At 39.3% G+C, this 144,179-nt stretch overlaps 3 protein-coding genes across 5 annotated transcripts; 2 read left to right on the top strand and 1 right to left on the bottom strand.

The window, feature by feature from the left end:
• Positions 1-511: 511 nt before the first annotated feature.
• On the bottom strand, positions 512-78,637 carry OXCT1 (3-oxoacid CoA-transferase 1). The gene is made up of 17 exons (XM_051643604.1): positions 78,444-78,637; positions 76,429-76,537; positions 74,966-75,056; positions 65,791-65,926; positions 63,435-63,584; positions 62,181-62,287; positions 57,923-57,983; positions 40,452-40,559; positions 36,114-36,225; positions 35,532-35,626; positions 34,840-34,888; positions 31,461-31,533; positions 30,616-30,691; positions 16,802-16,891; positions 13,020-13,100; positions 10,008-10,109; positions 512-4,135 (listed from the first exon to the last, which is right to left on the bottom strand). The coding sequence occupies exons 1-17, from the start codon at positions 78,525-78,527 to the stop codon at positions 4,100-4,102; spliced, it is 1,560 nt and encodes a 519-aa protein (XP_051499564.1). The 5' UTR covers positions 78,528-78,637; the 3' UTR covers positions 512-4,099.
• Positions 78,638-91,984: 13,347 nt separating this feature from the next.
• On the top strand, positions 91,985-95,964 carry RIMOC1 (RAB7A interacting MON1-CCZ1 complex subunit 1). 2 transcript variants are annotated; one of them, XM_051643609.1, is made up of 6 exons: positions 91,985-92,140; positions 92,721-92,821; positions 93,204-93,350; positions 93,746-93,877; positions 94,088-94,202; positions 95,463-95,964. In XM_051643609.1, exons 1-6 carry the CDS (start codon positions 92,032-92,034, stop codon positions 95,750-95,752), a joined length of 894 nt encoding a protein of 297 aa, XP_051499569.1. In that variant the 5' UTR covers positions 91,985-92,031; the 3' UTR covers positions 95,753-95,964. The 2 variants fall into 2 exon arrangements, with proteins under 2 accessions (XP_051499569.1, XP_051499570.1); XM_051643610.1 differs by lacking the exon at positions 93,746-93,877.
• Positions 95,564-103,854, top strand: FBXO4 (F-box protein 4). Of its 2 annotated transcripts, none has more exons than XM_051643606.1 (7): positions 95,564-95,655; positions 96,340-96,575; positions 98,186-98,406; positions 99,340-99,415; positions 99,914-100,092; positions 100,974-101,149; positions 102,173-103,854. In XM_051643606.1, exons 2-7 carry the CDS (start codon positions 96,361-96,363, stop codon positions 102,260-102,262), a joined length of 957 nt encoding a protein of 318 aa, XP_051499566.1. In that variant the 5' UTR covers positions 95,564-95,655; positions 96,340-96,360; the 3' UTR covers positions 102,263-103,854. The 2 variants fall into 2 exon arrangements, with proteins under 2 accessions (XP_051499566.1, XP_051499565.1); XM_051643605.1 differs by lacking the exon at positions 95,564-95,655 and adding an exon at positions 96,060-96,236.
• Positions 103,855-144,179: the final 40,325 nt, after the last annotated feature.

A 144,179-nucleotide genomic window follows, 5' to 3' on the forward strand; every position in this document is an offset into this window, starting at 1 on the left:
TGACCTTATTACTTGTATGGAAGGATGACCCCACTAGTCACAGAGAAACATTTTCATCACTTTGCAATCATCTTCTTTATCATTCACCAGGTGGTTAATGGAATTTGGCTCCATGTGTCATCTAGTACTATTTGCAGAGTGCAGCCACACACTAACATCAATGATTAACATCTCAAATGCTATTATTTCTACGGCAGTTTTAATCAAAAGGTAGAAAATAACTTCTCTAAGGACTATGTATGTAGCCCACTATTTGACTTGACTGAAAAACAAGTAATTACAAAAATGAATGTGATAATTATGTTTGAGACTGACCTGACAGAGACACCAAAGAGAAGACAGAGAATCCAACTGTTAGCTAAGTTTTGAACCTCATTATTTATCAAATATCTCCACCTTCAGACAAGAAGTGTCATGTGACATGCTGGTATGAACATGAGCCTACCTTTTACTGTTCCTACTGACAGAACAGAGCACCATGAAAAATGGTATTAACAGATGAAACACAAGATTTGTAATCTTTATTTTATTGATTGTTTTGCAAATACATAGGACTTTGATGTTTAGTTTGCAGAGCTTACAGTACAACTACATTTTCTGTAGTATTTCATTTTTTCTGCTTTTTCAGGGAAAAAAGTCAATAAAATATAAAGTGAAGTAAGTTCAATGTGATAATATAGCAAAATCACCATATTATTTGGAACAAAGAGTGTCAGATGTCCTCGTATTGTGAAATGCTGTCAAGCAGGGGATTATCTCAGTGATGTCCCAATAAAGCTTTATGCATATCATCAACCACCAAAGAGGAACAAGAAGCTCTCATCCCTGTAATACTGATCACAGCAACTATGAACCATACTTGAATGCATAGAGAGGGAAATGCCTAGGAGTGCTCCAATTTCTAATCCTACTTTACAAATCAATTAAAAAAATGGAAATGTAATTTGTTGCTATTAGCTTGTGCGGACACATGACATTTTCATAACAATACCAATAATCTATCCCCAATATATTGTCTTAAAAAAAAAAAAAAAGTGTGACATACAGATATTTGCACCACTGTTGTAGAGAGAGCCTGTTCTTTCTTCCCTAGTTTTCAGCAGTAACTTTTGCTCTCTTGCATTAACACTAATGTAAGTAAGACACAAAACTCAAATATCCAGCATGTATGACAGTCTTCAAGTACTCTTTAACACACTTGATCAAATGCTATCCCCAAGCTGAAGAGAAAAAACAACCCATTGCACAGACCTTAGCTGGTTATTCCTCACAACATCCCTGTGAGGTAGGAAAGAAAGTTATCTCCTTCTCCAGCAACAGGAGACAAGGCAAAGAGCCCAGATGACATTTCTCAAGGCTCTAAGTGGAGAACTGGAAAAGCTGAAGCCTGGGAATTCTTGGGTCCTGATTCTTTGCTTCAGAAACCAAGGTCCTGAACTCGCAGGTATTATCAGGTCATTAGTCTTTTTATAGCCATATATTAATGACAACGATGGCTTCTGTGCGTATGCCAGCAAAGCACAGTCCTGTGGCAGAAGCAGTATACACCTGACGCTGCAGACACGCACTTTATTTGCATCATGTTTGCTGTAATTAACTAATCAGTCCTGCAACTAATGTAGCATATGTAATTGAAGGAGATCAACATTTCATTTATGGATTTAAGACTTCCTCAGCTATTTAAATATACATTTTTCCACTAGACAAGTTAATAGGAACTCCCTGCCCCCGTACATGTTTTTATACTCCCCCTCTGAAAACAGCATCCATACTCTCTAAGAGAGCTCTGAGGGATGATGAACATGACACCTTCAGAGATTACACCCATTCCCTCAGATTAGCTCTTCATCTATCCTTCGCCACAAAAGGAAAGACAGGAACTTTTTTGCTGTGCAGATCACCACAAGGGTCAGAATTGTCACTGAAGTGTCTTTATGGACTGGGGAAGGTGCCTCTGGGCTGCTCTAACCAAAACCAAAACTGTTTCATACTGAGGCAAAACAGAGTGAACTTTTGTTATCTAGAGAACTGTAATCTGCAAAATCTCTGAGAGCAGAGCAATAGAACTGGCCAAACTTTAAGGAAATAACTTGTTTGGAATGAGTGATAACATAGAGAATGCACCTAAACAGATAAAACAGGTTAAAACTAAAGCTAAGTAAAAGCTAACTTGTGCTAATCCTGGGTTAAGATACTCTGGAGCACTTTGATCCTAGCAGTTTCAAGTCTTGCGTGCAAACTACATGTCACCCAAATAATTTGTATATGTTTAATCATGAAATTAGCAGAAATCTTTGTACAACACGTTTCTTTCATACAGGCTTGGTATCAGGTCTTGCCTATACATTCAGGCTATACAACATCCTATGACCCATTAGCACCCATCAGTTCAAATCATACAACTTAGTATTATGACAGTAATGCTGTACTAGCATAAAGGTGCTTACAAAGGTATTTTGTTTACTCCTTTGAGGGAAGAAGGAAAATCTCTTCTGGTATTCAAAAGAGATTATCAAAGAATTGTTTAGACTAAGTGCAACAAAACAAAAATAATCTTTCTAACAAAAACAGTTTTACTGCTATAAAACCCATGTGCGGATCAAGACAAATTTTGTAACTGTCCCAGGAAAGAGAAGCATTTCTTATTTTAGAATGAAAAAATGCAGCACAAATACTCATACAGGAGCTAAATATTGCAGGATTTTCCTGCCTGGTTCCCTAGAAATGTGTTACATTCACAACACACTATGGCAAATACCTCATCCATCTAGTATTAGAATGCCCTTCTATACCATATTCCCACACTGCTTATCACATGCATGATAGGCATGTATATATATATTTTTTTTATTTTATTTTTTATGCATCTACATTTTACATGCTTTTTTGATAGTCTCATGTTGTTCACAGAGTCGCAGAGTAGTTGGGGTTGGAAGGGACCTCTGAGGATTATCTAGTCCTGTTAAGAGCAGGATCACCTACAACAGATCACATAGGAACACATCCAGACAAGTTTTGAATGTCTCCAGAGAAGGAGACTCTACAATTTCTCTGGGAGCCTGTGCAGTGCTCTGTTACTCTCATAGAGTTCATTCTAATTACCTTTACTGGTTTCCAACTCTTTAGTTTTGCTGATGCCTTGATTGGCAAGTGATGCAAACTTACTGCTTTTAGCATTAACCAACTACATAACCATCAGAAGAATCTTCCCTGTTCCCACAATATCCTCTTCCCTGTTTCTCTGTGTAACACCAGAAGGACAGACCTCACTCCAGAAACACTCTTTATTTGCCTTTGGATGGGGCTGGGGAGACGGATACTATCTCGAGAGTACGAGTGGTTCATGTCGGACAATTGCGCAGCTACCAGTTGTCTGCATGAAGACAGAGGTTTTTTGATCTTCCTCCTTCATACTAGCTTCATTCTAGTTTGTATGACTTAAATAGAAGGTGTCAGAGTTGGACTCTGGGAGGTGTGGGCTTCTTAATGCCAACAGATACACACGATGGAAATATCAGATACATTCAGGGCTAAGGAGCCGGTTATTTCCACTGGTATAAACAATTACATCACAGACTTACTAAAAAGTTCAGGAAAAGAGAAGTCCATATTCCTGATGTCTCTCTACAGCTGCACACGTGCTATAGAAAACACCAAAAAAACACCCAACACTGTTGAAGGAGAATGGATATAAGTGCTGTACTTCCAGAGCAATGGAGTGACTTGAAAGTTTAATGACATCAGCAGAAGCAGAGGCAATTATAAATTTGTGTGGTCATTTTCTGAATTTGTGTAAAAAAAAATGTAGCATTTGGCAGAGTTTACAAGGCATTTTTTGGACAATGGTCATTAGCATTTTAGTATTTAGGGAATCAAATCACCTTTCCATTAAAATTGGTAATGTTATGAAAGCAAAATACAATTTAGGATGATAGTTACAGCCTGGTTTAACTTGCTGGAAACTACTTACAAAGCCCTTAAAAAAAAAAAAAAAAGAAAGAAAGAAGTAAAATTGCAAAACAGTTATTGATTTCTCTTCACTGAGCTCCCATCTGGAAACAAGTCTTCTGGCAAGTTAAGCCCAGTCTATATTTCACATTTAAATCTGTCTCATTGGGATTAGTTTTGGTGAAACCTAGCAAAAAGGGAGGAAAAAACACAACAGTTGGCACACAGATATAGCAGTACAACCCACCATTAAATTCCATTTCTATCAACTATGTGACACTGACAACTTGAGACACTGTATTTATTTAAACTGATATATTTGCAGTATTTCAGAGATAAACACTCCCACAACTACATTTCCTGATGCAGGAATACAAGATATGTGTGGTGTTAGTATCCAGTCTCTAAACTTCATTTGCTTTGAATTGGCATATTGATTTAATTATGCAAGCAGACTAAACCTGGACAGCAGAACTTCCCCTGCTAACTGCATGGTCTGCTCAGATGGCTTCCAGTGCCAGCAGAAAAAAAGGATAGCTGAACTCAGGTAAAGCAGCTCCTCAGTTAGCATACAGTATGGTGCATTAACATAACTCAAAAATATGCTGTTTTTAGTTAGTGTACTGGCCCATAAATAGTCACAGTTTGCACACAGTAAGGTTGCATTTGCCATGATCTCCCTTCTTCACTCAAAAGCCAAGTTAATTCTGCTTTCCCTTCCCCCACCCCCAGTAGATAGGATGGTGTCTGCCAGTGCTGGGTCTGTGCAGAAGTCATCCACTGAGTTTTAAAACATTCATATTAGCAGGGGATATACAATCAAATGTGTCCAAATATTATACGCCTGCTGTATTTATTGTTTAGATATATATTTGTTTGTTTGATGATTATACTATTTAGTACTTCTAATTTTACCTATTTTTCTAAAAAATTGCCTTGTTCCATTCACATTAATTTCATTTGTTTGATGGTGATACAGTTTAATACTTCTAATTTTACCTTTTTTTTAATAAACTTGCCTTTTTCCATTCACATTCATTTTTGTGTAAGGACACATGCATTCTATTGTTTGAATTCCGTACACTTGTAAAATCAATTAGTATTATATATAATACTAATTATATATATAATTATATATATATGTATTTTATATATATATGTATTATATATATATAATATGTATAATTAGTGTTATATATAATATATTATATTATATATTATGAGATATTAAGCAGATTAAAAAAAAAACCACAACACCACAGTAAGCCTGAACAGGTATCTAGATGAGGAAAGAAGGTATAAATGGGAACAATACAGAGAAGACTCTGAAGAGCAGCAATGATTAACATATGGTTGAGCCCTGACTGCAGGTCTACAAAAATACCCCAAGGAAAAGCTCCCCACAGGAAATCTAAGCCTCTTTAAATAATTCCTGTTCCCAGACTATTTGAATAGGTACTCCTGGATGAACCTCAGAAATAACTCAAGTGATCTTACTTTTCAGGATGAAAAGCAGTTACACAGATTATCTGGCTCCTAGCTGATTTTGTCCCACTGAAACATCACCTACTGAATTTCTTCCACCTCCTTATCTCATCTTTTTCACTTAAAAGTACTGAACAAGCTAGCTCGTAAAAGAATGATATACAAGGGCCTTTCCAAACATTAAAGCCTCTTTTAGAGGTACAGGGCTGTATTTCCTGTACCAGTTAAGATTTCTACATTATCCTTCCTCCAGCCACTCTATATTGTAATTTACAACCTTATGACAACAGCCACCAAGAAAAGCTTTACGTCATGAAGAATGTGTTTACTGTATCAAATGCTAATGAAACATTTTCAGTGGATGGAAACTGTTCATTGAATTTTCAAAGTCGTGTGTGAACTAGTATAATAAAGAGATGTAACAGGTACAAATGTAGAGGAGTTGAAGAAGCTCCCTGAGTGCACCAGCATTCCTGGACTAGTTCCAGAAACATTTCAACATTTCTTGAGTCCAGGTGTCTATATGGCTCACTTAATATGGGCGTATTTCTAGCTCACTCAGGGATAGTTCCATTGAAGTAAAGACAAAAACTGGAGGATGAAGATAGCACCACTAAAATCTATACTCTGCAAATAATGACAAATGGCAACTACTGGAGGAGATTAAAGTTTTTCTGTAGTTGTAGATTTTGATGGCATTGAGAGCTCAAGTGTTTTACATCTGAATGAGCATATTAAGTTAAATGTAATGTCTGCAGATTTGATGCTAGAGCTGTCATTTGTTTGTACCACTTCCTGTGCAGGAAGGGTCTGATCCCCATCAGTGCTGCAGTCCTGCAACACCTGCCGATGATAAGAGGTGATGAGAGTCCAGCACCACTCACAGCTCATCCCAAATACAACTATTTGTTCTAAATAAAATGTGACTAAATAAGCAGAAAAATGCTAATACAAGAAAGGGGTGGTTTCTACTTGAAAAATAAGGACTAATCAAGTCTAAAATGGAGAGAGTCCCCCAAGCCCACTGCTTTAAATCCCAGTAGTCAAGCAATTTGGTAACACCCTGTGCTGAGTATAGTATTTGGTAAAGGCTGAACGTGTTTAATGAAGACTATTTTACAGTACCCAGCTGCAGAGTTCCTACTTTCTCACAGCACCTTCTATGCAACACATTCTTAACATATTGATCTTGCAAGCTTCCAAATATTTTCCTAACGCTGAACAGGTATGTGTACTAGGAAGAGTTCCCCCAGGCAGTTCTCTGTGCGGCCTTTGAACTGATCCTCAGGGACTCTGTGCAATTCTAACTTCCTGATTCTCTGACTTCCAACCTCAAACTCCATTTTCTGATACACAAACATCCCTATGCTTATTTCATAATGTTTCTTTATAGCAAGCATTCTTTCAAGACTTTCATTCTGAATGATGCTGAGTCCTTGTAACTTCTAATAACCTTATCAGGTATGCAAAAGTAACTTACTGGTAAAAAACATACAAACAGTCCCTCAAAAATAGACCCTTTTTAGCATATTTGTTAAAATAATGTAAGTTGTGTATCCTCAAACCAAGACACTTATTAGCTCCTAATTATTTGAAACTGTACAAAAAAACAAACCAGATTTCCAACATCAGCTTTTGTACAAAGATCTGTTCCTAATGTGACTTTTATACTGGGGATGGTTGACCAGGAAAAAACACGACAATTTAAAAACTGATTCAACTCTGCAACAATCTGTTTCCTTGAAGGAAAATTAAATTCCAGAAACTAAAACCATATCCTCTATTATTTTGTACTAACTGGCTTTAACACGGGACAGTCAATTGCTTTTTAAACATACACTTAGACAATTGCTATTCAGTCACCTACTGTTTCCTTGGCAAATACTTTTCCTAAATTCCATACAATCTTAAGATCACTTTGTAAAATTGTGCTGTTGCAGTGGGGGGGGGGGGTGGAAAAGGAGGGTGGGGTAGTGGAATGGGATGTTTTTACCCAGACAGACTTATCCTGGTATTTTTATCATTAAATATATTTGCAAAATATGGTTCTCCATCTGTTTTCTCATGGTCTCACCAACAGTATAAGCTGGTACCAACTCAAACAGATTACCTGCCAAAGTGATCTATATTCTAGCCTACAGCAAATCCGATTTAAGCATGCAAGATAAGTCAACATTTTGTCTTCACAGCACAGTAAAATTGAGAGCAAATTGTTTATTTTTTATATGATGCCAGTCTACAATGAAGATTGCTGACTCTAAATCATGTTTTCTTTGACATTTTGTTTTTGCAAATGTCCTTTAGGAGGAGTTTTTCCAAGAAAGTAAACAGGCTGTGAAAATGGGACTGTATAGTCAAATGTGTCTCAAAGAAAGCTATATAGGGTAAAATATTCTCCCCTACAAAAAGAAGTAATCTCCATGGGAAGAGATAGTTATATATAATGGTATAGCTATCCCTTAAAATTCCCTTTGTAATGAACCTGGAGAAGTGTTTGGTTTAGTTAAGATAATTCCCTGCATCAACTGAAAAAAAGGTTCAACTCCTCATTTTCCACCCATTAGATCTATTTCAAACTAGCAAAATACATTATTTCCTGTAGCAATACAGTATCACCAAAGTTCCAGTCAACAATATAAACAAGATGCCTCATTCAGTGACCATAAACAATCACAAGCACAACTGTTACTCTCAAAAGGAAGCCTGAGGCAGTCTTGAGGATGTTGCTTTCTGAGCAAATGCTTAAATCTCTATTTTCTGAACTGGAAAAGTAAGTGAAGGAGCTGTAGGTGTTTGCTGTATTTTAAAATCAGGCCATCAAGGGTCCAATATTATACAATAGTGTCCCAGTCTTACTGTCACAGATGTCAACAAAAGTTTTTGTAAGGATTTCAATGAGAGGAGTACTGGGTTACTGTGGCCTGGAAACATTCTTTATAGGGGAAAAAAGAAAAAAAGAAAAAAAAAAAAGGAGGCAGTGTTCTTTCATCCCACAGCTTTAATAAACAAATCATTTGGGTTCATGCTTTCTAACTGCAGCACTACAGAGCTTTTAGTCTATTTTAATACTTATTAAGCATGGCACCTTCAAACTAATCTCTAAATTAATCCCCAAATTAAATAAGCAAGAAAAAAACAGTGACTGCAACAGATACAAACCTAACATTTACTTTTATGTTTTGTTTTTGGATGTTAGCTGTTTTGACAAGCTGATCAGTCACAGGAAAAGAAGTCTGAACATTACCAAAGTTTTAAAAAATTGGTATTTTTTTACAAAATCACAGTCATAACTTGAATTAATTATTTCTTTTTCACACAAAATTGCTGAATATGGAAGGCAGCTTCCACTGCAAATTAAAAAATTATAATTACTTCCATAAAATATTACACAGAAAATTAACAATAAGAACAAACTGATTTTGTAGCAGTGATTTTGTACTCTGCAGTTGCAGGTCACTCATCTTTAACTAAATAATTTTTCTCAGATAAACAAATGTTTTTTAAGAAGTGAATAGGTCTTTATTTAAAATACTTAAAACTCCACATGGAAAACATACACTATAATTATTTAGTTATCAGAAATGCTCTCTTATGGACACAGAAAATTAATTAAATACCACAGGCTCATTGTTCAGAAAGTTTTACTTCCTGCTAATAGTATGCTCACAGCCTTAGTAACAGACACTTTCACATCCTAACTGCTTTGCAGTCTTTCAGTCATGTGCCCTAGCCCTGCCATGAAACTCTGAAAAGAGGAAGACTATGGTAGTTCATTACAAATACTCCCCAAATAGCTTTACAGAACAGATTGTATACTGTCATACTCACTGTCCTTGCCAAAGGAGGGCTGATTGTCCCAAAACACTTCACAACACAGAGGAAGACATTTTGTAAGGTGCCAGGACAAAACTCTATATTATCAACCTTCGCAGATGCACTCTGCTACAATCTAATGTGCTACAGTTTTTCATTAATAAGCCAGTTTAGTGTTAGCAGTAATTGGGACTTTTATTGAATGTGAAGGTCAAAAGGCAGTGATTTTCTGGATTAATGCAGAGTATAACTTTCATTTGTACAAGGCAATGTGAGATAAAAAGAAAATATATTAATAGCAGAGCATTTAATTGATTTGCACTAGTTATACATAGTGGATACGTACAGTCACCCCTGTTGAGAAGACTCCCAATCCCACCTAAACATGGCTTGAAAACTTAGCAACAGACAGTTAAGTAAACTAATTTATACGGTAGAAAAATAAATATTCATTTTCTCAGATATGAATCAGCTCCCATCTTCAAAGCATGATAAAAGTTCCTTTTCAACACTGTCCTTTAACTGTTAGTAAATTATCTATCTCTTCTGTTTTTCCTAGCTTCCAATGCTTAAAATATAATCATACCAGGTTAATCCTAAATAATCTTCCTATTTTCCTTGTAAACCCCACAAGAAATCTTCCCAGCTTTCATCTATTAGAAGGAAACTTACTGCATCTACAAATCTTCATATGATGAGTATTTATGCCAAACATTGTTCTGACACCAGACTAACTGTAATTTTTTTGTAAAATTACTTACTGTGAAGTCACAGCCAGTGCTTTTCTTGATATCATCCACTGTCAGTCCTTCCCAGATTTCCACAAGAGTTAATCCCTTCTTCTTGTCCACATCAAACACAGCCTGTCAAGGTCAAATAGCACACAAATAATTTTTTTTATCATCAATGCAGAAAATGAAAATGTAAGCAGTAACACGACACAAAACAGTGTGCTGAAGAAGGCAGCGTTCCCTCAGTAACTAAGGATGCCATTATCAGTTTGTTTCACTTTTCACACTGAGCAATATAGATTTATTCTACTTATTTGTACCTGAAATAATCTAGAATAGGAGATGTTTTAGTTTTGTGGGGAAGATGCGCAGCTTCTTTGCTGCATGAAATTAGGACCATGCCTCTGGCTCTGATGTGCTGAATACTGCAAGGTCCAAAAGGCTGAGATGCTTTTTGCTGCAAGACAATACTCACCCAGATATCATTAAGGAAAACAGGAAAAGACAATGTCTCATTCTTCTATTTAGTTTTAAGGCTAGTAGGGAGGTACAGAGTGGTTGATTACCTTTGTCAGATTATAAACTTCTCTAATAGCTATTGCACACGCAGTGCAAATTTCAGTATTTTCAGAATACAAGATTCCTTCTTGTATTTTTAACAGAAAGCCTGGGAGAAAGTGGCTGAAGGAGCAAAGGCTGTTCTTTCTGATGTCTTCATAAGATGTGCTTTCTACTTCCAAGGCTCACAAGTGCATCAAATAAAACCATCTGTAAAATGTCACAAGTGGTCACAAGTGGTGTTCCTCAGGGCTCAGTACTGGGACCACTTCTTTTTATCAACTTTATCAACGATCTTGATGAGGAGACAGAATGCACCCTCAGTAAGTTTGCAGACACCAAGCTGGGAAGGAGCGTTGATCTGCCTGAGGGTAGAGAGGCTCTACAGAGAGAATTGGAGAGACTAGATAAATAGGCCAAGGTCAACTGTATGAAGTTCAACAAAGCCAAGTGCCAGGTCCTGCACCTAGGCCACAACAACCCCAAGGAATGCCACAGGCTTGGGGAAGAGTGGCTGGAAAGCTGCCCAGAGGAAAAGGACCTGGGGATTGTGATTGATAGGTGGCTGAACATGAGCCAGCAGTGTGCCCAGGTGGCCAAGAAGACCAATGGCATCCTGGCCTGCATTAGAAATAGTGTGGCCAGCAGGACCAGGAAGGTGACTGTCCCTCTGTACATGTCATTGGTGAGGCCACATCTAGAATACTGTGTCCAGTTTTGGGCCCCTTATTACAGGAAGGACATTAAGGTGCTGGAATGTGTCCAAAGATGGGCAACAAAGCTGGTGAAGAGCCTTGAGAACAAGTCTTATAAGAAGCAGCTGAGGGAACTGGGGTTATTTAGTCTGAAGAAAAGGAGTCTAGGGGGAGACCTCATTGCCCTCTACAACTACCTGAAAGGACATTGTAAAGAGGTAGGCACTAGTCTCTACTCACAAGTAACTCATGATAAAACAAGAGGAAATGGCCTCAAGCTGCACCAGGGGAGGTTTAGACTAGACATTAGTGAGAACTTTTTCACTGAAGGGGTTGTCAGACATTGCAACAGGCTGCCAGGGAGTTGATTAAGACACCATTCCTGAATGTGTTTAAAAGTTGTCTAGATGTGGTGCTTGGGGACATGGCTCAGTGCTGGACTTGGTAAAGTAGGGTTAATGGTTGGACTTGATGATCTTGAAGGTCTTTTCCAACCCAAGCGATTCTATGATTCTGTGATGTGCACCTTAATGGTGCCTACCAGAGGGAGATATACAAATTGCAAGCTAGTTGCCCTGGAAACCATAAGGTCTATAGTAATTTTCCTTAAAAAAATAAACAAGTGTCAGTAGCCAAATACCAGTGAAGACTGAAACTGAAATGAAGGTGAAGTCTTACGTTCATCACAGAAGTGTATTAAAGCTCAGCTCTCCTCTGAGCACATGAGACTTGATTTATGGAACTAAAAACTGATGGTTCCTCTAGGTCTCAGAAGAGAAGCTGGTTGTAAGGAACACACACTAGAAAGCTAATATGGAGAAAGAATCTGCAGCGCTAAGTACTGTTGTACATTTATGTCATCTTCTAATAAATTAACCAGATCTGACTCATAGTGAGTCTCTGCTTGTTGTTTTCTAACAGTCCTTGTTCACTCTCCTTTTTTTTGGACCTTGCATTTGTATGTGGCCAATCAATTAGTAGAAGCCTGGCAAAATATTTTAATTTATTTTCTCCTACTTTGTGGAGAAAGAAAACAACTTTAAATTACAGTAGCAATATACCACTACGAGAGAGGAAATTCTACATGAACACCTTTGATGCATTCTACTTCGTTTGACAGATGGCTCACAGAGGGACTACTCAAAGCCCTTAAAAATGTAATGACTGATAATAAAAGTAGTATGATTACAGCAAAAACCTTAAGTCACTTATCTATTGCTGAAAAGATCCACTAATGTATTTTGAGCAGCAGCAGAATCAGATGCTTTCATGTGCTTGCACTGGAGAGTAAATTGTTCATGAATGGAATCAAGTTAGGACAAAAGAACTAAGGTCCTGCTATAGCTACAGGTTGTGTTTCTCTAAAAGTCTGTAGTACACACCACAGAAGGTGACAACTGTCTGACCTAAATGCTACACCAGTGCTGCTCTGCTGGAAAAAAAAATGAACTGTGATTACCGCTGTATTTGAGGATGTGCATCTCACACAGCAAATTTTCACTAATACTTGGGGAAAAATAAGGAGAGACACACTTGGCATACTTGTCATGCATGGCATCTTAGTTCTAAAGGTGTCTAGTATACTAGATGTCAATGATGAAAACTTTAAAAGGAAGAACATAACCCCCAGACCTCTAGCATTGAACTCCAAGGGAACCTTTGCCTTTCACTGGCAATAGATACTGAATATATTCTTTACTTTTAATAAGCTTTACTACTTTTACTGAGTGTCCCTCCTTAGGGACAGAGGAAGAAAAGAACTGACAAGGATTCAAGAAAAGCACTTTACCTTTTCTGTAATGATGCGGTTTACACATTGTTTCCCAGTAAGTGGCAAATTGCACTTTTCCAAGATTTTATGGACATTGCCCTGTGTTTAACGATATACAGGCAAGCATTAATTTAAAAACAACATAACTTAGAATTCAAATATATACATGAAAATCACAGCTGTAGCCATTCAGTGCTATTGAAACATTCACTGTACTCAGAACACTCTTTGAATTCACTTCTATGACAGATCACATTTCTGGCAATTTGGGGCTGTTATTACTTAAATACCACACACAGGGAGATGACTAATAAGAACCTCACTGTACACCTCAGTGGACTCCAGAGCTTAGAAGTTCTGCGTACTTCCGCTTAATAATCTGTCTTTCCTGCTGCAGTGAGGATTAGAGATGCCATGGCCCTAACTGATGACACACAAAGAACAAAAAATAGGGAAAGACACAGCGGGCAAGATATTTCCCTTTCTTGTAAGTATATACTTCATACTTTGTAACTCCATGTGCAGGATAAGCCATACAAACAGGCATCTCAAATCCCCAAGGCTCAAGTGCACAGTGATGCTGTGAAAATAGGAAAGGCAGTTTCTTTACTCAGATTGAATTCCCATTCCTTCCATCTCTTCTGGAAAACCCAAAAGCAGACTAAAAAATGAGTTTAATATGCTCATCTTGAAGTGCTACCCAGAAATTACATTATCTTTGTTCTATAAGGAACAAATCCGCATGTAAATACAGTAGAAAACAATGTATATATGGAAAACAGGATTTACTTTAGGATACTTCCTTTTCTTGGGCATCAAATGCCAGCTACTCTAAATCCTGTGAAAAATATTGTGTAATGGGAAGATACAGCTTCTTACATAAAGCTGTGCAGATAAGGCTTGGGTGTGAGTTTCTGCAGGTTTTTCCTTCTTTTTTTTTTCCCCCTTTTTCCTTTTAACAGCTTTTCCCAAATGGCTTCAGATCCTGATAAATTAATGTAAGCTCCAAGAGCTCTGAATGGATGTAAAGGAGATGGATCACTATGTTTTTAGTCAGTATTTGTAGGCATTTTACAGAAGTAGCATTAAGTGCACATCTCTCTCATTATCACATGCTTTATTTTTTTTCTCTAACTATCATTTTTTTGTTATGCATTTCAAAACTCACAGAGTATTACATGTCTCATTTAACCAACTGAATGCAGTATTTTTTAAACTTACAATCATCAGTTTGCCTTAAAGCTTAATATAAAATCAGGAACTATCTCTCAGCCAGTTTGACTCCTGAGTGACAACAAAATGAGCAACCCATGTGCTTCTGAATTTATCTTTTTCTGTGAAGAACTATTTCAACATTATAGTTGTAATTATACTAGCAAAATCTACATTTGGTATCAAGGCAACTACTCCAATGAAGCTCGTCCACTCTCAATGAAAATACTGACTCAGGACAGTGTTGCTTGTATCATCGACTTGTATCTTGTCCATCTTCAGCACCTTCCTGCACACTTTGCCTAAGAGCCAAGATTAATCTGTGCTATTTGTAGTATCTTCAGTAACACATGGGAGTATACATATACAGAGACAGTATATTTCTTAAATAAATAAATAGAGAGTATATTTCTTAGCTATATGAAATGAAGAGTCTCTTCTTGGTACCCAGCTGAGACTGACATGCATGGACTTGCAGAGGTGACAGCTTGAATGGCTCCTATTACTCTGAGAAATGACACATTCCAGCTTCTTAACACTAGAACCTACCTATTGCAGCAACTCTTGAACATGTCCATTGAAGGTACTGTGTATATCCCAGACTTTCCACTATATTTCCAGCCATCAAATCTTGACTGCTATTGATTTACAGAAGACTTTGTTGTTTAATGATAAACTTCTCCTTATTTATTTGGAGAATAAAACAACAAAAATGTCTCCATACTAAAAAGCCTGCAGACACAACACACTGTCCCAGTACTTGCAGGTATATCTTTAACTCAGCACAGTGGGCTTTGAGAAAGATGAAAGTCTGCTCTTCTGATGCGTAGATACAGAATGTTTGTTAGAAAATCACTGGTGTAAAGAATTAAAAAGCCATGAATATGAAGAGGGCTTTTTAAAAACAGTCACCCCAATAAAAGGTATCTGACTTTCAGAACTGGTCTCATGGGTTCTGTATTTGCTTGTGTATTAAGAACAAAAATAATACTAAAAAAGACAAGCATCTGTAAACCCTAACAGCAGCTTTACATTTTTAAAACATTAGAATTCCATATTTCATCATACGCACTTTTGAGTAAACAAGAAACAGCAGTATCAAGACCTCAAAAAGAGTCTAGGTAAGGTGAAAAGAGTGCCATGTGTACCCTCCATTTAAAAATAAGTATAACATGAAAAATTATGCAAATAGTTCAGTTTTGCAGTACCTTTGCACAAAAGCTGAAAAAATAGCTTATGAAAGTCTGTAACTGGCTCTCTAGAAGTGCACACCAGGCATTCCATGAAGGCAATTGCCCAAGTTATGCACACATTTGCCAAAGTAAGTAAATCTATGTCTGGGATCTTTGTTACAGTAAACCTGTTTGTGTTCCCACCTTTTTCAGGTTTCAGTACTCCTACTGACCATAAAATAACATGCAAACAACTTCCAAACACTGTACTGAAAAAAGATTTTTGTAATATTACTTTAAAGAGAAAAACTGGCATGAATAACTATGCTGTGTGTGGACTCTGAACCTTAACTGAATCCCACAGTAACTAGAACTTTAGCATAAATATATATTCAGATCACATTAACACCTGAAGTATGTGCCTGAGGAAATGGTTAACTGGATATCGTTTTTGGGAAGCTGTGATAGGGATGTAAAACATGCACATGAATTTGCTTTGTATTTTCGTTTACTTATTTACACATATACACGCAAAACCTATTGGGTCAGACTCAGCCCTGTTACTGAAAATGTGCCCCTTGGTATCACAGCTTAGTATAAAATGTGAAACTACTATATTTAAAAAAAACCACACAAATTTAATGAAAATTCGTTCTTCGAATCACATTAAAAACCACACAACTGTTCATATGTTTAGCTTTCATATTTATATATATATTATAGTTTAACATGCAAATTCCTTATGTTTGCTCTTACACATTCTGACAGGGATATTATCTTGAGCAATACACAACTAATTCTTATTGCAGAAATATGAATTTGGAATTACAGGAAGATGGAAATAATAATAATAAAAAAGGTTAATTTTAAAATAGTTTCCTGAAAACAGAGATTTTTATCCTTCAGAGTATTTTTCTCATCGTTTCAATAGTCCTATTTTAGAAGCTTCAAATGAGAAGTCTTCCGTGTTCTTTTGTGGGAGATTGGTTATATTTATAAAACCATCTCAACAAAGAAGTCTCTAGATTGATCTCTATCACATAACGATGTAAGGCAGCCTCCATCTCATCATGCCAAAAAGATCTATTCTATTAAGCTGTCAGTACCAATTTCACTGGCAACTTCAAAGGCAAATAATTTTCCATCATAGTAAGTATTTAACAATGCAGAACCTCATCTTTCAAAATTTTCTGAGGTGAACAGTAAAACCTCTTAGGTAGCTTCTACTGTAACTCTGGCAATTGCCACTCTCATGAAATTTGAGTGAAGTAACTAAAAATGTGTGCAGCATTTAAACATCAAGTTAATATTTCAATTTTTTTTCCACAGTGAATGATTCACAAGAGGAAAGCAACCATACTAACCTAGCCCTCTGTGCACATAACACTTACTGAGAAAGAAGTGGCAGAGCCTTACCTTGGCTGAGTGCTCCATGGTGACAACCACTTTGGTCTGTGCACTGGATACCAGGTCCATGGCACCTCCCATTCCTTTCACCATCTTACCCTAAAATTAATTTTTTAATGGAAATGTAACATTTTTACTATTGCAAAAAAATAAATAATATATTGGCTGCAATGACAGCACAAGATATTCACCTCTTCCTGCAGAGAAAGCCCAACTATTTAATCACCATTGTATACAAACACTAACAGAGCTTCACCAGAGTGAAAACAGCTGCCCCATTCTAACCTGTATGGTATCTGTATGATACAAACAGGAGAATAGTGAGTAGAATAAGGATCCACTGTCATGGCTGGTGCCCTGAGGTGTAAGCTAAATCTGAGTGATACTACTGGCTCCTTCAGAGTCCTGGCACTGAGGAGCGATTAATTTAGCTCCAATGCTTTTGATATTAGAAAAGCAAGGTGTTCGTTCTGCTGTGGACAGAAATGTCATTATTGTCAGACCAAAAACAAGTCTTTGCTTCTGAAGTGTAGCAAAAAGGACATCAGAGCACTCTACAACTGCCAGTTTAGAAAGCCATGGCTCACATCAGTGTAGCACAAACATCTATTTTGCTCTATTCCAAATGTTTGTGGATGTCATTTCAGAACATGGGCAAACGAATATGGATGAGTATTCACTTCTGTCTGTCCCTCAATCTAAGCAATCCTTTCTCCCTCTGTGACTAATTTTTCTCTTAAGGAGTGTAAGAATTGCACCTGTTATAACCTCAGCTGTATTATGGCTTGGTGTTCAACCACCTCTATTTTTGCTTTCCATAGTGCTACAGCATTCAAGCTCTGTCTGCTTCCATCACCTTAAAATGAACACATCTGATCTTGGAAGGTAAGAGGTCCAGATGTGGCACATTTCTGATGGGAAATTACTATATGTACAGTCCTATCAGTATGAGCAGAGTAGTAATTTTTGGACAACAACCACTAGACTCCAAAAGCCAAACAAGGCAATAACCTCATATGCCACTCCAGAGTTGCTGAAGAAGGCAGAAAGCAGAGTGGAACATAAAGGCATCTGTATTATATGGGAGGCTAGCAGGAAACATGAGACAAGGGATTTTACAGATTAAAATACATAAATTTCAGTCTCAAATATTTTTTATTTGGTTAAATAAAATAAAATAAATAATGTACAGTAACATAGTGTCCATAATTTTAGGTATAAAAACCTAGAAGTATATGGTTGAAAGACTGGAAAACTTCCTAGAGTATAAAGCTTTCCTCTTATGCTTCCTTTTATTAGCTATGTGATTCAATACCTTAATAATAACAGTATCTATAGTCCATGATATAAAACATATGTAAGAGACTTGTCTCATTAAGCTGCTAGGCCAGCAACTTATTGGTCTCTTGATCATTTTGGTCTCTTGATCTTAATAAAGGAATAAACACACACATTCCCCCCAAAACAGTACTTTCTTTCTGTTTGTGCAGTAAAGAATAAAGTATACCTTCCTATACCTACAAACAACCCCTCTAGAATTTCTCAGATTAGATTAATACACAATATTAATCACATTGACTAAAATTACTCCTAAATATTTGCAATTACAACCCTGAAAGGGATGAGAAGATTTATCTCTGCCCTTAACCTCCCAGCACAGTTCAGATCATCCTCCATGCTACCTGAAAATGCAGAGCTCTTACTGAGACTCCAGTGTCCTCTCACTTACCTGCCAGAGGCTCACTGGCAAGATATCACAGAGCAGCTGAAGGTGACATATTATCTCCACAGTCACTCAGAACATGCTTTTGTTGAGGATTATGCTGCCAATACACCTGTCCTGACAATGCCACTAGCTCATTTCCCAGGCCTTTGAGTTCTATTAACTAGTATAGACCTACAGCAACTAGGAAATACCTGAAGAAACACACGCTGATGAAGGACAGTGAGGAATCTACTGATGGAGAAGCAGTCATACAGGACTGAGAGAAGAGACTTCATCCCTTTGTGTATGCAGAAGCAGGGAAATTAAAGTTAAGAAACCCTTAATTGCTACATCTCTTCTTCCTCTTTAGGCAAGTATACTGATGGCTCTATGTTGCCTGGTAAAACACATCTATTAAGCATGAACTTCAACTAGCCAAGTAATGTCATGCATTTATTCTGAGGAATATCCAAAGCATAAGAGTCTTACATCACTCTGAGTGCTCCTACCAACCTCCCACAACTTGCACCTTCCCCCCACACCACAGCGGCATAAGGAACAGCTGCACTCTAAATTTGAATTAAAATGCTGAAGACTTTAAGGTGATTCCCAAAAGATGTTTTGTTCCTTTTTGCCTAGGATAAGCATGCAGACCAAAACAGTTCAGATATTTATAAAATTTGCACATATAGAAGCTACGTGCTATTTCTGTTTCTTTCAAATTTTAACAGCATATTTAATTGCGCCTGACACGAGTCAGACTGTTTCATGTGAACGTTTTGCTAGTATTATGCAGTCTGTCATAAACATTTCTCCTCCTGAAGACTGCTTTGTAACAGCCACCCCTGCTGAGAAATTTCCCCAAAAAACATAAAATGGGTTAATAGTGCTGGATACTAGCTGAAGTAGGAACCAAACACTTCACATCAATAAAATCTTAATTTTTATTTATTTTTTATTGAACAGGGCAAATTGCTTACACTAGAGCTGTTCACTCCTGATTACTTGATAAGGCCTCTAAGTGTCATTTAACAGCCTGTACAAAACTCAATTGTGACAGACAATTTCTAAATTTAAAAAGTGGGTATTTAAAATAAGCAATTGCTAACGCATATTTGTGATTTTTCTGTTCCTTCTTACCATGTTGGCAAGGTCCACATTTTGCATGCCCCCTTCCCTCATTTATTTAATGAAGATGAATTTTGTTAGTTTTCAATTACAATGGTGCTGCTAAATTAAGAAACCAGAACAAAAGACTTCACAGGTAGAGCACTGGTGTTTCGAATTAGCCATGAGCTTCCTGGGATGCCCAAGGTTGGCAATATTTATACAGAGGGTTAGGTAGAGAATAGAAACAAGGTGACAGTTTCCTTGTAGCTTCTCAGTTACCACAGAAGACCCACACTGCAAAGAGGAATTCCCATTATGCTTTAGCAGCAGCTCTTGCTAAGTCTCAGTCCAAATAAACTTGGGATGCAAGCGATGGAACCTAATGGATTTTTTTGTTTGTTTTGTTTTGCTGTTGTTGTTTTTAATTAAGCTATTCAGTTCTTCTGCTTCTTCACAGCCACAAAACCACACAAAATTAGTGGAATATCTTATAATGCCTCTCTACTGCAAGATAAATTGTTTTGTTATTGTGGTGATCGGGCATTTTTAAGAAAATACGTGAGCAGGGTACATATATCCTCATCCGTTGCCCTCATACCAGAACATCATTGGAGTTGTCAGCACTCAAGAGACTAAGAAAGTATGGTCTCTGATGGCCACTGTAGGCAAGTACAGAATACACTGCTAGTCTCAGCATCCTTATGAAAGGAATATTGTGCCAAGGACAGCTACTAAAATTCATAGCAACTGGAACACTATGAACTCCACAAAGAAAAGCAGAAATGAAGGTAATGAAGCGGCTACAACACACTTCCATCACCACCATCAAGAGTACTAAAAATGCAGTCAAAATGATGAACTTAGGACTCCTTCTAAGTTTTCTGCTCTGCCCCTCTCTGCAGTGTTATGCATAAACTGCTAACATACATTAATCATGCTGGTCTCACTCTCTGTACAGGCACTGTCTGTCTCCACAGATGTGTCAGCTTCAAATGACATGCACAAGTAAGGAGGTTATCAGAGACATATATAACTGCTGAACAAAAATATCTTATCAGTACTTGTGGGGCTGGATATGGTTTGTTTGCTGGTTTTTTGGTTTGGTTGAGAGAAGGCATATTATCACAGACCTTAGTTTTGTACAAAAAAAGATACCAAATAGAAGGAAGTATCAAAACATACATATGTCTAAATGTACTCTAACAATATAAAAATGTACATGACAGTCCTTTGCCCACCACTGACAGTCTTGCAAGTGTTTTAAAGGAAAGGCACATTTACAGTTGATTCTAAAATGAAAGCCATAACTCTTCCAGATTTCACTTTCTGTTTCTTCAGTGAGAAAGACAAGATGAAGACTGTATCAAAAAAGATGGATAAAGCTGAAGATTAAGTCTTCCAAAATACATTTCCTTCTACCATTTTCCACTGATTTCATGTCCTTATATGGCACAATTACAGAATTATTGTAATTATACTGTCAGCTGTGACAGCTAGATTAGATTTTACTCTGAGAAGATGACTGAATGAAAATTACCAAGAAATACTGGGAAGTTACTTACAGGATTTTTTAATCAGTAGAACTGATGATGTAGCTCCAACAAAGGGTTAATACTGGCTGAAAGCAACAAAGCTGAGTGCACTTCAGATGCACAACAGGGTAAAGGTATTTTTAAAGAATGTCCAAAATCAGTATTAAGTTTTATGGCTTAGCCATATAGAAAATTATCTGATTTTCAATAATGCTAACCAGGCATCTCATAAATAACACAAAATGCAAAATAAAATGAAAAAAGAAGTATAATTTTTGAAAGCATGAAATGTAAGTTCTTGAGTGACTGATACTTCTTGGCAAATTTTATTAATAAGTCTTCCCTAAAATGTAGCATAAAAAATATATGCACTAACTATATTTTTCTATTAACTTTCCATAACAAGCAAATTAAGGCAGCATAAAACATGTTCAAAGAAAGCTGGTCAAATTACCTTCCCTTATTCTCCCATAAAACTAACTAGAAATAACTGCTGGTAACCGATCTGAATGACTGAGTGAAATTCAAACGAATACACTGAGAAACTGCATCTTAGGAGAAACTCAAAACAGACTGTGACAAGCTTTAATGAAATGGATTTGCTTTACAGTGACATGATTCTAGTGCAAGGGGACAGTTAAGCCTTCCATTTATCTTTGCATGCTGTTTCTAAAACACATAGCATAGCATGTGGTAATTAAATATTACTGCCAACATAATACTAGTCTCACTTAAAAGTGATGGTTCCATTGCAGTCACAATTGTTATCACTAACCCACAGATCGGAAATCTTTTGACATGTTTTTCAGACAGGCAGAATTTCTTCAGATGTTCACATTATACGGGATGCCTAACGCATTAGCTGCCACTTTCCACATTGATTGATAATTTAAGACAGTATGAATAAAATAACAAGAGTGAACTCCTACACTCTTTCCATGCAGTCTGAACAGAAATAAATACAAACAAAATTGAAAGAAAAAGCCCTCAAAAAGATGGAAGAAGTAGATCTAACACAGTATGCTCCCTTTCTCCTCTGAGACTCCAGGACTCTCCCAGTTGTGGTAACTATGTACTGCACGGGCTCTGCAGGGCTTCCAACCATGTGTTTGTTGGGAGAGAAGCAGTAAGCTGATATACTACTGTACACTTTCTTCCAAGATGTGTCCGCAAAAACCCAGTATCTCTTCATATTGAAATAATATCCACTTGAAACAGAGATTTCCAACTAGACTGAGTAACTGCAGGTTCTCTCCTTTTCCTTTGTTCAACTACTACTGTATAAAGCCCTACTCAGTCATGGCCTAGAAATCAAACAACTTCAAATTGCTACTAAGAGAAACACAGTAATTGAACATAATTAACACACATTTTCTATTCATACAGAATTTAGCTAATTTGTAGTCCCTAATACATTTCACAGATAATAATTACAATATGTTTCTCAAAATTTACTGCAATGCTGTACTGCTTCAAAACACTGACACTTTGGTGCACTCAGTGCAACAGAGATACTAGAAGAGAGTTACTAGATAGGGTGTTTGGACTGAAAATTAACACAAGTCTTGTGCAAAGACACTCCTGTTCAAGCAAAGTGGTAAACAGCCTGCAACAGGGCTCCCTGGAGTAGACCTACAGTGGTCTCAGGCATTCAGGGATAAATGTAATTTCACCCATCATTAAAAATGGTAAGTTCAAGCCAGAAAAGCTCTTGCTGTGGAGCTCTCTGCTCTCAGGTTTGATACTACAAATCACAATTAAAGAACAAACCAAAACCAAAAAACCCTCCCAAGTCACATACTCAGCTGGCATCTGCCAGTTTACCTTCATTTTAAAAAATACTTTAACAATGAACATGCAGATCACCTCGTGGTCCAAGTGTCCACAACTGCAAAAGACATATTTCAAAGCTTGTCAGAAAAACTACCAAAAATGTACCAATTATATGTCTAACGCCTTAGGTTATACTGACCTCTACAGTTGTTTTGTTTGTTTGTTTTTGTTTTCTCCAGATAATCTTCTTTGAAAAAGCTTAGATTTTTATGACAGTCTTTCAATTTATTTCATTATTAATGCTTCAATCCTCTAGGTTTGGCTACTTCAAGTTAGAACATTAAAAATTAAGGCTGCTGCTTCTAAAGTTCAATGATTATATATTTATTTTTTCCAAGCATGATCCAGATTTATGTATCCAAACTGCATCACTCTGCATGAATTTCACCAACCTTTTCTTAAGAGCCCTAACTGCGTTACCTTAGATATCAAAACATGAATGTTATACTCCAGCAAAGAACATTCAAAGTTAGAGTTAATTTTCCTGCTCAAAATTGTATTTGGCTTACATTGTGAGTAGGGAATAGAGATGTTGAGTAGCAGTAGTCCTTGTATCATCCCTGAGGCTGCTGATTGTTAACTGAACTGCTGGACACGAAGTTTTGAGCCTGGTAGTTTAGGAAATTGCCAGCTTCTTGGCACCTTCGGATGTATCCTGTCTGCTGTCATGGACTTACACCGGACAAGTTTACTAAATTAGTTCTCATTCCTCTTCCACAGTGGTTTCTAAACATCCTCCCCCAAATTCTACTATTAGTAATACAGACCACGCCATTGAACTCTAAGGCAAAGATATTGTGTATCTCAGCCTTCATCCAGAATCACAGGATCATTTAGGTTGGAAATAACCCTTAGAGATCAAGTCCATCTATTAACCTGACACTGCCAAGTCCAACACTAAACCATGTCCCTGAGCATCATATCTACAAGTCTCTTAAATACTTCCAGGGAAGGTGACTCAACCACCTCCCTGGGCAGCCTCTTCAGTGTTTAATAACCCTCTCAGTGAAGAAGACTTTTTTAATACCCAATCCCAACCTTTCCCGGCACAATTTGAGGCCATTTCCTCTCTTCCTGTGACTTGTTACTAGCGAGAAGGCATCAACCCCCATCTCGCTACAACCTCTTACCAGGCAGTTGTAGAGAGAGATAAGGTCTCACCTCAGCCTCCCTTTCTCCAGGCTAAACAGCCCCAGCTCCCTCACATGCTCCCCATAAGACTTGTGCTCCAGAGCCTTCACCACCTTTGTTGCCCATCTTTGGATACTGCAGCACCTCAATGTCCTTGTAGCGAGAGGCCCAAAACAGAACCAAATAGTCCATGTGTGGCCTCACCAGTTCCAAGTCCTGCTGGTCACACCATTTCTGATACAAGCCAGGATGCTGTTGATCTTCTTGGCCACCTGGGCACAAGGCTGGCTCACATTCACCTGCTGTTAACCAACACACCCAGGTCCGCTTCTGCTGAGCAGCTCTCCAGCCACTCTTCCCTGAGCCTGTAAGCACTGCAAGGAGTTGTCATGATCCAAGTGCCAGACTTGACACGTGGCCTTGCTGAACTTCATACAACTGGCCTTGTCCAGTTCATTCAGCCTGTCCAGGTCCCTCTGTAGAGTGTTCCTAACCCCAAGGCAGACCAGCACCTCCCCCAGCTTGGTGCCATCTGAAAACTGACTGAGGGTGCACTTGATTCCTGTCATCCAGACCACTGATCAGGATATTTAAGAGAACTGGCTCCAGTTCTAAGTCTTGAAGAACACCACTTGTGACTGGCCCCCTACTGGATTTAACTCCATTCACTACAACTCTTTGGGCCTGGCCAGCAAGTGTTTTACCCAGCAAAGCAAGTTCTGTTGTTTTGGTTTTACCTATGCCCAGCCACTGATATACATCACAACAGCAACCAGAATCATGCAGCTTTCATGAAGAAGGCTGTAGAAAATAAAGAAGTATTTCAAGTAAGGTGTAGCCCCTAGAAGGGCAGCAGAAATTGTTTCATAAAATGCTTCTAATTCTGAGGGTCTCAAAAAGACATCAGTAGTAAGGAAATAAAATTAAAGCAAGTACAGGCAGGGAGATGTGCAGTCAATCCCACAAGTGAGACAACTTGAACTGCCACAGGAGCCAGAACTGGTTCAACAGTGAGTGCATGCTTGTGCTGCTGCTCTACAGATGCAGTGAAGCTGCTCTGCTAGCAACAATTTCTGAGACTAGCTTCAGAGACACAGATAGGGCAGATACTGTGTCCACTCACAAAGTGAGATGTGGCTCCACGCAGGAGCTCTCAGCATTCATGAGCTCCCATATGCTCTGGCCTGTCTGTCCTACTCCATTGCCATGTCCTGAGCATTTATCTTTAACCTCTTTACCACCTTCTCCCAGATGCACCCTCTTCCCCTGGGTCTCCTCAGAAATTTGCCACCTCCTCCTTTCCCTCCCCACAAAACTTTTTGCTAGTTGCAGAAATAACGAAGGAAGGAAGATAAAAAGCCATTAAGTAGTAGTACTTAATGGAATAAAATTACCAGTAAATGCCAGTGTTTAGGAAGTAATTTCTGCCTAAGCAAAAAACTTTATCTACTCCATGTGCTTAAAATATTCTGTCTTCTTCCTTTACTCACAGGATTTTCCCCTCCATAAGAAATTAGCAAAGACTAATTATTACAATGAGCCTTCCTTAGCTCAGTTCCTAATAGTAAGTGCAATTAAAATACACACATGCACACACTAGGGTTCAAGTGATATCAAGTCCTTATGAGACAGAAAGGATAGCTTCTTGGTGGTACTTAAGACATGAAATTTATTACCTGTGTCTGAAATGGCAAATACCCAAATTGAGAACCCAAAAGCTGCAGCATATGGGAAACAGTTAAATCTGAACACAAAACTAAGCGAAAAACGTTACAACCAAACACAGCCTAAAGTCTCCTTACACTATGAGGTTTCAGCAAAGACAATCTTCATATTACCTCACACAAATCTTGTGACTAAACAATGTATCTTGCTTTTAAGTCAACTTAACTGAGGATAACGTCATCTTATTTACAGGAAAAGCAGGAAGATCTGAGTATGTGCTGGTTAATCCTATTTTAAAAACCCATACTGTAGAATAGTAATAACACATTAGTAAAGCAGATTAAGAATCATGTGACCAATGGATGTCAAAACAAAGTAGCCAAAGGGAAATGACTCCTGATTAGAAAGGCTCCTGGCTGGTTTTATGGAGTGTCATCAACCATATTTACTCCCAAGTAAATGCAAACTCACTGCAAAACAGATTTGGAGACAGCCAAAGGTTGGTAAAAGAGGACAGCAGAAAGTCACAGGGACCCATGTGATGTATGCTAGTAAAAAGGTAAACCTCAAAGGTAACAAAAAGATTTTTTTAAAAAAAGCTACCTGAAGTTGTATTTTATACTTTCCTATTTCAAAAACGTACCTGTGATTAATAAATTTGGGGCTAAAAAGACTGAAGGAGCATCTTCACAAGCAAAATAAGCAACTCCAGATACCAAAAATAATGCCCTTGATAGGGATGCAAAACTAAAGCATCTTCTAGAGAACGTAAAGCACTGAAGGAGGAATATGTAAGTCTGCAATTTCGAGAAAAACTCAGAATACAATCTAAGCTTCAATGTTTCAGTAAGTATGTTTGTAAATTAATCTGGTTTATTAATATAAAATGCTGGCTTCATTTTTGATAGTTCAGATTTGAAAGACAGGCCACAAAAACTGTCAGTGAATTAATTTCAACACCATGATCTGAAAAATTATTTTAAAAACAGCAAGAAGTATTCTGAAAGAAAGTAAAAAATGCACAAAGCTAGCAGAAAAGTGAATATTACTTAGCCACTGAAATCACTGTGTGGCATTATATGTATTATTTGAGCCTGCACTGCCTGTGAATTCTGTGTTTTTGCTCAGTCTGTGTCTAAGACAAAAACTAAAGTTGAGTTTTTAGAAGCAGTTTAGATTGTTAAATGTTTTGCTTCAGCACCAATGTTACTAGCAAGTTGAAAATGCCACAAAAATAATTCTTATAGTCTGCAGCTGTGACAAATCTTTGGAAATTGATTCTAACAGGAATCAAACAAGCCCTGGACAGTCAACTAAATACATTGGGAAAATATATGTGGAAAATTTCAAAATTTATTTAAATACAGCAGAAGCTGAATTTCCAGCTCTTTCTCTACAGATAACTGTAAGTATAACCTGAGCCAAAAATTAATTTCTGATTCAGTACTTAAACAACATCAAAACGTCCTTTGTTAGCATACAAGTTAAGAAAATATTTGTTTAGCATGACTAATTTTGTCAAACATAGAAAAGACAAAACTATGAAAAACAATAAGCTGGCATAAGAAAATGGCAACACATATAGGTTTTAACTGCAAGTTTTCATTTAAAAAGTCCTGCAACTCCGTTTACAAATACTACAATGAATCCCAGAACACTGCTTGCTAAAAAGCTTTGGAACATAGCAGGAAAGTCCTAGGAAAAGCCAATGGCAGTAGATGTCAACAAATAAAACTGAAAATATAGCATCATGTGGTTTTTAAAAACAAACAAACAAAAAAACATAAAACCAAACCAAACCAAAATCACCTTAAGTGCAATGAAATCAAGTAAGAAAACAAGTGGTGAATTGCTCTGGTTCATGATGTTGCTTTTCAAACTAACACTCCACTGAATAACTTTTTGATTCAGCACAGATGCTAAGAGTGTGAGGGACCAGCCCTCAGGACCTATAATTGCTGGATTTGGTGTGAAACCCCATTGTAACCCCTAAACAAAGTCTTGTTTGCATCCCAAAAGGCCTGAGAGGATGGAGACTGCACTGATGGTCTGCATATGGCCTGCAGCCTTCAGGTACAGCGACTGAAATAAGGGTGGAGGGATGGAGGGGAGCAGAGGTCCTCTCCACCTGCTCAGTCTTATGAGTGAAACACACTTGCTCATCCTGGTGAAACAAGGAAACTAGGCCTATAGAACAGGGGGCTGCAATGGTGGGCTTTGGAAGCCTCACTGACACCATCTCTCCCCTGTTGGCTGGCCCAATGCTGGATCCAGGACTGGTGATTTTCTGTTATCTATCTCTCCAAACTTCTTCTACTCCCTCCCTCTCTCCCTTCCTAAAACCATTAAGTAAAGAAAGACCTAACCATGATTTTTTTATTCTCTGGTTCTGCAGCTTAAACATACATGTATTGTACTCTTGTGATTTAATTGTCAGCCTTTATGATTGTGCAGCCTAAGACAATAATTGAAGTATCCATATTCTTTCTATAGATTTAAGTTAACCTCATATTCAAATACAGACCTTGAATGTCATTTCACCTTAATCTGATCAAGGGGTATCAGACAGTCGAGCATTTCCTCAGACTGTGACATGTTAATCACTCTCCTTGGAAGGGCCAGGTCTGAGATAAAGGTTGGATCCAGCCGCACTGAGGCTCCTCTCTGAGAAGGAGTTTAGAAAGCAAGGGGGTCCAGTCTGGATTTCCCTGAGGTGCATTTTTTCTGCTTTACTAGGAATACTTTTGAGCAGGAATCTTTATTTATTACTTGTTCATTTGGGTATTTTGAAGAATACTTCTCTTGCAGCGTCAATTTAAAAAAGCAAAAAGAAAACAAAGCAATTCTTCCTACCTAAAATTCAATCCACCCCCTTCTGCTTTCTAATAGCCCTTTCAGGAACAGCTTGAGTAAACAGAAGGCTTTGCGAGGCGCATGAACTTCTACAAATGCTTTTGCAGCACCAAAGGATTGCAAAAAAAAATCTCAGGAGTTAAGTATTCTTGAATATAAAGGACAGCCTAGAGACATGTTTATATGGTGACTCACATTTTGCAAAAGTATAAACAAAATGTCAGTCCAAAGCAACCTACCTAAACAAACCAAGGAATTTATCTGACAATTAAAATAAAAAGATATATAGGTTAAAATAATTTTGACCTGTGCCTATAAGAAAATCTCTAAATACTATTAAAAAAACAATGCCTGAATTTACACTGTAACAACTTACCTTAAATATTTTTCTAATCTATCTTCCAAATTTTGGCAGAGGATGTAATAATTCAGAATAATTTTCAAAAGCCACTCTGTAAGCAAGTAATTTCTACTGGTATAGCCACCACAAGTTAAAGGGAAGGAGATGCTTTCACAAAACTAGAGCTATTTCATCCACTAGAAGAAAAGAGCAGTTCTTAGACTGACATGAAGGAAAAAATATCTCACAGTTTCTCAGTGACACACACATGCAGTATGGGACAGACAGTTTAGATTACTTACACTTATTTATGTCAATCATCTAAAAAACACAGTTCACTAAATGCACATTTTTTAAAGCTAGCTGTTTAAAATGTATAGTTCAAGATTGGGTGACTTATCCACATATTTGAGAGACAGAGCCATTACAAATGAGGTGAACTCCAATTTTAGTTACCTGATGTTTCAACTCCTTGAAAGCTTACAGTATCATACTTTTGCCTGGGCTCAAACAGTAAGCCTAGGGTTAAAAACGTAATTTGGGATAATTTGATTTATCCCTTTCATTTCAAAGTGTGTGTGGGTTACTCCATACAGGCTGGTTTATTTTGGATTCTAATGACAAGTTCTTGTAACTCAAAACAGAAGAAGAAATTGAAATTGGACTAACCAGTACTACCTTAACACACACCATACTTGGACTCCTACAGTATACCTAACCACTCTTTCTAAAAGCAGCTTCTACGACATGTGTGCTCACAGGCCTGCTGGAGAAGTCACACAGACTGCTGGGCTCAACTAATGCTTCTCTATGAGACAGGACATTAATTTGGGGTTTTCATCTCATCCACCCAGCTTTAAGTTTAGGGCGACCTTCCTGAGAATTTTTGCACTGCTCAGACAGAGATATGCTTCAATACCTTAAACCTGGCTGAAAAGAGTATTTGTTTCTAGACATCTCTGATACAAACTGTATCACAAAGTACATATTGAAAGCTGATGAAATATCAAACTTGTAAACCAGGTGAAAGATACATACGTTGTTTTAATGTTAAAACATACATTGTATTGAAAGATTGGTTTTCTATCATCAGTTGCTTAAATAATACTGTGATGAGCTTTTATTTCTATGGTTGAAACCTTTATGACTATTTGGGTAAATGCAACAGTATTGCTTCCTTCTACATGTATTCAAAATGGCAATTCTGTCAGCCTTTGACAGGAACACTGAGAAAAATAATGCAGACATTTTTTTGTAATTCTGTGATGAGCTACATTCTCTTTTACACCTTCCTTCAAGTTCTTGCTCCAGGTAAGAGTTGTTACTCTCAAGAAGAAGCATCAGAAAAAAAAAAAAAAAGGCATTTGAAAGGCAGAGACCCAAGAGGAAGCAAAAAGACTTACCTAACTCAGGTTTAGATTTTCACAATGCCCAAGCATCATTTTAGAGGTCTGACTCCTGATAATTGATTGTTTGGTGCCAGCAGTATGCAAGAAAACCTGTTAACCTTCAAGCTGCACATATCCTCTATTTTCATGCTTTGAGCTTCACAATCCCCATTCTGTTTTAGCCCTATTCTCTTTTGCCTGACTCTCAGATACATCTATATTATCCCAAATGTAGTGCACTAAGAGTAGCACAAATCTCTACTTACAGGAATCATCCAGTTGGCCAGGTCACCGTACTTAGACACCTGCATAGCTCCAAGCATTGTCAAATCAACATGGCCTCTGGCAACAGAAAGTGTGTAATTAGCATATCATGTTCCAGCAACAGCCCACAAATCTTAACAAGCTTTTGTTCACATTGTCATTACATCAATATAAAAACACTGGCATACCACAGAGGTAGCAACCATTTTGTCACAGATGTAGTTGGGTTTTTTTCCCTCTAGATGTATTGCTGATGCAAATTTTTCTGTCTGCCTACTGAGCCTCAAAAACATTATTACTATTGTCTGGATTTGGTTAATTGTATGCACAGTCAATCAGCTCTGAACTCATACTTTTAAGTGCACTCCTTCACATATTTATATGCACTCATTATCTTTTCAGAGCCATTAGGATTTAGTGTTTGTTTGCATCCAGCTTCCTTCCCGAAAAACAAACAAAAAACAGGTGCAGATGGTGAATTTCCATTAGGGAGGTGAAATGAAGACCACAGTTGCAAGCTGAGCAAAGAGAATATATAGAGCACAAGTACAGATTAGATACTTGGAAATGGCCAAAAAGTAGTTGTTAAAACATAGTTATGAATGTCTTTATGTATGGCCAGGTGGTGGAAGACACAAATATCCCTACGGTATCTATTAGTTACAGTATTTTCCTACTTCCAGTAGCTAGAACTAATCCTCTGTAAACCATCACTGATCCATGATCATTTATTTTACAGCTTGTTAAATGCTAACCACATTTCCAAGAACGAATAACGAGTTCAAGTCATTGACTCAGTTTATTCTTTTTCATGTTTCAAAAGATTAGAGTTTGCAATGTTACGTACCCTCTTATCATTGCAAATGATTCATCACTAGAGAAATAGGAAGAACCTGGAAGAACAGTGACTGTCTCCTTACCTGTAAAAGAAATAAGCTATGGTATGTATTTATGTATTTTGTTTCTTTGACAAGTGAAGTCACAGCTATTAACAAAGAAATAAGAGGTTTCTAATAAAATTCCTTTGGATTCTGTACAGCCTTGGACCTACTTACACTTACTGCATCACATGTAAACCTAATCAATCACAATGAATTGTGAAGCAGTCTGTTACAGTTTTTTATGGATTGCCTGCTCTCTGACCACCAGTAGTTCCAAGCATGACACCACTGACACCACAAGCTAAGAAATCTCTGTGGACTTCAGATTTCTATTCTACCCACAGAAAAAGCGAGAGGTAATTCTCTTTTAAAACAGACAAAGAATATCTTCAGGAGACAGGCAAGTTACAAGGAAGAGCAAGCAGACCAGACTGAACAATCTAGAGTGACAATTATGTGGAATACAGACAAATAAACACAGATCTAGTCTAGTCTTGCTTTGTTAAAGTGCATGAGAAAGTGTGCTTCTGTGTGCTGTGCTCTTCTCTGCACACTGCTTGGGTCAAGCAATGGAGCACAGATGTAATTGCCTTATTTTGATTGTGTACGGAGCCCTCTCTTTCCACTTCTGCCAGCACTTTGAATCAGCTTAACCAACAACCATGTGTAAAGAGTGCCCCTGGAAAGGCATAATAAATACAGCCAAAGGTGAGATTATAACCTGAGCATGGGAAATTTAAAAGGAAAAAAAAAAACAACAAACCCACAAATAAAAAACTTTAGCTCCAGATTACATTGTGAAGAAGTTAGTGTAATAATCAAGGGGAACAGGAATGAGCCATCATGAGTTTCCAGAAAACAGAGAAAAAGAGGATGGGAAAAGGGAAGGAAACACTATAGGAAAATTAAAATAGAGACCTAAGTTAGCTGCTTTAATGTATTGAGTCCACTTGATGCGTATTGTATGACAAGACATTGTATGGAAATTAAATTTTGACACACAAAACAGTAGAGAATAGTGGTCTTGCAGGCAGATCACAAGAATTCACCATGCTAATATCCAGATCTGCTGAGACTGACTGAATTGGTTTTTTCCTACCAGGGCCCAACCCCAGGCAGTGGGAAAGACAATGTGGCCTGCAAGCAGCAACATGGAGCAAGAACCCTAGGATAAAGTGATAAGCTAAGGCAAGGCTCAGAAGACCACAAAATAATGAAACAAGAGCAGCACATTACACACTTAACTGAAAATGCTCTCAGGAATTCAGTACTTGCAGATATTTCTGTCGTAAGACATTAAGTCTACATTTCAATTGTAGTGAAGATAAACTTCATGCCAGACACTCAGAAAATGCAACAAACAAAAAACTCATATGTATTTCAGAGAAGTACAGTTCTACATGTAGCTAAAAATTTGGCAAAAACCCAAACCAGGAGTATATTATACAAAATATGGACCTTGGGGACTGATACTGGACCATTCATTCAATTTGATGAATCTGAAGAGAATTAAATCCTATTCCCTTGCCATTTAGCTTCTGTTTTCTTCAAATGGTTTGATAAATGTGGTTGGAAAACACCTAGAATGGTCTTAATCCACGAAAGCGTCAGTGGGCTTTAGCAACTTCTGTTTCAGCAATGACAGCAATACTGATTTTGGTGGTAGAGCTAAGGTTCATCTATCCTGTGTCCTATCTACTGCAGCTTTGGAGAAAGACACTGAATTACCAATACTAGAATAATCTGACTTCCATTTGCATTCTGACCTCTTATGTTAGCTTCATTCCTGCAAGATTATCTCACAAAAACATTTATCAACCACAAATAATGATTCAAGATCATCTTCACATCTATGTAAAAGCAGATTTTTCAGAGTATTTATCAAGTTCTTGGATATTTTTTCCATAATCACTGTGTTAACTTACTAATTTCTAATGCACCCATATTAGAATTTAAGTTCTAATGTTCATGATATAATTTCAGCTTTTATATTAAATCAGTTTTACTCTAAATAACTTTTTCTTCCAGTGACTCCTTCAATAGTATTTCTTTTTACAAAAAAACACCTCCATTTCCATTCAAGCATTAATACAGCTTTCATGTGTCTCTGACATTTTCTGTCATACAGTGTACCACAACAGTTACCTAGCTACTGGTGAAATGCTGGACTCAATTCCTTAATAATTTCTTATTTCAAATCAGAAGGTAGACTTAAATAACTCCTTATTTAAAACATAATACTGAAACAGGGGCAATACTATAGCAGTACGACAGTGTTACCAATTAGCTAAGCCAGGCAGGAAATGTTTAAAGCCAGTGAAAAATTGCTGGACTGCAGACTGATATTAAATTAAAAGCTTGTTTGATGTCAGCGCTTTATCTCATTTGACTTCTCCGACTTTAATTTTACCTTCTAAAAGCTGCTGAGAAAGGTACTATCTATATAGATTCAGAAGTATACGTTACAAATATATGTGCATCTATGCATATGTATACATAAATAAAAATATAAATTGCTTTCCATATGAAAAAACAACTCTAAGATGTCAACTACGCGTCTATATTCTGTATCATTAATCTCTAAAAGAATTTTTAAGGTGTCAAGGCCTTCTTCTCTTTGTCACAACGCAATATATAGGTGTAATTTTATATGGAAACTACATTCCATGAAGAAAACAGAAATCAGACAGAAGCACTACACCATAAAAAACGTAAGTTTTTACATATCATGGCTGCTTCTGAGGTGAAATGCCTCAAAACGGCTGGGCAAAACATATGTGAGGACTAGCATTACCCTGCTAAAGTGGCAAATGCATCCACCTGCAGCAGAGTGTTCCAGGTCCTATTTAGGGAGCTCTTTCCCCCTGCCCTGGTTATCACCCCCATTCCAAAAGCACATGAATTGCATTCCTGGAAATGCATTAGCCAGAAATAAGCCAGGCCATTATACACAGGACATTTTAAAACCTGTCCCAAACATAAATAATTGAACACCATTTTCTAGAAGACACAAGGTGAAAAGTAGCAGGAAAACAAACCCATGTTCATCTATAGGCATCATAAAACAATCTCATTTCTGAAAAGGAAGATTTGATCCTTAACTGCCTGGTCTGGAAGACAGTTTCCTTCAGTAGCTACTACAATGCACCAAAGCATAATCTCTTTAACCACAAGATTAAACATCTCCATTGATCAAACCAAACCTTCACTTACAGGCAGACAAATACATTAATGTTCATAACAAAATAAAACAGGAGTTGGGTTTCAAATTCTGATTTTTTTTTTTTATTATTTTAACAATTAGTAACAAGTTTGCATAAATTTTATTTATTTAAAACATTTTACCTGCATTGATCAGGTCTGGATCAACTTCATTTTCAAGTGGATAAGGACCCTGACAACAATACAGACATATGTCAGCTTTATATGAATATACCTTTGAGACACATTTCATAACTGCTTTTTCATTTCTACCATTTACTACTGAAAACAAATATGTACTTTTTCTGTCTTTCACAGAACAACATCCCTGATGATTCAAGCCCCAATTTACATCAACTAACACAACAGAGCTGCTGGATATATTGTTAGCCACTCTTAGTAGTACTTTTAACAACAAAGTTGGGGTTTTGTTTGGTTTTTTTAACCAAAGTGACAGACATTTTTCAGAAAAAGTACATAAGTGCAACTTCATAAAGCCATACAACAGTGAAAATCATATTTACTTTAAGCTTTACTTAAAATTATGTTTTATAAGGCTTACAAGGCTTGGTCTTGCAAACTCCTTAAGATTCTGACTCCTTCCAGCAAAACACACACTTAAGAGCACACTTAGGAAAGTAGCACTATAATTGTGAAATTAGCATTTCCTTAAAAACTTCCCTGCACTACAATGATAATTTTATGATCGTGCACAATGGCATATTTTTGAATATTATGTTTAATAAAATTATAATAAAATTGGGAGTGCGTGGAGAATAAAATTCAGACACTGCAAGGTAAGTACACTGCAGTAAGTGACCAAGACATATTCTTACCAAACCCAGGACTCCATTTTCACTCTGTAAGTGAACAGTTATGTCTGGACTGATGAAGTTACTAGCCAAGAGTGGAATTCCAATACCCAGATTAGCTGAAGAGAATTGGTTAAGGCATAAATAGGAACATCTTGCAAACCAGTAAATTTTTTAAGAAAAAAGTTATCATATTACTATGATTAGATTAGACCTGCTCTCTTCACAAACACATTCATTTTAGTTAGATGCCTCATATTTGCGATGATTTTTTTTTCCTTCTGGACTGTCTAATTGCATTCTGTCAAATGCTTTACTTGATTACAAACCCACAGAGCAAGTAAGCTTCATTTCCAACATGTGTATCTTTTTCAGTAAGTTCTTGCAAAACATTCAACTGCTAACAAACTCTCCAGATATGCCTGACTAAAAACTCCAGGTACCCTAACTCTTAATATCTCACCTATTTCAAAAGTGTGGTGATAAAATGGGAGAATCCCTGGCTCTGGGGACAATGAGCATAGTAAATAACCTGTCTCAAACAAAACAGCTGCTGTTATTATTCAAGGAGTCATCACCTCAACCTACAGCACAGCTGAAGGATACCATACATGCCATCCTCAAACTCTAAAGCAGCCCGTCTGATGATTCTCTCTCTCACATTGTCTCCTTTTTTTTGTTTGCCTTTTGAGTCTTCAGGCTTCCGGATTGATAAACGCTGCAAAACAAGAAGTAAGTGTAAGTTAAGTATTAGAATCCAGATTCTTGCTTCTGCCCTGATTTGTGACTACACTGAGATACTTGGTCTAAGAATAACGCTATTTATACACCTTCCACAAAAAAACGAGCTTTTACTCTGCCAGTTCAAGCTCATCTAAGCCAATGGAGTCATCAAAGATCCCCAGTCATAACCTTTGTCTCTCCAAGGCTGAGAGAGTATGTGATACATAAACAACTGGTTAAGAAGGCACCAAGAATCAATGCAAATACTAGCAAGCTGGACACTCATATCCCAAGAGATACTTAAATACATCTGTAAAACGTCAGCCTGAAGTACAAATACAGTTTTTTCTGCATCCATTCAACTCAGTGGGTGCTATTCTAGACTTATATGTGTGAGACAGAAAAATGCCAGTCATCTAAAGATACTGGGAGCTAAGCAACAAAGTTTTCAAACATAAATCTGTATAATCTTGCGTGAAGTTCTGTCCTGAGATTTTCTGGCCTTAAGCCGTGTTCTGGTTTAGTTCCATGGGGTTTTTGGTAGCAGAGGAAGGGCCCTAGGAGTAGTTCCCGTAAGAAGCTGAGAAGCTCCACCTGCTCCAAAGCCAGCCAAGAATCCATTAGAGGGACAACAGATGTGCCTCAGCAATTAACATACAAAAGAACTAAGATAACACCTGAGCAGAGAAGCACTTAGGAAGAAGAGCTGTGCTGAGGAAGGAGAGCAGTGCTGGTGGTTGGTGAGGAAGAAGGGGAAGAAGGTGCCCAAGCAGAAGTTTCCCTGCAAATTGTGGTGAAATGTCAGGCTGTCCCCCTGTACTCGTGGAGGAATGTGGTGGAACATTCACTGGGGGCACCAGGAGGGCTGAACTTGGCCACTGGACTTGGATTTTGTGGCCAGTGGATTTGCTGCCAGTGGACTCTGATGAGGCAGCTGTGGAAGGCCAGGGGAGTTTGCTCCCGAAGCAGCCTGTGACTCTGTGGGAAGCCCAGGCTGGAGCAGCTCCAGACCTCGTGGGAAGGACTCATGAAGGAGAGGTTCATGGAGGACTCCCTCCTATGGGAAGGACTGTAAAGAATCCTTCTTCCTGAGGAGGAAGGAGCAGCAGGAACCACCAGCCTGTGAACTGACTGTAAACCCCATCCCCTGTCCCCCTGTGCTGCTGGGGGGAAGGAGGGAGAGAAACCGGGAACAAAGTGATTTGGGCCTGGGAAGAAGGGAGGGGTGGGGTAACATATGCAAGCCCTGCTCTTTGTGTTGTGTGTGTCCTGTGTGTGTTTGATTAGTGTGACATTAAATTATTATTTTTCCCCAAGTTGAGTCTGTTTTGCCCGGGACCTTAATCGGTGAAGAACCCTCCTTGTCCTTTGTCTCAACCCATGAGCTTTGTCCGCCTCACCCCAGAGTGTGTGTGGGGGGAGGGGGAGTTGAGTGAGCAGCCTTGGGGCTGCTCCTTTGTTGTTGTGTTGGGCCCAAACCACAACAAGGTGATGCTTTCCAAATCACATGTAGGTGAAAATGCTATGACATTCAACAAGTTTGTAAGATCTTTTTTGTAATTTATTTTTTACACAGATTATGTTCTTTGCACATCTCTCCCATGCATATAAACCTGCTCTAGTCAACATCATGTCCTGTACCCCTATATGGCTTCACATCATCTCCTACTTCAGGCCATAATGAACTCTCTTTCTTTCCACTATCACTAAAGAATTTTTGCACTGTCTGTTTCCCTATGTTGGGGGTCACTTACCCTTAGGTGGATAGAAACAGTACTGATCCTCTTTCATTTCCCAGTAACTTCCCTTGGCTATTGCTTCATTTGCTCATTATGGAAAGAGTAAGAACACTCTTAGGGGGTTTATTTGCAGCAAAGAGAAGGCTGGATAGAAACTATGACTTGCATTAGAAGGACCGTGTCTGAGCCAAACTAGGAAGGAACTGCTACATAAACCCAGTAAGAATTATGATAGAGTAAATACAGGCTGGGTAGAGAAAGGATTTGAAAACAGTCCAGAAGAGAAGGACCCAGGGATGATGGTGGACAAGAAGTTCAACGTGAGCTGGCAGTGTGTGCTTGCAGCCCAGAAAGCCACCGTGTCCTGCACTGCATCAAAAGAAGTGTGGCCAGGAGGTCAAGAGAGGAGATGCTCACCATTTACTCGGCTCTCATGAGAACCCACCTGGAGAACTGTGTCCAGTTCTGGAGCCCTCAGCATAAGAAGGGCATGGGGGGAGCTCCAGAAGAGAGTCCAGAGGGCCATGAAGACGATCAGAGGGCTGGAGCACCTCTTCTACAAGGACAGGCTGAGAGCGTTGGGGTTGTTAAGTCTGGAGAAGAGAAGGCTTCAGGGAGACCTTATGGTGGCCTTCAAGTACCTGAAGGGGCTACAGGAAAGCTGGGGAGGGACTTTTTACAAGGGCTTGTAGTGAGAAGACAAGGGGTAATGACTTAAAACTGCAGGAGGGGATATTCAGGTTAGACAGTAGGAAGAACTTACTTAATGTGAGGGTGGTGAGACACTGGAACAGGTTGCCCAGGGAAGCTGTGGAAGCCCCATCCCTGGAAGTGTTCAAGGCCAGGCTGGATGGGGCTTGGAGCAACCTGGTCCAGTAGGAGGTGTCCCTGTCCATGCAGGGGTGCTGGATCTGGATGATCTTTAAGGTCCCTTCCAACTCAAGCTATTATATGATTCTGTGATTCTCTTTATTCCTCATCTCTTCTCCTATGACTTACCATACTCAATGCTTTCATATGTTCAGCCACCTCCTTAATGTGTAATCTTTTATGGAAGAGGAAATAAATCTGCCATTTCCTCCCTGTACTACTATTAACAATGGGCAACACTGCCAGAATTACAAAATAACACCAAAAAAACCCAACTTTGTTGTGTAGTTTAGAGTAGCTTCAACCCCCATCCTCTTTTTCTTAGGCACACAGGAAAGAGGGCAGTTGACTGTGTTAGGTGTATTCACTTACTGAGACCCACCAAATAAAATAAGGTGTTTGTATTGTATAAAGTCCTACATTGGACAGTCACCTCTCCATCCACTGCCAAACCACAATAAAAACAGTTTAATAAATGCAAAAAGCACTTATTTCATGAAAAGTAAAAGCTTTTCTGTGAGCTATCACATGCATTCAGAAGGCAACAGGGCGTTAACTGCAGCTTAACACAACATACCCAGAGAAAGAAAAAAACCCCCACACATCTGTTTCTAGCCTAATACTCAACTACATGCAGAATGAACAGACGGATGGAAGAAAATAGCTTTTTAACCCTAACACTCTTAAAAGAGTTTACTCAGAGAAAAGGTCTTGCATGACTTCTTGAACTTTGTGACTCAATTTTAATAATAAAATTTTAATTATTAGAATTCCTTTCTGCACTTTTCTTTTGCATATATATATTTATTTATTTATTTATTTTTCCCCTTGTGTCATGTATCTCCCCCTTCACCAGCTCCTTTAATGACATTTTGAATAATTCCCACTTCCAGAGTATGATGACATGGGAGAAAAACAGAATTTTCAATTGCACTTTACGAGCATTGTCACATCAACAAAACGAATACAGGGACACAGCTTCAGTGAGGCAGCATCACAGAACATAAAAGAACAATTACATAATCCTCGTTTTCTTGGATGTTTTCAGTGACAGAATATTATTTGCTCCAAATTTTAATAGCTATTGATACCTTTTATTCATACCAGAAATGCGACCGGCTAAAAGAAGTTCCTCATTAAGGAAAAGGACAGAAATGTTCCATGACCTTTGCAATGTAATGCAATTCAATACATAGTACAAAAGGGGCTGAGAATGATCCTTTGTGATCATGTCTCCCCAAAGGAAAATAAAGTATCTAACTGTCAAGTCCAGCTAGGGGTTCCCCCTTGTGTCAGCAGGAGGTGAACTGAGAGAAATGAGAATGAAGTTGCATTTTCCATCAAATTTTCAACTGCATGAAAGACATTCAGAGCTACAGGCTCTAAATCATTCAGGGACTGGATCAGAGAAGCTGAGGTACAAAAAACAAGGCCCAATTCTCTGACCCTCATCTACCTACTAGCTACCTAAGTTCCAGTATTTAGCAAAACTCACCAGGTCTTTCTCGCACTATTTTTTCAGTGCTAAGACATGCTGGCTGGAGTAAAAATCCTGTAGATTCTGAAATATATGCCAAGCTTAAAGTTGTGACCAAGAAGCTCAACTACTCACTTCGATTCTCTTTTCAAACTTCTCTCCTTTTATCAGACGATCAACATAGATTTTAGGAACATGAATATCTTCTGGGGCAAATGCTCCTATATCAACAATTTCTTCCACCTACAGAGAGAAAAGGGAAAGTGAAAACATTTTTTAAAAATAATAAACGAGAGATTTTATTATTAATGAGTTTCAAATATTAAATATAGAGTAGATCAAATACAGAATACTAAGGAATAGGACAAAATAGATATACCCTTTAATATAGGCTATTTTAGATGCTCTTCTTTTTTTCAAATTATGTTTCTGCATACCAGTTGAAAATAGTTAATGTTTTGACAGTCCAATTTTTTAGGACCATCTTGCAGAAACATACCATCTGCAGTTACATCAAAGTTGTTTGTACCTACAAATAATTTCCATCCTAACAGAAGGAAAGACTTTGCTGGCAAAAAAAAATGTCAGAGTACAAAGCAGAAGTATGGATTTTAAGGATTCAAACACATAAGGTGGATTGGAAGTTTCTCTATAGTGTACTCAAAAATAAAATCGAAAACATTTGAACTTTAATAGTTGATTGCAAGAAAGATGTGAAGATCTAGAAGTCTCTATAGGTAGTGAAACAGACATTAAGCACAAAATGGCACTAATGTATGCATAGTACACATGAAATGTCACCTATTGGGAGCACCACAGACAACAGTGTTTCCTTCCTTCTACATCTGATTTCAGGATGGTCTAGATGGAGACCTTGATATGGCCAGATGTCTGCAGAACAGCCCCTCAGCCACGTCTAGTGGTTTCCCTGACAAGTCTCAGGTGCAGAGAGCACATCTCACTCTACCACAAAACAGACACTACTGTTAGGGCTGCACCCGAATCCAAACACAGAAAAAATTTATCATGTTACAACAGGTCCAAGATAACATTTGAAAGAATCTCCTCAAAAATAAGTAAGTTTCTAAACTGCTTGATCACCAGAAAGTAAACTCTAAGGGATGATCAAAGTCTAAGAACCCTCAAAACAAGACCCAGCAGAGGTACAGATCAGTAGGGGTACATCACTTAGCAGCTATCACTAGTGAAGCAACACTAAAAAGCCTGACATTCAGTATGACATCTTACTGTTACTACACAATGTGATCAGTAATAAAATCTGTAGTACATCTTACAGACCTTTCTACTGTGTCTTGCAGTGTGACAATAAACACGCAAACAAATCCAACCTAAAAGCAGCCAAGGGAGAGTACAAACAAACAAACTGAAGACCACAGGATGAGTTTCAGATGATCCCTAAAAAAGCCTGAGGGTGAACAGACAGGAAGAGACAAACTGTGGAATCTGTGAAGAAGAGGCAGTAACACCCACAGATACACCAGCCTCAGTGCACATGGAGAGAAGGAACACACATCCAAAAAGTCTCTATCCACTGCATAAGAAGAGACAATCAAATCAGTATTTTAAAAACTAAGGCTATTGTATTCACAAAAAAAGAGTGCAACTGCATCCATGCCATGTCTCACTTCAAGTTTATTATTTTATACACAAATTTCAAAATTGATATGGAGATCAAGTCAAACAAAAGGGTAAAATGAAAAAATCCTGAAGCACACAGCTGAACCACATCACACTCTTGGTGGCGTGACTACTATCACAACATGCTCAAAAAGGATGAGAAGCAGGAGACAACCTTTTTCAATGAAGCCACATGCAAGCAAATAATCTGTTTCCAGCATAATTCCCAAATACACCTTTTCTAATTAAATTTGTCTTTACTTATCAGGCAGAAAGTTAGGCCTAAGGAATATTAGTTGCTACTAATTTGAACTTTCTCATAAAAGAACTACATTTATTTGCTGTAGTAGCTGAAATTTTAAAATCAAAATTTTTGCTTGCACAATTCAACCAACTTCAACAAAATTATGCTGTCAGAAAACTTGTCACACTGTATTTATCCCTCAATAGAATACACAGAATAAATAATTTTTCCAATGAGAATTGCTGGATTTTAGTCACTCCATTGGTTAGTATTTTGTCTCTTTGGAAACAGCAGTCAGCACAACAGTTTTTCCTCACAGGAACCATCAACGTAATTATTTATTATTCTGCATATTATTCTAAATGAACGCAACACAAACTGTATTTTGTCCAGGAGATCTCAAACAACCCTAAGGGTCCCTGCTGACTTGTGTTTCACAATTTCTGTGTTCTATCATTATGTGAAATGAGCACCAAATATAATTAAGTTTGTTAAATATCCATACAGCGATAAAATGGAATTTTGAAAAGGAAACTGTTTAATTTCCATGTAATGTCTGCAAGAATATTTATCACCCAGTTCTGGAAGTGAAATTAATCAGCATGCTTATATGAAAAAGAGAATTCACGGAGAGGAAGTATATGTCATCTGATAGCTCCAATCCTCTCTCCCAACTCTGCTCACAGGGACTTGGATGATACTCGCTGGGATGGACACTGTAGATGCCAGGAGCAGTATTGCCAGCACTGCTACCACAAATAAAGCTATGCCCAACAAAAGTGAAACCAGGATATCTGATGGCCATGGAAATCAGCAACTTAACTTTCTGTGATCTCTATAATATATAAACCAAGTATCTTTCTAGGTAAAAATGATAATGCAAAAATAAATAGTTCCCTAGCAAGGTATACTCATTTCACTTTCAGGTTTCATATTCCTTTATGAATCTCTTCTGTAACACCTCCCACTGCCTAGGTCTCAGTGAGACATGCAGGAGAGCATTCATATTAATAATTAAATGGATGTGTATGACTTTTCCTCCTGTTCAGTTCTCCATCTTATCTACCCTTCTGTTCCTTCTTCTCTCTACTTACTTTGCCTCAGGCTTTATTATGTTAGGTGTAGAAGAATCTCTGTAAACATTTAAAATCATGACATGGCATCCCACCCAAGAGACACAAAGCCTGGCAAAACATAAAAATGGGACTTATCAGGGTAGTCCACCTCCTGCACTTTTTAAAATGAGTAAACTAAAATATTCTGATATCATATAGATTGCCTTTATCATCTGTTCATTTTATATCTTAACTTCATCAACACGCAAAAATATTTACAAAAAAGTGTATAGCTTTGCTACACAGGTAAAGGCAAATAATAACTTCAACAGACCATATGGGCTCAGTTCCCTCTTCTGGGAAGGCTCTGATTCAAAAATTCTTTAATTGTTTCTAGACTTTCACTGTATTAGTTTTATTCCTTTTATTCTTGCATCTTGTTTGATTACTGACAATGAAGGCAGAATGAATAAAAGCAATCATTTCTAAATGCTGGTTTATCTGCAAGTACCCCTAGAAAATAAAAGCTGTTCTCTGCTATGATTCACAGAAGCCTTCTGCTATTCCTTTTGGTATCAGCACTCATAGAATCCATGGTCATTTTTTTCACAATATCAGTTCTATAATTTACATTTACTTTTCCTTTTTTGGAGTATCTTGATTTATTTTTGCTTGTGGAAACTCAGATACTCTTCTGCAGTTTTATCTCAGAATATCTGAAGGCTTCCAGAGGGCAAAAGGGAACTTTGAAGGCCATGGACTTGCTTATTAAGAAAGACGAAGAACCCTGGTTCTTGACCAGAAACTGGCTAGGAAATTACAATGACACAACTGTTCATGCCAAAACACTTGAAAATAAAACCACTTTTTTTTTTTTTTTTTTTTTTAGTAGGTACTTTTAAACCTGTATCTGCAGCCTAATTAGGTCCTTTATCACACATGAAATGCTTTCAGCTGTTTTAGCTTTAAATCTCAGTTTTCATAAAACTAAACTATAACCAGAAATGACCATATAATTCCTTATTATGTGAAAAAATCAAAAATGCATGTGTATGGGTGAGTGAGAGAGCAAGAAAGCAGTGGAAACAGATAACTTAACAGAACCTATGCATTTTTAGGTACCTTATTTTTACACTAGCTTTATTAAAACTCTCTGTCACTGTCTTAATTACCCTAGTACACTTCAGTTCTTCAAACTGAAATAATAAAAATACCCAGCAGAACATAAGTAGAATAAAAGATTACAAATGTCAAATGTGGTCAAATGTCCAAAACAACAGAAGAATTACACCAAATTTAGCCTCTTAAATGCTCAAGACAAACTCATTAGAGCACTTTGGAAATAGTCAGGATGTCACTGCTAAATTCACTGTAACTTTTATAAAATCATAAGGAAAGAATATGAAAAATTTACTAGCCTCTGGAAATGTTCTACCATATACACAGAAATATGCTACTTCAGAAATTTTTAAGTTAGACACATTTAGCACAGCCAGGATGCACAATATTCTTAAGTTTCAAGAACATATGTTCACAGTCAGAAGATACTGTTAATTCCTCAGAGGAAAAGTCCTAAGAAAATACCATTCTCAAAAGTTTTTTCACCTCTCAGTGTATTTTCAACTTTTTCTTTTTTCTTAAGACTAGGCAGTTTTACCCAAAACAAAAAGTCACATAGGAAGATTGACTTAAATCACAATAGAAGTTACTTTATGAAGGAGTAGCTACTTCAACAATAAATGCCTGCTATCAACTATGCCTATAAATATGAACTGTAAAAATGTATTGTGTAAGTATATACTGAAATTTGCAGGTTTTCTTCCTCAAGACGTTCACCAAGTAAATAATGAACACAAAAGCACGATCTGCTAACTTTCTGGTTACTGAAGTTACTCCATTACAATGATGGAAATACTTGTTTGACAATTTACACAAGTTATAGAATTTTGTATGCATCAAAAAGCAAAAGGGATAAATGACAGCTGTTTTCTTGCTTCCTCAAATTAATTCATTTGGATTTTATGCTATTTTTCTACTGTAAAATTAACTGCATTGTAAGTATGAGAGATTATTTAAGAACCAGTAATCTACCAGCCCCAGTACTGCCAGCCAACCCACCCGCTTGCAGCAGGCACACTGAAGGAATTATTCCTTCCTAAACCCTTAAAATCTGGTTGTTTTGATATAAGACACCAAAGAATTCCTGCTGGTTGTCAACACAATTTGTACCCTGTGCTTTCTTGATGAAATGAGATGATTTTATAGTGCCCAGTGATGATTTCTTCTATACTGATGATAGTGACAACAAAAACAGAAACATATAAATGTTCGTACCTTGTAATTATGAAGTGTTTAGTATCTAAGTTCTTAACACAAAATTAAACATAACCATCCACTTGAAATACAGATAAAATTGCCTTTGTGGATCAGGAAAAGGCAATTTTAGAAAATTTTTTTTTGGATTACACTCATATTTTTTTTCCGATCAAATAATAAAAATAATGGAAGAAAAGCCAGAAGAAAACAAAAAAAAATCCTGTAATATCAGTGAACACAGTTTTCATTTGTTAAGAGCTAGCTAATAAGATAACTGACCTCATCCCAAATCCTTCCACTCCAGAACAGAGTGACTGCTAACAATAATAACTGTACTGGATTGATTTAACATTTTTGCAAACAAAATGTATGTTGCTTTAAATACATTATTCCAGTACTTCACTGCATAGTTTCAAAATATATTAGACTGAAAGCCTTTCAACTGATAAGACAGCAAAAATAAAGAACTGCTATTTTTTATTAAAATTATTCACAAACTGTCAAGAAGTATAGAAACCTAAAAATAATAATAAAAAAAGTTTAATCTTAACCAAAAGTTTTATTTTCTTACTTATAGCAGATAAATGACAAATGAAAATAGACTGAAAGAGATCTCACCTCCTATGCATTCAGAGAAATGTAACTAAAAGGTCAGGAGATAAATTTAAGCATTACTTTCAAAAATGAACTAAGAGGAATGAAGTACGGAATGGAGAGGTAGAAAAGTAAAACAAAAAACCAAAATAAATCCAGAGATTTAACTGCACCATTCAAGAAGGAATTATTTATATTTTCCAGGCTATATACATAGAACTAAACCACCCTCATCAAAGGAGTACCTCTAGCTAAGGATCACAGTAGAGCATGATAAGGAGGAGACATATAGGAAGACAATCACAGTAAACCATTATATTAGCAGCTATCTTGTAACAAATTATGTTGCTAGTTCTCCCTGCTAAGAAAAAGTAAACCTCATTTTAAAGATATTTAAAGACAGGTGATGAAAATACACCTCCTGTGCACACATGTGTTAGTTATTTCCCTTATTTCATATGCTTGTTATAGATAGCAGTAGTTTGACAAGATTTCTGAAATCTACTTTACATGCTACCACTTTCATGCTCAGTGAGGAACCAGTGTGGCCCATTTCACCTTCAAAATCATAGCAGATATCACAAAATCCCAAAACACTCAAGATCAATAAAACTTTTCCACAGTGTTAAGGAAGAATCAGTCAGTCTTTTTCAAGGAAAGGACTGGAAAAAAAAAACAACAACTGCTGGTAGCATGTAATGTGGCTTAGACACTTTCAGCAGATTAATCAGGAAAGACAGGAATGTGAGTATCAAGAGACTGTAAGTAAATTTTAAGGAAAAATAGAATTTTTCTTACACTTCATCACTAGCCTTCCTGTTGGACACCTGTAAAGAGAGAGGGTCCTCAGGACCCTGAATGACTGGAAGGGTCAGTATTCCCGCCCACTTCCTGTCACAATCTATAAAAGCCAAGGAGAGCCAGAATCCGGGCCCCTCTCCCTTCCTGCTCCTTTCTCGGTGCTGTGGCTGCTGCTGCTTCCTTCAGCTTCCCATGTGCCTGCTCCAGAATCCAACTGCAACGGGTGCTGGAAGGAGCTGTGGGCCTCTCCCCTGCAGCAGCCCTGCATCTCCCATATCCCTGCGGTCATCAAGATTGGTTTTGTGTATTTGTGTATAAATGCTGAACTGTTCTTCCCCCACGTTTTACCCTTTATTTTCCTTGGGTTATAGAAAATTTGTTTCTAGTTTCAATTTCCAAAGTTTTAAGTCTCTCTTCCTTATTCCCCTTCTATCTTCCTTTGGGAAGGGGAGGCAGGGGCTAATACAGAGCAATTATGTCCTGTGTTTTTCTGGGGGTTCACCTTTAAAATTTAAAACAGAACAACATAGAATCATAGAATAATTTGGATGGGAATAGACACTGATCTTAAGATTATCAAGTCCAACTGTTAACATTTGCCAAGTCAAACACCAAACCTTCATGGCTTTTAATTACCTCCAGGAATGGTGACTCAACCACCTCCCTGTGCAGCCTCTTCAGTGTTTAATAACCCTCTCAGTGAAGAAGACTTTTTTAATACCCAATCCCAACCTTTCCCAGCACAATTTGAGGCCATTTCCTCTCTTCCTGTGACTCGTTACTAGCGAGAAGGCATCAACCCCCACCTCGCTACAACCTCTTACCAGGCAGTTGTAGAGAGAGATAAGGTCTCACCTCAGCCTCCCTTTCTCCAGGCTAAACAGCCCCAGCTCCCTCACATGCTCCCCATAAGACTTGTGCTCCAGAGCCTTCACCAGCTTTGTTGCCCATCTTTGGATACTGCAGCACCTCAATGTCCTTGTAGCGAGAGGCCCAAAACAGAACCAAATAGTCCATGTGTGGCCTCACCAGTTCCAAGTCCTGCTGGTCACACCATTTCTGATACAAGCCAGGATGCTGTTGATCTTCTTGGCCACCTGGGCACAAGGCTGGCTCACATTCACCTGCTGTTAACCAACACACCCAGGTCCGCTTCTGCTGAGCAGCTCTCCAGCCACTCTTCCCTGAGCCTGTAAGCACTGCAAGGAGTTGTCATGATCCAAGTGCCAGACTTGACACGTGGCCTTGCTGAACTTCATACAACTGGCCTTGTCCAGTTCATTCAGCCTGTCCAGGTCCCTCTGTAGAGCGTTCCTAACCCCAAGGCAGACCAGCACCTCCCCCAGCTTGGTGCCATCTGAAAACTGACTGAGGGTGCACTCGATTCCCGTCATCCACACCATTGATAAGGATATTTAAGAGAACCGACCCCAGTTCTAAGCCTTGAAGAACACCACTTGTGACTGGCCCCCAACTGGATTTAACTCCATTCACCACAACTCTTTGGGCCTGGCCAGCAAGAGTTTTACCCAGCAAAACACAAACCCATCCATGCCACGAGCAGCCAGTTTCTCCAGAATGCTATGGGAAACGATGTCAAAGGTTTTACTTACATTGAGGTAGACATCCACAGCCTTTCCCTCATCCACTAAGCAGGTCCACTTATCATAGAATGAGATCAGCTTAGTTAAGTAGGACCTGCCTTTCATAAACCCATGCTGACTAGACTTGATCACCTGATAGATGATGGAAAGTGGCCTGCTGAGCACTTCCTGCCAGCTCCCTCAGTACCTTTGGGTGTATCCCATCCAGCTCCACAGACTTTTTTGTTTCTAGGTGGTGTGGCAGGTCACTAACCATTGTCCCTTGCATTATGGGGGCTTTGATCTGCTCCCTGTCCCTGTCTTCAAGCTCAGGGGTGTGAGTACCTAGCGAAAAACTGGTCTTACTACTAAAGACTGAGTCAAAGCAGGTATTAAAAATCTCAGGTTTTTCCTCATCCTTGATTACTATGTTTCTCCCTCCATCCAATAAAGACTAGAGTATCTCCTTATTCCTTCTTTTGTTGCTAACATATTTTTAGAAGCATTTTTTGATGTCTTTAACAACAGAAGCCAGAATATTTTCTAGTTGGGCTTTGGCTCTTCTGGTTTTCTCCCAGCACAGCCTCATGACATCCCTGCAATCCTCCCGTATGACCTCCCCTTTCTTCCAAAGGCTACTAACTCTTTTTTTTCTCTGAGTTGCAAGCAGAACTCTCTATTCAGCAGGGTTGGTCTTCCCTGCTGGCACATCCTTCAGCACACAGCAATGGCCTGTCCTGCACCTTTAAGACATCTTTCTGTCCAGTTTTCCTGGACTCTTTTGCCCTTCAGGACTGCCTCCCAAGGGATTCTGTCAATCAGTCTCTAAAACAGACCACCACCTGCCCTCTAGAAGTCCAAGGTGTTATTTCCACTGACCACCCTCCTTTGGTCTCCAAGAATGGAGAACTCTATCAATTTGTGATTGCTTTGCCCAAAATGGCCTCCGACCGTCACACAGAGAACAATAACAAAGAGCTTTACAGAAACAAACACTGAAGCTAACAGAAACATGTTAAAGCAGTCATTCACACCATAAAAATAAAAAGGTTTTGTTTATCACAGCCTAATGAGAAAATTCTGATTTCTTTCCCTCTAGCAACAGTGAAAAATTGTCTTTAGCACATCTGACATTCAAAGGCATAACAAGTATGAGTTCTAATCTCCAGATCATACCAAGTATTTTATTCTGTCTGTTTTTATTATTAATGCAGAATAATCACTGAGGCACATCAAGCCAGTATAACTGGCTTATAATTCCAAATACACATTTCATGCAACTTATTTAAACTGTTTTTTATATAAACTGTTTGTTTTTTAAGTCTTCCCTCCCCAGTCCCTGCAAAATAGAAATACATTCATGATAGGTGTCTGCTGTCTCTGATTACTCTGAATTGCTGAAAGAAAAATACACTGCTCTCAGAAATCTTCATATTCATTTAACAATTTTCGTTCTTCGTTAGTCAGAAAGTCTAGATGATATCTTGAGGTGGGTGGTCAGGTGGCTAACTTCATATAACTCGCCTAATTCTTATGTTTCCCATAAGACTCCTGCCAGATGTCTAAGCTGGATGCATATGGTTCTGATGAATTCCATTACGAGCAGCAATTAATCTACTTGTATGATGGCTAAATTACACAGAATCACAGGATGTTAAGGGTTGGAAGGGACCTCTGGAGATCATCAAGTGCAACCCCCCTGCCAGAGCAGGACCACCACAGAATCTAGGGCAGGTCACTCAGAAATGCATCCAGAGGGGTCTTGAAAGTTTCCAGAGAAAAAGAAGACTCCACAATGTCTCTGGGCATTTTGTTCCAGTGCTCTGGAACCCTTACAGTAAAGAAGCTCATCCTTATGTTGAGATGGAACTTGAATGTTTACTCTAAAATTCTACTGCAGCAATCGTTACAAAGCTGCAGCTTTTCAAATCTCAATATTCTGACCACCTGTATAAATGCATTTGTTTCATATCAGTAGGCAAGTTCTCATGTTGTGTACTTTTTGTAAGATCTTCAGTTTCTATTTCAAGTAATTCTCTTTTTGTACTAGAAATCTCCATCCAGTGACATTAGCAGCATTGGAAACATTATTGCTTTAAGACACGTAATTAAAGTATATATGCATATAAATTCTTTGAATAATGCCTAAAATTTTCTCTGCATCATCTTTTCAGTGATACAATCACAAGTAGTTTAAATTGCAAAGACTGATAAATCGTTGATTGATTGATCAGCGCATCTTGCACACAAAGCATGGCATAAGCAGTATAAATTTATTGTACATATTCGTACATACAGTTGAAAGTTATATCTAGAGTTTTTTAAATCCTGTTTTCAAATTCTCATGATACAGTATAAAAGTACCATTAATTAAATATAATTCAAAGGCACAGTATATCAGTCTTTTTACAAATTGTTGTAAAAAAATCCCTAAATTTAGCTATAGAAGCAAACAGAGGCTTTCTATTAGTTTCTCCAGCACATAGACTTCCTGGCAATCTGCAGTATCTACTGATCAAACATGGACTTGCTTTAGCTTGTTCTTTTTGAATATCATATTTGTTCTTCACATATGTGGCAAGAATAAAAGGATTTTTTTTTCATTTAAGATTTTGTTCATGTCTGCAATAAATTTCTGAAGCTGGATGTTGAAAAGGCTCATGATACTAATTCAAAAAATTATCCATTTAGAAAGAAATAAATTGTGAGACAGAGAAAAGAAAAACAAATTCAACACTTCCAGCATCATGTTGTTTGTAGGTAAAACCATCTGAACAGCAGCCAGCAACAATTTAATCTGCTATGAATTTTAACCACTTAACATTCACTGCTCCAGCAATGAAGTACCAAATTTGAACCCACATAATTAGAGGTTATATATAAAAGAAATGCAATCATAGGAAAAAAAACAACAACAACAAACAAAACAAACACACAAAAACCCAACACACAGCTGAATTACCTATTAAAGAAGTTTATTTCCCTGAAAATCAGAAGCGTGTTTACTAAATGTGAAATGAACTACTGTACAACTCCCTTCTAGCCCAGTCTTTTCAAGTGCTTCTCAACTCACAGTCCACACAACAGCTGTAAAAATGTTTTCGTTTTCCATTTTGTCTTTAAATAAACATATGCACACACAAAAGCAAGAAATCAAATACAATGAAGAGAAAGAAAAACAACAAAGGGGCATTCAAGTCTGGGGGTAGGCTTCTTTTTGGGAACTAAAATTACTGTTGTGATGATATGCAAATGTATCTAGGAGCTGCTTTTTAAAATTGGTTCTAGTAGTCACTTGATTTCAATTCAAACCTTTCTCTGATTTGCCTTTTATCCTTCTATGACTGGCACCATAATAGCCACCAAACTGCTTTATAACATTACTGCATACTGAAGCAGAAAATGCAATAAACACTGGATTCAGCCTTCTTTATACTCTGCACTGATAATTTTAGTCTCTTCATTGAGCAGTGAAGTATGAAAATCCTTGGTCTCCCAGCCCACTATGTATGTATTCTTAGAAATATATCTTGCTATTAGATGCTTAAGCTTTTTTATTTGTTTGGGTTTTGTAATGGTTAGCTTCAAACATCTTAAGTTTGTCTCACTTTCTGTCATTTCCTTTCCTATGTTTGTTTCATCTGCCAACTCTTCGATCTCATAAAATCAAATCTTCCAAAGAGGCATTCCTGGTATTTCACCATTTTACATTCCTTGATTTCCAAGGGTCATGAACTTGCATTTCATTGTTACTGTCCCACATATATTCACTCAAATCTTTCATCTAAGGGTATTTTGGGAGAGGATATTGTAATGCGTATACTCAATAATTGGGTTATCTAAATACAGGTCCACAAGCATCTCTGATTAAGGATTTAGCCAAAACGTAGGCATGTAAATCCAATCACACAGTCAAAAGCCCCGACTAACCACCTAGTAAGTTGCAAAGACTTCTGTACTTAAACTAGTAATTTATATTTACATATATAACATATATTTTGCATATATTACACTAATATATTATGGCAAATGTCTGCCATGTCAAAAGCTCCTGGTAAAGTGGTAGGTAGGACTAAGCAGCTCAGTGTCCATCCTGTGCCAAATAGGATTCCCAAAATATTCAAATATTTCATATTCAGAATATCACAAAATATTTCAGAACTGCAGATCTGCAGACACAGCAGATCCCTGGAAAACCCCCGCAGTAGCCACCCCCTGAGTGCATATGGAACCATCACTGGGCAATTAAACAATATTGAAAAAAGGCTACAGCAAAACAATAGCTGAGTGGTTACAGCATTTGCACAGAAGGACTTCCATTCTGTATCCTTCTTCGCATCAAATCCTGACCTGTTGTTTCTCAGAAACATCCTAATGCAAGTGCCCATGCCAAATCCAGAACTGCTTCCTATACCAGGGTTTGTTTTCAAGTTCCACAGCTGGGCCGTCCAGGTAAGGAAAAAGATTATTTTAGATTATTTTTCCAATTTAAAATAGCACTAACTGCTTTTAATAGTAAATTGTAACTGTGCAAAACCCCTGAAGAATTCCTCAGAAAGAGCTATGTATCCGAGGCAAGTTTTGTCATCGTTGAAGCACTTGGAGAAATAGACATTAAAAAAAAAAAGATAAATTTTCCAGTTTCCTGTGTAAAACACAATGTCATGATTTAGCACAGATAACAAGATACAAATAGCTTATTTCAGTCTGGTTCTGTCCCCTAGTGCAGCACACTCAGGTTCATTGTACCTGAGATAATGGCGCCCACTGACGTGGCTGTGTTGTTACTAGGCAACCAGAGATAAAATTTAGGGTTTAATGATTTTTATTTAATGCATTTTTATGATAAAATACGCTTTTTCCTCCCCTGATATTATTAGAGGTGGAAATGCTGTTTACACAGGGAGATATATTTAGCCATCCTCTATGATATGCACAAGAAAATTGTTCAAACTGATACTCAAAACAGCAAGTCAATAAATATTTCCAAACATATTGACTATTACCACTACCAAACACTTACATCATGGCAGTGGCTGAGATCTCAAACCACTTCACCTGGGACAAGTATTCAGTAGGTTTCAAAGCAGAGAATAACAATGGCAAGAGAACAGACCACAGCTTAGAGACATTGGGGCTGTTATAGATGTTTATGTACTCCTCCACTGCAGAGAGCAAAAGCCCAAACCATTATCATCCTTCTCCTTTCCAGCACTGTCATGACACTCCCACCTGGCAAGGTCACACCATGTTTTTCCCTTGTGTCTTTGGGTTGTCTCCATTCTCTCCAAAAAAGAAACATCATAATCAAAAGTTGTCCCTCCCTGTGGAGCTCTAATCAAAGAAGCCTCTACTGGAGATGCATATCTTAGGAAGCATCCTAGTATCACAGCCCTTGCTCTAGCAATCTAGGCACACATGCAGGAGGACTCCCTGTTACTCCAAGCTGCTACACATTTAATTTCCCACCACACAATTCAACAGGTCTGTTGAGGGGCCTGACAGCAGTGCTGCCTCCTGAATTCAGCAGGCATGTCCTTCATTCAGCAGCCAGTGTTGGAAATCACAGAATAGTTTGGGTTGGAAGGGACCTTAAAAGATCATCTAGTTCCAAACCCCCTGCTATGGGCAGGTACATCTCCCATTAGATCAGGTTCTCCAATCCCCATCCAATCTGGCCTTGAACATGTCCAAGGATGGGGCAGCCACAACTTCTCTGGTCAACACAGCCCACTGTTTCACTACCTGCATACTAAAGAATTTCTTCCTAATGTCTAGCCTAAATATCCTCTTTTCCAGCTTAAAGCCATTATCCCTTGTTCTAGCACTCTATGCCTTTATAAAAAAATCCCTGCCCAGCTTCCTGCAGGACCTCTTCAGGCACTGGAAGGCTACTGGAAGGTCTCCCCACAGCCTTCAGTGCAAAGTAAGTAACTTTTGGTCAGCCCTAAAATGGTCAGGCAGTTAGACTAGATCATAGTTGTAGGTTCTTTTCAACTGCATTCCCTTCTCCTTCTCTTCTCTCCCCCTGGCAATCAAGAGGCTTCAGGAAAACTACCTGAATGTTGGTTAATTCCTGTGTGTGCTGAAAGCATGTAAGCTCCTTTGATCAACCACATTCCCAGTTTTTCCTCACAGGAGAGATCACAGAATCATAGAATCATTAAGGTTGGAAAAGACCTTCAAGATCATCAGGTCCAACTATAATCCAGCTACCACAACCACTAAACTATATCCTGAAGCACCACATCTGAATGCTTCTTGAACACCTCCAGGGATGGTGACTTCTCCACCTCCCTAGGCAGCCCTTTCCAATGCCTCAACACTCTTTCAGTAAAGAAGTATTTTCTAATATCCCACCTAAACCTCCCCTGGCACAACTTGAACCCATCTCCTCCTGTCCTATCACTAGTTACTTGGGAGAAGAGACCAACACTGGGTCTATTAAAACATGCCATGTTTCATAACAAAATGTTAAGTTAGACATATGTGATCAAGAAATATCTGTCATACTTAGAGAATGCATCTTAGAAAACACTGATTACACTTTTCCTAACATACGTCAGAAAAGGCTCGATACGGTGTAAGCAACTAATGTTTAGGAACCCCTGTATAATGATCATCAAAGAGTACAGGTATGCAAAGAAAGAAGCAGCTGGGCTAAAGAGTAACTCTGCTTTTCAGGTGACCTTAGTGGCAGCAGTGTTACAATGCTGAAGACACTCCAGGTGGTCACATTTATGAAGTTTCAGAAAAAACAGAGTGAGAAGGATATGGACATAGAAAAGATATGAGAGCTGAAGAAAATGTTTCATAGTTAGAATCATTAAGACCTCAATCTGTTCATCATATCAACAGCCCTGAGAAGTCACTCAGTGGGAAGGAAATGCCAGCTTCAGAAAGGTTTTTAATCTAGCAGAAGGGAGTAAAAGCACTGGATGGAACCTAAAGCCAAACTAATTACAATAAAAAATTTATACCAGTGAGGATGATTAACCACTGGAACAAACACAGACAGAAGGATGGCTTTTCCATCTCTTGTTTTGTTTGCAACAAGGCAGCATAACTTTATGATTAAACCTGTCTTCCAAAATTCAAGTTATACTCTGACTGAATGCGCTTACTGAGCTTAAGAGACATAAGTGAATGGCCTAGGACACATCCTTCTAATGTGAGGTTTAACAAATTAAGTTCTGTTTCTGAAAAAGAGATTGCTTCTACAGGACTGCATGAAACCAGTAAGCAGAAAAGGGAAATAAATAACTCAGAGGAGTTATGAGGAACAACTCCCTTTTTCTGTGTACTTACAGCATTAAAGGAAAAAATTCAGCAACTGAAAAATCAGGAACACAGAGGAATATGCCTCTGATTTTTGCCAGTTACCTGACTCAGCTTGATGCTTCGTGCTAGATAAGCAGGTGTTGGCAGTGTCTAAAAGCATAACAGGTACAAAGCTAGTTTTAAAGAAACCAGCAGGGATGGCTTCAACCTCTATTTTAGGAATGCATGTCTGCATTAAGTTAAATGGTCAGTGAGAGAAAAACGGGAACAGAGCTGGGAATAGATACCAGAATTCAGAAATCCCTGCTGCCAAGAGAGTATCCAAATTACTACCATACACAAACTTTCTTTTCCTTCTTGTATGTAGGATTGAGAATTTTACCTTTCAGCCTTCAACAGTGTTCACTAACAAGTCAGGCAAAACTCTTCAGTTGCCTCAGTGCCCTAGTGATTATCTCTAGACAGCTCAGGCTGAAAATGCCCAGTACTGAGACTATACTAGAAGCCATACTGAAATTTCTCCTTCCAGCTCTTTCGGTTTGAACTCTTAAATCCAAACACAACATTCTCAACTCCACCTTGGAAGAAAAACACAAGTTAAGCCAATAAGGCATTGCATTCGGCTCAAAATATGTTTGTCCTAATTTCTACTTATGCCTCTTCCCTCATTAATTCGTTCATGAAAACCTGAAGTTGTAAAGAAACATTAACGTGCTATCTTGCAAAAAGCTTGTCAGTTTTTAAATGGCATTAAAAACGCAACTAGACTCACAGTAGAGACAGTTCACAGCAGATCTACTAAACTCTGTTATATGGAATTCTAGCAAGAAGGATGTCACATAATTGCTTCTCACTGACAAGAAAATTCTACCCTTATCACACATGGACAAAAGAGCAGAAAGAAAGAACGAGATGAAATGTAGGTAGAAGGCTTTGATTTACATAAATTCTCCGAATACCAGACTGAATGAAGAATGAAGGACAAGTGGAATGAAGGAAAGGGAATGAAGATTATTTCATTTTTAAATGGAAAAATATTTTAAACCTTTCCTGAAAACCAACTGTGAAAATTCATGTTCTGTTGCTGAATTGTCACTGTAAGTCATGTCACAAATTCTATGGTAATTTTTGCCATAGCTTTGTGAAACGCAAAGAAATAAGTTTCAAAATGTATTCCCCAGAGAGGATTATGTAACTAATACATTTTCCAGATAAGATTATACCAAAATAATCAAACCAAACAAAAATCACTCCCTCAACAAAAAACAAAAGAAAGCAAAAGAAAAACCCTGAAGAAACACAAGCCTCCTCCATTTAGAAATTATTAGAAATACTCTAGAACAGTTTGTCTTGATCTTACTGTCAAATTATACTCAGCTTTTCTTAGGCATTTTTGTATGACTTACTAGAGGGTGATGAAAAAACTAACAGAGCAGTCTGTCTTTCAGATATTGCTATGCCTTAGCAGCTCTCCAGTCTCAGAGTATTTCCAATGTACGTCGCTCCATTTTTTAAAACATTATTGTTTTAGACAACAAGAAAAAAGGACAAAAAGATTGGAAGAAACTTCGAGATCATCCAGTCCATCCTGCTTCTCAAAGCATAACCAAAAGTCTGTATCTCATTTCAGCCTCATATATAGGTAACTTTATATTTTAGAGACCACAATTGTGCTGGTTTTATGATGTTATGCACTTATCCTAAGGAAGTTTTGCTCTTCTGTGAATCTTCTCAAGCACAGCCTAAGCCTTCAGTTTCTTCTTTCATTTCCATATTACATTGTTCAATAAATCTGAAGGCTGTAGCTGTGTTTCCCTTTCAAAGTCTCATCACAGTGAACATGAATTCCTGCTCAATAATAAACAGGACATGAAGTCCTGAACAGTAAACTGAGGAACTATGGTGAACTAATCAGTAAAACAAAGCATAGTGTTAGGAGTAGGCAATCCAAGGAGACAGGTTATGAAATGGCATTAAATCCCCCAATGAGTCAGGAAAAGGAGAACCCTGTCCCCATAATCCCATTCAAAACAGGAAGGTTTGTTGAGTATAGGGGTATAGCATATATATAAATAGTATGTTTCAATTTCCTACCTCGACCACAGTTGTCTTGGCAGCTTTGCACATAGGTTGGTTGAAGTTTCTTGCAGTTTTCCTGTGAAATAAAATAGAATTAATGAATACTAAAAGCTGTAATAGTATGCAGAAAGTCTTTGTAAGATAAACAGCACCAATCTTTATTCCAAATAGCTAGAAGACAAATAAAATATAGAGGGGAAGAAAAAGTATTACAGAATTGTGTGAGATGCATATGAAATGAGATCTTATTTTGCTACATTGTAAATTTGTTTTTACAGCTCTTCTGACTCTTAATTAACACACTGTTTAATTGAAACTGGGTAGGGTACTGATATGTTCATTTATTAGATGCAAGAGAGCAGCGCATTGGGCTTTTTACAATGTAACTTCCCATTATTGCACTGCACAAAGAATGAAATTAATCTCCACAGGGTGGGCAACCTGAGGCCTAACAAGCTCACATATGCCTTCATAATTCATACTAGGAGTTTCAATGGCACAGCAGTAAATCTAATCCAATTCCCTAGATTAAAAAAGCTGTGCTAGTTCTGGCACTCACTGCAAGACTCTGGCCTTCATCCAAAGTACTCTCACGCAGTATTTCTGAAACAGGAAAAAAGAACTTCTAGGGAAAAAAAGTAACACATGACATGTACAACAGTGCTGGAAAAATAAGTGACCTGTGTCAGCCCCTCTCTGTATTTTCAGAAAGCAAACAAAACTGTGTGGCACTGACATATTTTAGTGGTGTTCCACTGATACCTTCTCAGCATTTTTCTCTTTAAAAAGTAAAATTAATTCAAATTTTTCAACAAAATTTATGAAACTAGGGTTCAAAACAAGTCAAAAGCTCCTTTCTCCCGCCCACATTCCACAGAAGCTTTTTTTTTTTTTTTTCTGACCAACATTATTTCCCAACTTCTACACTCTTCATCACCCTTTTGTACGATGACCCTGCTTAGTGATACACTGAACTTTGGGAGGCTGCTGCCACCTCGTGGCTTTGGGGAACGGTAGGGAATGGAAACGCCCGAGTACTAAAACTATACCCAAAGACATGCATCTTCGGGAAACCCTGTTTGATTGGCAATACACAGTATCTGCCAAGCCTCTAATAGAGGCTGCAGAAGGGACAGTGTCATTTGTCTGTAGGTGTTCTCTGTGTAAACATGATGTAAGAAGAAGAAACCATAAAAAAAATGAATTAGTAGTCTTCTCTTAGAGCATTACTATAATACTAGTTAGTAGTGATTTAGGGCAAAGTAAGCTAAACTAGGTAGAGCAGAAAACGAGAAGAAAAACATTACAAAAGCTGAATTAAAATAGCAGAGGGGATGGATACAGATGAGGAAGGCAGACGTGAAAAAGACAATTCAGTGTTTCATCCCAAGCAACTACTTTTCTGAGCGAAAGACTTTCTCAAGATGGTAGTTGCTCATCCTTCAGTAAAATAAACTGATCTAAAATTATTTTTATACAGGGCAAAAAGTTATAAAAAAACCATTTTGACATCAAATTAAGAAGAGTTAAAGGACAGAGGATGTGGTGGTGTTAGGTAACAGGCTGGACTTGACGTCAGAGGTCTTCTCCAGCCTCAGTAATTCTGTGATTCTGTGATTCAGTGACATGATTTTGGCGCTGTTTATAAAAGCTTATGCAATTTAGAATGGCTTGGATTAGTAAAGTTGTTTCAGAAGCAAAGGTCTTTACAAGATCAAAAGTCTTCTTTCTAAAGAACACATCAGCCAGAAAAATAAAAACCAGAACACTACACGTATTTTCCAACACAGAATAATGTTCAAGTTTTTATAATGAAAACTGGAAACTAGTTAGCCAAGTCTGCCTTTTTATTTTAAGATAGCTTTCTGGAGACCTAGACTCAGCAACCTCTGCCAAGTCCATTGTTACAGCTGTGGATTTCTAAGTTGATCCAATGGTATGACAACAGCTTGCTTCCCAAAGGCAAAGACAGCAAACTAGTTCATACTAGACTAAACCAATTAACTACATTGACTACATACCTAATGGTGCAGAAATTATGGGAAACCTCAGATATGAGCGGAATTTATGTATTGCAGAACCACCTGAAGCATGAAGAGATGACCTGACATGACTGTCTGTGAGAGCAGGGGCCCTGACTCAGGTTATCCTTTCAATGTCTCTGTTCCTTTGTTAAGAGTGTACTTTCACAGGCCATCAAATCACACCTCCGCTTGTAAAGTGAAAGTATACTGGGCTAGGGCAATTCTAAAGCAGAATGGTATCAGATGAAAAGGGAAGAGAACCAAAGGAGGTAGAGTATCTACAAAAGCAGAGATGCTCCCTGCTGCTGCCACTAATAAGAAAAGGTCCAATGGAGCTTAAGATGTGGTGACACTCTGTCCCTAATAAGCAGAACTAGTACCCGCATCAGACTAACAAAGCAAAACACCCTCATATGCCTCCTTTTAGCTACCACAGGAACAAGGTGGCATTATATTTTGTTATGGTTGAGGGAACCTGGGGTTATTTGTCTTGGTAATAGGGCACAATACCTATGAATTACCATCTCTTGAGCCAGACATACCAAGCAAAAGCTGTGGCGCAGAAGAGTCCACTCAGCTTAAAGATGCCTGGAAGAAAAGTAGACACACCATGTCGTATGGAACAAAAGAGCTAGGGGAAAAAAAGTATGATGCAGAAAACCCTGTTTAAAAATTACTTTATAAAGGAGCTGGTGCCATTCCAGATCCCTAAGAAAACAGTATACCTTCATGTATGAGAATAGAAAAAATAACAACTCATGCTGGTCTGTGGTCCAGGTATGTCCACCTAAAGTACATCCTTTGGATTTAAGAAAGCTCATAGCTTGAGGGTGATTAACACTTGAGAAGACACTCCATTCCTGTTGGTTCCACAGATACCAGAGACATGGTGAACATACTATTAACAGTACCACACTGCTGTGAAAGTGGTAGCAGATGTGCGTAAACACAGAGTTTATGTCTATCTCGGCATACCTTAGCGAACAAAATCAGATTATTTCTGAAAGGAACAGGAAGGAGAGGGAAAGACATAAAGAGAGACTACTGGACACAAAAGAAGAGCAGGAAAAAGGGAGAATGCAACCAGTCTGTTTCTGTGGAGAATAGAGGAATTTTTCAGAGGTAAGCAAACACCAGTAGATAAATACAATGTGAAAGCACAGGAAGGAGAAGCTCAAGATCAAGGAAAGACAGGCTCAAGGGGAAAGACTTTTTCCTGTACTCCAGGTCCCAGAGCCTAAGGAAAGTATCCATCAAATTAATGTGCACACACACAGGGAAGCTGAGTTTTCAATCAGAAACCATCTTGTCTTGCTAGTGGGCAAGCCAGGATGTCAAGAGTTCGGTTAAAAAAAGTAATATTCAAGTACTTTAAGTGAATACTATTATTATATCTACAAGATATATATAACAAATTACATGAATACATGTGTATATATACACACAAACAAAAGCATTACTTTATCAGTATTGTTTTATCCACCTATTTTTCAGTTGCTTTTTCAGCTCTTCGTTTCAATATACATAGACTGCATTACTCACTATTTTTTTGTAGTAAACTGCAGTTGATTACCATATCACTTACCTCTTCATCCGATAGCCATAAAACAAACATATAAACACTAGACGTTAAACTTAAGCAAACCTCTCTTGCTTCAGTTCAGGACAAATCAGAACACAAACATAGCAACTCAAATAAATGATGTTACCAGTAGTGCAACACCCAAATTTTTCACTACAGAAGATGTCTCAGTTCATATGATGCCTCTCCCTATACCACATAGATCAAATTGATTTTAAACACACCTTTCTGGGGACAGAATCAAGTTTTCTCATCAGTGACTGTCCAGGAGACTGACTCAGCTCCCTTCTCTTCCAACATACAAGAACCTGCACTTCTTGGGTCTGCCTTCAATTGTACAGTGAAAAAGACCCAAACTAACACAAAAATTTACATGAACAGAATGTCACTACACTTCTCCACAGTTATAGTGACTTTAGTCTGCTGTGTCTCACTTTAACAACCAGTGTTTTATTTCTCAGCTATGTTTGGATTCTCAAAAGTAATTAGAAAGCAGAATTTCATTTTCTTTTTTATAGCAGTAAAATTGGACAGTAGGGAAAGGCAATATGAAAGGAAGTAAAATTAGTAAAATATTATTTTGCGAACAGACATGAAACAGGATTCTCTTTCTCTTTCATTATCTAAACCATTAAACAATCTTTTCTCACTGATAAACAAGTCATACCTGAAAATGATGTTTCCTGCACGATCAGCCTTCCATGCCTTCACAAGAGCAAAATCTCCTGTAATTGACTTCTCCAGAATAAAATGACGGCCATCAAACTCTCGCACCTACAGAAACAAGTATACTGTTAAGATGTAGATCTCTTCAAACAGGTATCCCATGTAGCATTTATCTTATGGCGTAAATGTTACAACTATTATGTTTAGCTTTTTTATACTACATAAATTTTTGTCTGAAAACCTGTAGCTCAACTGTATAATAACAGAAAGGACATACAACACAGAAAGGCTGTAAACCCTGGTTTTATCACAGTGTCTCTGTTTTGAGCATTAGATCCACATTCCTGCTGCTCCATCTACTGGAATTAGAAATGTTTTTTCTGGCACGTATACCAGAACTGTTGAAAAAGTTCACTATCAACACCCACCACCAGAAACACCAAATCTAAAATGAAGTGAATTTGAGACAGAATACTCAAATACATAACCTGACAGGCTGAACTTCCATTTGGTTTTATCTGCATTTATGATGAATATTTGTAATGACATTGTGCCTGAAGCCAGAACATGTAACTGACAAACAGCTAGTATTTTAATTCTATTATACAGAAACATGGAACAGCATTTCTCTTAATAATGTACAAGGTTAGAGTATGCACAAATACTACTTGAGAACTATTTAGAATTTCAGAGAGGTGTAGGAAGCATGACAAAATGATACCAGAAGTCAGTTTTTCAGTCCTGTGAAAGGATATCTGAGAGTTTGTGACAACTGAGCTTCTCCCTGTTTAACAGGAAACTTCCCATCTCTTCTAATGCTAAAGCTTCATGTAAAGCTGCACCGCTGCTTATGCCATACCACAGTATTTAAGGAGTAACTGCCCCACTAATAGGAAGTTTATCTTGATCTGTACTGTGCACTGCAGTGGCCTAGTTCAGGGTTTTGTATGAATACACAGTGAACCTGGTCAGAGAACTGTTCACTGAAGAGTAACTCAGCAAGTTAAGTTTTCACTTGGAACAGTTCTTGACGCTAAGTCACCCAAAAGCTGTAAAAACTTTTCTAATGCATCACAGAGGACAGAAATGAGCGTGGGAGGAAAACCATCACGTCTGTTAACACAGCCATCCTGTTAATTCAAGATACCGAGGTTAAACTTTGCCAGGAGGTGGTTACACTACTGTTCATCTCAGAAATACATTATAATTCTCATTTTCAAAGCAGAAAGCTTCCAGTAACATACTGACATCTTACCTCTCTTGGCTGGCTAGCAATGGCAATGGTGCCATCTGTGTTGTATTTGATAGGTGCACCCCCTTCCTGCACCAGCGTCCCATAGCCAGTACTGGTGTAAAATGCTGGGATTCCTGCTCCTCCTGCTCTAATACGTTCAGCCAGTGTACCCTATGGGAAAACACATTTAAGAACTAGTCACTTGGGAAGAACAAATAAAACTTTCACGAATGGCTTGCATGAACTGCTTTTTATATCCTGTCACTTGAAGCATTTCCTTCCGAACTTGGCCAATCATCATATCTACATCTTCCTCCCTATCCTTCCTGTGTTAATGGATACGGTAAGAAAAGTTTCACAAATGGCCATAAATTGCTCAAGAGCACATCATCACACAACTCACAGTCAACTTGCAAACTCCAGCATTTTTCTTTGCCTCCTCTCCTTCAGCTTGTTCTCCAGTTCATTATTCTGAGAAAAGTAGAGTTCTTTTTCTCCTTCCGACCTGGCTACATATACTAGAAGGTTTTTCTTTTATAAAAAGCCCTACATATTAATGTTTCATTCTCTAACATCTTTAGAAACCTTACTCCAAGTTGAAACAGCCACACACAGCAGATCAAGAGAGGAAGGAGTCCTGTGGTCTGGGTGGCCCGTGCTAAGAATACCAAGAAGCTGACTGAACAGCATTTATACTCTATCTGATCACCTCATCTGCACTCTGGTCTATGTCCAGCTGTACCACGGCTATTAACAGCCCAAATTCCTCAGCAACCTTAATTATGAGCTTATTGCCAAAGACTTGTCTGCCTGCTTTCCATTGGAGTCCTTCCCCAAATTTCCTTGGTATTTTTCAGCACTCAAAGAAGACAAGACCATCATGGTCAATTATCTAGCTTGACAGCATCCAAAACACAGGTTGCATTTTCCCCAGTTGTCCTGCAAGAAATGTTATGACTTATGGTAGGTTTAAAAAACAGTGGGAAGAGGCAGGTGCAAACCATGCAATGATACAAAGTCCTGTCTTCCAAGCAGCCTTAGCATTTCCACATCAACAAGAAGGACACAACAGTCATCTGTATTGCGTAAACTCGTACCAAACTTCAAGAGCATTTTCAAAAAAGGCTATTTTATATTGACATAAATGTTTAAAATCTCTGCATTTTCCAACAAGTTATTAATTCACCTTACTGTTTTTGCATAGGACACTGCAGACTCAATATTTGCATGCTGGATCTATATAGCTTGTCTGTGCAGTCCACAAAGCCAATCACATCTAAGGAGTTTGAAGGTCTTTCAGATGAAAGCACACAGCATCAATCAGGAAGACGGAAAAAACTAATTGTGAGGTGACAGAAAGGTGAGATCTGGGGCTTCTGAAATATGAGACAAGTGCCTGGTTACTTCCATGTCAACTGACAGGGTATAAAAGGAGTTCTTCTGCCCATTTCTGGGATTCTAATAGATAACCTAAGAGGGATGGAAGAGATGGAACCTAAGACTCTCTTCTCCATAATTTAAGACTGTTGCTTTTCCCAGAAGCTTCAACCAATAGCTTTTTAAAGCCCAAAGGTTATGTGCCACCTTTGGAAATGTCACACACTAATAAGCTGTAGGCTTTAAGTCCTAATATCACAAAACTGGATCTCTATAGTATGTGACTGATCCTCATGATTTTAGGATCTCATTGCATTGAGGCTATTTAGGTAGATTGGCAGTGCTAAGGTAGCTAAAAGTATGGTGCCAAAATTAACGTTGTAAATATTGGTTCGTAACACTATGCTGAGATTAATATAGTTAAGATTTAAAGAACAAGCCCGAAAGAGCTGTGTTTCACAACAAACTGAAACCCCTCATTTGGTTCCTACCCCACTAGAGGGCAGACACTGCACACGCAACATCACAAAAGGCGCACACAAGCTGCCACCAATACAAGAACTCTTAACTCCCTGATTTTCTCCTGCTTACAGGGGCCACACTAGTGAGCATATTTCATGGGATTTTCTACAATCTGGGAGGAGCTACCAAAAAACCATACATTGTACAATAAAATGTGTGTGTGTGTATACATATGTATACGTATGTGTATATATATATATATATACATATATATATATATATGTATATATATATATATACACATATACTCAAAATGAACATCATATAACAAGCCATAAAAGCAATGCCACCAGTCAGTCCTTAACAGACTAGTTGCAGCCTACAGCCCAGTGATCCTAAAACAGCAAGTCCCATGTATCTTTACCACATATCTGCACACAGGCAAAACAGATGGATTGCAAAATAATTTTGTAAGAGCACTTCAGCATTATCTTACTCAGTATTTTAGATTAAAAGAAACAGTCTCCTGGTCCCTTACCTGCGGTGTAAGCTCAACTTCAAGCTCACCAGATAAATACTGGCGTTCAAATTCCGCGTTCTCTCCAACATATGATGACACCATGCGTTTTATCTGCTTAGTCTGAAGCAGAAGACCAAGTCCAAAATTGTCAACACTGTATAGAAAAAAGCAGACAATACTGAGCATTTATAACAGAGTTTTGTTGTATTGAAAGCACTTGATAAACCTCAGTGACTTCAGACAGAACAAAGTTATCTCCCCTCACGTTAGACATCAGTAACTGGAGACAAAAATAAAATTCCAGCTTTTAGAAGGGAAAACATCAATGCTGCAATTAAAATTTAGGAGTTCAGTGCTCAGACCTTATCTCTTTCTAGGTACTGAATACAACCCAAACTGCACTTTAAAGACTTTTTGCATTTAACAGCTACAAATACCAGCTTAACAAGTGGTGTTATTTTATATATTTGTACCTTTAGAAATAATCTACTCCTTTCTAACTAATAAAAAGTGACACACAGCATAACCTGGCTTTGAGTGAACCAAAACATAGTTTTTGTTTAAACTCTTGCTCCCCAGGAAAAGGGCAAGTGATTGATTAGTAGCTCAAGGAGAAAGGCAGATTCACATATATCATATTGGTTTGTATATCAAGTAAGAGAGCAGTTGTATTTAAATTTTATTTTAATAATAATTCACTTTCTTATTAAGTGATGGGGGGAAAAAAAAGAACATCTAAGGACTGTATTACAAACCTGTACACTCCATACAAAAAATACTATCTTACTCAGAAAAGGGAAAAAATCCAATAAGTCAGAAATCAAGATATGATGCTGAGTATCGTATCTAATCATATCGTATGCTGAGTGAGATGAGACGTATTTGTTTTGCACAATAATCAGTGTAGATCAGAGGAAAGAATCCACTGAGCCACAAACCTCATTTAATGTACCCCACTAATATAATACCCCACTAATTCAGGATCACATCACACATGCCAGCTGCAACCTCCTAGCATCTTTTCAAAAGGTCAGACTAAAAAAAGTCTATTGTACAGTACTCATTTTCAAATATAAAAGTAGTAATGATGAACCTACTTTTACAAACAGCACCACTGTCCTCTTGCCAGCACTGATATCCCACAGTATGTGCTGCAGTACTGCATGTGAAGGGACAGGAGCTGAGCAGAGCATTACCAGCACCAGCTCTTTGCCTTCTCCTACAATACTCACAATTGCTGCATGCATAGACAGTTGTGCAGTCAGAAAGACTTCCTGACTGCAAGGATAATGAGAACTACTTTGAGGTTAGGACTATTTTAGGAAGACAGCCCACCTCTATGTATACTCAGGCCTTTTGGAAACTGCATGACAGGAAATGAAACAAGCTTCTCTGATCTAGTTTTCTGAATTAATTCTACATCCTCTAAAGACCATAAAAAAGAATCTAATGCTGATGCAATACTAAAAGCGTTGCAGTGCCAAATCCTGGAAAATAAAAGGTGTGCTGCCTGGAAACAACGTATATTTCTAAATCCCCACAGGAAAAAAAAGCAGCAGTTTGAAACTAACAGTAGAGTAGGAGGAGTCTTGTGGGCAAAGGAAGGGATGAAAAAAAAGGAGTAAAAATACAAATGCCAGAATTTCCTGTATAGAGTAACTCAAAGCAGGACAACCTCTCTCACAAGAAAACCATCAAAACCTGACCTCTTACTATAAAAGGTAATAAGCAAAAGTAATAGGTCAGCCAATATTTGACGACAGTTTAATGGGTTTGTCTCACTGGAGTACTTATGGTGTAGCAAAAGTACAGAAGTTTAACAGAACTGTGCAGTGCTTTGTAGTGCAAAAACCAGCAGGGGCAGCTTGAACCGCTTACAAACCAGAGTTTGCTACTTATCTGTGTCATTCAGGTGGTTAACACTGCTCTTGACACTGCAAAACTTGCAAACTATCAAACAGGAACAGGCAGACACAAGATTTCTGCATGCAGATAAAATTCCAAGTGCATGTTCACATCAGAAAGGCATAGCAACAGAGGGGGTCAACAGCAGATTTTGCATTAGATGGCTAAAGGAATTTCTGCCTTATTTCACTAAAATCTGTAATCCTTCCTCATATAGTCTCAGAAGCTGGACGGGAGTACACTGTCACACAGAATCACAGAATTCACAGAATAGCCATGGTTGGAAAGGACTCCTGAGATCACCAAGTCCAACCATAGCCTTAACAGCATTTTGCACATCATCCTGCAGGATCCCATGCACGATCTGATACAGACACACTTGATTCCTTTGTCTGCTACAGGAACATGTCTTCTCTCAAACAAAATTTTGTAGTTAGAAAGTTCCCTATAGAAATTCAATAGGAAATCACACAAAATCATTCTCTTGTCACATTCATCCCAAGTTGGTCCCCATTTCCTAAGTCACTCTTTCTCCTCACCTCGAAGGCAGTCAATTTATTAAAAAATAAAATTGATGTGAGGATCAGTCACCAAGTACACTGGTCATACAACCTCATTCCTCTAGCACAAAGACAGAAGGAATTCTGTGTTCAGAAAGTCATGCACAAAAAGGTTCTTCCTGCCTGATAACACAAAATAACTTCAATTCCTGCATTTCATTTACAAAGCAGTGTCACAAAACCCAATTCCTGTTACTCATTTGTTATTTTATATGCAAATGTCCTAAAAGGTATGCAGCACTGTCCACCTTTTTTAAGGATGCAGTCTGTGTTCAGTTTTCCAACTAAAATAAGCCCTTCACTTTCCATGAACATCAGTTTCCCTTTCACATCCCTCCAAAAACTCATTGTGACCACTTCAGCCTATTATACATTTCCTATGTTTTTTTCTTAGATTTTAATGTCCCAAGAACCCAGCACTTTGCACAGCAATGAAAATGCTGTTCTCACTCCTACTCTCCCGACCTTTTGCTCTTAGTTCCTTCTATCCCAGAAAAAAACATTAACAAAACAAACAAACAAAAAACCCAAACAAAAAAAATCATTTCTGGCTTAGGGAAAACTCTTTCAAGACAACATTGCTTATGCTACTTGCTTGTTTCTCCCTTACAACATTTTGCTGTTTTCTTTGAGGTTTGTGTTTGCTTTTTTTTGTTAGGTGCAAAAATTTCTTTGAACTTTTCAGCCTGAAGTATGTTTATGCTGAAACTGTTACCCGTAAAACATCTGTCTTGCAGGCAATGACCTTCCTATGAAGTAATAACCATAAAAAAAAAAAGATCCTTTACTAAGTGCATGGAAAGAACACATCCTGTACACCTATTTTAAAAGCTGGGTTCAGTCATTCACAAATTTAAACAAAGGTGAGTGCAATAAAGACGTGTTGCCTTAGATAGGAAGGAAAAAGGCATGGTGGAAGTTGATGCAGTTGTTATGCATGTTGTCAGAAGAGGGCAAAAATACTTCAGTACTAGACAGAGAAAGCATTATTTTGCTCTCAGAACTGTTAACATCTCTAGAATTTTCCCCATTCTGTAACCAGATGAAATCTGAATTAACAGAATACATAAAACATATACAGAAAAGGAGATCGAACCTGGCGCTCAAGAATGTTAAGTGATCTAAGGTCCCCATTCTGCTGATGTGGATGAGAAAAAGTAATCACAATTAAGGATGTCTCGTTGTCTAGCAACACATTCCTTCCTATTGTTTTGACCTGCTCAGACCTACAAAACCTTCCTGTCAAAAACTAATGTCTACCTTCTCTAATGAAAAAAAATTAGACAAAGACGACTCCTAGCCAGATCTAGACCACATACCTCAAGTATACTGGTCATAGTAAAAGGCAACATGCTGATGTTGCGTTCCAGGTAAATGGTAACGTGCAGCTCTCAAACCTTACTCTCTGGTGTCCTCTTTCCACATTTCCTTCTGCTATGAAACGACATACTGTGGTTTTATTATAACAACTAAAACAATTCAATTCAGAACTTTAAAATTGTACCATATTTTTCCATCAGTGATGTTATATGGTATAGACTTAATCCAATACTCCAGTTTCATCATGAATGCATCATACTTCAGAAGACTCCTGGATTAAAGTTAGGTTTAGCTTTTATTGTGGCTTTTCTAAAACACAGTTGGCACAGTTCCTCTACACACATTCTATACCTATCTTGTCTTCTTCATTTGTAATCACAACCAGAAAGTCATGTGCAGAACTGATTTCTCAACAGTTCCATGTAGTGCAAAGTTTAGTCCAATTCGCCCTGCCAAAATCCTAAATAACCTTCACACTAAAATTAGCAAGATGACCTGGTCAGATTTTCAAGAGATTTGCATACCACACAGTGTCACCAATTTAACAGGTGTAATAAAGTATCTGATTAGATTCTTTAGAAAGAATGGAGATTATTGTAAAAAAGAAAAGGTAACATGTATCAACTGAGAGTATCTTATATATCCTGCCTCATTATTTTGAAAACTTGCCATGTGCAAGACTTTATCTAACTCCACTCTTATCTCTCCACCAAGAGAGGTAAGAGTAATTGGTGACCTTGTATTTGATTTCTGAAAATAAATTTAATTTGGGATGTTTAAAGAATTTCTCATGCATCTAGAAAAATGTCACACAAAAAGGGAAGATAACTCTGACCATCACAGAATCACAGAATCCTAGGGGTTGGAAGGGACCTCGAAAGACCATCTAGTCCAACCCCCCTGCCAGAGCAGGATCACCCAGAGCACATCACACAGGAACACATCCAGGTGGGTTTTGAAGGTCTCCAGTGAAGGAGACTCCACAACCTCTCTGGGCATCCTGTTCCAGTGCTCTGCCACTCTCACCTTGATGACATCTTTGTATTCACACGAGCTTTCTTCCCAGCCTCTAACAGACTTTTTCACTTACATTTTAGCTCTCTGAATCAAGGGATTGTAAAATCCATGCCATTAAAACCACTTCACACTTTATACTATGTGAAAAACTCCTCAACTTCCTGTGAATTTGGGATGCAACTTCCATCTCATGGTATTTTTTACAATTTTTAATATCTTTTCAATTTCTGTAAGTAATATAAGTAAGTTAAGCCATGGGATTTACATATGCAAAAACAAACAGGGAGCCTGTGGCAAAGATGACACAGTTAGGTTTTGATAGAAACATACAGCTCAAAGTAATGACTGAAAATTGACATAACAAAAATGTATATACATAACATTTTGTCAATCCTGCCCTAAATTAAAACTATTTAAAGAACACAAAAATACTTTTCGTACTTTAGGATATGGTATGAACTAAGTTTACCACTCCAACTGATGTCACAGAGTAATGCCTTATCTGGAGATTTGCAACTGCAAATAGCCTATCAGGAAAACAACAGCATTATATTCAACAGAACTAAGTAACAGTGCAGGCAGGCATCACGACCAACAGTTCAAATTCTATCTCAAAGCTATTTTCTTTACTAATGCATAACACTGTAACTTAAAAATAACATCTTCAAAAAAGAGCACAGAGACTAAAGGTTCAAAAAGCTTGTAATGCCTTTTAAGCAGTTGGTCTGAATCTCTGATAATCTGACAGCATGCTTTCAATCTCCTTTTAGATGGTCACCCCGGTGATTGGTAATTAAGGTATTAACTGTGATGTCTCTATTTTTACTCTAAGTTCAACAAAGTTTTTGTTGCAACACAGATTTGAAGGTCTGGTAGCCTGTATTAGAGAAGTCTTATCATAAGCTGACCTGAAATGCCAAAATCCACTGTAAATTAAAATCAGCATGCAACAAGACACCACAAAGTCACAAACACATGAAAAAACAGCCATGTGCAGTAAGGTACTGTATACTACTCATAACTGACATTTGTGGAGCAAACCAATTTTAAACAATAATGCAGCAAAATTTAGTAAAATGGATTTTTAGTAGCTTACTGAGACAGAAATGTCTAAACTTAAAGGGCTTATAATACCACAGTGTAAAAAAATACTTAAAATATGAACAATTATTGCAAAATTAGTTATAAAGCAAGGTGAAAGAGGTTGCATTTTAGAAGCACACCCGCTCACCGTGGTATCTTTCACTATCACACCAGTTCACAAGCTCCAGTTTCCCCTGCAGCAAAATGTGTAAATACTGGAGATACTGGATATTTGTACTGCTTCCCTTTCAAACACTTTGCCTTGTTTAGCTTGGTGAAAGAGTAACTACCTTTAAAGGGGTCATTTCACTAGTTAGCACACAGGGCACACACCAGCATAGTGTGCAGCAGCAGACATTAAGTTCTGCAGTATGATTTTTCTAACCAAGGGTACCTAAGAACACCACACATGCTACTTACTGTACAAGCTCTCCTTGGCTGGCCTTTCAAAGGACTGTACCTGCCAGCAATGTGATTAGACCAAGGATTTGCGGGATGCAGGAGGAACCTCCTCCGTATTACGCTGCAGCACAGAACGGGAGGGTGTGAACTTCTGAACATCCTACTCCTTTAAAGCTGTTTCCAGACACCCCCAAGTATTTCTAGGCTTTGCTGGACTTTCTAATGGAAGGTGCCCCTGCTCATGGCAGGGCAGATGGTCTTTAAGGTCCATCCTTTCCAACCCAAACCATTCCATGATTCTGTGATTCTTTCCAGCTAAAACAGAGTTGGTAAGAATGCTTCAGGACTTCCTAATCGCTGCTTTTCCCTGGATGCAAGTCAAGTGCTGTCTCTACTGCTGCTATTCTAGTTATAAACAGATAGCTCTGTAACACATTTTGTGGTTCATGGATACTGAAAGACATGAATAGGTTGCCTGCCTACATACTTGGCTCCTTCCCTGCTCCAATCAAAAGTTGGATGCTAACCCCACTGCAAGTTGAGAAAATCTAACCACAACCAATTACCTCCTGTTTGCTGGTAGAACTGGAGAAGAGGAGCCAGGTGCAGTCAGGAAGAAGAAACACAGCGGGGCATCAACTACAGCACAACAGTGCCAAAGCAAAACACAATTCATTCAGAGGCATCTTGTAAAGGGGCAAATTACTCATCCCAACAAAGTACCTGACATCCTGAGATTATAGGAACATTACACCTTTGAATACCACTGCTACAGGGAACATGATTGCTGTGCTACTTCTGTTTTCAACTCCATTTATTAGTATTGCAATACTTGCTATCTCTATACTTTTTGACATGGTATTAGCAGATGCTTAAACGGTACCAATCACTGTGATCACAATTCCAAATTTGCATCTGTGCTTCAACCTGGTTCCTATCCCTACCATCTATAGTAGACATAGTTCCACATAATAGTCATACATTAAAGAGAAACAATTGATTAAACTGCATTTTATTAATTTACTTTCAAAGTAAATGTTATCTTCTCCGTTCTATTCCACAATGCTTCTCTTTTCACTTTTCCTTACATTCAAACCCTCACCTCCCTCTCAGAGATGTATCTTTGTAATCCCTCTATCTACATATACATGTCATTCACAAAAAGAGTATGAGGAAAGCGATCATCTCTACTCTAAGTGATTGATCTTTCCACTCAAAATTCTGTCTTTTTCTCTCTCCTTTAGACCATCCAGCAGAAATTGTTTTCCGCAAGAGAAAGCTATGGAGCTTCAGTCTGACTGTGTGTGTGCCAAATACCACTACAAATTTTATCTGTTACCCATGAATGTGCCATGGCAATCATGAAGGACTGAAACAAAATTAAGATCAAAATACTGTGAACTTGAGCGTCAGAAGATGGACTATATAAACTAAACCTGTGTCTTTTGAGTGTTATTCTGGTTTTAACCTTTAACACAGGTTAAAACCAAAACAGACTGGGATACAAAACTATGAGTGAAGTATACAGGATATGTAATGATGCAGCTTGAAAATAGCACAAAGCATTATTAGATAAATCCCACGTAACTACCTTCTTGGCAAGGCTAGAGGAAGTGAAGGAGCAAGGTTTGACATCTGCTTTCATTGTGTATGAAGAACAAGGTTCTTTATACCCAAACAACCCTTATGGTTCACATAACCTTGTCTCTCTCTTATAACATAGGTACAGAAGAAAACAGTTTCCCAGTGATTGTTTTTCCCCCTACAGCTCTTGGCCTGCCATTGCATAAAGGCTGGGCTTTTGCAGAACAGATGGGAAACTTCCAGCCCAAAGTAAGGGCTAATAATTGCAAGCAATAGTAAAGCTACATGAAACACTCTCATTATTAACTACAAATACAGCATTAAAAAGTTCACAGAAAATATAGTATCATAAAATTAACATTCGCTGTAAGTAAGCAACATTTTTTAACACAAAATGGAAAGAATGCTCACAAACTATCTTACTTACCATCTGGGGTGTGTAACCCCAATACATCTAGCTGTGAGAAGACTCCTTATTTTACAAGACAACAGAGCTTAGGATAAGCTCCTTAATCAAAAGAAAATTTGCTAAAGAAAGTACAATGCCACTAGGAGACATGAGCCTCCCAATAATCTTTACACCTACAACGAACTAAATTCTACTGGAATTAAGTTGCTGAAGGTGATGCCATTTAATAAAATAAGCAACTGAATCACCTGCAGATGCTACTGGTCCAACACTACTGTTGGAACTACGAAGGAACAGAGCATCAGTCTTATTGACCAGGCTGATTTCAAATACAAGTCATTATATCCTGCATATAAATACTTGTATTCAATTTCATTTCTATTTTACCAATGTGTTTCAACAGAAATGCTGTAGTTACTTCTCCTTATGAACATCATTACGTATTGTGGAGTCTACTACAACAAACAGTTTGTGTAAAAATTGTCCATAATGAGAAGCTGAACCATTATATGTAAAACAAGTTATTCTGACTGTCAAGCCCCCATTAACTTCTTAATGGGAACCATTTAAAAAAGTAAATAAAAAATTTCAAGAGTCATTAAAGAGCCTCTCAATTTTGTCATAATAAAAATCCTCCATTGGTTTTGTGTTGTGTTTTTCTAAAGAAATAGTATCACAATAAGGAGTTCAGAAAGCATCAAATTGTAGTTTAAAACAAATCCCTGACAAAGCTGATACACAAACAGTACTGTATTTTCTGGGCTCATTTAAAATACAACTTCCAAACAAAGCTGTATGGTTCATATGAAAACTCTTATGATGAAAAGCAAGACTTTTTCATACATGTCAGCCACTTCATAGGAATGAAATATTTAGTCTGTACTTATTAAACCAGAGATACATGAATACCTACCCCGCATTATTACTGACTGCTGTTATTCCCTTTACTCCAGTCTTCAGTAAACCCCCAATGAGGTTTTCAGGAATCCCACACAATCCAAAACCTATATAAAATAAAATAAATTTAAATATTTAACAAGTGTTTGAAAAAACACATACTAATCAGACATGCACTGTTTAATTAAAAATCTTTCCTGAGTGGAACATGCTATTCAGTTGACTAAATAAACCACTACTTCTGGAAAGAGTTGTATCTTAGTACTGGAATCTCCCAGCCACTAGATAGTTCCCAGTTTGGATGAAGGCCATTTAACTATCAGAGGTCTGCTCACACAGACATGGCCTTTTAGAAGGGTTCCAGGAGCTTGGCTCTCCTGGTGTGTGTCCTAACCACTATATCCATTATTCCTCCTTTCTACCCAACGAACCTTCTGTTCTTTGCTGCACATAACACTGTCAAATAGCAGGAGCAAGGAGTTCTCCCATGCATCTTAGCCTATAATTAGGTGATAAAAATCAAGGAATCTTAACACTCCCAGGAAGATGTGTATCTGCAAGCACAGTAACAGACATCTCCACCCATGCTGAGGTGCCTCACACCCTTACCTATTATGCAAAAACCTAGTACACCTAAAATTAAACACTACGCCACATTTGAGGCACCTAAGTCTTAGGCCAGGCTCTGAAACTACAACTACTGCCATTGTCTTCTCAACCAAGTAGCCTCAGATCTTCTTTTGTTCCAACCATCACTAAAAAAATACAGTGATTCTTTGTAGGAGGTATTTTGCATTACACATCTCCAGCAAAGCCTCTCATGTTTTACATCATTACATTAATTACTTCCTCAATACTGAAAATTACCTATAACCTCCTATATAGAGATACTGTTTTTCTTTCTGTAGATTGAACAGCACAAAATCGTGGAAATCATCTAGAATATTCAAAAGCTCAAGTCACAGTTAAAGTCAGTACGGTAACTTCTTACTATTCTCAATATGCTACACACAACCATTCAGTGTAACGTAGGTAAGAGTTATCTTCACTATCTACAGCCAGAAACAGGTTAGGTGATCTGGTCATGGTCACAGAGACCCAGCGACAGCAGATAGAGAACACAGAATCCTACCATTAAAATTTTACTTCTTTGCCATCTGAAATAACAATGCTAACTTGAAAAAGCCAAAGTGGATTTTCTGCATTCAAACTGGCACAGGTAAAGGCTAACACTAACAGGGAAAAAAAACCCACTAATTATTTTTCTAAGGCTTTTTCCCTCTCCTAAGAAGCAAACGGGGCTTTCTCACTGAAAGAATCAGCCCCCCAATAGCTGAGTAGGAAAAAACTTGTTTAAAATACCCATACAAGTACATAGTTTCTCAGATTAGTTAATACACAAATAAACATGGTGAAACAGTAAAAAGTATCTCATTAACAGAGAATTGATTGCATCAATAAAAAAAATTAAATATTTACCACCAACAAGTATAGTTGCCCCATTGGGTATATCTTTTACAGCTTCAACAGGATCAGTATAAAATTTGGTGTTGCGATGACAGCTGGTAGAAAAATAGCATCCACAAATCTGGAACAACATTAAAATAAACAAGTGAATGAATAAAAAGCATTATATAGTAGCTTTATAATTATATAAAGGCATTGACACAATCTCCATAAATGCACAGTATTTGGAAGTTATAATACTACCTACTGGTGCTCCCACTTTGAGTAGTAAAACTGAGAGAAATTTTAAACTAGGAAAGAATGACTAAATAATAAACAAGCTAATCTACACACTCTTCCCTAAAGAGTTGCCCTAAGATCCAGTTATAAGCAGGACGCTATTTTTTGGCTCAGTTTCAAGGTTACACAAATTGCCTTATTTCGAAAATTAAGGCTGCAAGAGTTTATGCTGAATATTACTAAAACCTTTCTCAATAGAGGTTTATCTCCTTCTCAGTAGAAATGCTGATGTTCATCTGCTTTGACGGGTTAAAAAAAAAAAAAAAAAGTTTAAAAAAATGCAGTACATGGGTTATAGGGAACAGTGCCAGGTGAGAAAAGGACACTTCCCCATGCTCAATTACACCACAACTGTTTCCTTCAGAAATACTTTTTTCTTAGCATCAGTAAGACTGCAGAGAGTGTCTCTTCTGGTCACATTAAGTAAGCAAGTGACATAGTGAGTATTAAGTGGGGGCAGTCTCAGGAGCTCCTGTACAACAGGGCAGGCACAAGAGCCAGGGTTGGAGGGAGGCCAGGCTACTGCTGTGTCCGTGTGTCCCCACACATAGGAAAATATTTTAAACAGATCACATGCTAACTTCTCCTTAACCTCCCCAACTGCCTGTAACAGTGAGGAACAACTGAGCAGCCTGTGTTACATCTGTGTGCCTTCCTAGGTTGGATGTCTCTAAGGGGAGTACCTGCCTTTCTGTAGTGAACATGTTCTTTCCTGTCCCGTTGTCACTCCTTCTGCTGTTTGAGAGCAACGGGCTTGCAGGGAGCCAGGGGGCCCAGCCACCCTCCCCTGCACACCAGGGCAGCAAGCAAACACCTGAGGAGCTGGCTGCAATCCCAGCAGCCCAGGTTTAAGAGTGAAGTAACATGGGGACGAGCTCTGAAGAATGATCAACAAAACTGAAGTTAAGTGTTATAGAAGAGCCAAATTTAACTGAGCAAAACAAAGACTGAAAGAGCTATTATTATTTGTCCATAAAGACGTCAGGAAGGGTAGACAAGGGCATTAGGAGAACAGATGTGGTCTTCCAACAAAAACAAAGCCACAGAAACAATTCCGGCTGAGTAGACAAAAAATGAACTTGACTGTGGTTACACGTGGGCAGGAAACCATCAGGCCAGTGAGGCTGGGTGGAAGGTGCCCCAGGACGAGGGCAGCAAGCGAGTGAGCCGGGATTCCCTGGCAGGACCCTCCCTGCCGACACCCGCAGCCTGCCTCTAGAACCCGGCGTGGTGCCCGCAGGGCTGAAACACACCCTAACACGCTCTCACTGTGCTGCCATTTCAGCTGCAGCGAAAATGAGGCGGGAAAAAAAAAAAAAAAAAAAAACAACTAAACCTCAAGGCAAACCTCCAGGACCCGTTCCCCAAGGTCACCGCATCTCGACCCATCGCCAGGGCCGGGGCTGCTCCCCCCTCCACGCGGGCCTCCCTCGGGCCGAAGACCCTCCCGTTCACAGGCAGACACAGCACAAAGCCCACCGCTTCCCCGCGGGACCACCCCTGGGGGCAGCAGGGTGTCCGCTTCTCCCCGGGGCTCCGGCCGCCCGGCCCTGCCCGGCTCGCCCGCCCGGGCGAGACATCGCGCCCCGCGCTGCGGCCGCCCCGGCGCGGCGGGTCTCCCGCCAAGGTCACCGCCGGCCCGGAGGGCGCGGCGGCAGCAGCAGGCCCGGCGGGCAGGGAGACGCGGAGCAGGCGCGGCGGAACGACGCCGCCGGGCTCCGGCTCCCCCCGCCGCCGCCCCGCCTTACCTCAGCCCCGGCGCCCCGCGCCCGCACGGCGGGAAGGAGGATGCGGCGGCCGAGCGGCGGCAGGAGGAATTTGTACGCCGCCATCTTCGCGCTGCGCGGAGCCAGAGGCGGGGGAGCGGAGCGGGGGGCGTGCGGCGGGCTGGGCCGAGGGGGCGGCGGCGGCTGCGGCCCAACGCCGTGCGAGGGGAGCGGCGGCGGGCGGGACGGCGGGAACCGCGGGCGGAGGGAGGTTGGGGGGCTCGGCCCTAACGCCCGCTGACGTGGCTGCGCCTGAGGCGGGGCCGCTGAGAGGGGCCGCGGCCCGCGGGCAGCGCGGCGGCCGGTGCCGCTCGGGGGGCGGCCCGGGAGAGCTGTCCGGCCCGGGAGAGCTGTCCGGCCCGGGAGAGCTGTCCAGCCCGGGGAGCCGGGCCGGGCGCTGTCCCTCGGAGGGGTGAGAGGAGGTGGCGGCGGAGCCGGGCAGTGCCCGCCTTTCCAGCCCGCTTTTTGGAGCCCCCCTGCGACTTCTGCAACCGCGAGCCAGCCGCCCGCGGATGGTGTTCTTAAAAAAAGCCTCAGACCCAGAAAAGTGACTCGGAAAAGTCACTTCAGCTGTCAAGGGTAGGGTTTGTTTTTGGTTTTTTTTTTTGCCCCACATTTTCCCTTCTGATCACATCATCGCTTTGATTGGAAACGGCCTTCATGATTATCGGTCTGTTAACCCAGCACAGCCAGGTTACCCTCTCAACCACGTCCCTACGCACCGCGTCTTCGTGTCCGTGAAGTATCTCCAGGGAGGGCGACTCCACCGCTTCCCTGGGCAGCCTGTTCGTTCCTTCCCCCGAAGATCAACTCAGATGCACCAGCACAGATGTCTCCCTGTGAAGCTAAGATGGCTTAAATTTCTGTCCTGTCACTTTGTGACCAAGGACTAACACCAAGAGAATCTAAGGGCAGAGGCTGCCAATGGTTAAGTTTCCAACACGCAGCGCCCAGCGTGAGCCGGGCTCCAGGAAGCGCGTGGTCTCCGCAGGGCACTTGGATGCCATGTTTGGGTGGGAAAATGTGACTAGAATAGATGTATCTTGTTTAACCAGCCACGTGATGTGAACTGCTGGCATTTCTGCTGTTGCTAGAAGGAACATTCAAAGCATGCCTCCACCATTATTTACGCCTTCTAAAAATACCCCAAATAATCAGTGCATGCTTCAGCGATGTCTGGTGGATCGGGATTCACAAAAAAAAAAAAATATGTCAACCTGCTTAGATGCAGGAAAAGATAAATCCTCCTCACGCTCATGACAGCTGCTCACACTTCTTGCAGGTCATGCTGCTGCTCATCTTGTTTCCAGGCTGTGTCCAGCGCAGCTCCAGCCTCTCTGAGCTTAACTATTGTCGTAGGAACAGGCAGCAGGAAACTTTACAAAGAGGATGCCAAGTTTTTAAGAGTGTGCTGCCGGTCTCCAAAGTGTTTGTGCAGACCCAGTCTGTCGCTAGCCGGTACCGGGGGGCTGCCGGCTGTCAGGATACTTTTGCCACTGCCCCTCCCGACGTGGAGGGGTCTGTGAATGAGCCCGAGGGTCACACGCGGCGCTGCCTCTCACGGAGGAGCGGCCACCGCGGGACCGTGTTTCAGGGTGGTAGTTAGAGAGCACCCCCACCCCACCACGCTCAGACATTGCCTCTAAAGCCAAGATTTACTCCACAAACTAATCGGTTTATTAAGGGTTAACACAAACCGAGGGATGATGTTTAGGGACAATGCAAATGTGAATGGCTACCAGGGATATCAATATGTATGTGGTGAGAAAGTGTCCTTCAGGGAGGCGATGCAAGGCGTCCGTGCTTTTGAGGGAGAGGGTTAAGGACCAAAGGGAGGAGGGAAGGAGGGAGGGAAGCCCGACGTCAGTCCTCCTTAAGAGGTCGGCGGTGTGTGCGAGTATGAGGAAAGGAGTATGTGTGTGTGTGCGTGTGTGCGTGAGCTGATGTTACCCTCCCTCCTGTCCCCGACGGCTCCGTTCCCAGCAGCAGCGTTGGTCGGTGGCCCTGTCTGGCCAGGCAGGACGGCAGGTCCGTGGTTCCGGAGGGGCAGCCTCTCGGCAGCCGGTGCAGCGGCCGCTGGTTTCCTCTCAAGCGGCAGCAACACGGAGGGGGCTCCGGCCCCGGTCCCAGGGCTCGGGACCCCGGCACGCTCGGCACTGAGGCTCAGGCTGGACCCGGGGCAGGCAGGCAGGGTCCCAGCACCAGTATCCATAGCAGGGGGGTGTCCCACGCAGAAAGCGTCTGAAAGGGCCTCAGGCAGGAGGGAAGGACCCACCTGCTGCCCTCACCGCCTTTGATTCCCCCTGACCCACCTGTCCAGCCAGTGTCACTGTCCAGAGCCAGTGAGCGTCCATGAGCCCCACGTCAGGGCGGTGACTGCCAGGGGCACAGGATGGCTTGTCGCCCATCCTTTCTGTCCCGGACCACATCTGTTGTTTTGGGTTCAGTTGTTCTTGAGAGGCAAGCCTGTTTTAGTTCGTTAGCTGGGGATAATCAGGAGAGGCCTTCGCTGGCTTAAAAGGCATTTTGTTTAGACTCATGTGGGGAAGAAAAGAAGTTTCCCACACAGTCCGTATTATTTTGAGAGCTGGTCCTGCCTTGCAGGTGCTGGTCCATTAGACCCTGTCATGTCACTCTTAGGCATTTTAAAAGGTGTAATTACCATTCACATGAAAAAGCAAACCTTGCAGATGCCAATGAAATGTGGCAGAGACCGTCAGAAACAGTTTTGCCTTGCTGTTTTTTTCTAGATAGTCACTGTATTTAGCTAGTCGGTTAAGTCTGGGGCAGTTCCACATGTAAAAAGCTACAAATTACAAGGTCTTAGTAAACTGAAGAACAAAACAGCAGCACAGCTTGTATTATTTCAGGGCTAAACATCAGCAGAAGAGTTTCACAGGATTGGATTTCTGAGCCCCAATTCTACCTACATTTACATAGACATGTAAATTCCTTAATTCATGTTTCCTTTAATTGAAAAACTTGTCTAAAATAAGTTTATTATCTTCAGTTCAATAAATATCTTCCTTTAAACAAACTGTGTGTGTTCTCAAACTTAGCAAAGCATTCATGCTTGACTACTTGTTACATGCAGAGCTAGCAGTTGTTTTGCATGGGGTTTGGAGTGTTTGGGACTCCAACAGCTTTCCTCCTTGCAGGCTGGAGGACGGGGTCTAGCTGCATGGAGTAGGTATAGCTGATGAGTACTAACACCTGCTTGGACTATCTGTAATTCAAAGTTGGTCATTCTACTTACATAAATTACAGTTTCTGACCTAGGAAATTAGGGAAATACAACTTTTCATGTTGAGGTACTTTGGATTACCTAAAATCAGAATTATTTTTTTTTTTAATTGTGCAAGGTCCCCATGCTTTGGACTGCAAGCCTCTTATTTTGGCTTGGACACGCTCCAAACATAACTGAATGAGAAGAGAAAATAATTTGTTCTGGAGTAGTTTATGAAGGACAGCACAGCATCTAATTTTTCTTAATTTTTAACATGTCTTAAGGCTCTTCACACAACAAGGACTACAACTAAGCAGCCAACATGTAAAAGGTTTCTAGAATTATCAAGAATATTTTTAATATTATTTTATTCATTTAAGTAAATCACATAACAGTGGTAGCATGCAACTTGAACACTTCCAAGTTTCAACAGCATTTACAAATGAGTAGTGGGAGACTTTCAGGCCCTTCATGCCAAAAACAAGTCAGCAGGTAGGCATCCTGCAGCTAACACAGATTAATCATTACATAAACCATATAACACCAGCTTACTTATACTGCTACCAAGCATAATGAGATGTCAAAGTCAGCACTGCAATACAGTGAAATATTTCCCAAAGAAGCCACCAAAGAGCTAGCAGATAGGCAGGCTATTTTAATGTTTGATTTTCCTGTAAAGGTGAAAGAACCAGAACTCTGAGACAACCACTTTGTTTGTAGACACATTTCTTAAAATTAATTCATACTTGACCCAGATTTTAGCTAATTGAAATTTATCAATTTACCTTCCTTTCAGATGCATTGGAATTTGGTAAGAAAATTCAGTCACTGAGGCAAGAAAATGACATATGGAGCCACACAGAAGAGAAAGCTCATTAAACTATGCAGCAATTACAACACACCCAGAACACATAAACTTACCTCCAACACATTAATAGGTCCCAGTTCTGAAACAAGAGGTTGACGTTTAAGTACTTTTCAGTATTACTCAAAATGTGAAGTATTCTTATATTAATCATTTAAGGCCACTTGAAACTTCTCTGTGGAAAAAGTGGAATGAACCTGATTCACTTGATATGGGATGGGAAGTCAAAGCAAACTGAAAAATTATTTCATAGCATCTACATCTTCCTACAAGAATGGAGTACTACAGGGAAAACAAAGGATATATAACTATACCGACCAAAGTAATTAGATAATTATAAATATATTCCAGCTCAGAACACAAAAATAATTACAGGCTCCTGTGCAATACATTCAGCAATGTTAAGATCATCTCATGGCATTTACAGGAAATTTAACTAGGGGAAGACAAAAGAGCTGCCCCTGCCTCACCAATTATTACACCAGTAAGCCATTTGAACTTAAATATTCAACTTATTAACAAGATTCAGGTGAAAGGAAGGTCATTACTAAGAAAAAATTATATTTACAAGTCTAGTGAAAACTATACATGCTAAAAATCAGCAGGGATTTCACAAATGAAAGTTCATACATAATTAAACATAAATACCAAAGCAACATTAAATGAAAGTTCATACATAATTAAACATAAATACCAAAGCGAAAAAAAAACCTGAATAAAACACCATCTTCTAGGCAGTTATGGAAGTGTAATGCAAATGAGAGAACTACAGTGTCCAGAGTTTTGAAGGAAACAGCCTGTGGAGCTGTTGAGGGATCTCTTTGCTGACTAACTGTGGCAACATTTTTTCTTCACAGTTCTAAGCTTAAGATCAAAGGGGGTTCAAAAGTATGAAAGGATCATGAAGCTACATGAGGAAGAATCCACAATCTTTTGGTAAAAGCAGTTCTTTATTCCACGGGGACCTCTTGAGAAGGCAGTAGGAAGCCAAAATATATTTTGGCTACAATGAATATCATAGTAGAATACAGGAGCTCACCTAATTAAGAAAATAAAAAACATGAATTGGATGAGCAGGCCCATATTGTGAAAAAAAATCTGGGGGAATTTTTTGTTTGTTTGATCTGTACTAATCCAGTTTCCATTATAGCACTCTCAGATTTTAGGCAGGATGCCCTACTTTCATATAAACAATACATAAGTTTTTATGTCATGTCAGACTATCACATCATTACCACAAGCTAAGATAAGCAACTACACAGAACATCTTACAAGCCACTGAACATTTTATGCTTGGTCAAAATTAGAGAATTAAAGTTACCACAGCAAGTTTCTCACTTACTAACCTTGACAGCACTGAGAAATATCCACTGAAATACCAGCCGTTAAAACAACAATTACACAGTTACTTCTATTAGGTACTTTTAATAAATAAATAAATTTTAAAATCACACTTTCTGACCACTGCAAATGCTGCACCTCAATTAAAAACCACAGTATTTGTAAGGTGGTACTACAGTACTTAAAATGAAGACGTCATTTTTGTTTAAATAGAGCAACAAAGTCTGTTACTAAGCATGATCCATGGCATTTCTGTTCATGTTCACATAGTGCAATTTAGTAACTATCATCAACATTGTCTATGTCAGTTAATTGTCATAAACTTTAACAGTCATAGCCAGTATGTCTACTAGTTCTGGAGAAATGATAAGTTACTTACCATTCTTTTAAAGCAGGAGTGAGAAAAAAAAAACCAAATAACCAAAATACCTGTTCAGCAGGTATTTGCAAACATCAGCTGCAAAAGTTCCATATGCTTGTGTATTTATGTGGTATTTATGGAGACTGGTTTAAATTCTTTTTCAAAAAACCCTACTAATCTTACACCTCTCTTTTGCTGGGAATTTTTTTGCTGTAAGAATGCAACAGAACAGGAAAGGCTTCCTCCTCCCTCCTCTGCCCCCAGACAAGCTGAAAGAAAGGGGTTCTTTTACACTCCATACTGATAGTGTTGTAAAAGAGTAAAGGTAAACACAACAGAGGGGCTAAACTGTTGAACAGGAGTGAACAAGAGTCCTGAGCAGCTGTCACACTGCATGTCAGTTCATGTTTGGTAACTACTACTGTAACAGGCATTTCCAGCTTCTGCAAGCCTGTGTTACACTAGTAAGCTGCACAGCTTAATCACAGAATCATAAAATCGTCAAGGTTGGAAAAGACCTTCAAGATCATCAGGTCCAACCATCAGCCCTACACCCCCGTGACTACTAAACCATCTCCTGAAGCACCATGTCTCCCCGTTTTTTGAACACCTCCAGGGACAGTGTCTCTACCACCTCCCTGGGCAGCCTGTTCCAATGCCTCACCACTCTTTCTGTGAAGAATTTTTTCCTAATATCAATCTGAATCTCTCTTGGCACAACTTGACCCCATTTCCTCCTGTCCTCTTGTCCTCTACATCCTCCTTTCAGGTAGTTGTAGAGCACAATGAGGTCTCCCCTCAGCCTCCCCTTCTCCAGGCTGCACAGCCCCAACTCCCTCAGCCTTTCCTCATAAGACCTGTTCTCCAAGACCTCTAATCAGCCTAGTTGCCCCTCTCTTCACCCTCTCCAGCACCTCAATGTCCTTCCTACATTGCAGTGCCTAGAACTGCACACAGTGCTTGGGGTGTGGCCTCACTAAGGCTGAGTAGAGGGGCAGGATCACCTCTTGGTCCTGCTGGTCATACTATTCCTGATGCAGGCCAGGATGGTGTTGGCCTTCTTGGCCACCTGGGCACGCTGCTGGCTCATGTTCAGCTAGCTGTCCATCAACACCCCCAGGTCCCTCTTTGCTGGACAGATCTTCAGCCACTCCTCCCCAAGCAGGTAAACCACATCAGCAAACAGACTGTATTTTAAACTCAGAACCTAGGAGGACACTCTAAAACTACTAGTGAATAAAACTTTTTCCTTGCATTTATTTGATACACAACTTACAGAAACAAAGAGAGACTCTTAAGATGATCATGCAGAACTATATTTGCAGATGTTGCACACAGTAAGCAGGTCACGCCCCACCCCATCCCTTGCTGTGGCTGGTGCTGCACAGTAAGAGCACCAGGTAGCTGTCAGATTTGGAGCTGAAGAAAAGCAACGCATGCCTGGTCTGCACAACAGGAACCAGAAAATTGGTCAACAATCTTGGATTTCCCATTTACCTCGCAGGCTAAAACCTTAATTACCATTATGATGGTTTGCTACTGCAGCAGTTGTGCACTGTAACAGAAGAATCAAATGTGACACAAACAGGTCTGCAAAATCAGTATGCTTACATTTATCTTCTTATGCCTTTGACAGACAGGGTATTTGGCTGAACTCTCACTCAAGAGGATACTCTTGGCAGTCACACTCCCAGGTAGCAGATTTTCAGCAAGCCAACAGAACACCGTAGACCCTTCACATTCTATTCCACACTCAACTCACAAAAACCATGGACTTCTTGCCCTAGCGAAGTTAGTGCAGGCATTTGCATGGTTGAGCATTCAACTTAGGACATGAAAAGGGGTGGGGAGGCTTTTAACACACAATGCATGAGCACAACTTAACAGGCACCACAAAAAATGTGGGAAGAGGTAAGACAGCAAAGTAGCTGTTTAAACTAGTACTCTTCCAAAATGAATGCTTGCCAAACTACTGCGTGACACCTCTGTCTCATATAAAACATCCTCATGTACACATTACTTCTTTTCCCATGATCCATTTGGAAATTTATTTCCTTTCCTCAAGGGAAATCCTAGAAGAACCAGTAAAGTTTTAATGCTAAGTGCTACATAGATTAATACAACACCCCAATTAGTAGATTTAATTTTGCTATGATCCAAGGGAATTAACAGCATAAAACCTCTTATGGTGGCACAAAACTTTACTAAAAGCCAGATGAAGGTTATTTGAGGATAAGTTACACACTACAGCTTCAGAAGGAAGATAAAGTTACAGTTTATAACCACACAGATCTGCTTGTTGATCCAGCTGCAGACTAGGTCTCTGGAAAAATGGGCAGCACTCAGTCAGATAAGCAAGCTGACCTTGCACACAAACCATCACAGGATTCTAGGATTAACACAATTAAAGATGGACACATGCACTAAGGGACATGAGTCCAGCCACTTGTTTGATCAAATTACATTATTTCATCTTGGCTAGAAGTCAACCATGAAGTAATACCCTAAATTTTAGACACAGTAATCTGTAACAGTTGGAGAGTGGGGTGAAGGTTGCTGTAAGCAAGTTACCTCAGAGTGACACGTAAAGGAGCCCATAAATGAGATGGGGAGGGTACAAGAATTCAACTGGATGAAAGTGTCCACAGTACACACTGTTCTTTGATCATTAACCATATGATAGAAAAACACAAGTTTCCTTGCCTACTGCAAGTAAACCATTTCATTCCATTAGAGGACACTGCACACTTACACTTGCTTTTTTAAAAAGCAGCTGCTTCAGCTCTCCCTCAAGCAGCAAGAAGCAGTTCCAATTTATTCGTCTCTATTACTCCCTTCTTCTAGGAAGGTCACTTTAGAAGAGCAGTTTCAACATCAAAGTTCAGTGCATGCCACGTCTACTAAAGAAAAATCAAACTGCTAAATCATCCTGTGTGTTCAGAACCTATTTAAATGCTAATCACGTACCACATTGTTCCACTTGCAGGTGACCACATTTCAAGAAAGCAACTGGTTTGTATTTTGCCAGGGCACCACCACCTGAACTATACACAGAGTAGAAAGCAGGTAGAACAAAGAACGGTCATACAAGGTTGTGCAAACAAAAATATGACACACCTACAATGTCTACAGATAGTTGGCACTCACATGCTTCTCGAGAATAACTATCTTTCACACCTATGGACACAAAGGTAAAATTCCATTACCGGTCCCTCTCAAGTCCTGATTTCACATTGGGCATCAACAGTATGAATACCAAATGCTTTGACTTGGATGCATATTTCAGACTGAATACATAATTATTTTAAGAGGACTGACTGAATTTAGTAATTCTTTATTCAAGGCCATGACATTATCTACTGTAACACTGAATTTTGGTAATCACTTCATGGTGCTTAATCCCACAAACATGGAGGATATCTTCCACTTTCTTAGCATTATTCTGAATTAATCCCAGTTTTACACTTCTTCCCTGGTAATTGCAAAGCCACACAGTAAAAGAGAAAGAAAACATGCACCTCCTTTTCTGAATCTGAGGAACATCTGAAAGATGATACCATAATATTGCCCATCTTACTTACAGATATTTTTAGATACAACAAACTCATGAAGCTCACATACAATAAATAAAGACCTTTGTTTAAAAGTTTCTGTGCCAAAGTACAACTTTTTAATGATTATTTTCAAGAGCAGAAATATTTGCTTCAAAGGATACATTGATGAAAGACATGCAAAGGACCAAATATTCTGTAACTTATTTTAATCCTCAACTAACAGAGCTCATGGTGCAAGTCCAACATCTAAGACTGAGTGCAACAATCCTGTAGTTGCTGAGGCAGCTCTGACCAGGTGAGCCACAAAACAGACTATGAAGCTGGCAGGTCCCTTCAGTTCACTTCTGTGTTCACTAAAGCTCATGAGCTGTTGCAAAATGAAACAAGACAATCTTGAAGCAAACTTCAGAGTTATTTTGAGCAAAGTTCTATTACTGAAGTCCACAGGAGACAACTCTGAATAAATGTTAATATGTGTACATAAGTAAAAACAGCAAGTAACTTGGATTATTTTTTATAAAGTACTCCTTTACTAGAGGCACACCATAAAAGCCAAGCTTCATTTCTAATTCAGCTACATCAGCATAATGCCTACCACATGCACACAAATTCTAATCAAATCCTGAATTCATACTAACACTCAATAAACTGGAATTTGTCCTTAATTTAGGTAGTTGTGCTTTCATACTCTATCAGTTTGTCATTCTCTGAAACAGAAAAAACCCCACCAAATAAGTCACTTACCATTTCTTTGCTAACAAAAATATATCATTACCACTTAACATTTTACAAATGTATGCATAATTTAATTAATTTAGCAAAGATCAAATACATATGTGAAATCTTTCATGCAGCTGAATATGACTCTCTCATCTTTCCTTAATCAACACACATCTGTCTCAGTTATAATTACTGTATTAAATTCAGAAATTACCTATAAAAATTTACAAAGATCAGACACTATTCATGCTTGCAAAATAAGGGCATGAATTAATTGTTGAAATCATAGGAATTTAATGTCATTCTAAGATGCTGTATGAAATACAGTGTTAGAATTTCTCCCAGCTTCTACAGGACTTGAAGTGTGCTGCTATAAATGCAAATTAGCCAAGTCTATCTTATAAATATCCATGATGTCTCTCTCCCCTGTTCCTTTCAAAGATAAATTTTGACTACAGACTTTAAAACTGTTTAGGAACCTGCTAGATAAGGAATAATGTCTGATAACTTTTGAGTTTTGTTTGATTCAATCTAGTTTTTCCATATCTGTTCTTCCTTTCAATTTTTCCATTAATACTTCCACCACCAAACACATCTTTATTTACCTTTTCCCCCCTCTCTCTGGTTTGTTTGTTTTGTTGTGTTGTTTGTTTTGTTTTGTTTTTTCTTCTTATACATTAAGAGTCAGCTCATACCTAAAGCAAGCAGTAAGTGATACAGTTTACGTACAAACCCAAAATAGCAGAACAGTTGTGGCAAGGCAATACTCTTGGCTCTGAAGGACAAACTCATTGTAGCTTTCCTTCTTCCATCAGCTGCAACTGTTTATGTACCTCAACACTTTCCTGTTGTGCTTCCACCAGTTTTGGAGCAATGCCTGATTCTAAAGAGCCAACACCCTACTCCTTCCCTTATAGTAATAGTAACCTTAAAAACAGGAAGTGCCAGGCACTGAAAGATCACAAATCCCTTCACCTGAGATAATTTTACCACACTGTAACTATTCCCTGAAGTAACCCTATGGAGTGAAACGGTTTTTTCTCTTCAAAATAATTTATGTTGAGTGTCCCCCAGAAAGAGTGTGTCCTCTTAAACATGGGGAATTTTCAGAAAAATACTCGATGCAACTTAATCTTTGTGTGAAAATTTGAATTTTAAAATTTCCCAGCCAAGAAAAGAATCATGTGAGGTAGAAAACCCCAAACTAAGCTATTCTTTTTTTCAAATGTCTGGCAGGGATTTTGTCTAAACAGATTCTAAGCAAAACCAAAATATACAGTGATCACTGTTCTCTCGAATAATCAGACACCATTCTTCAGACCAAAGCACTGTGCAAGGTGTGGGAAGACCAGCACAGCAGCTCCACAAACTACAAAACACAGCTTGGGGGGTTTAGTACCAGAGGAACACAGTTTGGAGAAGGGATAGACCCGGGACTGTTCAGAGGCCACTCCACCCAGGAGTGAGGCAGAGCCCAGGAGAGGCACGGGCTTGCTTGTTGCAGTGAGGAGGAAGCCCCTCAGCCTGCCATTGATCCCAGCCACTCTTCCAGGCTCTGCAGTCTCAGGTGTTATCCCAGAACTCCTGGCTTCCTCCGTTCCATGCAAACCAGCTCCCAACAGATTGCAGGGTGCTCTAGGGCAAGAAAAACACCTGAAAGCCACTAGAGACGTCTTCTGCTCTCACAGACCAAAATCGAGTTGGGGGCACCAGGGAAAATAAATAAATAAACCCACAAAAATTTTCTCCTCGCCTCAGAGATTTGGGCATCATCCCCTTTTTTAAATGTTTGTAGCATCTTCTCTTTTACCAGCTTAGTATTAACAGAAACACACCTCTTCCCTTTCAGCCATTGCTGAGAAAGTTCAAAACTGGTTATCACTATCTATTTAAGGAAACTGTGGACAACAACTTCTGGGGGGGAAACAAGAAAAGAAAAAAAAAAAGCTATTGCATATATATCTAGCTTTCAGGACAGCTACAGCTAAACAGTTAGAGCAGCAGGGCCTCAAGCACAGGAAGAAAAAAAAAAGTTGCCACTTCCTTTACTGCAGAAGTCAGCAGACAGCCATTTGGAGGTTTGTTTGATTTTTGTTGTTGTTGTTGTTGTATTTTTTAGCTGTTTAGGTGTTATTTTTACAAAAGATATCTTGAAAACTGGCTGACATGTCTTTCACTATTAAGGGCTGACCCACCTGATTAGTCATGAAGAAAGCAACACAAAATCATAGCTGGGTATTGAAACAGAGAAGTAAGGGCAGGACCAAGCAAGAAAAGGCTCTTCGGAAGGGAACTTAGCAATGCACAGCTCAGTCCCAAATCTGAAACCATGGAGAGTGCTGTCTTTCACTTAAAGCATGAAGCACCACCTCCCCTACTCTCAGGTGTATGGGTAACTACCATAATACTTTTTGCTATTGTTAACACAGCTGTTTCTTAGATTAAAAATTATATCTGGCTATGGACTTATGCAGGAATGAATGACAACACACACCCAACAAAAATTTTAAGAGTTCTTCTAGAAATCACACCATTTCTGGAAGCAAACTCAGTTTTGCCGTTTACATTTTACTTTTTTTGTTGTTGTTGTATTTGACCTGTTTGACAAGTCTTTTGTAAGATATAGTACAGGCAATGGCAAAAACATCTGTATCTCTAAGTTGACAGATTTTGGACATAAAGCACCCCAGTAAATGGCACTTTTGTTTTAAGCTTTTTGGTGCGACATAGGCATGAACAGAACTAACACTATGACTGAACAGGGAGAAAGGTCTTTATTCAATTATTTTGAAGTGCTCAAGAAAAAAAAAATGCAAAATATTGTGGGAGCTTGTGACACTTTATTCTAATGGATGCTGAGGTATTAGCTTTTTCCAGGTAGGTAAAGAGATGGAGAAAGCTACAGAAGCAATACAGTGAAACGCAGCATTTTTGTAACTACACAACATAAAATATTTAATAAATTACTGTGGGGTAGTAGCAAGACTTTGTTGAAAATAAAACTGTTCTCCCCTCAGAACATGGAAGCTTTCTAGCACCTCTGACATTCATGAAGCGTCCTATTTAAAGCTGGACAAAAATCAGATCAAAAGCCTTGCTCCTGTGACTAAAGGTATGTGAAGATTTAAATACAGTTTTACAGTCGTATCTCTGGGTGCGCCAATACCGAAATGTAAGTAATACAGATATATTTATTTATAAACGATATCGCACTGTTCTTAAAAAAAAAACACCTTGCTGCCTTTCGGCACCCACAGCTCACTTCTGGGCAAAAGCTGTTTCTTGTTGAGGCTGAAGAGCATCCTTTGACGCCGGGCAACCCAGGGATGCTGCCAGGACGGGGATGCCCGGCACCGAAACGCCGCGCCCGCCCGCGCTGCCCCGGCGGGCAGGGCCGGTCCCGCAGCCCCGCGCTGCTGCGCCTGCGCCGCCCCGCACCGCCCCGCCCCGCCCCGCCCCGCCGCGGCGCCGCGCTGCGGGACTGAGGGCCGGCCCGGGCGGCGATGGCGGGCGCGGAGGGCGGGCGGGCGCGGGGTGCGGTGTCCGCGCTGCGGCCGCGGCTGGCGGCGCTGAGCCGGCGGCTGGCGGCGCTGAGCGGAGCGGGCGGCGATGGTGAGAGGCGGCAGGAGGGAGGGGACCGCGCCGGGCCCCGCGCCTTCCCCGGGGCCCCGCTCCGCCCTCTGCCGCCGTCGTGCGGTCCGGCAGCCCGCGGCGCGGCGCGGCGGGACGGGGGCTGGGGGCGCGGGTTCCGCAAGCCGGGGCAGCCGCTCAGGGCTCCGGTTCCGCACAGACAGCCCCTCCCCGCCAGCAGCAGCGCGGCCGGTGCTGCCCGGGCCTCCTCTCCGGGGGCTCCGTGTGGAGCAGGGCGGCTGCGGCCTGAAAGGGCTGCCTGTGCGTTAGCAAGTTTTTTGGGTTTTTTTTTTTTGTATTATTCTCGATGGAGTGTGGAATTGGCTTTGGAACATCCGACTGTAACCGTTAATGCCCTTAATCTAGTCGTTAAAGACGTCTAACAGGACAGTGAGCCTGTTTAAATGCTTAAATGTATTATTTAATGTTTAAATGTATTATTTATCTGCTGTTCTGGATGCCACAGGGATAGTTAAAACCATATGAAGCAAACAAGGGAGAGTAAGCAGGGCCGTTGCTGAGTGCTGTCCAGTGCTAAGGAGGTGTTGTATTCTTCCATCAGATACCTTCTTAGCAAAGGGCTCCGCTGCTCTGGGCAGACTGAAGGACCTCTGTATGGAAGGGAAAGGACATCCTTCCACACTTTTGCAGCTCTATACACAGGTAGTGCATATCAAAGCATGAAGAACTTTCAGTAAATACGCTGTGTAGGGCTTGGGAGAGGGTTGGGCGTAGGAAAGAGGGTGTAGCAGAAAGAGTTGTTGGTGTGTGCAGTGAATATCCTTGAAGTTCAGGGCAGCTTTTGTCTGGATTGGAGGATAGCCTAGAGTTGGTAATAACATGCTGGTGCTGGGAACAGAAAGGCTTTGGAACTTAATGTGAACAATCATACAATACCTCTAACTTCTGCAGCTTTTATAAACTAAAAATAAACCTTAAAATTGTTATGCTTTATAAACTTAACAAGCTTGTACTTTACTGCATACCACCATCTGATTATTTTGGGCGTAGTATTTCTACATTGTGCGTCTTCTTGTTTTCATAGGCTGTATTAGACATTACGTATTTTGAGGAAAACCAGCTTGTGGATGAAGATTTTCCAGAAGAATCTTCCTTGCAAAAAGTTATAGAACTTATTTGTGTTCTTTCAGAACCAGAAGACCTAGTGAGGGAATGCAACATAAATGAAGAAGTGAGTACTAACATTATTCAGCCAGATAAATAATGATTTCATTATTTTTAAAAAAAAGAATCTGAAACAGGATATTTGGTAATTTGTGGTTTTGATGGGCAAAATTTAAAGTATTTTTTTAATTTTCAAGTCGTGTTGTATTTAAATAGTGATTCCTGAAAATATATTTTGAAATAACTTGTTATGCGCTCAGAACTTTTCTTGCTGACATTTCATGATGCCATGTGCTTTTTTGGCAGTTTAAATCCAAAGTATTAGGGCTGTGTCTGTGATCAGTGCTGTTAAATACAGCATTGAAAGTGAGAGACTTAATGTAATACTTTTTGCATGTGTGTGTATGAGTAGTTCAGATGGTTTACTTCTGGGTAAGCCCAGTTTGTTGGATTTTATTTCAGCTCATCAACATCCTTGGTGTAGAGTTGTTAGAATGTCTTTACTGGAGAAAAGGAGCCCTGCTTTACATGTATTGTCATACAGCAAAAGAAAGGAGTGAATGGCTTCAAGAGAACATTGCCATATTTAAGAAGGTGAAGAATATTTTTTAAAAGTTCTGTGAGCATGTGAATACACTTTCTTTCTCAAAGTATGACTTAAGATACAGCACTTTGTCACCCTCTTTTTTTTCTTTCAATTAGGGTTTTGGGAAATTCATAGCTAGAAGTGTTTCTGGCTATCATTAAATTAGTCAGAACTTATCTAACAGGTTTTTTTCCCCTTGTTTTTTTAACTGTACTCAGTGTCTTACTGATGGAGTTAATTACTTGATGAAGATGCTTAACTTTAGATGCCCTCTTGAGTTAAATGAAAATGTCTCCTTTCAAGATAAAGACACAGCCAGGTTGCTCAGTGAAGGTAAAAACACTCAAAACCCAAACCTACTCGAAAAACCCCACATGCCCCTGCCCTTAAAAACTGCTCCATTATTCAAAATGTGTTACTGTGTATATTTTGTTGTTTGACTTAATTTGTATTTAAAAACTTAACTTCTGTATTCAAGTTTGTATTTAAAAACTGACACTTTTTAGAACAAATAAAGGCAACAGATGAGACAGGGGCAGGTAAGCAGGCAGCAATGCATCCCCCTTCCCCTTCTGCCCCCCCCATGCTTTCCTGAATTTTGGGAGATTGTAATGTTCATTTTCTCTGTTTTTGAGAGGAGGAAAGCCAACAGACAATGGGTGTTTAATGCTCAGCCTCTGTTTTACAGCTATCCAGTTGACAGCTGATAAACGTTGAAAGCACGACAGCAGGGGGTGCTAGGTGTTCCCTGTTGGTCTTACTATTCAGATCTAGAACACAGAAGCCAACACAGAATTACTAGCTGCACGCGGGTAGAAAATACAGGCAGAGTGGGTTAGATGTGGCAGACTTCCTCTGTCTCCACTTCATGTAGCTTTGTGTAAGCTGCATTACTGTAGCTTAGTTACATGAGGATCTGAGGCTGCATCAGTTCGATGCAGCAGGAAGGAATTTGTGAGGTGAAACGGTGGGTGCTGAGGGCATGATGTCCACGTTGTACACACTCAGAACTAGCTCTACTCTGGCAGTGCTCAGTTTTGTGTTAGTTTCTTGTTTAGTTTCATGTGTAAATGAGATGGATCCATTGATCCAGTTCAGCTCCACAGTGCAGAGCCAAGTGCAGTAGCTGATTTGTAGATCTTTTTATGCCAGTGACTCTGGGCAAGTATGTGGCTATTTAAATACTAAAGCTGCTGCTGCTTCACTTAAGATGATGGTCAAAGAGCATCTTCTTTGCAGCTTTAATTGTGGGAGGCACAAAAATATTCTAAAATAAATATGCATAATCATGCTTGCACTTTATGGATTCTAATGAAGCCCTGAAATTCTCTAAAATAGGCAAACACGGTAATCATCTTAAAGGTTTTAGCATGATGTAGGGGCAAAATGAGAAAGGTTTTTGATCCAGGTTCTCTACTTGGTGGGGTCAGTCATCTTACAGTTAAAATTTGTTTTTTTGTTGTAGCTTTTCAATAGGCTTTGACTGCCTTTTTGGATTTTTTTCCCATTGTTACTGATGAAAAAAAGAAATTGAAGTTAACAAGCAGTGTACTTGCTTAGAAAATAAAGTACTTGATGCAAATTATTTTACAGGTGTATTTAGTGACACTTACTTGCTGGCGATGATGTACAGTGGAGAAATGTGCTACTGGGGACTGCAACACTGTGGAGAAGGGGAGGAGGAAAGCCTTGAGGTGATAGATCCCACCTCTAACAGTGGCCTGGGCTGCAGATCACAGAGCGTGTCTCTGGACTTCCGAGAAACGGGCAGAAACGTGTTATCCAAGTACGTGGCTGTGTGCGAGGGACCTTTAAGAGACCAGGGCTGGAACACAGCAACTGCAAAACAGATGTTGTGTTGCTTCGTGAAATCTCACAGCTAAAATACTCGGATTTGGCTGCGCTGGAAGAAGTCTTGTGCCCCGAGAGCACACTCTGGGGGATGTTCTCTGCTTCCGAGTCTGGCAAAACGTGTACTTCCTATGTATTAAAAACATGGATTCCACGAACTCCCGGAATACAGGTCCAAAGTCTAACCCAGTATTTATATGAAGAAACATTAATAAACGAGGGTGTGATAAACAGGCACGCACGAATGACCGCATTTCTTCCACCGTGGCAGCGACGCCCCCGCCCCGCCCCGCCCCGCCGCTCCGCCCGGCGCCGGCGCGCTGGGAGCGGGGACCGGGCATGGCGGGCGGCGGGGCTGAGGAGCGGGGCGGGTTGGAAGCGGCTGTGCGGGGTGGGCTGCGCGTCCTGCGGGAGCGCTGGGCGCGAGGGGTCCGCGAACGCGGCGGTACGGCGGATCCCCCGCGCCCAGCGCTCCCGCAGGACGCGGAGGAGGTGAGCGCCCTGCAGGCGCTGCCGGTGAGTGGGGCCCGGGGGATGGTTGTGGGGGGGGGTGGGTGTGTGTGAGGCTTGTCACCCCAACCTCTTGCATCTTCAAACCGCTGCTTTCCGCCGTTTTCAGATCGACGTGCAGCTGAATATCATGTCCTACCTCTCCCCACAAGATCTGTGTCATTTGGGGAGCACGAGTAGCTACTGGAGGGCGGCTGTGCGAGATCCGTTGTTGTGGAGGTGTTTTCTCCTGAAGGATATCCCCTTTTGGACATCTGTTGATTGGAAGTCGCTCCCAGATGTGGAGGTTTTTAATAAAGCCTTTTCAGAGGTCAACGATGATGCACTGTATGATTACATGGCAATGTAAGTATCTTCCTGTTCCCAGGCACAACCCGTGCTCTCTCTACAGCAGTAATATTCAGCCCACAGGCAAGTCTTATGTTTACAGCAGTAAAGCTGTGCTGTAGGCCACTGCTTAACTTTCTATGTCTCTCAAATCCATTGTTTTGGAAATAAAATTTCCTGTTGTTGGACAGTTTGGTCGGCAGTTTCTGTTTGGAATTCCACAAGATTGTAAAATGTTGTAAAAAAAGCCAAAGCTAACATTTTAAAAATAAAAGCGTTTTGTAAACTGCATGTCTGCTATGCCACAGAAATGCAGTAACCTCAGAAGCTGTGCATACGGTGACAAGTTACTTCCTATTTTAATAAAAGTACTAAGAAGTCTTCAACTGCTGTCTTCAAACTTCAAAATTATTATTTTTTTTTTAATCTTACCTTGAAGACCTATAAAAAAAAAAAGTTTTGTTTGTTGTTGTTTGGGTTTTTTTAACCTGCACACAAAAGCTAGGATTACTTTAACTCTGATGGTTAAAGGCAGTAAGACAACCATTGTGGGTTCAGCTATGCTAGCACGGCTGAAAAGCATAGCAACACTCATAATTTGTTGGGAGGACTGGGAGGAACTCCTAAGTAGATTATTCAGTGGTGGTTGTTGGTTTTTTTACTTAATTCTCTCAATTTATTTGCAGTTAAATTATACAAACTGTTTCTTCATGTTAGGTGCACTCCCACCGGGGCAATCTCTGCCTTTCAGCCCCATTTTACAGATGAGAGAAACGCACCTATTATTAGAAGTGCAAAATATCTGTTGATTTTGAACATGAGATTTAAATCTCTTTAGGTCTGAATACTTGAGAGTGTCACCTGTCTGAAACCACCTGAAACTGATTTCCATTGTGTCTGTAAGCACCTAAAGGTGTTTCAGCTTGGGTGCAGAGGAGCTCACATACAATGTTTAGTTGAAGTGCTGTGTCCAACTGCAGCCTGCTATGACCCCAGAAGCAGAGACTCTTTCTCTAGGACTTCTGTCACTTCTGTGACTGCTACCTCTGTCGCTTCATTGCCAAAGTCTTTCCATGCCTTCTAGCTTCTGCATCAAATAAGCACACAAGCTTGCAGACAACACCCATCTCCTTTCACAATATATGTTCATTTTTTTCTTTTGCTGCAAGGGGCATGGTTCTGTTCAGGTGGGGTTACCTGCTTCATAGTTAATAAACACAAAAGCAGTCTGATGAAGGTTTGAAAAGCACTCAAAAGGCTCACGTTTTTCATACTGTATGTGACTCATCAGCTTTCTAGTTGTTTTATCAATATTGTGTGTTGAGTGAGGGTGGGGGAATTTGTAATAATATTTTATTTTACTTTTTAAAGTAAATTAAAAGATCCACAGATTAAAGTGTACTAAGGTCCAAAAAATCAGTATTTGGACTTTGAAAGTATTAGTGTCTTGCCCTGCTTTGTACTGGTGCTTGAAACGATTAGTGTGGAGCTTTATCTTTTTTGACCTATGCCTTAGTTGTTCTGTTAACAAATCATGAGAAGTGTGGGACCTAGATCAATTTATATTGGTCGATTAATTCCTCTTTTGTATTTTGTGTTTAATTTCTAGTTGCATCTATTTTACACAGATATAAGAAAAGCTGTCCTCAGGGTAGAAGAAGCTTGAAATCGAGCCGTTCCCGGTACGGGGCAGTGACTTCCTTTTTGCAGTCTCTGGTCACTCTGGCAGAACCTCGCTTTGCTATGTTTGGACCAGGTTTGGAAGAGCTGGATGACTCTTTAGTGCAAAAGATGATGACACGCCCAGACCTTCTGCAGGTAGCTGGCCTACCTCAAAGACAAATTGATGGTAATGCTGTTTTCATTTTTTGGCTTTTTTGTTTTGTAAACAGATAAAAACCAAAAAACATTGGAAGACATGAGGAAGAGTGTTGAATTTTTATTTCCTTGAAGCCTAATAGCATAATGGTAAAAAAAAAAAATGCTCTCTATTCTGAAGGATAAATGCAATGAACATTTGGGATAAAATTAGAACTACAGTGAGTTTATTCTTAAATTTTCACAGTGTCAGAGGGATTTGCTCCTTGTGCTTCTATTTTGATCCTAAGTTCTGTGTCACTACTGTTGTGCTAATGGACAAAGATAGAACATTCTTTAGATACTACTTGAAGTAAATGGCTAAAAAACGTGCCCATGTTTTTATAGAGAAAGTAAAAACTGACCCTTTATATGATTCAGTCTTGTGGTGCCAAATGGTGTAAATTTAAATTAAAAGAGTGTGGAGCAGGTGAATGATTTTTTTTCAATGTTTAAAAACATAGTTTTGAACATCAGTAATTTCACTTCAGTCCAAACCAGAAATAAAAATGTCTAACTCTATTTCACAACAACAGAATTGGAATAATTAAATTGTATTTATAGAAAGTGTGAAAATATAATTTATTTGTGTCATTATCTTTTTTCTGGCTTATGTCCTTTTCAATGCAGCATGTCTTAAACAGACTACAGTCTTTGCTATGCCAGTTTCAGCTTTTAAACGCAAGCCTATCTGCTCCTTGACTTAGGTTTCTAGGATGAAATCTAAGTATCAGAAACATGGAAATGCATCCTTGTTTTCTTTTCTTTCTTGATTTGAATTAAATTAATAATCTGATCAATTACAGTAAGTATAAAACTTCATTATAAAATAGTTAATATGCTGCCCCTAAGACCAGCACCTAAGTGTTAATATATGAATTTTATAGCATAGTTGTAATCTCACGTATTCATTTTTCTCCTGTAGGAATTGGATCAGGAGTCAGTTTTCAGTTTAATAACTATCAAAAATTCAATATTCTGACATTGTATTCAACCACCAGGTGAGATTTATTCTGCACCAAAAAAATACAGTTTCTGAGTTAATTCATACTTTTCCTCATGTTTTTTTTCATGTGCTTCATATGCATGCATTCATATGCATGGATATCCCTTATAAAATGAAGCTTCAATGAGTATCTTCACTGTTTCTTTGCTTCTCCAAGCACTGCATTTTCACTTGGAAGTAATAAACCTTTTCTAGACCTTACACATAGCAAATGCCTGTGACAAATACATAAGAGACGCTTCTGTCCCTCTTGATACCTTGATTGATTTCGTTTTGAAGCACTACAGGCTCACCCGGGGTTATTTTTTCATATGCTTCTTGCAGATTGCTTACCATCTGTATATGTATGCTGGAAAAGAAGCAGGGGTGGGGAGAAATAAAACTGTTCTGCTGACTCAAGCCATTTTCCTTTCCCTTTCCTGCCTAGACTCTCAAAATTGAGTTGTTGCATTCTCAACTAACCTGACTACTGAAATATTGAAATATTTTTCAGTGTGGAAAGGAGGAGAGCAAGGGAAGAGCAAGCTGTTGCTGTGAATAAGATGTTCTACCAAGAGAACAGCATAGTGGGGAATCAGCAAGCCATGCACTATGCTGTAATAGCTCAAGTGAAAAAGGTGTGCCAAGTAGTTGATGGATTCATTTATGTTGCTAATGCAGAAGCTCATAAAAGTAAGGGTTTTCTCTTTATTTAATGTTTAGTTATGAATTACTGGAATGTCCTAAAAGAATATCCAATACATAACAATCCATGTTCTGATTCTTTCAAAATCTGCTCAATTATTGCTGTTTCTTCATGGCTTTTCCAGTTGAAGAGGTCCCCTATCCTAAACACTCTCCCTCATCTCACTGTGATGGGTTATGGCTTCTATGTTTTGTTTATGGTGGATACTGATAGGGTTGCTATCTAAACTACATGTGGGTAATGATCTAGATTAAAAACAAACAAACAAAAAAAACAACAACCCTGGTCAAGGGAAAGAGAAGAAGCCTGAACTGTATCGGTAGAGATGTAATAGCCTGGAAACAGAACCTTCACTGGGAAAACTGCAGTAAAAGATGAAATTAGTTCAAACCAGGATAGTCCAATAAGAGGATAATACAAATACCTGTTGTGGTAATTGTCTTTACATTTGTCAACTATGAATGGAAGGAAAGGCCTAGCTCAGAAGAGAAAAGGGTAAAAAAAAAAAGTGAAGGGATATACTAAGGAGAAAAGTACAATGTGTGAATATTTCTTAAAGGCTTGTTACAGTTTTGATCTTGGTGAAGTACCTGGAAAATCCTTTGATGATAAGGACTGGAATAGACTGTATGTAGAATCTATGGAGATCTTTAAATAACATCCAAGTGTGACATTGATGTGAACACCTGTACGACAGGAGTGCATTTGATCCAGCCTTGTGATAAGCAGAACTTGGCCGTGGCCCTTCCAGCCCTCTGTTTCCTCACCTCTGAAATATTAAATACTTGAAAGTTTTTTTTTAAAAAAAAAAAAGTTCTCCTTGGGATTTGCATATATTTAGTACTTACATTTTATTTTTTTTTCTTAGAGCATGATCGTCAAGAGGAACTAGCTCGTATTTTGGCAATGATTGATCCAGCCCTCGGGCCTCCAAACAGACCTCTGCTAGTTTTGTCTTGTATCTCTCACGGTGGTGTGAAAAGAATTCCATGTGTTTACATGGCACACCAGTTGCAACTAAATCTGCTACGTCAACCCTGGATGGTACTTCCTTTTAAGCACTTATTTGCTATTTCTTTGTGGCTTAAGTTTAATTTAGGCTTATGGTAGTTCCTGAGCTGTACCTACCTAAGCAAATGTGCAGCTTTCAACACTAGTGCATGACTTCTCCACTACAGGGAAGAATTTAGTTCTCCAGTCCCCCAAAGTGAAGCAGTGGCCTATCTGAACATAGGGGAGCTAAGTGGCTTGCCCAGGAACCCCACAAGATACTTCAGATGAAGCCAGAATGTTAGGAAGGACACAATCCTGGTCTTGAAGGGAGTAAGGAAGCTTCAGTTAATCTAAATTTCCTGAGTCGCAAATCAAGGTAGATTTTTCTGGTATTTTCAGGAGACTTAATTGTCATTTGCTTGAGGTGGTGTATTGAGGTTTGGACAAATTGATTTTAGCACAAGAGGACCAGAACCTGTTCTTCTATGCTTGTCAAGCACAGTATATATCAGTATGGCTCAGCTGCACATAATTGATTTTTGGTGATGTTGTATAGCCAAAAAAATTACTTACTCAAAAAAAAAATAGTTGATTTGAGATAATTATTTTGTTTTCATAAGGAAAATTTTTAAGACTTTTAAAATAGCATACCATTTATAATACCAACTTCATAATATGTTTCAAAGTCTGGGAATTAGTAATATACATTGAATCTAAAGCAAGCAGCATTTTTGTTGTAAGAGTTACAAGAAGAATTCTCAAGTAGATGCTCAATCTGTAAAGTAACTATAATGTTCCAGAATAGCTGATGGGACAATTGAGATAAAATTCACCTTGATACCAAGAATTCAAGGCTTTCCTAAAGGGTCTTATGATTCATTTTCTAAAGAGTAGTGGACTTTTTTTGTCACTAATTCACTGGAAACCATTTTTGTCTAATGGACCTTTAAACCAGTGATAAAAAAAATGTATATATTTCTGTCTTTAAGGATAGACATGGAATGATGCTAAAACACTGTTAGATCCTTTTACTTGTTATCTCTAATACATTAGGGTTTTTCTTTTTTTTTTCAGGTAAGGGACACTGTAGCTGCAACATTAACTGGATTGCTACGTGGAATTGAGTGGCTTCTGGAAGAAACAAATAGTAGAAATTCACAGTAATGGAACTGTGCATTGTTTTACTGTACAGAGATTTTGGTAGTTCAGATGAAGTGAGAATCTTGTCCTGACAGCACTGTCAGAATGGGGATTTATAAGGCAAAATCTGCATATATATTTCATAACATTTACTTCAATAATTAGAATTATTCCACTTGTAGTCCTGAATAAGAAGTACAAGTGGAATTGCTTGATTTCAGCAGCTGATGATCCACTGATTCTGAGGGGCAATCTGGGTGTTTTGCTTTTTTTTGTTTCAAGCTGGCATCTTCAGGGTGCAAACTTTTCTCAGTATATCTGATAATCTGATGCCTTCTGTAAATATGCCTAATACTAGGTTAGTTCATCAACACAGCCTTGATAGGGCTGTGGTGCACATCACACCTTTAGTTAGTGTAGTCAGGGGAGATCTTGACAGTGGCAGTTCCCAACCAAAGAAAATACACTGTATGTGGTACTGTAGTAGGTTGACAAAAAGACTATCTCTTTCAAAAGAGCAAATTCCTCTGTATTTTTTTCCAGAACAAATGCCTAAACAAGAAATAGTGACTGTGGGAGAGTTGTCAGTCCAGACAGAAACTCTTAGAAGCAAACAAACAAACTACTGTGTATGAATTGGTTGCTTCTTATTTTTTATTTTATTAACCAACTGTAACAGACTTGAGCGTCTTCTGCTCTCTGTCGCAGTTAAATTATTAGCTAGAATGGGACATACCTATGATGTGATTAATAGATGTTAAACAGAATCATTAGCACATCAGGACACTTACCGAATACATAGGTCTTACCAGTTACTCAACTTGTCGTGGCCATTTGCAGATATGAAATGTACTCAGCTTGAAATTTTCTACACAGTTGCAAATAGTTTTGTAAAAAGTAGTACAGCATTTTAGAGCTGGAATTGCATTTTCCAGATTGATGTCCTTTGGGATAGTCCCAGTCTTTCACATTTTTAATGTTTTTTTAACTATTGGAAAATTCCCTTACTGGGAATTTCAGAAACTTGCCTTGGATTTCTTGCCTATGCATGTATTTGTTTCATTCTGGGATTTTTATTTTTTTTTTCCCTCTCCACAGAAATTCAATAGTCTCACAAGTTTTTCAAGATACCCAGATAAATGACTGCATGGCACACATTGAGCTGTAACTGCCCTCAATGTGGTAAATGTGTGGGATGCTCAACACAGCTATGTCATAACCGTTACATTTGAGAAGGTGTGTTTTGTTTTGGTGTGGGTTTTTTAATGAATTAGGGCAGACACAGGAATTGTTGTGTTGGGTTTTTTTATCTTTACACACAATTAATTCAGCTTTCTAGATGTTTTTGTATGCCTTTCAATCGGGACATGGGACTTTCAAGGAAAAATCTGTGGGAAGCTTAATGATAGTTCTTGTATTTGGGAGAAAATTTCATGCTTTGTGACTGGGTGTATGTTACTTTCCTGCTAGTTCATAATAATTCTGTAATGATCTGCCTATAGAGGGTTGAATGCAGCAACCTGTTGCTATGTTAGCTCGTATAAATACGTCTTTTTTATGCAAGACCCTTGTTCTGCTTTCTTCATAATGAGTAAATTATTTTTTAAAGAATGGTATTTACAGTCTTTCAGTGTGTATTAAGCCCCCCTGCACACATGTACACACAGACACACACACAATGTCTGCAGTCATGGTGTCATAACAGGTAACACACTATCATTGTCATCATTAATCAGTAATGAACAATGTCATTGTATGTCACCTGTTTAATTAACAAGCTAGTTTACTGTCATTTTAAAAAGCCAGGATAATATAGGGAATATAATTTTTCTTAACCTAAAGAACATAATTTATATTAACTTAAGAGTTACGAGTTTTAAGGATGCACCTTAGGAAACAAACAGTGGGAAACTGAAGTCCATGCTGTCACAGAGCCCAGCATCATTGGAATCAGAGCTGACAGTGGGATGGCTTGCATGACTGGATACGTTGGTGGTAAGTACAGGCAAGGAAGATCAGGATGTGTGCTGTGTAAAGCAACACTGTACATGCACAGAGGTATAGAATCATAGAATGTATTTGATTGGAAGGAACCCAAAAGATAATCTACTGCAACCTCCCTACGCTAAGCAGGGACATCTCACACTAGATCAGGTTGCTCAGAGCCCCATCAAGCCTGACTTTGAATGTCTGCAGGGATGGGACCCCCACCACTCTAGGCAGACTGTTCCAGTGATCCACCACCCTCATATTAAAAAACTTTTTCCTAATATCCAACCTAAATCTTCATTTTTATAGCTTAAAGCCATTACCCCTTGTCCTATTGTTACATGCTCTAGTGAATGGTTCTTCCCCAGGTGCCTTATGGGCCCCTGTCAGGTATTGGAAGGTGTGGAGAACGTGTCTCCTTAATAAAGATGTGCCTGTCACTGACTCCTGTGGTTAAATGAAAAGAGGCATGGAGACTTTCAAGGACACAGCTCAAGGACAAAGGAGCCCCTTGATAGACAGATGTGAAGGTGTGAAACAGCAACTGTTTTGTGAACTAAACTTGCCTAAATCCCGTTGGCTCCTTGCAGCTACGCTTGACTAGTCTGTCCAGTATGCTAATGAAGGATCAAGAACTGCACACCAGTCAGGAGCTGAAGTTCACCTTTGAAAGGAGCGTAAGTAAAGGAGAGCCTAGATGCAGAATGATTCGTCATTGCAGAAGCGAGTTCAGTGTTCACCAGGGGAGAGCGAGAGGAAAGGCGTTCACAGCAGGTGAAGAAGCAAGGAAAAGTGGCTCTCCCAGAGCTCGACACCAGAAGATAGGGCCGGGGGTCGAGGCTCATTTGGATCATAACTGAGTTGATCATTATTCTGAGCTATAATCACAGGACCATAGAGCCAAGGCCGTTGTTAGCCCACTGCCTACCTTTGGTCCAAACTCCTAAAAGAGCTGACACTGACAGCCCCAACCTGCAACGAAGCCCTTGCCCAGCTGCTGCCGAGCTTTCTCTCATTCTCATCCAGCTTCTGTGCCACTGCAGCTCGCCAGGGCAGTGCAGCAGGGACTACACAAATTGTTCCTAAGGACTTGTAAGCCAAATAACAAATCTGATCTTCTCTCTATTTCCCTGCATAAATCCCAGGATCGGGACAGAAGGTCACTATATGGTCCCTCTGGAGTCTTCTCTTCTTCAGGCTGAGCCACCCCAACTCCCTCAGCCTGTCTTTGTAAGAATGCCTGTCTTCATAAGTATGCTATGGAAGAGGAAACCAGCCCATTTCAGGGATGCACTGCAGATTTAATTTAGCACTACCTTTTGGATTTCACCAAAGACATCTCTATTTAAATTTCTCTCTGCTGAGTTCAGAAGTGTAGTAAGTCAATTAAGCTTCGGACTTTAATTGTTACAAATCCAACATTAATTGGATATGGAATATTAGAACGTCACTAAAATGTACTTTAAAACTTTTAAATATAAACCCCATTATTTTACTCTATTTGGTTTTATAATTGTAAAATAATAATATAGTGGTAATATATATATATATCAATCACAGTTCCATTTGCAAAATGGATTGCTTGACTGTGATCAATTTGTGAGAATAAAACCATCAGGATCTGGATCCCAGAAAGCTTGCTTTTCTTGGAATGAAGGATTCTTATGGTTTAGTCCTGGCTACTGAGGCAGGATGTTTCTCTGAACAGTGGTCACAGAAGTGAAAGGTAAAAATGGCAATACATACGATTTATAAGAAATTTCAATTCCTGAGCCTTCCCATGAGCACCTTTCCCATAGAGAAAGTGGCTGTGGGGGTGCTAATTTTCAAGCCTTTGAAACTAGAGTAAGAAAAAACAGCTGCTGCCAGCCTCAAAGCAGTAGGTGGGGGTATTCTGCCAAGCTGACCCAATAAAGGAGGTAGCAAGAACGTGCTAAAGTGTCTCACTGCTTCTCCTCATGGAGCCGCCCTGGGTGGTCCCTTGGCTTCCCCGCAGCTTCAGAGGGGAGTTGTAGCTGTGTGCCCCGCTGGATGGCACTGCTGATCCACATCAGACGCCGACTCTGTCCGGGCAGCATCCTTGCACGCTTTAACAAAGTTGCTTCAAGTAATCAATTATACTCAGCTTCCTCAAATATGGGAGCAAGCAGGTGCGGTGATAGAAAAGTCTGTAAGAAAATCAACATGTTTTTCAAAGGTTTATAAACAGGGGATATGCTGCTGTCACGACCCAGACTGGATGAGTCAGGGAGATCCAGATTAGACGCCCCTGCTTTCTAAACTCCTTCTCAGAAAGGAGCCTCTGTCCTTTGTCTCAGACCTGGCCTTTCCATGGAGAGGGATTAAAATGTCACCGTCTGAGGAAATGCTCGACTGTCCAATACCCGCAGATCAGATTCAGGTGAAATGACACTCAGGGTCTGTATTTGAATTAAGTTTAATTAAAACTATAGAAGGAATACGGATACTTCAAGTATTATCTCAGGCTGCACAATCATAAAGGCTGACAATTAGATCACAAGAGTACAATACATGTATGTTTAAGCTGCACAACCTGAGAAAAAAATCGTGGTTAGGCCTTGTGTTTGCTTAATGATGTTAGGAAGGGAGAGAGAGAGAGAGTAGGAGAAGAAAAGTTTGGAGAGATAATAGAAAATCACCAGTCCTGGCTCCAGTGTTGGGCCAGCCAACGGGGGAGAGCTGGTGTCACTGAGGCTCCCCAAACTACAAATCAAGAGTGTAAGTAGGCATATAGCAGAGATGTTCCACGGGTGAGACAAAACAACATGGTGGCTCTGGGTAGTGGGTTATATCTAAGAACCAGTGAGATTAGACTATCTCCCACACTAGCTGGCTTCCCCTCCAGTGTTATGTTTGCTATAACCACACTTCCCAGCAGGGAGGTCACAGCTGGTCCAGGGTCAGGCAGTGCAACTACTTGCAGGTACCACTGGGCGTTCCTGGCCAAGGTCCCTGGACAGGTGCTCCAGCCACTTAACTGTCTTAGTGGTCTTTTGCTGGATTCTCTCTGGTTTATACTGCACAAAGTGCAAGCTTAAAACTGGTCCAGATTCAGACACACAAGTCCTGGACAGATGGGAACAAGCACTTGTCCTCAGTGTGGCCCAGAATGTGGTTAGCCCTTATCACTGCATGGATACACTGCTGAATCCAGGTTCACTGTTCTACCAGGAGATCAGGTTCCTTTTTCAGAGCTGCTCCCTGACCTGCACTGATGCACACTGTGTTCCATCCTGCATGCAGGACTTTGTGTTTTTCTTTGCTTAACCCCTGAAAGTTCCTGAACCACCTGTTGTCCCATTAAATGCATACTTGTAATATTTCTGTCCTTGCACAAGGACACTTTGAGAACACTGGCCCTGCACACAACAGCACGCAGACTCAGTCACCTGATGGGAGAAAAAAAAAAAAAAGGCATTCAGTCTGTTCCTGAAAGCTGAATACCCGTTTTAAAGTCTCAAAATAAATTCTTCCATAGTTTGGCAAACTTATGGGAGGTGAAAACTGTGACTCAACAGGTCAATTTTGGTAAATTATTGAAACCAAATAACCTAATTACCTGATTACTGCTACATTCATATAAAAGAAGAGAAGCAACTCAGCATATCATCAATATGTGGTTGAATCATGCATTTCAATTCAAGCATCTATCAGTCTTTTTATCTGAGCGCAGGTAGAATTTGGCACAACATCTAGGGCACCACTCCTTGGAATTGGTATCTTCTTCCTGGTACCTCTGTGAAGCATCTAAACAGACTGTCTACACTTGAAAGTTGTCTCCAATTAGAGTATTCAGAAAAACACTGCTATTCTTGAGCAACTGCAAGTGGTCCCACTCTTATTCCATAATAAGGTCAGTCTGTTAATTTGTACAGGGTTAAACTACACCTGAAGGATATATTCCTTTCCTGGAAAAAGAAGTATCAGCACACAGGATTCATACTCAGAGCTAAAATGTCATAAAACAGTTCCAGGGTAACTGTACAGAAGGTAAGCCTTGAAGATTAATGTCCTGTAAGATAAACAAATACTGTATTTGGAAATACAAAATGCAGTGAATTAAATCTTTGAATTAAGTCTTTTTATTTCTTCCTGGATCATTGTTAGACATTGTGATCACAAGACAGATGTAGCCTGAATCCACTAAAATAATATTTCTGCTGGCTCAAGAGAGGAGTGGGTCCTCTAACTCGCTGCTCAAGACCAAAGAATTGCTAAATAGCACCCCCCTGTATTTGTCTCCAAGGTTTCGGAAGACTGGTTTTTGTTGTACAACCATTCAAGGGTATTCAAATAGGGTGTTCAGAGTATCTAAAACTGGGGACCCAAAGTCCTTAAACAAGAAGAAAGAGAGAGAGATGTGCACTCCCAGAGACAATTTTGGAGGTCATTGTGCTACTTTAGCACACTGCAACATCTCTGCTCCTAAAGAATTTAGTTTATTATGTTTAATTTTTTTGTTTGTTTGTTTTCTCTCCTTGAGACAGCCTGGAAGTCTTGGACAAAAAAAGTGCTGGAGTTGCTTCTAGCTAATACTTTTGTCTGGACACTGGCAATATTATGTCTTGCTCCTTGCTGTCAATTACACACGGATATCACAGTGCTGTTCTCTCCAGGAAATTACACTATTGTTTGCAGAATAATAAGACCTTCCTGTGCAGTCTGTTTATTTTAAAGTCTAGGACATCAGAGTGCATTTCTGCCATAAATGTAATAGGGTCAGTGCTATTACTCCTTTAATATGCTTAATATGCTCTAGAATCAGACTACATATTCAGATCCTTCTGTACCACATATGTATGTGGCAGGGGGTCATTGAACTCAGTAGTACTCATGCTTGAAATTTAACATGTGAGTCTTTGCAAAATGAGTGTTCCCTCTACTTTACAAATTAGAAAGGAAATACATATGTAGATATAATAAATTGTTAAATTTGTTTCTTACTCAGTTGAAATATTCTAATCAGCCTGATTTTGAAGCTCTAGGTTTATTTGGTTGTACAGATGTCTTGGCTGATTTCATTGTCAGAAACTGAGGACTGTGATTTATCTAAACCTGTACTTGCCTGTTCACTTCTTTATAGAGCAAGAATCACCCTTTGCTTACTTTGGGGTTGCTGCAGTGATTTTCCCTCATTTAACAACATGCCCCAGGCCTGTGGTTCAGTTGGCTACTGGCATAACTCACAAAATCTGTAGCATAATGAGGAATCTCCCTAACCAGGAAAGGCTAAAAGAACTGTGTTTCAGAATTAAACAAAAGTGAATTAGTACTATAACTTTCTGTGAAAGAAATAGATACCAATCAATACCAGTGAAGGACAAAATCTTCTGAAGTCACTAGTGACAATTTACTTTGATTCAAGAGCCAAATGCGTTTTTATTGATCTGTGTGTAGAGACCTTTTCTAGTAACCATCATTCTCCTCTTCCTTGCTTCCTTCAAATCCTGCTTGCAAAGGGTTTGACCAGAATGGACAGAGATGCTTCTCCTCATATATTTGGTACCCTCAGCATATGTACTCTTCCAGCTCTCAAAGCCTGTGTGTTGCACCTGGTCTCATAACTCCTCTGTTATCCTCCTTTCTTCTCCTGCCAGACCTAATCCTGGTCTCCCAGTTCCAGGGAGAACTTTTGTTCTCCATTTTGACTCTTGTATCTCCATACAGAGTCTAGCTGACTTTTCAATACCAAGGTGGGTGAAATCCAGCAGGGCTTTACCTGCCAGTCCCCAGTCCCTCTCCCTCCTTCCTCAGATACCCTGATTCTTTTCCGGTTCACACAGTTGCATTTCAGCTTGAGCTCTCACTTTCTACCATTACTTTCTTAATATTACCTGGACCTTCCCTAGGGTTTCTAGGCTTTTCACTCTTCTTTTGCTTCTCTAACTGCTCACCACATCTCTGCCTGTTCCTTCAGTATGTCTCAGTTATTTATATAAGATGAACAGAATGACCGTAGTGGGTCAGCCCATCATCTCCAGCGGATAGATACAGCACCATGAAATGTACTTTCCTGGCCCCTAGCAATTCATTTTTCAGCCATTTTGAAGCAGTCATGATATCTTTGCATTTATTAACATTAATAATTTATCTTCCTTGTCTTTTTTTGTGTAGCTCTCATTTATTTTTACTTTTTTTTTGAAGCCAAGCTCATCTAGAATCTCTATCTAGGTGAACCATGGTGTCTCTTTATCAAAGTCTCTGGAGCCAGATTTTATTTTTATTTCTGTAGCACCTACTGTTCTCAGCCAGAGACATGGGAGCAACTTATGCAAGGTACTGTTCAAACACAAAGCAGGAAAAAAGATCTTACTCCAGTGCACTCACCATTTAATTATAAGATGAGAAACACAGGTGAGTAAAGGTAAGTGGGAGTGTTTGAACAGGATGAGAGTGGATGGCTCTGCACAGTAATACAGGCATCATGGGAAAACAAGATTTTAAAGACATTTTTCTTTCTTTACCCACATCTTTTCTGATATTGCATTGGGTAAAGTAACCTTCCCTGTGTTTCCTTCTTCATCTGCTTTTCTTCAAGGTGGCTTCTTTCTCTTGTCTGCAAAACCAGATTTTGTTAACTTTCAGTGCTGCTTCTTTTGTTTTCTTATGAAAAATCAAGGATTCTCTCATTTTCCTGTTCCCCTCCCTATATCAGGGGCAGCAAAAAGAAGCTGGAAAATCTATGACCTAAGACCAGAATGTCTTGCTTATGCTTAATAACAGAAGAATATATTTAGGAATGTTCTATATTTAGAAATGTTCTCTTTGAGTGTCCCCTTTTCAAAATATAAGTCCCATTCCTTTGATGATCATCAGTTTTACACATGACATGAAGAGAACCTCTTCATGTACTGCCCTTGAAAAGAGCTTGTGTGTTTCTGGGCCATGCAAGTCTACTGGCTAATAAGAAATAATAAAAACTGAAGTTCAAACCTGAAGTGAAAATGTAAATTGGAGGCTGGGAGAGAAACTGGGTGGTCTACATGTTTTTCTGTGCTGCTGCTCTTGGACCCACTGAGTTTTTAGAATTCAAGAGACAAACAAAATCAGACATATTTCAATGCATGTCTTAGCAGATTGTTCCCTCTTAGCTCAGAATCAACTATTAAAAAAGATTGACAGTCTTTTACTCTCTGTTTGTTCCATAGCTAAAAATTCAGATAACAAACTCTCATTTCTAGAAGAAACTGTGAGCTATTTTGGACAATTACACCAAATAAACTATTTTTTAATGAAAATACACAATTTTAGCTATTTCTTGAATGCTGGAAAAGTATCTTGTGCTGTTAAAAGTAGCTGTGATACTTCTCATGAGAACTACTCCGTAAAGAAATTTACAAATTTCTTCTTATAAACAGGCACACAAATGTGTCCTTTTGATTTTTTTTTTTCCATTTATTTTGTGAAATCCAGAAAAAGACTGAATAAGTGTTTTTGGTTTTGGTTACTTTCCCCAATATTAACCAAACAGGAAAAGGGTGTAAAAAGTCTTGGAAAAGGAATTTCAGATATGTGGTAACAATTTCTCTATTTTCTGCAGGCATTTTAATGGAAAGAGTATGTATCTTCAAAACCATGTATGGAAAACGGAGAATGGAACATTGGGGCAATCTGTAATAGCAAGCAGCACATCTCAAAATGAGAGTCAACAGCCAGACATTTACAAGCTTAATGTTCTATCTTTCTACCAGAATTCTACAGAAAATCCTCAATATTCCTCTCTTTATGGCAATGAGGGAGGATATCACTGCTGCTTAGTTAGTCCTCTGTCTGCTGCAGAAGTGACAGGGGATGTGCTTGTCACTGAGAAAAGAGCAGAAAGCACCAAAAGACACAGCTGCTTCTCTGGTGACCCAGAGCCATGTTGCAAAGGGAGTACTAATAAACGCACATGGCACACACTGGAGAAGGGAAGACTTTGTATTTCACAGTGTACTATAAAAAAAAGCCCTGGTAGCTGAGAGCGATCAGTAACAGTAAGATAAGAGGTAATTCAATACTGGCTCTGCAGTGCTTATACCAACTATTTTATTTCATTTTACCAAAATCAACAAAGAAACTGAAACAATTTGAAATTGGTGTGCTTGTCACTAAATGTACAAAAAGCAGAAGACCATTTTGCATTTTTTTACCCAAGTACAGCTGCTTTTGTTTGGCTAGTGGCAGAATTTACCATAAAAATAGATATAGCAGATTTACAAATGCTTACTATTTAATGCTGATTACTGGTAGTTTAAGCCAAAAGTTGCACCTGCTCCACCAGCCCAGTGAGTATTCTTAGAGCCTAGAATTAACTTTGAGTAAAGCTTACTGCATAGTTCCAAACAAATAAAGAGAAAGAGACTTTTTCCAGTTTTTTTCGCATTCAGCTGGATGTTTTAGGCAGTGTGTAAATTTTAATTGTTATTAATACTTTTAAAGCAATTTGTGAAAGATATAAAGAAGATGAACTGGAAGACAGAAGAGGAAAATTAAGTCAGTCAGCTTTTCTCACAGAGGAGGAAGAACTAAAGGAACATCCCACCTCTGACAGGATGTTTATTTGTTTGTTTGGTTTTGGTTTAGATATTGTTATTCTGCTGCTTTGCTTAGCTCTTAGGTATGGAGATGCCCTGCAGTATTATTAATAGCAAAAAAATTTCCATACATACATCAGGCAAGAGGCCTGGTGGCATTCTGCCTTCTCAGGAACACCTTCCATGTTTTATATCTTCAGGTCTGTAAAGAAACTCATTACCTGACTGTTAAATATTGGTGCAACAAGAATTGTTACTGATTTCATGTGCATCATTAAATATTTCTCCACATATTTCATATGTAGCTTTAGCCATTCTGTCACTAACATGCCCATGACCGTCAAGAACAAAGGAGCTGTGATGGAGGACTGTGAAATCCAGCCTTTCAGAAAGAATACCCAGTGTTTCACACCTGACACTTAACTAAACCACACCTGCTGTAAGTTCAGCACATTATATAGGAACAATGCAACAGCAACCACCTGTACTTTAATACTAACATTGTAAGTGGGTTACTTGACTGCAGGCAATGCTGTAAAGTCTATTCACACACCAGTTTCCTGAAGCACAAATACACCAAACAAACTTAATAATCTGAACAATATAAATTCAACAAATAATAACCTCAATCTATTTCTGGAGATCTTAATTGCTAATAGGGTGGAAAAGGAAGGGATTAAATGGAAAACGTGGGGTTTAGCTTTAAGCTAGGTGAGATGAGTCTGCAATGTCTTCTAGGTATAATTCATTTTCAAATTAATTTGAAAAATAAATTCATGCTTCTGTCTCTATTTTTTTCCCAAAACCTTGGGCAAAGATATGTTTGAAACTGTTGGTTCATGAAACATGATTGGTTGAATATCAGGGTATGACACCACAGGATTATGTTGCCTAACAGAAAGACAGATTGAGGACCACAAGAGATCTACTTCACTGCAACCAGTTGAATCCAACGGTCTTTTCTTCATACAGTATCATGTAGGCATCCAAGCTCACTCACAAGTAGCTGAGGCATTTCTGAAATGGGACTGCGTGGTATGACCCTGCATGTTTCCTACGGTTCCCAGTTTACATACGTATCTCCAGGGCTGAAAGTAAGAATGGCTATATGGCAAGAATTTATAGGACTTGACTCAAGGACTGAGCCAACCCTCTTTTTTAGTGAGAGCTTTGGGCTGTTCTCTCAGGAGGTGCCTGCTCAAACCAGGCATTCAGTCAGGCAGAAAAGGAACTGGAGTTCCTGTTTCTTCTGAATCCTGGATGAACATCCTAACGTAAACTATACTGTGTAAAAGACAGCAGCACTATCAATGCAACTGCCTCTTCATCACCTACGTCTCTTTAGTTAGAGCCTAAGCATCTGTAATAGTATTTTCTGGAAACTGTAAATTAATTGTTTCACCATCCTGTTGTTTGGTTTTTTCTTTGGCAAATACTGTTCACTAGATTCTGTCATCACTGAGAATTACAAAATGGTTGTCAAATAAACTATGCCTAGAAGACAGTTAAAGATAAAAACCTGTCTGTCTAGCCATGCTTGTCTGGCATTGTGAGACGTATTTCTCCAACCAAACTGTAGAATGCACAGTGGGTCTTGCAAACAATTGAAAAACTTGGACAGGCATGAAATTATGTATTTCAGGTGCATTACCAGTATATGTGTCACAAAGAGTAACTGTAAGATCTTTAAAGCAGTGATACTCAGCAATGCTGAGAAAGCAGGGAAAAACTTTCCAACATAAAAGGCTAAATGGGGCTGAAGATGAAGACCTCTGTTGTATGTACTGCAGTGGTTTGCAAGGAGGAGAGCAATTTATTTAGTTCAATCGTTTTCTGGTTATGACATGTGTCCTGAAATAAGGAAATACGTTGTTGGCCCTCAACAGCCTGCAAGGAACTTACCCCACTGCTCCAGCTTCACAGCCACAAAGCAGCCTGAGGTAGAACAACCCTGCAAGGCTAAGCCAGTGCACAAGGAATGATTCTCCTAGACACCAGAACCCATGCTTTTTCCTTATTCACCTTACCAGACAAAAGGGTAATTCAGTCACAGGGTTCTTGATTTTCTGACTGCATGTTGCTGCTTCCCTGCTTTCAGTTTGATGAGGCAACACACTATCAGGTATGGTCATGCCAACCTGAAGACCCTTTGATCCTTAATCTCCTGTTTCCTTTCCAAGTCTTTTACCACTGAACAGCTTTGGAAAAGTCCTGTCAGCCTCCTCTTTAACATTTAAGTGCTTTCTATTTGAACAGGTTATGATCTCATGGCATGTAAGAGGGGATGTAGATAAAATATTTCTGAATTGCAATAGATCTTAGAGATGATGGATTTCAGGTAACACTTGACAGTGATGAGTCTGTTTGGTACCTCTTAGAAAGTCCCAGCTGTAACACCTAAGCATGGTCTAAGTTTGCTCATGGCAGTATAGAAAGTCTGTAGATAAGCAAGATATGCATGGAATTGAGCACACACTGAAGTGTTCAGTAGCAGTTTTAAATTTTCAGTTGATATTTGGATAACTTATTTAACAGCTGGAGACAGTATGTCAAGTGAAAATATGACTGTCAAACTGGACTCCCTACCTGTAGAGAAATTAGGTATCAACCCATAATGAAAATTCTCTTAGCACAAAGGAGATATAGACAGTCACAGTAAAAATTGTATTACAAGTATTCATATTATTAAAAATCCCGACGCCAGCTGGTGTTCAAATTACTGAAAAATCATCTGTGTCATTTGAGAGATAGGGAGATTAGTGTTATGTGAATAGTACATTATAAATCGAATTCTCTGCTGTCAGCAAGGGTTTTTTTCCTCAGCAGAAGCATGCTAAATTGCCTTTCTATCCAATTTTCTAATCACATTAATTAAACTTCAGAACCCGATTTCATGTCTTCATCTGTGCTGCTACCTTAGCCAAAAGGGCAAATGCTGTACTGTGTCAATAACAGAAGAAAGTATGTTTCACTGGAAGAGGAATTCAAACCTTCTTCTGCACAAGAGGCACCATGAGAGACAGCCCAGAGCAAGAGCTGGAGCTGGAGAGGAGAGTGAGAGGTTTAATGATTCCTGTTCACAAGTTCAAAGGGAATAGCGTTGTGGTGGGCATAGTGTTGTGGTTAGAGGATGTTTACTGCCTAAACCAAAAGTTAAACAAAACCCCAAAACATCAATTTAAAAGAAAACAACAGAATCTGTACCTGCCCTACTCACAAAAGGAAAGAACACAGCACATTTTCTATGCTACACCTGTGGCTTCACCGCCAGAGACACTGGGAGATGACTGTATCATCTTCATTTAGCTTGCATGTTAGGCTACAAAGCTTAATGAGAGAAAAATGCAAATACAGAGGGTGAAAAAGGTAATAAATTCCTTTTGGCCTATAAAGTGACAGATAAACAGGTGGTTACTCTGAAGATGTATGGCCCTCATTCCCATTTACACCACTAGGTCTTTCTTTAACCATTCTCTCTGGCAGAGCAATAGCATTTTGCTGGGTAGAAGTTACGTCACTTTATGCCTGCTCACAACAGGCCCTTTTAATTCAGTCTGTGGAAGACAGCTGTCTCCTGGGTGCTCCCGTGAGGAAAAGGGACCCTGGTGGCCCCACCTGCCATGTTCGGTTTGCCTCAGCCAGCCGTGGGCCTCGCTGCAGCCTCCCCTCAAGCTGCACACCCTGCCACTGAAGGAGAGGTCAAACTTAAAAAAGTGTTGGGTTTTAGTGGCAAAGGGCCCAGCTGGCTGCTGGGAGTGTTTTGTCAGGAGTTTTCACACAAAGCCCATGAGTGGGTTCCAGACCCTGACCCACACCACCCCAGCCATGCCAATGGGCGACACGGCGCTCCCTGGTGAGGCTTTGCACAGGGCACAGGCACCTTCAGAAAGGCAAAGCAGTTGATGGCTCTGTCGAGTATCATCAGGCCAATGCAGCTAGAGAGCAGGGAAGTCCGCTTTCCATCTCTTTTTTCTCTCCCTGACCCACCTACCTGCTTGCCTTCACATGGCACATAAGGAAGGAGTGGGGAATGGAAAGGGAGGGAGATGGGTCTGATCATTTTGTACCAACAAGTAGTAAGAAAATTGAAAGATTCAGCTGCTCCGTTTGATCTCCTTGGCAGTGATGTTTGTGCAAGACTCAGTTCTGGTGGTATTGTTCTTTTCTCTACAGGAGCAGATGCTGTGGAGATATTTAATGCACACAAAAATAAATAAATTGATATAATTTAGAAAAAAATACTGTATGGGCTCCTCTTTGTCAGCACTGTGTCCTTGAAGTGAAGGTTACCTGTACACTGTATACTGGGCTGCAGTGCACAACAGCAGCCTGCAGGCTGGGGGAAGTCATGTATCCCTCCTATGCCGCAATTGGGAGCCACTTCTGGAGCATCACATCTGGGTCCCAGAAGTGGTGACAAACAGGAGTAGCAAAATCCTGTTCAGTAGATTAAGGGGCAGTTGGAGCCTAAATTTATACAGCCCTTTATATATGTATGTATTTATTTATACAGCAATTTGTTTTAGAAACACAGAAGTCTGAATCCCTCAGTGGAGGTGGTTTAAAATAAACACATAATAAATCTTTTTCTAAAATATTTAGAGCCATAACTTTGCTTGCCAAGATAGTTCTCCAGGCTGCTCTGCATTTACCTGGTACAAAGCAAGAGCAGAAGGCCAGTAAAAAATTCTGGCTATAAAGTTATGAAATATATCTCAGCAACCTCTCACATCATCCATACCCAATGTTCCCTTCTACTTCCTTCTTCCTCCAGTGAGAGTTGTGTGTCAGGGCACACAGCTCCCATCCTAGCAAGTGCTTCTGCCACATCACTTACATTGGCTTAAACTAATTGTGCAGCTCTACAGGACAGAGAGCTTAAGAAAGAAACGCAGTGCCACTTCTGCTCCATCTCTGCTGGAATACCTGTCAGGACACATTGGTATCAGAGAGCCAGAGAGCTCCCAAGAGTGTCTAACTTATATCCAACACAAGCCTGTTAGATTAGGACACAGAAATCAGCTGATAACCAGCATGGGAGCACTTTGGCTTCAGATGTGCTGCTTTCTGACAAAAGTAAATATATTGAGGGTTTGGAGCAGAGTGGGTGGGTAGCATTGCATGCTTAGGTTGGATGAGGCCTTGTCAGGTGCTTTAGTAAATAATATCTATTAGTTCACTAGTTCCTTCATATAATTTAGCTTAACATAGCACCCTCTCCGAAATATGTGACAGGGATCAAATACTGGGCTAAGATCTTTGCTGTATGAGCTGAAGAGGATGCCTTGTGGGATTACATAAGCTTAAAAGCATCTCTATACCTATCAATAAGTTCATAGAAAAGTGCTTCCTCAACCAAAGAAAGCTGTCATGTCTTCAGGTGCAATCTAGTACAATCACTGTTAATAACTGAAAAATCAGTGATAGCGTTGCTTTCATAGAAACTGGGTACATTTCATTTTGTATTTCTGTCACTGCAGATGGAATTATTCTCCTACACACAGAAATGTGTTTCTCATTTTCTGAAGTGAAATAGGTGATATAAACCATTCATTTAAATAAATTGTATGCATATACTAATCTACTCTCTAAGGTACTGTTTGTACTTAACGTTCCTATTTGGACAGATACATACATTTGTCAATGTGACTGCTTATTATTTTAGGTGGATGCATAACTTTCATGCTGGTTTCTTTCTTTTTCAGTTATCCAATGTTTTTTCAAGGAAAACAAGATATTCTTTGACATTGCAAAACATGTATTTACTGATAACGTAACAGGATGTTAAAGGCATAATAGGTGGATTGCCTCAGAAACCTACACATCTAACTGGCATTACCAGGAAACTTTGACTTTCAAAATTCAATATTCTTTTCTGGGGAAAAGGGAAAAAAAAAAACGCAAGTTATTGTTATGAAAGGATCAACATCTTCAGGGGCAGACATTTAATCTGTGTTTCTGGTTCCAAGAGATTAATTACTTCAAAACCTCAGCTGAAGCAATCAACATTATATTAATACTAAAGGACTTGTAATATGGAAGAAAATATTTAAATACAATAAAAAGTATTCACTGAAATTTGTTAAGCAATTATGTCTTGTTTTAAAAGAATGGATAAACACAAAAAGATTAACAAAAATACCCCTAAACTGTCAGAAGTAGATATAAAAGAGAAAGTACTACCAGAATGAATATTCTATAATAAATATTTTTAGAAGACAAATGTAAGCTAGATTTTTTTTTTTTTTAACTATGTGTTTACATAGTTATAGGAACACATCAATAGAAGCCCTAATGTGGTAATGTGTCATCTTGAGTTTAACTGCTGCTGGCTATGAAGGAGATTCCAGGTACTTGAATAATACATGAGAATATCACAATTTTATATAAACGTTTATCCTCTTCTTTTAGTTTGCACGTGTAAAGAGAGAAGAATTTGCCTTTAATTGTTGTAGGATGTTAGTAGAAATGTAAGCAGCAATAAAGAGTTGAAAACAAATCAGAAACCAGTGCAGTCCTTGGTCTCTGTTTCAGAATGGGCATACATGTATTTAATCAGCCAGGATTTAATCACTTCAGTTTTCAGAACCATCCCTATGTCCATTTCATGTTTAGAAGCACTTTTACAAAGCTGTAGTAAATTTTGTACACAAATGCTCCTTTTCTGTCTTTTGTGAGAGGTTTACTACAGATCACATCTAAACCAGTACATTTATTGTTACTTTAGAAGTCTAGCTCACAATATTCAGCAGCCTCTGTATGGTTGTAGCATGATTTGCATAACATCTAATGAAAACCAGACCCTGTATATTCTATGTAACAGGTATTTTGCCCAAATATTCTCAATCAGATATTTTTAATCTCTGCCAAAATTCCAGGAGACCCTGGTGAGACATCAGCTTTTCTCTCTATTATGAATTTGCTATGTTACCTCTGTTAACATCCATGTGAACCTTGGAGCTTGCTGCCACAAGTACAATATGAATATATTAATATATTAACCAGTACATTCTTGCTTCAAAGACATGAAAATACATAGGAGGAATAATTTACCTTGATTAATATTAACAGGAGACAAGTGTCAGGTCTATGAAACACCACATTTCTGAGTTTAAACCAGTCTGAGAGACTAGGATGCGATTCATGAACATTATATTGCTTTCTTAGTTTGAGGTTCTTACAGTGTTTTGGCACATCAACTGTTTTCTGCTGATATAGGCAGGAAAACAGACTGGATGCTTGGATGAGTTCCTGAATGGAATCATAGAATCATAGAATCATAGAATCATAGGGGTTGGAAGGGACCTCAAAAGATCATCTAGTCCAACCCCCCTGCCAGAGCAGGGTCACCTAGAGTACATCACACAGGAAGGCGTCCAGGCGGGTTTTGAATGTCTCCAGCGAAGGAGACTCCACAACCTTTCTGGGCAGCCTGTTCCAGTGCTCTGTCACTCTCACAGTAAAAAAATTTTTCCTGATATTCATCTTAAACCTCCTATGCTCCAACTTGTATCCATTACTCCTTGTCCTATCACTGGTCTTCACTGAAAAAAGCTTAACTCCATCGTCTTGACACTCACCCTTTACATATTTGTAAACATTGATGAGGTCCCCCCTCAGTCTCCTTTTCTCCAAACTAAAGAGACCCAGCTCCCTCAGCCTTTCCTCATAAGGGAGATGTTCCACTCCCTTAATCATCCTTGTGGCTCTGCGCTGGACTCTTTCAAGCACTTCCCTGTCCTTCTTGAACTGAGGGGCCCAGAACTGGACACAATATTCCAGATGTGGCCTCACCAATGCAGAATAGAGGGGGAGGAGAACCTCTCTTGACCTACTAACCACACCCTTTCTAATACACCCCAGGATGCCATTGGCCTTCTTAGCCACAAGGGCACACTGCTGACTCATGGTCATCCTCCTGTCTACCATGACCCCCAGGTCCCTTTCACCTACACTGCTCTTCAGCAGGTCAGCCCCCAACCTGTACTGGTGCATGGCGTTTTTCTTCCCCAAATGCAAAACTCTACACTTGCTCTTGTTAAACTTCATCAGGTTTTTCCCCGCCCAAGTCTCCAGCCTGTCTAAGTCTCTCTGAATGGCAGCACAGCCTTCTGGTGTGTCAGCCACTCCTCCCAGCTTGGTGTCATCAGCAAACTTGCTGAGGGTACATTCTGTGCCCTCATCCAGGTCGTTGATGAAGATGTTGAACAACACCGGTCCCAGTACCGACCCCTGAGGGACTCCACTAGTCACAGGCCTCCAACTAGATTCTGCCCCATTGACTACAACTCTCTGACTTCTTCCTTTCAACCAGTTCTTGATCCACCTCATTGCCTGATCATCAAACCCATACTTGATCAACTTATCTACAAGGATGCTGTGGGAGACGGTGTCAAATGTTTTACTGAAATCAAGATAGACCACATCTACCGCTCTACCATCATCTATCCACCTAGTAATTTCCTCATAGAAGGCTATGAGGTTAGTCAAACATGACTTACCCTTGGTAAAACCATGTTGACTGCTCTTGATGACCCCCATCTCCTTGATATGCCTAGAGATAGTGCCAAGGACAAGTTGTTCCATTACCTTTCCAGGGATGGAGGTGAGGCTGACCGGTCTATAGTTACCCGGGTCCTCCTTCTTGCCCTTCTTGTAGACTGGAGTGACATGGAAAGTTCAAAATTAAAAATATTTTTTTTTTAATCACAAAATCATAGAATGGCATGGGAGGGAAAGCACCTGAAAGATCATCTAGTTCCAACCCCCTTGCCATGGGCAGGGACACCTTCCACTAGGCCAGGTTGCTCCAAGCCCCATCCAACCTGGCCTTCCAACTTCCAGGGATGGGGCATCCAAAGCTTCTGTGGGTAACCTGTGCCAGTGTCTCACAACCCTCACTGGAAAGTATTTCTTCCCAATATCTCACCCAAATCTATCCTCTCTCAGCTTGAAACTGTTCCCCGTCATTCTATCACTACATGCTCTTGTGAAAAGTCCCTCTCCAGCTTTCCTGTTGCCTCTTCAGGTGCTGGAAGGCTGCTTTAAAGTCTCCCTGGAGTCTTCTCTTCTCCAGGCTGAACAACCCCAACTATTTAAGCCTGTCCTCATAGGAGAGATGCTCTAGCCCTTTCCTGAGCATCTCTGTGGCTCTCCTCAGGAGTCACTCCAGCAGCTCCGTTCTTCTTGTGTTGTGGGCCCCAGAACTGGACACAGTACTCCAGGTGGGTTGTCACGAGAGTGAACAGAAGGGGAGAATCACCTGCCTGGCCTTGCTGGCTACACTTCCTTTAATGCAGGACACAGTTGGCTTTATGGGCTGCAAGTGCACATAGCTGGCTCCTGTTGAGCTAATAATCAACCAGTACCCCCATGTCTTTCTTCTCAGGACTGCTCTCAATCCATTCTCCACCCAGCCTGTACTTGTGCTTGGGACTTCCCCAACCCAGGCACAGGACCTTGCACTTGGCCTCGCTGAACTTCATCTAGTTTGCACAGGGCCACCTCTCAAGTCTTTCAAGGTCCCTCTGGGTGACCTCCCTTCCCTTCAGTGTGTCGATCTCACCACACAGCTTGGTGTCATTGGCAAACTTGCTGAGGCTGCACTCAATCACACCACCCACGTTCTTGACAACAATGTTAAACAGGGTCAGTCCCAATACTGACCACCAGGCAACAGTACTCATCACTAATCTTCACTTGGACATCAAGCTGTTGACCTCAATTCTTTGAGAGTGAACAACCAGCCAATTCCTTGTCCACTGAGTGGTCCATCTGTCAAGTCCATGTCTCTCCAATTTAGAGACAAGAATGTCATGTGGGACAGTGTCAAATGCTTTGCGTAAGTCCAGGTAGGTAACATCTGTTGCTCTTTCCTTATTCACCAACGCTATAACCCCATCATAGAAGGCCACAAATTTGTCAGGTGGGATTTGCCCTAAGTGAATCCATGTTGGCTGTCATGAATCACTTCCTTATTTTCCACATGCCTTACATAGTTTGCAGGAGGATCAGCTCCAGGATCTTGTTGGGCAGAGAGGTGAGACTGACTAGCCTATTGTTCTCTGGATCTTCTTTTTTTCCTTTTGAAACAAGGGGTTTTATTTCCCCTTTTACAGTCAGTGGAAAACTCACTGTCCTGCCATGATTTCTAAAAAATTATGGATAATGGCATAGGAACTTCTGCAGTTCTCTCAGGACCCTTGGATTTATCTCATCAGATCCCATGGACTTGTGCACATTCAGGTTCTTTAGATGGTCTCAAACCCCATCTACCTATGGCATGTGTGGTTCTTCGTCCTCTCAGTCCCTGTCTTTGCCTTTTGTGACTTGGAACATGTGGATTAACTTGTGGAACTTGCCAGTGAAGACTGGGGCAAAAAAGTCATTGAGTACTTCACCTTCTCCAGGTCTCCAGAAACCAGGTCTCCTGTTTCCTTTCAGAGAAGGACCATAAGCTCTTGGTTGGCTCCCCGTTCATCCAGAGGCAGAGCTCCATGCACTCCATCTGGTCTTTGACTTAGAGAGTGACATACTCTTCTCATCTCCTCTGCCTGTCCTTCCTAAAGAGCCTATATCCTTCTGTTCCAACACTCCTGCCACAGGAATCATTCCACCATGTCTCCATGATACCAATAAGATCATAGCCCTGCAGACATGTTCATGTCTTTAACTCCTCTTGTTAATTCCCCATTCTTTCTTTAAGACAATGGCAAGATAATTGTCTGCCTATCTATTAGACAATTCGGTCTAAACCAGCCCTTCTAAGTTCTATGTATTTATGGTAAGACCAGTATCCAAGATAGATAACCTAGAGTTAGGTCAGGAATTTTTCCATTGTTCCATGGCTGCTGATTTAACTGCAGTATAAATGTACTCAGGTACCTTGACCATGATTCATAACCAGAGAGATAACAAGTGGGTAAATAGTTTAAGGGAAGTTTTCTTCAGACTGTTTCTCATAAAACAGCTGAAGCAGCAAATTTTCCAATAAAGGAGATACTTGATGGTGAGAATAAAGATGGATGGCTTATGCTATGAATTAATGTAATTAAAGGAAAGATTAATACTGCAATGATTGCAACGGACTTCTTCTCACACTTAATTATTATTATTATTGGGTATTCTTGGAGTCTGGAATTGCCCCATCTTTCTGTTCCCCTTGGCAATGGAAGATTGTATTCCTTTCTGGAAATTCAGTGTTCCCAAAGGTGTAGAAAATATTTTAAACAGATCCTTTTTTGTTTCAGCTTGAAAAATCCCCTTTATTTTTATTGGTGTTGCTCTGAGTCAGATCAGGTAATTCTCTAGGGGGAAAAAAAGAAAACTAAAATGAAATAAGTTTCTACTATGCAGTATCTGCCTTCAAACTCCCCTCTTCCCAGTGAACACTGAAAGTACAGATTTGAGGATCAATCAGCATGCCTTTCGCTCTTCTCTGACTCATTCCCTGTCTCTTCAGAATACTTTGAAAAACAAAGTACAAATTGATGAAGAAGGCTGTGCAATCTTGGACTGCAATTAGATGCACTTAATGGAACAGAAAAAGCACCCTGCTGTCATGTTAAAAGGCTAGGTACTTACTTTCTGTTTAAAATATCTTTGATTAATGCAAAGGATTTCAGTTGCAGATCAGATGCCATAAATCAAATGAGATAACAGTTTTTCGTTTAAATGGCATTGCAATTTGTACTTTGCATAGGACAAATACAGCAGTTTTGGGGGTCCTTTTCAGTATCTGGTGTCCTTCACCTGGTTCTACTAAAACAATCCATGTTGGTAATGCATTTGCAGTAGCTGGAGGCTTCCTTACCCGCTACACAGTGCTCTACACAGGCAGCAAAAATTGCAGATTGAATTTGGTTATATCTTCTGGCAGGATGACTGTAGTCAGTATTGACAGGAGCAACTGTTCACCCAGCCTGACAACAAGCATGAAAGCATGTCTGATTTAAGTCTGAGATTCTTGTTGACTTATTTTGGAAAATCAAATTAAATGCTCTCCTCCTCATTATTTTCTAATCTTTTACCTACTGTGGCTTCAGGGCTTCCTCTTCATAAAACCTCAGTTCTGCAAAATGCTGAGCAACCGAGGGCCCTTGCCTAATGTTGTAGAATGCATGAGGCTTAGTGCCTCGAGTGCCTTGTCTTAATGGGACACTCTGTTGTAGCCTCTCTGAAGGCTAGAACGCTAGTCAAAGTTTCAAATGGTAGGTTAGTTTGTAGTGATCTGAGTGTGGTGGAAAGGAGCCTGGTATTGTGGTGCTATCCAGCTCAGTGCCTAATTAGACAGGAGAATTTTTGTTTTATTTATTCTTTTCAGATTGGTACAGTGAGCTGAAATTATTTTCAGATTTTCTTCAGCTACAGAAAGCGTTTACCTAACCCAGCCACAGTCAGGAGCAGCCCCCTGTAGGGAGATGCTACTCAACTGACATTTCAGCTCAGAGGAATCTTTTCATTCATAGAACCTGATAGCAGCTTGCAGGCCATCACAGGAAATAGGCACTTCTGATGTGGCATATCTATTTCATACAATAGGAAGTCACAGTGGTTTTATGCACATATCTCTGTACTTGGTCCCATGGAAGAGCATGCCAGAGGATTCATTTTGTTACATTTTCTTTTTAAAGTGGATTATCTGCTGAGAAAAAGTATGAAGGACTAGCAGATGAAACTACTGAAATGAACTTGCTCTCTAGGTACTAACATTTTCAAGCTAAAAAAGAGATTTTATAGTTAGTAAACTCATGAGTAGAGCCCTAGCAACTAGACTGCAGTTACTTTTCTATCCTTTTATGCAGCACTATGACTTTTTACACTAAGACATTCAAGAGTAATTTCACCTACAGTGGGGATTTAATAAAATCTTTCTACTCATTTCCTTCACTGTCTTTAACTTTAAGCTTCTCTAAGCTTCAAACTTAAAGAAAGAGTTTTGCCAAGGCAGATTCTTCCAGGTTACTTACACAATTCAACAAGAAAAAATCTACATTTTCAGCAACCATCTATCACTTAGGTTGGAAAAGACCTTTAAGATCTTTAAGACTGCCTGCGCCATTTTTTTACAAGAGACAATGGGGTGGAAAGGGCTTTTTTAATGTCTTTTAAGAAAAGGGCTAACTAGATGAGGGCCAGAAAGCAGAGGTACCACTCCACCTGTTCTAACAAGGACTGGCTATTTAAAGTATGAAACTAAGTGTGCTTTTGCAAGGCAGCAACTTATGTCTTTTCTTGTGGGAAAAGGATCATTACAAGATTTTGAGCTGAGCTAGAGCTGGTTTAGAACAAGATCAGTTGCAGGGATATGTGCAAGTAATTTCCACAAAATGTGATGTCTGAAAAAGCGTAAGTATAGTTTTTAAATAAGTACAAAGCAGTGCTCACTGCTTCTGCAGCTTGTTTGAAGGGGTCTAAAACTTTCCATAAAGAGTACAGCACAGTAATTTTGGGACAAAGACTGAAAGGTCTTGAAAAAAAAAGATAAAACAGAAGTTTGTGTTGCTTGTTGTAGTAAATCTGTACACTAAGTTCATAGCATTTTCTGCATGTTCTAAAGCCATTTTCCTGTCCTAATTCTTTGCTTTACTGGAAGTATTGTGGGTAGACTTTAGCAGGAGAAGAATTGTCTCTAATAGTCAGAAAATAATATATAGCAATATTCAGGGTGTAAGATAACCATGCATAGCCCTCATGCTCCTCTAAGCAGCTAAAAGATTTGTCCTTTTTCTGGAGTGTAATCCTAAAGTAGCATGGGGTAAGTATATATAAATATTTCATTAACTTCAGGTAAACCTCTGCGCTTTGCCTTTGAGTCATGCTGGAGAATGGAATACCTTTGTGGCATTAGTAACAATAGAAAAGTCACAGGTATGCATTACAGTAATTCTAATGTTACACTGTGTGGTGGAAGCAGTTCTTGAGAAAACCTGTATTCCAGCAACCAGGAATCATAAATTAATTTCTGCTTCTTGACAGCTTGTCTGTATTCGTAAACTCTTCTTCTAGGTGATTTTCCCAAATTAGTGGAAGTCAGGCACCTAAGTCAAGAATAAAGCAGTTTGTTGCAGAGATAAATAGCTCAAAAGCATTGAATCTTGCAGAGTGCTTGGCTGCAATAGCCATAACCCTTTTGATGTCAAAGATAAAGATATGTCAGAGTTACATCTCTGGCACCTGCTTGAACCTCCCCTTACCTTTATCTTTTGTATCATTCATCTTGGGGAAACTGTTGAATTAAAAACAGAGTGACCTCAATAAGGCCACTGTCCACCTATTTGAAAAACTGCTTGTGTCTCTCAACTTTCAATTGCTGCCATTGAGAGGTCCCTAGATGAGGTACTAAAAAATATTTTTAATGTATTTTTTTTAATATTAGTATTGTTACAGCAAGGAAGAACAAATCTCATAAGATTTTAAGCAGTTTACAAAATGTTTATTTTTATTTCAAATCTCTAGCGTCTGCTCATTAAACTTTCTTATATGTGTATTATTTCTTGCACTGTTTCAGCCTTCAATGTTTTGTCCTCATTCCTGTGGAATTCTTTTTGGGATACCCTGTGTTTTCCTGTCCTTCATATTTAAAGAGCTCTGGCCTTATGAAATTGAGTCAATTTTTCCCTGGAAATGTCACCATTCTTTTTGCTTTTTGATGATGCTGAGATGTTCTAATAAGAAATCACAGGAAGAAGATGCAATGAAGATCCAATTTTCTATTAATTCTCACAGAATGACAGCATGGTTGAAGCTGGAAGGGGACTTTGGAGGTCATTTTAGTCATGTACAATCCAAACAATACACACAGAAGCAGTAGTATTTTCTGTGGGGTTAAATTTATCACAGAATATAACAGGTCATCTGGACTGGCTCTCGTCTGATGCTGCTTCATACTTTTTTTTTTTATGTCTCATTAGGTGGTGAGATAGGAGATATCACTGTGCTTAGCAGGCATAGTTACTCACCATACTTCCAGTTGCAAATACACACTGAATCAGACTGCCTGTGTTCAAGCATATTGCTAACTGACACAGGCAAGCCACCTGGCTTTCAGATAAGAGATTTTTTTCCTCTTGCAGTGTTAATTTTCTTCTACAGAACTGTGCTCTTTTTTTCATTCATGCAGTAGACAATTGACTGCTGCTTGTTTCCTTCATGCCTTTATCACAAGCAACAGTGGAATATCTCATTTCGTTTTCCAGTCTGAGTCTGGAAACAAGAGCAAAGACTGGTCTTTGCCACTTACACATACAAGGAATTTTTGTCCTTGTTTCTGCTGTGCCTTACACCCATAACCTGAAATAACATTGTTGTTCTGTTACTGCCCACAGACATAGAACCAAAACAGTTATCTACCTGAGAGTTTGTTAAGCTTTTATGTTTCTGAAATCCATGGCCTTTAATGTGGCAACAGCATTTGAGGACTGAAGAGGACATGCTGCTTTGAAAGGAAGACCCTGAAAATAGAGAATCAGCAACCTCTCAGAATTTCTTTCTTGTTCCCAGTTCATGCATTTATTACTGGAATTAGCTTACAAGAAAACCTCATTAAGCTGCTTCTCTTTACTAAGGAGAGAGCCTGTAGGGACAGGAAGCGTGTTTTTCAATAGAAAACATTTAGTTTCAATAATGAATGTCAGCAACATCAGAACATACAATGAACAGAGTGGTATTTTAAATGAAACAACAAAATCAGCTTGGGACAGAGGTCGAGTAGAGGACATCCTCAGCCCAGACAAAGTATTTTGAAAGGTGGATTTTTTTCTGAATTTGAAGGATTATTTTTTTTTAAGAAAATCTGAAATGCATGATAGGTTTATCTTTTTTAACATTTGATCTTTCAATTGATATTACCAAGTAGCTGAATTGCATAAAGTTTAAGTATCTACTTGGTCATTCTTTGCAGTTGTCATAGGGAACATGGTTCTTTCAGAATAATTTTAATGCATTCATGGCATAGCTATAAAAACTAGCAAAAAAATGGTTGTAGGAGAAATAGAACAAATGGTTTCATTCACAGTTGTAAATTTGACATGAATCTTATCTGAGAAAAGACCTTGAGCATTGGTTTGAATACGTTTATTTCAGCATGGAAGTTAAATATCATGCTCAATGTGTGTAAAAGTTGTCTGTGTCTCTTTTAAATAAAGAACATAGAAAATGTGAGCACAGCTGAACAAAAAAATCTCAAATTTATTTATTCTATAAAGCTATACAAGAAATATTGCACAACTTTTTTGCTAAAACAGTCTGTTCTTGCTTTCTCTTCAGTTTGGTGTGGGTTTTTTTTGGTTGGTTGTTTTTTTTTGTCATTTGGGTAGAAGAGAGCTTTAGAAGAAAAATTGTTATGTTTTTTTCCCATAGGATCCTTCTTGTCACAACTGATACATTTTGTTGCCTGTTTACCCCCTAAGGGTTTCACCTGTACAGCCAATTTCCTTTTTCCTCTTCTTTGTTACTGTTGTTTGAACAGAGTGTTATGAGTAAGCTATGAAAAAGAGAGGATAATATTTTAAAAATGGGGAAACACTGTGATTCAGAATTCCTAGTTTTGATCTGGAATCCTCTGAGCTGGTTCATGAAAAAATTCAGCAGAAAACTATATGAGAAAAGGCTTTCTTAACCTGCAGTTGTAATTATGTTATACCTAAAGTATTGCCTCCGTTGTGCCATTTTTTTGTGTGCTGGAAGCCAAGCAACTAAAGCAAATCATTTTCTCAAAGCAGCAGGTGAAAACAAGAATCTTCAAGTTTCACATTTCTCACACAGGAACACTATGTTCAAATGGATTTAGAAAGGTAACTTAAACAGCTTAATCATTGTTCTGCCACTGAAGGACTACAAAATTGTTGGGCAAGCCACTGAGCCTTAGAATTCCTGTTCATGTTTTTTAACAAATAAAATAGTACTATCTCTGGTTTTTAGAATTGTGCATTAAAATAATGTAAAGGTTACTTGTATTTTGGCTACAACTCAAAAGGAGTTTTGCTACTATGTGATGGAAGCAGAGTTTCTTCCTAGGAAAATGGAAGATCTGTGGAAATAGAAAACTAGCCAGATCAAAAGTTATTTATCCCTTAGCAGTGTCTGTCAGGTGAATGGTTAAAAAGATACGATACAAGCTACTGCCATTTCGTCAGCATTGAGACTTAATTTGTAATGATGGACCTTAGGATAAAGTCTACAACAAAAAAAGCCCCCTTTTAAACTGTTACTTGCATCTCATTTCCTACCAGCTGACTGATGCCATTTGCTGCTCTTCACTAAATTCCTACGAAATGGCAGCAGCCCACTGCGTCTGCACTCAGGGGCTTAGGCGTTCCACAGGTATGACAACCAATGTACTTTGGTTGGAAAGCAGCAGGTTGGAAAAGAATGGGGGGGTATTTGTGGACAGTCGACTAGATATGAGCCAGCAGTGCATGCAGGTGGCTAAGAAGGCCAGTGGCATCCTGGCTTGTATGAGGAACACTGTGGCCAGCAGGAGTAGGAGGTGATCATCCCCCTGTATTAGGCACTGGTGAGGCCACACCTTGAATATTGTGTTCAGTGCTGGGCCCTTCACTATAAGAAGCACACAGAAGTTCTAGAGCCTGTCCAAAAAAGGGCAATGAGACTTGTGAAGGGCTTAGAGCACAAGTCCTATGAGGAGTGGCTGAGGGAGCTGGGGTTCTTCGGTCTGGAGAGGAGGAGGCTGAGGGGATTGCTCTTCAAAACTACCTGAAAGGAGTTTGGAGCAATGAGAGGGACAGCCTGATATCCCTGGTGACATGTGATAGGACCAGAGGGAATGGACGCAAGCTGTGCCAGGGGAGGTTTAGGTTAAATATTGGGAAACATTTTTTATCTGAAAGAGTTTTCAGGCATTGGAATAGTTTGCCCAGGGAAGTGATGGAGTCACCATCTTTGGAGGCATTTAAAAGGCATGTGGACCTGGTGCTTAGGGACATGGTTTAGTGGCGAGCTTGCAGTGTTAGGTCTAAAGCCAGACTGGATGATCCTGGAGGTCTTTTCCAGCCAGGGACATTCTGTGATTCTGTGATTCAGTATTTCTGCTAAGTTGCCACAAAAGCAAAGTTTTGCTCCTAGAAACACATTAAGGGTTCTTGAGGGAAATAAGTCTCTGAAACTGTTCTCTTGGAGTCTAAAAGCCTGGTTCTTCTTTGTCTTTGTCAGCAGGAGAGAACCTGCAGAATAACTACTGGGAGAGTTCCCCAAGAGAGATCAGTGAGGAGAATTTTTTTTAGTGTGCAAGTGTTGGGACACATGTTTCCTAATAGCAGGAGAAGTTGTCATATCTGTTGCTAGCAGCTAGAAGTACTTTACCTTTAGTAGCAATTAGTCCATTAGATGTGTTGCAGTTACACTGTTCTGAAATTTTTGTTTTTAGAGATATGGTATTACAGCAAGTACTGTGAAGAGATGCACAATTCAATAGTAATATCATAACAGATTAGACTCTGTCACATGTTTCTCTTCCTCAAACAATTTAGGAAGGAAGTGGTAGTTTCATTTGGATGGGAAAAATGATCTTTTGGAAAAAAACAAACAAACACAAAACAGTTGAGAATGGATTGTAATACCTTCTAGCAGTGCTTTGTTTCTTCTCAGAAAGCAATAAAGATGTCCACTTCCTTTTGGACTGCTTAGAGAAAAGGAATGAATCCTATCCTAAGATGCTTGCTACAGCACACTTCTATCCTCCTATGTCTATTTCTACTTGTACCTCAATTTTTTGATGTATTGGTGTACTTCTCAGTGGGATGTTTTCAATGTGAGCTGAGGAAGAAGCAGCAGAAAGTACATGTATGTTTTCAGAATTCAAACTTTCTTCTGTTTTTAACTCAAGACTGAATATCCAGAGTTACACAATATCCAGGCAAATCAAAGAAGTTGCAGAGTTATTTCCAGACATGGAAAGCTGCTCTAAAAAACTGCATTAACTCCCCATGCTTATTTTTATTGCGGGTTTATTCAGGAGTCTGAGTCTTCATAACCTGTGCCTTTGACTCCGTAGTCTTTGGCAATTGTAAAGAAATTTCTGAGAAGATAAGTCACGAAAAGAACTACATTTTGTTGTCTGCAAATAAAAACTAGGTTGGTATTGCATGTAGCTTCCTTCACATTTGAGAATTTTGCAATGCAATACCACCACCTCCCAAATCAAAGAATGAAATAACGATATTTATCTAGGTATTCAGTGATTGGAATGATCATTATAAATAAGTGCTAAATAAATAATATATATATTTATGTATTTATAAATAAAGTTCATATATATTGTTGTAGTTGAAATTTCAATAATGCCTCAAGGATTTTGTATGGAATTGCAATAGTGTGAGCTAATAGTAATTTTTACTGATGTTTATTAATAGCAGGTTATAGACTGTTTCAGCAGAATCCCATAGAGGTGTATATTATTTTATTATATGCTGCAAAGTGCAGATTACTAAAAATTAATTAAACTTTGTCATACAAATTTATGCATATGCTCTTTTATAGTAATACATTTTTACAAGTCCTGGTTTATTGTAAAATACTATTGGGTTTCAGATACTCTGAAAAGTTTTCTTTTATGGTTTGTTACTTTGAAAGAGTCAATGTGCCTCTTAAAACTTGCAACCTGAAGTCTTTGTTACCTTATCTTAGAGGAAACAGTACAACTTTATTATCTAATGCTAATGTGTACAATTTATTTACAAAAAAACTGATATAATTTTACTGCCCTTATTAAGTAAGCAAGATAAAACAGACAGAGTTAGTGCAGATGTACTGGAAATCAACTTTAATTTAATTTTAGAGAGAGAAAATGGGCTATGTGTGCAGAGACTAAAGAACTACCCTCATAGGGTAATGACATCTGTGTCCTGCGCCCTTCCCTAGAGACCTCTGTCTTGTCTTTGTCATTACATGAGTGTGTCTGTTATGTATAGCATGTATTCTAGGTTGCTGCTGGGGCATTTATTATGTGCTCACAGACATATGCTCTCAAATGAAGAAAGCAGGGTGGGCCAGGGACTGAGGACTGTGCCTGGTTACAGGTGTTGAGTACACGTCCTGTGTCACCTCCCTTGTCTTTCAGGGAATGCCCCACTTTTAAAGCACCAGGGCCAGGCAGTGCAAGGTGCTCTAAAATATGCACATTAGGGACAAGACACTGAATTGCCATGTCTCAGGGATTGTAATTGCTGTGGTATGAACAGGAGGACACAATAAATTGTGTGTGTGTTCACCAAGGCCATTGCAACTCCGTAGAAAGAACAGACCAAAGAATTGCAGAGATCAGGTTCTGATTTTGGTTTCATTATACAAGTGCAGCTGTCTTTGGTTGAATACAAATTCAAACAATGCAAACAAGGTCAGGTTCTAGCTGGTATTGTTCACAAACTATGACAATGTAATTTAATGGCAAGAGCGAGGGTTTTTGGTAAAACAATGGTGATGTCAGCAAAACCTAACAATTTCACTGACTCAAATCAAATCTTATGTCTTTACACACAAGTGGAAGATGAAGGATGTTTTGAAACTGTTCCTTACACTTGACCTCTTCCACTCCCTTATGTAAATGGGAGAACACAACCTTTCTATTGAATTATTGCACAGTCCTTAGGCACCTAGAATAGTCACTAAGCTGCAGATACAGGGATCTGAGACCTGTGCAACGGGCAACATAAGGAAAAAGTATCTTCAAGGTACAAAAATTTTGAGATTATAGCTTAGAGAAAGTTTTTAAGCATTTAGGAGGAAATTAAAATAGCATGTCCTCACTAAACTAAGCAAATTAGCAGAGTGACAGAATGCAAAATTAGGTTTTGTACCTGTTGGATGTTCACCCATGTAGTTTTGGATGTTTCTGGCTGATATTTAAGCACAACATAGCAGCACTACAGAGCAAATACATTCCACTTACCCAAGAAATAAATATAAATCCCTGAGAAAAGGCAAAAGGATGCTGGCTTGACTAAATATCAACATGAGGAGAAAATGTTATTAAATAAAAAATAGTGTATTTCAGAAAGCTGAAACAGCAGGTTTGTGCTTTGGAAGCATTTGCTAGTTAAATGTAAAACATAATAAAACAGACAAGAAAGCTGGAGGAACAAACAGAAAGAGGTAAAAATCAATACTAAAGTCCAAGTTAAAAACCTTTTTTTTAAAGGGATTGGAAGGAGGTAGCCTTCTAGACGGTTTGCTGAGTCAATAGATTTTGTCATGTGAAAGTGCACTCAGAGAAGGTAAACATGTATCAGAAAAGCTAAAAGACGTTTTGGTTCAATGCACATGATCTTCAAAAGTTTTGCATTCTGGAATTATTTTCAGAGGGAATTCACAGATATTTATCCCAAAGCGAAGAGTTAGTGGAAGAAACTGTGGAATAAATAGAGATTCAATAATAGCAGATTGCCAGGAGCAGACAGTATTTAGCTAGGACCTAAAAAAGCTCAGCTCAAGGATGAAATCTCTGAACTAGTTAATCAGAGTGGGTAGCCTCGTGTTTAAAAAGCCCTTGCACTTCAGGACTCAAAGGTCTCAGATGTGACACTAATTTCAGAGTGAGCTGTATCTGAGATCTAATGGAACTTGTATGGAACATCTAGGGGAACTAAAATCTACTAGTCCTGGTACCTTCAATAGGAAAATTAGTAGAAAATTATAATAAAGAATAGTTAGATAAATGTGGTGAGAGAAATAATGTGTAGAGGTATTAGGATCTTTGAGCAACAGGTAGGAAGATCTGCTCAGTCTAGTGTACCTGCTCATTGAAAAGGTGTTCTTTGAGCTCCCTTACCACAGGGTCCTAAAGAAGCTGCCATTGGATAAAAATGAACTGCTTTTCAGGGATAAAGAGACAAGAAAGAAGCTATATGAGAATAATCAGTAGAAGTTTTATAAGTGACTGTATCCCCCTCCCCAACAAAAATAAAAGGAATCTAGTAGAACTAGCAGAAGTAGAATGAAGAGTGTGACAAGATTGAAAAGAAATATGAAATGGCTTACATTTCAGAATTATTCATTAAACTAGAGACCTTCCAGGCCACAACAGAGAGTGCTGACAGGAGATACAATAAAATGGAAGTAGCTTGGAGATGATGCAAAATAGTGCATTGCTAGGATCTTCTCATATACAAGAGTGTAAGCTGTCAAATTAAGTTAATGAAAGATAGGTTCAAGAGATATGATGATGATGAGACTCCTTATACACCATATTGGTGATCAGAAGAGTCCTATATTTCAAGGGGCTGTTATAAGTGCCAGAAGGCTTAGGCAGACAGGACATGATCATGGAAGAGAAATCCTCTGAGAATTGTTAAATATATTTGTCTTAAGGGACCCTGAGCTACACGTTGTTGGACTCTGGGTGAATACTTTTCACAAGAGTCCTTATCTGCTTACACTACTTTTATATTCACTTATAAGGAATCTGCTTCTGCTCTTGTTCAAAACTGAGTATTGGACTTGACAAACTGACACAATATAGCATGTTTAGTCATTCATCCTACAGTTTACAGCTGGCTGCTGTCAATTGTACCTCTTCCAGAAACCACTTATCCTACCTTGCATAGATGTAAGACTTCAGACTCAACATTCAGTCTGTTTTAGGACCTAATGTGGCAAGGGACAAGCAGAAGTCTGGCAGTTCACCCTGTGCAGCCTTATGTGTAGCAGCCACAGTTCAGTGACCAGGAATTGTAACTCTTGAGTTTATTGCTTCCTAATCACTAATGTTTCTTTTTCATCCTTATCTCTTGCATCTGTATAATACGTCACCTAATTAGTTAATAACTCTGCTCACACGCTAAGCATGTTTGGCCATTAGTGTCACTCATCCAGTATGGGGTACGTGTTGTGTTAAGATCTTTGGTCTCTGTCCTTTTTGAGCAATACCATTTCCAGAGCTGATATGTCAAATCAAAGGTGTCCTGTTGTGAATAACCAAGGCTCTGCAGCTTGACTAGTTTATTACCTCAAAACCACTCTATCAATCAGCTTTAAGCAGCTGTCCATAGAGGTACTTAACCTCTCTTCAGTTACTGTATATGCTTTCCAAGCTTTCTATTGGTTATCATCAATTTTATAATGTCTGAGTTAGTAAAGTTTTCTGTTTTTTCACACATGCATAAGTGTTATGTTGCTTTGAATGCCACCTTTCACCTTTTTAATGCCACTTGGCCTTGATCCTAATAGCATTCTGTCTGAACAGCGGTAAATGGACAGATAACACTGAGCAAGCGTAAAGCACTTAATATTAATTACCCATCAAATAAAAATGTGCCTCTGAGCAGAAAAGAGCGGCTATGAGAGGTAGGGAGGAAAAAGACTGCCACATAATTCCATTCTGTGTCATGCCAGATTTATTTTGGGCCTGTGATATTTCACTATTCATTATTTTAATATGTATTTCTGGTATTTCTTTAGACATGCATTTAGAAGCTGGAGTTAATACAAAATTCAGCTGTAGGGTTTGGTTTTTTTTTTCAGTTTTCATTGTGTGCTATTGAATTTAAAATCACCCAAAGAAATCCTTCATCCAAAAAGCAAATAATGTTTTTGCATTTGAATTGTCATGGAACTGCAGGGGTTGGCAGTTCCATGTGGGTGCAAAGTGTCCCTGGGATGGCAAGCAGGGTCTGGCAGCCAGGTCCCATCCCAGCAGCCAGCCAGGGAGCTGGGCAGCCTCATTCCCCAGCATCAGGCACTTGCCTGAGTACAGGGAAAGGCTGAGGCTGGAACAGGATGTTGGCCCATGGGAAGGGGTCACATTCAGTGAGGTCCACAGCCAGGCAGAAGCATGGGCTGGTGACTCAAGGCTAGGTAATATGGGCTCCTGGGCTCTAGTCAGGGATGGAGGAGGCTCTGGGGGACAGTGGGCCAGGCTGTAACCTGCTGGTATTCTCAGGACCCTCATTAGCAGTCAGAAAAACAAATTCCCACAGCACCGAGATATAATTGTGTTCTGAAATGCAGTGACTTTGGGAAAATATTCATACTGATGTGTTGATTCCTCAAGTATATCATAGATGTGGACAAAATTGATCAATATTTGCCAAAAGTTACTTGAAATGCTCCATGGGGCTTTTTGGCCAAACTGTTTAAGTTGGGAACACTTTTTCCTGGCATTAATGTTAATGGTGTTATAACCTCTAAGCAATTGCATGAACTCATCCATGTAATAAGAGCTCCTGGCTGTGTTCCTTTGTCTATGGTTATGCTTTTCAACCACCAGGTTATTAAATAAGGGTCTCTGTATACCCTAGTGAAGTGGATATGCTTAAAGAGAAATTCTTAAATATTTGATGCTCCAAAACATGGAATTGAATTGGACTGCTGGTTAGAAAATTAATCAAGGACATGGTACACTGGGTCAGGTATCATGTGCTAATAAGTGTTTTAATTTTTTACACAACAGTATCAACAGGAGAGATTATCTAATGAACCTGTACCTTGTTAAAGCAAACAAGTGTCAATGTTGATATCAACAGTATTTGACATCAAATCAAACTAGAGGGCTCTGCTCTGCAGGTTGCACTGTCACTTGGGCTTGTCTATAGCCTCATTACATGGATGCATCTGGAGAGGTTGGCTATGGACACCTCACTGAACAGGCTCTATAGGTGCAACATAAAAAATAAAATTAAAATTAAAAAAATATTAGAAAAGCAGATGATAGGATCCAGAATACAGTTCCAGTTTGCTATAATTGATAAGAGGCAAGGTCTTAAGAACATGACTGTAGTTGTGGTGGATCAGGGAGGGATTCATAATTAACTGTAGGTGGGTGAAGGTGTCCATGTCAAAAGGAAGATCACAAGAGTGTTCTCTAACATTTTGAGACTAATCACTCTGCGATGGATTGGAGGCCACAATGGTTGTGCTAACAATCCAAAGATGCAGCACTGCTCATACACTGTCACAGCTGTATACTACTGCACATCTACATACTATGAAAAACATTGAAGGATGTGTAATGTATTACAGGATATTTTAAGAATAAGAACTTACCAAGGTGTCATTGGTATGTGGTGTATGGCTGCTACAGTTTCTCATTCTGGTGTCTTTTTGACCTTTTTTGAAGAGGTGAAGACAGGTTGAATGTAGTGTCACAAAGAGACCCAACTCTTATGTCACCACTGGTCAGTGGTGCATGTAGTCTGTAGGCAGACTACAGTCTGCCTGTAGTACCACAGAACTAGACTGTAAATGAGACTGGTTTCGTTGCATTCAGCTAATGATGTTGTCTGCTGCAGTATTCAGATAGTGTGGATGTGACGACATCTAAGATAATGTGTAGATAAGTGAATGACTGAACTGAGGTACCAAAGAGTGTTTTATCTGCAGCGTTTTTAAGGAGAAAGCCAGTTCCTCATTAACTGTCTGTTTTCTGGATTTTTTTGCCAGTTTGTGCATCATAGATGGCTCTTAGATCTCAGAATGTGCAGCCTAGATTAGGTTTTAGTTTTCCTACTGTTGCTGCTCATGAGAGCTCTTTTTATATAAAGTGTGAAAAGTCAGTCATGGATAATGAATCCTCCATGGATCTCAATGTGCTCCATTATGTTTCTCTGTTGATGTACTATGGAAGATGAGACACTGCTGTATTAAGCAATACATGCAGCAGTGGTATCTTTGCCCAATTCCTGCATTTTACAGCTCTTCCCTGGCTTTGGAAAGACAGTCCACAGATTTTTGGAAGTTTTTCCTGTGTGGTAATCGAAGTTAGTATCTGGACTGGGAAAGTGTAATAGTACAGGCCAACTTATGTCAAGGTCTTCTGGAGAGCTAATGACATATACAGCATAGGGCTGGATTTTACATAGTCTAATATTTTATGCACTTGATATACAGAAGAGTTCTAAATAGCTGAAAAGTGTCTGAGGATACCCTTTCCTTAAGTATTTTGTTGGGTGCTTGGTAAGACCCTGGAGGGTACTTGGTAGGGTACTCCAACAAGACACTTCATTTTCCCTGGCAGAAGAGAAACCACTTCCTTGTATGTGTTTTAGATTGAACAAGTCCAACATTTTTCCCCCTATTTTTCAAATGGTTTTGTGTTGCTGTTTTGTTTTGTTTTATTTTTTCATTGAACAGACTCCACCACAGAACTATTTATACCTGAACTGAAAATCTGGGAGGAGAGGGAAAGAGAGGAGACCTTCAAACCAGTTGAGGGCTAGAAACTCTGGCAGAGCTGGAGCTTGTGTTGTCCTTCAGTGAACAAACATACTGCAGCACTCTCAGCCCTAATTGCAGGTATCCCTCATGATTTGTAATTATGCTTGCTGTATTATTAGTGAATATTTCTCCCAGGATATAGTCCTGGGAAGTGATCATTAGATAACAATCGCCCTGTGTCCAGCTGCTTTGCTACAATGAAAAAAAAAACAAAACAGACATATCAAAAAGCATAATTATTTGCTTCTGAATAATTCAGTGTAGGAATTGTTTATAAAGCACCAGGCTGGGACACTACTGTTCACCAGAGTATGTAAGGAATGTTTTGAAAAATTGTCTTTGGAAGAGTGTGATTCTGTTCCCAATTCTACTACAGTCTTGACTTTTCTGCTGTGGTTCATCTGTCACTTGGGAAACTTTGCACAGAACATAAATTATTGCAGTGTTGGGGCTTCCCTTACATTAGATCAGTGAAATATTTTGGAGTGCTAAGCACAGAGAAATAAGATTTAAATTACCTTTGCAATTTTCTCTCACTCGCAGTGTGAAGCTCAACTTGGTTAGTAGGGAAAAGCATGTGCAGGCAGCCAGGAGGAGTACAGAGGAGCTGGCAGTCTTTGGTAGCTAGAGCCATCTGCAAAACTTCTGTAACTGGTATTTAGGGATTTTTCTTCTAGAAGGACAAATAAGTGAGAGCTAACCCATGGAAGATAATAAAATGCTGAGCAACCAGTACCTTTCTGGGTGCTGAAGTCTTGAGCAGGATCCGTAAACCAGTTGCTGTCAAGTTACTCTTTTGTTGTTGGATCAGTTAAAGGATTTGAGGTAGCCTTGAGCTTCTTGAGCACCGCTGTTACACTAAATAACACATAAATTCATAGGCTATAAATAGCTTTTTGGGGAGCCCTTTCAAAAGTGACTTACCAGATTACAGTTGAATTTTTATGCTCATACTTAATCTTATTCTCCCATAGCTGGTAGCTGGGTTACTGCTGGTGCTGTAGGCACCAGCTGTCCTCTTAATTAACAAGTTAGTTCCCTGATTCCTTTTCCCATCTCCTTTATTATTTTCCACATCTTCCCCCCTGACCACCCTCCCACTCCCCATCAGGTAAATGTCTCCTTCTATCCTTATTTCTAACAAGAGTTCCTTCTGACTGAGAAACTCAACCTTCAGATCCATTTTCTGACATCTCATCTGCATTTACATTTTTCTGGGAAATGTAGTCTTCTAGACGGCTAAGCAGAATTTTAAAGAATCTTCTGGATTCAGAAGCTCTTACTGGAGAGGCTCATATTGCATCCCTCACTATACTATGCACTCAGAAATGTAATTTCTTTATTTACTTTAAGCTGACTCCATTCAAACGTCTGTTTTAATCTTCTAGAGAATTTTATTGAAATTTTAATTTTTTTATCCTTCTTTGCCAGAAGTTTAATGCTGCCTCATTGGCTTTTAAAGGGAGAGATGAGAGGCTCTCATTAGTTGAGGTTTCGCACAAAAGTTAATGTCAGATCAGCTTTCACTGATCTCAAAACTGATCTTCCTTTTATCATTAACTGAATGTTATTTTTAAAAGTGATTCACCACAAAGATTGTCCCTATTTGCAGTTGTAGCTCTTTCTAGACCCACTGTCAGCATTTTGCCAGACTGTTTGTTTTGTCTGCTTTAGTTTATTTAATGTATCACTTACATGAAGCAAATAAACCTTTGCTCTGATTTCCAACTCATCAGTGTTCAACTCATTGTGACACGTATTAATAAATTAAGAAAGTACTTGCATATTTTCTTGTGATATAGGGAATTCTGATTACATAACACTAACATTCAATTTTCATTCTATTGTCTTCATATAAACAGAAGTAACTTTGTCTACATTTTGTCCTGCTGTTAGCAAGCAGGTTTAGATGTGATTGAATGCTCTTGTTGCCACTGTTTCATACAATGCCTAGGGAACTTAGAATTCAGACAGAGGTATGCTGTGTATCAGTTAACAACTTCATTGACAATTACAGTTACAACAAAGAGAATATTCTTCCTGACAAACAACATGAGGAGACCATGAAGGAAATAAATTTTAGGACGTAAGGAAAGATAACATGAAAATATGGTGAGGTAGAGAAGAAAACACTGAACAATGAATGAGAATCTTTAACCATTAGTGTTTATAAATAACATTGTAGTCTGGAACCAACATTTGGTTCATCCAGGCTCCACTGACAAATGGCTGCGGTTCCTTCTGCCTACGCTATCTCTACAGATGAGCTCTGAACAGCCAGTCTCAGCCACCTTTTTCTAGGCTGCTGGAGAATGTTTGGGAGGACCTTGAGATGACAATGGTCGCTATGTATCAAAATTTGGTGGCATCTTTCTGTTTCCATGGAAATATCAGTGTGATGGGCATGCTTTGCTATAATTTGCATGTGTTTTGCATAAAACAAATTGTATCCTATTGATCACATCAATGATGTACTAACAACTGGTAGTATAATTTAGGTCCTTCCAGATAAATAGACTGTGATAGCTGCTGATAAAACACATTTGTAATCTAACAGAGCTTATTCCAGAATTGTTTTACAGGCATTCATGGGAAAATTTCTAAGAGTCATCCTTTGGTTCAATATTTAACTAGAATTCAAGGGTCTTCTACCACATTTACTGGATGTAACACTGTGATATGTGGCTGTAGATTTGCACTAAAAGACTTTACAAGATTGGAAAACCAAATGCTGTAGAAATTTGAGAGAGCCAAAAATTCAAGTTATTCAGTCAATGTTATCTTAGCAGCAAAATATATCCTGTGGGCTTTCTGATAAAGATATAAAGTTAAATTTAACTTTTACACTTGACAATGACAAGGAGAATGAAAGCTTTGCTTTTTTTCCTTTTCTTCGAAAATGCTAGCAAGCTGACACTGGTGGAGAAAAAATTATGACTGAAAGAGTGGTGAGGGTTTGGAAAAAGCTGCCCAGAGAGGTGGTGGAGGCACAATCACTGGAGGTGTTAAAAAAATAGGTAGACATGGTGCTTCAGAGGTGGCTTAGTGGTCATGAGGATGTAGGGCTGACAATGGACTTGATCATCTTGAAGGTGATTTCCAATCCTAATGATTCTATGATTCTATCATTCTATGTCTAGAATACCTTTATTTCCAAAGGCAGATTTTGTGAAATGTTTGTGATTTTGTAGTAAATGGATTTTGGGTGGTCCTATCCTGTGTTCCTTCTCCACACTGCTCCTCTCCACCTCGTCCATGCCCCCCTGAAAAAAATGTACAAACGTAAGAAGAAATCTTCACAGATAATCAAGTTTGGTGACTTTAGTACTACTGCAAATTTTGTCAGCAAAGCATGAATTTCATTAATTGGAGCTATCTGTTGGGAGGTATGCAAACCTAGCATTTCTAGACATGTTTTGTAAGACCTTTCAGGAAACCTTGACTAAGTGTTCAGTTATAATTATAGCAGATGCATTTATTTCATGTTTTGTATATTGAAAAAAATACTGAAATATTTCTGAAATGTAGGTTGGTGGGAAAATATGTATCTTATACTGTGAGTGACGTTTAAGTACAAGCTTGTTCGGAAAAGTTAATTTTTTTCTTTTCCACTAGCCATTTTGCAGGTGCACTTCATAGTATGAATGATTTAATACCTTGACAAATTACCTCTTGGGATGAATCACACTTTACATGCTTATGTCATCTTTTACAGTCCTTCACCCGGCACAGAATATAGATTTTCAAACTGTCTTTGAATAATACTAAGTTGAAAATGAACAGAGAAGTGACATATATTTTTAAAAGTTAAATCAATCACAGAATGAAAGCTAACTAAGAATGTCCATATACAGAAAGAGAATTCAAAAGATACCTGTTTTCTTTTAGGTGAGTCATATAACATGAGCTAGTTCATATAATATGTGCATAGAATTAAGTGACAGTAAAGGTTTATAGTTATGCAGGTGATCCAACCAAGGTAACCTGAGGTAATTAACCAGATTTCAATCCATTTGTCTCATACATGATAAAACTGTCCCACAGATAAAACTGTTCAGGGTGCACATGTGCAGTCTGGCATATTACTAATGCTGCCTAGCCTGCTGTTGTATCTTTGATATTCAGAGATTACAGGCAGTGCTATTTGTCTTTTGATAAATAGTGAGGGGTGTAACTTTGTGCAATTGCCAACGTGTGAGTCAAAGGTTTAAAGAAGTTGAGATACTGAACTTTGCACATGGTTGCTGTTTCCCAGCCTTGGAGTTGCAGTTTGGCAAGAGAATAACTGGGACATTGGCTTTTTAACAGAAGCAACATGCCTCCACAGTAATATACGGTAACTACAGAAAAGAATAATGTCCCTACCAGGCAAAGAAAGTTTTCTGCTAGATTTGATACTTCAACATGGATATGGACTGTATACATATTCCTAAATAACATTGTCAAGGAGAAAACTGAGCACTGGACCACAGTTGTTAGCATACAAACCAGTATAGTTACGGCTGTGCCAACCAGTCTTTGACTATCCTGTCTGTGCACTAACACATGCCAACTAATTTAGGCACAGCTAAAGGGGCAGCATGCATCAAGAACGTGCTCAGTAGGCAGTATGGTAATAGATAGACTGCATTGCCATCCAACACTGTCACTGCACCGAGTGCTGTCATGCTATACTTTTGGGCATTCAGCACATACCTTCAGCTCCCAGCTTCCAATTATGAAAACAGCACTCTGACAAGTTGCAGAACAACCCTTATTCCTTCAGGCACTTTAAACTGAAAACAACAGTAATAATATCTCAGAATACCCTATATGTCTTCAAAGGATCATATGGACAGGGATGTGACCCTTCAGCAGGATCAGTATATGGTCCCTTTTGATCATATACAGATCATTTATGGTCATATTTTTGTGAATTCTGAATTCCCTGACACATGCATTTGTGGAGCAAAGTGCTGAAAGGTCACTTCTGCAATGAGTGGTTGTACTGCTCTGCTGGAGTCAGTACTATTGACTAAGAATACCTTTCCCCGCCAAGACCCAAGATGGGCACCGTGATAGTCCAGATTGTTCATTACACAGAAGAAATCATAGAATCACAGAATCTTAGGGATTGGAAGGGACCTTGAAAGATCATCTAGTCCGACCCCCCTGCCAGAGCAGGATCACCTAGAGCACATCACACAGGAACATGTCCAGGCAGGTTTTGCATGTCTCCAGCGAAGGAGACTCCACAACCTCTCTGGGCA

This window comes from Apus apus, chromosome Z, assembly GCF_020740795.1.
Source record: "Apus apus isolate bApuApu2 chromosome Z, bApuApu2.pri.cur, whole genome shotgun sequence".
NCBI lineage: Eukaryota > Metazoa > Chordata > Aves > Apodiformes > Apodidae > Apus > Apus apus.

Coding starts and splice junctions, on each gene's coding strand:
- OXCT1 (XM_051643604.1), bottom strand. CDS start 78,527: ATGGCGGCGTACAAATTCCTCCTGCCGCCGCTCGGCCGCCGCATCCTC. Junction 65,927..74,965: donor GCAGTCAGTAATAATGCGGG/GTAGGTATTCAT, acceptor TTTTCTATACAG/TGTTGACAATTTTGGACTTG. Junction 40,560..57,922: donor CCAAGACAACTGTGGTCGAG/GTAGGAAATTGA, acceptor TTCTCTCTGTAG/GTGGAAGAAATTGTTGATAT.
- RIMOC1 (XM_051643609.1), top strand. CDS start 92,032: ATGGCGGGCGCGGAGGGCGGGCGGGCGCGGGGTGCGGTGTCCGCGCTG. Junction 93,351..93,745: donor AATGCAACATAAATGAAGAA/GTGAGTACTAAC, acceptor ATTTTATTTCAG/CTCATCAACATCCTTGGTGT. Junction 93,878..94,087: donor ACATTGCCATATTTAAGAAG/GTGAAGAATATT, acceptor AACTGTACTCAG/TGTCTTACTGATGGAGTTAA.
- FBXO4 (XM_051643605.1), top strand. CDS start 96,060: ATGGCGGGCGGCGGGGCTGAGGAGCGGGGCGGGTTGGAAGCGGCTGTG. Junction 100,093..100,973: donor TAATGCAGAAGCTCATAAAA/GTAAGGGTTTTC, acceptor TTTTTTTCTTAG/AGCATGATCGTCAAGAGGAA. Junction 101,150..102,172: donor TGCTACGTCAACCCTGGATG/GTACTTCCTTTT, acceptor TTTTTTTTTCAG/GTAAGGGACACTGTAGCTGC.